At 39.8% G+C, this 144,179-nt stretch overlaps 1 protein-coding gene across 1 annotated transcript; it reads right to left on the bottom strand.

Annotated features, from left to right (window-relative positions):
* Positions 1-28,484: 28,484 nt before the first annotated feature.
* LOC149146604 (putative carbohydrate esterase At4g34215) lies at positions 28,485-113,246 on the bottom strand. Its single transcript, XM_089449429.1, has 3 exons — positions 112,882-113,246; positions 112,449-112,783; positions 28,485-28,972 (listed from the first exon to the last, which is right to left on the bottom strand). The coding sequence occupies exons 1-3, from the start codon at positions 113,057-113,059 to the stop codon at positions 28,757-28,759; spliced, it is 729 nt and encodes a 242-aa protein (XP_089305555.1). The 5' UTR covers positions 113,060-113,246; the 3' UTR covers positions 28,485-28,756.
* Positions 113,247-144,179: the final 30,933 nt, after the last annotated feature.

Raw genomic sequence — 144,179 nt, forward strand, 5'->3', positions numbered from 1 at the left:
TTTAGGATTCAGGTGAAATTATTCAGGATCTGAACCAAAATTGGTTAACAGAATCCTTTTGTGTATAATTTGTAAGTCTCGAAGGCTTAAAGGGAGAGTTAGTGAGAGAGTTAGTAGACAGGAGGGTTGGATTGTGAGCCTACAGGCATTGAAATGAGAAAGGGCCACTGATACAGACCATGTAAAGGTAGATCAGGCCAAAGCTAGATTGTAAACAGGTTTTTATTTGTATCTGTACATTTGTTAATGAATGAGGAAATTGAATTCATTGTGACTGTGTGTGTCATTCCTTTTATGTGTTGAGTGATCTGTAATTGGGAATTTATGGTTTCTGTGTGATAAACCATGATGAATGAATTCAAGTTGAATTTCTGAAAGTCTTTCCGAGTGACAAAAGACTTACCGTCTAGGTAGAATCCGTGTAATTCTAGTCGGATTCAATAGATGTATGTACATCTCAAGTAAAGAATGAATTATGAAATCTGGAAGAAGGAAAATAATACAGAAAGTATTATGTATTCCAGTTCGAAGTGGTGTTAAAGAAACAGAGGTATAGTTGTAAGGCAGAGTAAAGAAATCAGAGAAGTCTCGGCACACTATTTCTAAGCGGAGAAAGGAGTTGGCAGAGTTGAACTTGGTATCAAGTCGATCTGGAGGTGAGAAGGAAATTTAGTGGAAGCGCCAAGTTTGGTGGAAAAGTGAAACAAGCCAAAGTGAAATGCGTAACTGCGGAGGTTAGGAGTCTACGGGTGTCTTGATCGGGATTGAAGCACCGTACTAAATCCTAGTCGTCGATCGCATTTTCAACAACTTACGTCATAGTCAACTACAGGGGGTTGAGCTGTTTGGTATCCCACGTGTTAGTTGAAGGGCCGCAGACCGTTGGATCACTATTGATGCCGATCGTTGGATTAATATCACATCGCATCATTCATGAGTGAATGAACCTTGGCCGGGAGAAGTTGCGATATGTGATGTGCGATGATCGGGTGGATCAATGACCGTCGAATTAATGGTAAGATCTACGGCGTAGAGTGAAGTGCTTGGGCAAAAAGGGAAAGTCAACATGGGAGGATCGTTGTTCAATTGATGTTCAATTGCTGAGCAGACACGAGAAGTATATGGACGCGAATTTATTTTATTTGAGGTCCGGTCTTATGCATTCAGGTGGGACCAGCATTCGTTGGCGGATTATATGTTAAAGCATTGTTTGGTGATTGGTTGGGTTTGTGTTAAATCCCACAAATGTAAACGCTTTCGATATTGTATAGGTGGGCCATAACCCACAGGCTTACGGTAAGGTGATTATGAAAACCAAGGAAATTGCCTTTAGGCAATTTTTCCTGCGTCAACTTTCCACTAAATTTATTTGGTTAATACCCTAGTTGGTGCTTTTATTCATTAGATGTAAATCTACTCTAAACTAATTGTCTATTTTCTAGGGTGAGAAAAACAAACATGGTATGAGAATGTAAACTCTGAGATACCAATCTCTTAATCACAGGTGTCGAGTTCGTACTAGATTTGTCAAGGCCAAGTTCAGCCGCAATTGTACAAGACATAAATTTATTTTTAAGAGGGGTGAAGTAAATCAGTTGTATTGCCGAAAAAAAATTTAAAAAGAAAAGAAAAGACAATGTTGATTTAAAGGTTAAGAAAAAATTGGTGGTCGACAAGGTTGTCGGGCCACCAGATCAGCCACAGAGGTTGCCAGCCAAAGACAAAAAAAAAGGAGACCTACGGCTGGTGGTCGATAGCCATACAGCCACCATCTAGTTGCATCGCTGCTGATAGGACTGGCCACAAAGCAATCAATGGAAAAAAAGGGGAGCCACGAGCTATGCACAAAGGGCACACGAGCTTGCAGCTATTGATTTTTGGTAGCATCGGATGTGCTCTAAGCCTCAAAATTTGCAGGGAAGCTATGACACATGTATTCCAGAATACCCAGAAATCGTTTTGGGAAATTCCACCTGGAGAAGGTTTTATTAAAATAATTAATTATTTTTAATGGATGCCTAAGTCTAAACTTAGGAAATCAAAATAATTAAAGGGTGTTAATTAAACTGAGGATAAAACTTCTGGAAAAAGACGAGGATCAAGCCAAAATGATCTGAGCCATTGATTAGAATCTAATTTGGGTCGTTGGTTACTCAACGAGAAGATTATAAGAAGAGGCTTGATGGGCATTTGGAAGACACATCGAGTTAGAGATCAGAGATCGATTTTCTCAAGAGAGCAGCACAACAGTTGCCGATAAAGTGATCTAGGTGATTTCTTGCAGTGAGGGACAAAGATAGTTTTCCAGTTGGAAGTTTTCCTGATCTGGGGATACATTGCAGAGGAGGCAGAGAGAGATCCAGAAGAGGCAGTGCAGAGCCACACTGGGCAGCGTAGAGCCACACTGAGGCAGCGCAGAGCTTGAGAGGAGATTCAAAATTTGTTGGAGAGTCGAGTTCTAGAGCCAGAAGTCGGGGTGTGAGACCGGAAGGGCAGAAAGTCGAAGTTCCAGAGGCAAATCAATCAGCCAAAGGAGTGACGCAATCCCCAAAAGTTGTGATGCAGAGCAACGCAGTGATTGCACAGAAACTGCGCAGAGGCAGCTAGGGGCTAGCCATTCAATGGCTGGATCAGTATTGGATCGCTAGTGATAGTGTGAGGTATATCTCACTCATCTCTCTGTCAGTCAGATTCTTTGTATTGGATAGCCAGTAAGGCATCCAAAGATTGTATTTAGAAATTACTGCTTAATAATACAAACCCTCAGCTGTTGCACCAGTTTTCCCACATTGGGTTTTTCCGGGGACAATGGTCCAAAACAACGATGTCACTTGTGTGTGTTATTTCTTTCTTGCTCAGATTCGTATTTAAAGTTGTGAAGGTTGCAGTTGTATTTACTTCGATATTTACAGTAGAACACAGTAAATAATTTGCATTGATTAACAAGTAGGAGAAGTAATATCAGTTTGCTGCAGTAGTGATTCGGGTGGATTCTCGAATTTTCACATGGTATCAGAGCACAAGTGAAGCAAGAAGAGTAGACCAAAGGAGCCCAATGCTGAAGAGGAGGTAGATCGAAGTGTTGTGTATGCAGCAAATCAAATCCCCAGAGGGATTGCGCAATCCAAGCCAGGAGGGAAAGATTCTCAAGGAAAAATCTCTCTCTGAGTGAGTTGACAGAGAGGTAAGATTTCCAGATCGAGATTTGTCAGCGGCAAAGGGAGCAGCGTAGCAGCAGATTCAGTGCAGAGCAGTTTTCTAGTGAGACGCATTTTTCTGCAACAATTGTTGGGGCAGAAAAACGTCAAAAGAGGGAAGGAAACACTACTTGAGGGAATTTTCTCCTCAAAGAATTCCTAGCCAAGGAATTCGATTTCTCATTTGCTGAGCAGTAGTAGAGAGGAGCATATCTACTAACTCCAGCAGGGAGTGCGTAGGCCAGCCCAGCAGCAGCGCAGAGGAGAGAGGAGGCAGTTCGACATTTTGTTGGCAGCTAACGGGCTAAGAGATCAAGATCGGTTGGATGGAGCATCCAACTATGTGATCTAGAAGGCTAGGATTTCATGCCTTCTGGATGAGCATGATCTCAAGATGTATGTCGACGGTGTGATAGTTATACCCGTTGATGCAGGTCCACTCAAGAAGTACAAGGCCAAGATGGCGAAGGCCAAGCAATTGATCATCAATGGAGTGAGGGATCACATTGTATGTCACATTGTTGGCAAAGGGACGACCAAAGAGGTGTGGGATGCCTTGGCCACGCTATATCAAGGATCTTTCGAGCAGCGGAAGATGTACTTGAAGGAGAAGCTGAGATCAGCAAGGATGGAGAAAGGGGAACGCATTGATTTGTTCCTATCAAAGCTTCAGGAAGTCCGAGATCAGTTGGCAGCTGTAGGATCAACACCTCAAGCTATAGAGATGGTGAGGTTGGCCCTAAATTCAGTTTCAGAAGAAAGGTAAGTGTTTGTCCAGAGTATCCTGGGAAGAGAGGGATTGCCAGATTGGGAGGGAATGTGGGCCGCTCTTCAGCAGGAAGAGATGAGGCGAGACTTAGTCAAGTGCAAACTTGATGGCAACAGCAACAATGGGATAAAGCCCAAGTAGGAGGAAGAGAATGCAACCCTTGCATCAAAGGGGCAGCAGGAGCAGTGAAAGAAGAAGAAAGACGTTTTTAAGATTAAATGTTTCTGGTGTGGTGAATTTGGTCACTACCCTACGTAGTGTCCTCTCAAGAAGAACAAGGGCGAGAAACATGATCTGCATGCTACAACTGCAAAGATCAAGGAAGAGGAGTTCGCCATGATTGCCTAGATACCTCCAGGGGAGAGGTGGGGTGATCTAGTATTGTAGTTTGAAAGAACTGCAGATGGGTAGGATCCTTGAGGAGTCCACCTCTTGGATCAATACCTTGCTACGGGAGCCCATATCAGAAGTAGCAGGATGGACCAGGGTCAGTTGGTGTAGAGGAGTGTCGGAGTGACAATTGCAGTGGCTAGGAGTGCCAAAGTCTGAGCAACACAGAGCTAGTGTTGGCAGCAGTGCAGTTGGCACAGAGCAGAGTTAGCAACAATGTAGTTGCTTCAGTGACAGCGTAGAGACTAGCAGCAGATAGAACTCCGGCAATAGATGCATCACGTTGAACACCTTTGGTTCAGTATTTTGGATGCTTTTTTGTTGTTGTTGCAACAACAGCAACAGTAGGAAAGAGTTATAGTGCAAATGCAGGGTTGGCAGTGGTAGGGCCAGCAGCAGCACAGAGGCAACATTTGTGCAGTAGTTGGTGGGCAGTGATGTCAGATATCAGCAACACAGAGGGAGATGTTACAGAGAAGGGTGATGCTTCAGCAGGCTTCATTACTAGAGCAAATTCCTCGCTAAGAGGGAGTGTTGATTTCTAGTAGCATCAGATGTGCTTTAAGCCTCAAAATTTGCAGGGAGGCTAGCACACATGCATTCCAAAATAACCAGAAATCATTGTGGGAAATTCCACCCAGAGAAGGCTTTATTAAAATAATTAATTATTTTAAATGGATGCCTAAGTCTAAACTTAGGAAATTAAAATAATTAAAGGGTATTAATTAAACTGAGAGTGAAACTTCTAGAAAACGATGAGGATCAAGCCAAAATTATCTGAGCCATTGATTAGAATCTAATCTGGGTTGTTGGTTACTCAACGAGAAGATTATAAGAAGAGGCTTGATGGGCATTTGGAAGACACATCGAGTTAGAGATCAGAGATTGATTTTCTCAAGAGAGCAGCACAGCAGTTGTCGGAGAAGTGATCGAGGTCATCTCTTGCAGTGAGGGGCAAAGACAGTTTTCTAGTTGGAAAGTTTTCCTGATCGGGGGATACATTGTAGAGGAGGCAGAGAGAGATCCAGAAGAGGCAGCGCAGAGCCACGCTGGGTAGCGTAGAGCCATGTTGAGGCAGTGCAGAGCCTGCAAGGAGATACGAAATTTGCTAGAGAGTCGAGTTCTAGAGCCAGAAGTCGGGGTGTGAAACTGAAAGGGCAGAAACTCGAAGTTCCAGAGGCAAATCAATCAGCCAAAGGAGTGACGCAGTCCCTAGAAGCTATGATGCAAAGCAGCGCAGTGATTGCGCAGAGGTAGCTAGGGGCTAGCCATTCAGTGATTGGATCAATATTGGATCGCCAATGATAATGTGAGGTATATCCCACTCATCTCTCTATCAATCAGATTCTCTGTATTGGATAGCCAATAAGGTATCCAAAGATTGTATTCAGAAATCACTGCTTAATAATACAAACTCTCAGTTGCTACACCGATTTTCCCACACTGGGTTTTTCCAGGGACATTGGTCCAAAAACAATGGTGTCACTTGTGTCTCTTATTTCTTTCTTGCTCAGATTCTTGTTTCTGCATATTATTTAAAGTTTTGAAGGTTGCATTGTATTTACTTCGATATTTACAGTAGAACACAGTAAATAACTTGCATCGATTAATAAATAGGAGAAGTAATATCAGTTTGTTGCAGTAGTGATTCGGGTGGATTCTCGAATTTTCACACCAGAAGGCCACACAAAACAATGAGCAATAGGGGTTCACAGCAGGAGCGTTGTGTTAATTGGAGTTAGAGATGGAAGGGTTCTACTAACTTTAAAAAGTGCACTAAATTTGGCATAGGGACCCACAAGTGAAGCTAAGGCACAGTTTTATTTTCTCTTAATTTTGACATAAGAAAATTCTAATTTTCCTATAGTCAAAAATAGAATTGACCTCAGCGATCTATTGAGTTTTTAATCTCATCCGTTTATGAAAGTTGGAAGGCCAATTCAACCTTATAAAGAGAGGAAGGGCATAGACTTAGAATATTATTATGCACTACAGACTTGTGTGTTTTGGCTTAGCGCGAAGAAGAGATTCCAGTTCAACGCATTAGGGCAAAGACAGAGGCTGAATAGCCTTAGCGATTTCTTTAGCCAGTGTGCATTATTTCCAGGGCCAAGTCAGCCTTGCGTGAGAGGGCCAAATAGCCTCTATGAGTTCATACAGCTACATATGCAGAGGCCAAGTTGGTTAGAAAGAAGCAACACAGTGTGTAGAGGGTCAATGAATTGAAGGGTAATTTTTCCCAGGATTTGTAATCAGCTTTTGAGATTTTTTGTTGAGTAGATTAATATAAAAACATACAAGTTGGTAGGTTTTCCCCAGTTGGGGTTTCCTGGGTAATTTTTGGTGTACTATTTATTTCATTGATGATAATATTGGCGAGATATCGCCGATAATCGAAAATATCGCGATATTTTCGGTATTTTCGGCGAGCCGAAATATCGCCGAGAAAATATCACGATATTTTGGCTCCCGAAAATATCGCGATATTTCCGAGATATTGCTGATATCTCGGCAAAATATCGCACGACGATAGAAAATATCGTCGGGCACGCTAGGTTGAGGCCAAAAAAAGGGAAATTTGTCTTTTTTTTTCTTCATTTCTATTTCCGAGTGTTGGAGAAGGAAGGGGAAGAGTTTTGTGGTGGTTGTCAAGGAGGGATTGAGGATCAAACAACGATTATCACCACCAACTAAGATTTTTTTGTGGATCAAAGATTGAAGAACAGTGAGACAAACTTCATTTCTTCCATTAACAAGTATGTTCTTAAAAACCCCTATGTTAATGATTTTTTCATAGATTTAGGATTATGCTTGCTTGCCTCTTTGCCTACCAACATTTTGTTTCTTTGTTTTTTTTCCATTTGCTATGATTTCCATGTCCATGAGCCAATGCAAGGGTTTTCTCCATATTTGGACATCAAGCTTCATTTTTTTTTCAACTTCCTTATGCACCCGCTTATTGCCATTTTTCATTCACATCGCAAAGTGCAAATAATGTAGTAATTTTTTTTAAATGCGGTGGTTATTACTTATTTTTTGTGTCGGGGGGTTTAATGCCAATTTTTTGCTTTTTTTTGTGCCCTAGGTTTGAATTAATTCACTACAAATGTCAAATATGCCAAAAGCCTTGGACCCATTTTGGGAGTATGGGGAGCCTGTTCGTGGAGCAAATCGAGCATATATATCATGCAAATTGTGTGGGACCAAGATGTCAGGAGGGTGTTGAAAAATGTGCAACAAGAAATATTAAATTTAGAATGTGCTCAAAATAGGACTCCTAAAAATAGCATGTCTAAAAATAGCAGTTTGGCCAGTGAGGTCATTGGCCACCTTGGGTGAGAGGTGAAACTACTAAAAATAGAAAGTTCTAAAAATAGCATTTCTAGGTCCCTTCCTATTTATAGCAGTCCCTGGTCTATCTATAGGAAGTAAAAACGAATTTGGTCTTAACAACAGTTTAAAATATTAATTAATTAATATCCATGAGTTAATACTTTAAAGAAAAACAAACTTGAAGTCTATGTGAGGACATGCAACAATTTATCTATTAATTGGTGAATTTATCCATCAGTTAAATAGATAAGGATGAGTTGTAATTAGTTGGCTCAGTTAATTGAGTCAAGTCTAGTTAGATTAATTTAACAAGTTAAATTAATGAGATTCAGTTTGTTAATGCTTACATGCATGTAATAACTGGTATTTTCAGATAATGAATATTATAGCTTAAATAACTGATGCATGTCAATTCCGTCAGAGACCCAATTGAGATCAAAGAAGGGACAGTGTATTATCAGTTGGATGAATATTTTTCCTATAAAGGAAGCTCATCCATGATGAGGATTTATCTCCTTCACGTTTGTGCAATTATTTCAGAGGTCAGTGTTGTGTGTGAGGTGAGAATCACACAGGTTGCAGTTGGAGGACCCAGGAAACACTGTGCATAGAAATAGGAGGCTTGGAGGGCAGAGAAGAAGGTTTGTGAGAAGCCTTTGACTATCTATGAGCAGCAGAGGGATTGTACTAAGAGCTGGATAGCTTCTGAGCTAAGACTTTGTGTAATCCGGACTATATTTCCACTTGTATGATAATACAGAGATGGGGTTTTAGGCAGGTGTTTTCCCTGGGTAAATTCTTTTGTGTTATGTGTGATTGATTCCTTCTTATCGGTTATATGTGTTCTTATTGATGTTGCCCATGGTTGATTAAGCTTCTGCTAAATCGTTTGTAGAAGTATATCAAGTGTTTTGCTTTAGTACATTGCATTATCAGGTTGATCTATAGGTGGGAAATTTCTACATGGTATCAGAGCTAGCTGATTTGTAGAAAAAGTTCTACATGATATCAAAGCTAACTGATTTGTAGGAAAAATTCTACATGGTATCAGAGCACAGGTGATCAAGGAGAGAACAGTATACTGAGAGGAGATTTCAAAGTTTTGAGTTTTGGGCCGAGAGTTTGCAGAGCAGATCTGAAAATTTCTATACAAAATTGTCAGCAATAAATAGCAGATTTGGATTCCTTGTGGAAAAATACCCAAAAATCAAAACAAAAAAAATCGGCTGAATCGAAGTTCGGATGAGGGAGATATCACTGATTTAAAATCATCTCTTTTTCTAGAAAATTTTGTGATGGCGAGAAAGTGGAAATAGATTGGTGTGCTAGCCAAGAACCTGTATGCACTTGAGGTACAAGATGCATGCAAAGCCTTGAGGAGCAAGGCAAAGGTTAGATACTTGGTGGTTGAGAGGAAGAGTAAATTACCTCTCAACATGCAGTGCCAGAAAAAGTCTTAGACAATTGTGGAGGAGCCACAATTGGTGAAGCAGCGTCGGGAGGTTGTGGAGCGGCCACAACTAGAGAAGCTGAGAGGAGATCAAATAGAGGCATCTACTCATGCAGAGACCTCTAGTAGGGGGAAACTTCGAGCCAGGTGGGTAGAGGAATCAAAAGCAGCCATACCTCCAGTTAGGAGGTGGGGCGATATAGAGTGATCGTCCCAAGGAGGAGGGGCAGGATCCTTGAGGTACCCAACCTCTTGGATGAGACCTTGCTACAGGAGCCCCAATGTGGAGTAGCAGGAACTGACTGATTGGGTAGAGACAGATGCGGATGGAGCGGCAAAGAGAGCAACAGTGTATGGAATCCCAGGACAGCGCATAGCTAGCAGGCTGCAACAATGCGAGGCAATGCGAGAGGCACAAGTGTTTTGCATAGTGCTAGGTGGCACAAAGAGGTGTGCAATGGTGCGAGATGCATGGAGATGTTGCAGTAGCGCAGATGTCAGAGAGGGAGCACTTGTCAACAGCAGGTAGAGCTTCAGCATCAGAGTATGTTCCTAGCCCAACAGAGTGGTCAATTGGGAGTGTTTTTGTTCCAAGTGTTGTTGGAGCAAGTAGACCAAGTAGATGTGTTGCATGCAGAACATTCCAGAGTTACAGGATCAGGTTCGAGAGAAAGTCTTTCTTGTTGAGAGGGAGTGTTGAAAAATGTGGAACAAGAAATGTTAAATTTAGAATGTGCTAAAAATAGGACTCCTAAAAATAGCAGTTTGGCCAGTGAGGTCATTGGCCACCTTGGGTGAGAGGTGAAACTGCTAGAAATAGAAAGTTCTAAAAATAGCATTTCTGGGTCCCTTCCTATTTATAGCAGTCGCTGGTCTATCTATAGGAAGTAAAAATGAATTTGGTCTTAACAACAATTTAAAATATTAATTAATTAATCTCCATGAGTTAATTAGTTAAGGAAAAACAAACTTGAAGTCTATGTGAGGACATGCAACAGTTTATCTATTAATTGGTGAATTTATCCATCAGTTAAAGAGATAAGGATGAGTTGTAATTAGTTGGCTCAGTTAACTGAGTCAAGTCCAATTAGATTAAATTAACAAATTAAATTAATGAGATTTAGTTTGTTAATGCTTGCATGCATATACTAACTGGTATTTTCAAATAACTGAATATTATAGCTTAAATAACTGATGCATGTCAGTTCTGTTAGAGACCAAGTTGAGATCAGAGAAGGGATAGTGTAGTATCAGTTGGATGAATATTTTTCCTATAAAGGAAGCTCATCATGATGAGGATTTATCTCCTTCAAGTTTGTACAGTTATTTCAGAGGTCAATGTTGTGTGTGAGGTGAGAATCACACAGGTTGCTGCTGGAGGACCCAGGAAAAACTGTGCGTAGAAATAGGAAGCTTGGAGGGCAGAGAAGAAGGTTTGTGAGAAGCCTTTGACTGTCTATGAGCAACAGAGGGATTGTACTGAGAGCTGGATAGCTTTCGAGCTAAGGCTTTGTGTAATCCAGACTATATTTCCACTTGTATGATAATATAGAGATGGGGTTTTAGGCAGGTGTTTTCCCCGGGTAAATTCTTCTGTGTTATGTGTGATTGATTCCTTCTTATCGGTTATATGTGTTCTTATTGATGTTGCTCATGGTTGATTAAGCTTCTGCTAAATTGTTTGTAGAAGTAGATCAAGTGTTTTGCTTTAGTAGATTGCATTACCAGGTTGATCTACAAGTGGGAGATTTCTACATGGTATCAGAGCTAGCTGATTTGTAGAAAAAGTTGTACATGATATCAAAGCTAGCTGATTTGTAGGAAAAATTCTACAAAATTCTATAGAGGGGTTTATGCGATTGAAATACCATCTGGCTAGACTCCCTACACATGATGCAGATGTAATGCCTTGTATGGTTTCTAGTGCGGAGGTTATACAAATAGCTCTTAAAGAAATTGTTGAACAAGACAAAAAGATAGCTGCTAGGGAGAGGACACTGGTCTTAGATAGAGAGTTGCTAGTTTTATTTGTTTTGCTACATATAAGTTTATAACTCATGATGATAAGATACTTTTATATATGTGATGTTATTTTGTTTGAGTCCTTGATTGGACAATTATCAAGGATCAGCAGGATTTGGTATCGCCTTTAAAGTTTGATGTATCATTTCTATTTGACATCATATATATCAGTGTTTTTTTCATATTTATGTGCCAATTTGTTTAGTTCAAGTTGTTATTGCTTTATATGTTTAAAAATCTGAAAAAATGAATATATTATGCATTTTTTATGCTTGCCGATATTTGCTGATGTTTTCGCCAATATTGCCAATAAGATGTTTTCTGGACCCTCACCAATATTTTGACGATACAAATATTATCAACACTGACTGACTTGGTCCAGCTATCAAACTGACTTGGAACACCTATCAAACTGGCTTTTGAATTGGAACTAGAAAAACAGACTGGTCAAATCTCAATGAGCCGATCTTTAAAAAAATACCTAAAATAATTTTTTTTAATGAAAAAAAAAATTAAAGCCATGATTCCAAACTAATAGAGACAAAATATGCAAAGTTTTCTCATCTATATACCATGTAAAGGTGAATTTGTGGATCCTTCTGCGCCCACTCCTGCATTGCAGCTCGGCTATGGTGGCTGGGGGGTATCGAATCGGGGATTAATCAAGGATGGCACAGCGCCCATGCCCACCGCAGAAGGGGAAAGGGTAAACCATCTCCAGTTTTGCGCAGAAATGCTGGCCGACCTGAGCAAGAATAGATGGGCGACAAGGAATGGAGCTTTACATGCTGTCAGTTTCGGATCTGCAAGCCTATACACTGGATCTGCTGCTATAGGCCAAAGAAGGATGCTGCATGTAGCTAGATCGTTCCCCTTCATCATGGAGCGACACAAATCTCTCAGGTCAGGCTTTGATATCGCCAATCCAGCTCAAGTTCGATAGATGAGACAAGACCAAGCCGCTCAGAAACTTGGGACAGAGGTATGCTGCCGGAACAGGAATACGCGAGGGTATAGCCGTCAAAACAAGCATGAGGACAGCCTGCAACTGGAGAGCACAGTTCCCACTGCCTCGGCGGCGATCGCAGAACCTGATGCAGAAGAAGTCCCTCTAGAAATGGGAAACCCTTGGATGTATTCCTGGCCCCCGAACGCCAATTCGGATGCCGAAGGGCCAAACCCTAACTGCTTCCAAATCTTTATAAAGCCCCCTTCTGGGAAATCAACCCTGATCTGGGTTCATCCTTCAGACAGTGTGACATATCTGAAGATTAACATTGCCAACCATATTGGCTACCCGGATAATCAACAACATTTGCTTTATGAGGGAAGATCGCTACAGGATCACAGAGCTATCAAGGATTACAACATCAAGTCAGGATCTACCATAATTTTCAACATGAGGCTACGAGGAGGTGCAGCAACCAGTAGCCCACCTAAACAATCAGAAGGAGGCAGTGGTTCCCAAACAAAACACAACCTTGATTCACAGCAGCAGCACAAAGGCCAAGGAATATCTTACAAGAATGTTTTACAAGGGGGAAAATCTTCTACAACAGCTCCAAAGCAGGCTGGAACAGAACCCAACCCATATATAGTGGAGCAGCTGCACTATACACCAGAACTAACAATAGAAACAACAGAGACAGAGGAGGTACGTAGCAGTTATGAAAAGCAAGCCATCATCTGTCGTTTCAATGGTTTCTGGCCAAAACCCATGGACCTATTCCATTGGATTCTTACAAGATGGTCCCTAAACAGTGAGATTTTCCTCTGCTCCAAAGGGTTTTTTATAGTCAAATTACCATCAGTTGAGGTCAGGGACCTAGTGATTCAGGAGGGACCGTGGTTCTGGGGATCTTCAGGTCTCTTCATCACTCCTTGGTTCCCGGAGTTTGATGCCAACTCCTTCATTGTTTCCAGGATGCCAGTATGGGTGCGTCTACATAACCTCCCTATCCATTTTTGGGACCAAAAGATTCTTGCATGCATAGGCAATACCATTGGTAGATATATTAAAATGGACACACAACGTGTGGAGGAAAGAATTTTTACTTTCGCACGCATCTATGTGGAAGTGGATCTTAGTAAAGGATTACCGGACTGCATATAGCTAAAGCATAAAGATCGCAGCTGGATGCAAACATTAGATTATGAAAATACAGCATTTAGGTGCAGAATATGTCGGCAAACTGGGCACTTACAAAATGCCTGCCCTGAATACAAAAAACACAGTCAAAGAAGGAAGAAACCCGGTAAACAACAAAAGGGCTAGACATTCCCCCCACCAGATCCTGAGGAGGAGGAAGAGGCTGAGGAGGAAATGCCCACACCGAATGAGAACAGCCAAGCAAAAACTCAGAAGCAATCCTCGCACGTGTCTATGGAACCGCATTCGGAAAAGGCTTCAAATATAATGGAAATCAGTGGAACCAAAAGGCAGCATACATCAAACACCTCTGACTCTGACAAGGAAAACCCTCGACCCGGCGAAGAAAACCCACTTCAACTTGTTCCCATGGTTCCTACCCAAGGAGAGTGGCGCAAGGTAGAGAAGAAAAAGGGGAGGAAAACTTGATCCCCCCCATAGTGCCTTCACTACGCTTCTGGCGTGGACCATTTTTACTCAGTTCCTTCTGTTTATTTTTCTATTTTTTTGTTTTGACTGTTTCAGAGCTCTCTGCGTAGAGCAGTACTTATATTTTTTAGATCCTCTATGCTATCTTCTCCAAAAGCCAAAACTGGCAAACACAGTTTTGACTGGACAAGAAAGACAGGCTATGCCTGAATATTGTATATACTATGCATCTGCAAAATGCAGTTTCTTTATTAATAAAGAAAGTGCGACTTTTTCTACGGGAAAAAAAAATATACCATGTAAAGGTGAATATATCAAAATGGCACCGAGTGCATGTAATGTCCCAAGGGACGAAGTAGCCTATCAAACTCGTAGGCTATAGTCATTAATAAAGGGGAAACCCCAAAATACCCAAGTTTTAGGGCAGCTAGGGTGAAAAAGCCGAAAGATGGGGTTTGTTGTGAATCTCACTCAATTGATTAAGGAGAAAAACCCCCTCAAGGAAATCTATAAATACAAGAGGGTTAGATTCAATTGAGGCATCATTGGATTGGATTATTTGTCTTTGTTTTAAACCCATTTTCTCTTTGGACTAGTTTCAGTGGAGGTGATCCCACCCTACCTAGTCATTTTCTTTTGTTTTGGCATAGGGATTTAACTATCTAATGGAGCAATGAAGTATTTTGAGAAGTATATGAGAAGGAAAGACCCTATGAGGCAGGCCGAGACTCTTGTGGAGTTGAAGATCATCTCTCTAAGGCTGGAATTGAAGAACAGATTCAAAAGAAATGTTCTATCTGGAAATTCTAAGGCAAGTTGTCCAAGGTTTGGAGGGTTTCCGAGTTTGTTTGAGATAAACAAAAACAAACCTCTTAATCTTCTGAGGCAGGTCGACACCTCTCTAAGACTTGGACGAGGGTGTTTTTTTGTTCTTTTCGCAATTCAAGGTTGGGGCATGCAAGTCTGTTATGAGGTATAGAAAAAGCGAACCATTTGAACAAGTCAAAGTTTTGAAGTTGAAGGTTTCCAACGAATTGATCTAAGATAGGTCGAAGTACTCCTTGAAGTTGGACATTCACACTTGGAGCAAAATCCATTATGTTCTGAGGGCATGTGGAAGACTGGCCTAGCCTAAAGCGTATCCGAGTCACTTGGAATCACTTTATTCCGAGACAAATGCAAAGGGTTTTTGGGGTAACATTATGCAGGAGAAATCATGTATCCTGTACAAAACTTTGTTTGTCATCTGAGGCAATGTGAGAGTTTGTCCAAGGACTATAATAGACCGAAATTCCCTAAAGAAGTTGCAGAGGCATTAAAGTTGGACTGGATGAATTCTTCAAGGGTGTTGAAGTCAAGAACAAGTACGATTATTAGCCCAAGTGAGTTGGTATCCTCTCTGAACAATATTCACAGAGGGATTTCTAGGACTGCGGAGTAGATTAGGTGAACTCAAGTCTTTATTCTAAATATAAAAGTAGTTTAAGTCTTGGTGAACTTGGGTTTCACTGGATTATTGAATCTGGATCATATTGCATTGTGGAATTTGTTATAGTATTTTGAATGTTTATTGTGTTGTGGAGAAACAATATTGCTTTCCTGAAGATGACATTATTTGAATTTCTTGGTCATTATTTGAAATAAAAAGAAGAATTTGTTGGAAACCCTCATAAACCCTAGGGAAAAATCTCCTTAGGTTATTATAGTGGTATTAGAGCTAGAATCCTGCTAGCTTAGGAGGGTGTCAACCTTGTATACTTCCAGGGGATACTAGTAACATTACAGATAGAAAGAATAAGGTTAACCGAAAATCAGCCATGGGGTATAGGGACATCTATAGATATTATATTCTCGTTTTAATAGTGGTACAACATAACTTTCTCAACATTGTACATTAGAATGTCATTCTAAGTGCAACGTTTGATGGGATGAATTCCTCAAATAATAAAAGGAAGAAATTGTACTAGAACTTCCCTTTTCTTGGAAGTGGAGTATATGATGGGATGATTAACTTTCCAAATTATTGTCTTATCTCCCATGTAGCTTAATTTGTGATTGTTAACCAATCCAAAAAAATTGGGACCAGTGTTACTTGGGAGCGGGAGCGAAAGCGGGGAGTGGGAGCGAAAACGGGAGCGGGAGCGACATTTTCAAAAGCTCCCGGTTTGGGAGCGAATCCCGGAGTGTTTTTAATATATATATATATATATATATATATATATATATTTCTTATATTTTTTTATATTTTGATACATATATGTCAACAAAAACATGTAGAATAATGAATTAGATATAAAAAAACATAGATTGAACCATACAACAACAATCATCTAGAAGTTATAATCTTCATCAACCACGTCCACAAGTTAGTAACATAGTAACATACAACATATTGAGTCTCATGATTCATCAATCTTAAAGTTTCAAGCTTTCAAAATTCAATATATAACATTTATCATCATTGATCACCAAAGTTGTACTTGTAAGCTATGTGTAACCATTACAACAAATAATATCTAACATGAAATGAAATGTTATAAAATGAAATGAAATGAAACAAATTTCAACTTTCATGAAGCATCATATTCATAATTCATTACTAATGAGTTATAATTGCCAACTTCAAACTTAAATTGTCATATATTGTTTAAAAAATATCATAATAAATATGAAAGAGTCAATAGTTATAAAAGTTACTAGAAACTAAAAAAGAGAAGTAAATCTATTATCTATTTCTTATGCTTGGGCCTCTTACCACCACGAGAAATGTCTAATTTTTTAGTCTTGTTGGAAAATCAGGATCTTTGTCATTAATATCACCCTCTAAGCATTAATATCCAAAGGTATATTTGTCATTACCTCTGTATCTATATAGGGATCTTTGTCATTAATATCACCCTCTAAGCATTAACATAAGATAGAACAAGCATAGCGTGTCAAGTCAAGATTTTGTTTGAGTGATGCGTACATTTTTAGGAGGGTCATGATAGAGGAGTTCGACAACCAATGTCACTAACATCAAGGTACATAGAGGGATTGGCGCTCTTGATTAAACACGAGTTCCATACCCTAATACATGACAAAATTCAATGGAAACAATGCAATCCCCCAATCTTGAAATCCTAAAAAACTGATAAGTCTGCTGGATTTTGAATGAAATCTAAAATTCTACTTTCTCCATATGAAATCCAATGAGGCCGGAACCACTATCAAACATCTTGAGTCATTCATGGTAATGTTAAAAATTTAAGGATGAAAATGAATATTAAGGAGAATGTCACTTTTACTTTAAGAATTTAACATTACCATGAATAGCATATCAATACTAGGGCCTAGACTTGATCATTAAGCTGCCCCACTAAAAAATTATTTGTTTCTTTCAAAAAAAAATTGCATTTCAAACATTACTACAAAAAAAAAATGCAAAAAAGGCAAAATGCTCCCGAAATCGCTCCCGAGTCGCTCCCGCCCAGAGCGCGGTTTGGGAGTGGGATCGGGGGGGGCGCTCCCCCGCAACTATGATTGGGACACTTAATACAAGAAAGCTAAACAACACATGAAATAGATTAGGATTTGGAAGTTGATCACTAAGGTCCTCTTGAAATCTCCTTTTTTTTCCAAAATATCACCACCATTCATACGTGGAATTTCTTTGTTTGTTGAGTTTGTTCCCTCATCTAGCTTTCTATTAATGAAATGCATTTGTATTCGTGAATCACATTCCTAGCTATGAAAAAAATTTCTTTTCTTAATTAGGCGGTTTTAGTATATAGACCATTAAGGAAGCATGTTATAAGGTCCATAAAATCACATATTTTAAATCCACATTTCAGATGTTTCATGATACCTAAGGTAGTTATGTTTTTCTTTGTTGTAGTTATTTTTACTAGAGCCTACCCACGAAGATTTGAGCCTAGCTCATCGCCATGACAAACAATCTAACTTGGAACTAGACCACAAAATTATGTGTGTTGGTACCAAGTTGTAATAAACACACAATAATTATAATATAACAATTGAAACAATAAAAATGAATGACACATCCTAAGTAAAGTACATGACTCACCTCTCAACCATTGTGACTAGTCAATGTTAAGTACACCGTCACATGGCTTTGTAATTATATCATTCATTTCATATCCTCCTTTTTTTAATACACAAGGAATATATTTATATTCCATATGTGGAATATACATATTTCAGTCCTCGAGGGATTGCTTAGACAACAAGGCTCATAGCCATTACAAGAAATACTCATTATGAGTTCAACACATTCTCACATGTAGGATTTCTCCCTACCACTTGCGCTAAACCTAACTGACTTTCCATGAGAATTATCTTTATATTCCATATAAGCAATATACGTGTTTGGTTCTTGATGCACTGCTTAATAAGGCTTGAAGCCATTACAAGAAATACTCATTATGAATTTTGTTAGCCCTTTACAAAGTCTTTATTATTCAGTGAAATAATCGCCAAGATTTTACAAGATTTTATAATTCAGTGAAAGATTCACCATGATTTTACAAGATAATATAATATGTGTTATGCAACCAGCTCACAAAAAGAAGAAAATATAGATCAACGCCTTCAAAATCAGCCTCTTCGAGGGGGAAACCTCTTTTGCATTACACAAATGAACAATTCTTGGATGATACAAATGACAAAACCTCTTTTCTATATATAGAACTCTAAGGGGTCACAATATAATCAAAACCGACATAACAATAATAATATAAGGGCACAACAATAACAATAAGGGCTACAATGACAGTAGTAATGAGGGAATCACTAGTATTATAGGGGCCTAACATGCCCCTCTCCTTCAAAAAAGTGTTGTCTTCAACGCTTGAGTAGTTCTGGATGCTTCTGTATAAAATTATCATCCTCCCATGTGGAATCTTCAACGGGTAAGTTCTTCCACTTGATGAGATACTCCAAAATTGATCGATTCCGTAGCTGTCGAATTCTTGTTTTTGTGACTGCTTCAGGTTCCAATATGATTATTCCTTCCTCGTCAAGTTCTGGAAATATAGTTTGAACTGGGAGTTTGTCACCTATAACCTTCTTTAAGCATGAAACATGGAAAATTGGGTGCACTCGGGAAGCTGAAGGAAGCTCCAATTTGTATGCCATAGTACCAATCTTTTGCAACACCTTGTACGGACCATAATACTTTGGTGATAGTTTATTATCCTTCTTAGCTTGCTTGAGGGACATTTGTTTATATGGTTGTAGCTGTAGGAATACCCAGTCACCTACATCAAAGCTTCTTTCGTTGCGATGTTGATCTGCCTATTGTTTCATTCTATTCTGCGCCAAAGTGAGGTTATCCTTTAAGAGTTGGAGAACTTGTTGCTGATGCTCGATGTGATCTTCCACTGCTTACACCTTAGAATTTTCTCTTAAATATGATGTGATGGACGGTGGATGATATCCATAAAGTGCCATAAATGGGGTCATTTTTGTTGCAGTATAGAAGGAAGTGTTATACCACCATTCAGCCAGAGGCAATCATTTGACTCATTGTGTTTGTTTATCAGATACGAAGCAACGAATATCCTTCCAAACATTTGTTTACTATCTCAGTTTGCCCATCAAATTAAGAATGATAAGATGAGTTATGAGCTAACTGAGTACCAAGACAAGAAAATAATTTTGTCCAAAAATTTCCAGTGAAAATGGGATCTCTGTCGCTTACCATAATCTTTTGGTTTCCATGTAGCTTTTGAATTGTTTCCATAAATGCAGTAGAAACTGTATTGGCTTTAAATGGATGTGATAATGCACAAAAGTGTGCATACTTGGTAAGTTTGTCAACTACCACCATGATGACACTCTTTCCTTTGGACTTCGGTAAGCCTGTGATAAAATCCATTAAAACCTCTTCCCAACGTTGGTTTGGAATGGATAAAGGTTGTAATAGACCTGGGGTCTTAATTGTTTCAACTTTAGTTTGTTGGCAAACCAAACATTCCACCACAAACTTTTGAATATCCAATTTAAGGCCATCCCAAAAAATTCCTTCTTAACCCTGTGGTAAGTTTTTAAAAATCCTGAGTGCCCTCCTAAAGGAGAGGTGTGCAATTCTATAAGAATCTTTTGTTTGAGTTGGGAATTCTTACATAGGTATAAGCGATCTTTGTACCATAACAAACCATTTTTCCAGCTAAATGTATCAGATGTACTGGGATCTTGTTGTAACTTTTGAATGAGTGCCCACACTTCTACGTCATTCTTCCATTCATCCCTTGCTTCGTTTATCCAATACGGTGGATAATAGAAATGGCGCAAAACAATGCTTCCACATCATCATCCTTTCTTGAGAGTGCATCTGCCGCAACATTTTGCTTCCCTTTTTTGTAGATGATTTCAAAGTCATAACCTAACATCTTTGTGACGCATTTTTGCTGCTTTTCTGAGGATAATCTTTGTTCTAAAAAGTATTTAAAACTATCATGATTCGTTTTTACCTTGAAGTGTCTTCCCATTAGGTAGGGTCGTCATTTCTTAAGTGCGTGTAGTATTGCCAACATTTCCTTCTCATAAATAGCTTTGTGTAAATACTTTCTTTTGATTGGATGACTTTCGAAAACAATGGGTCTTTCTTCTTGCATTAAAACAACACCAATTCTATTTCCTGAGGCATCACATTCCACAATAAAGGTTTTTGTGAAGTTCGGCGTAGCTAAGACCAGTGCTTGGCACTTTTCCTCTTTAAGATGTTCAAAGGCCTTCGTTGCTTATGGAGTCCCTGAAAATGCATCTTTCTTCAATAATGTTGTTAGGGGTGCTGCTATTGGCCCATAATTCTTAACAAACTTGCGATAATACCTTGTCAACCCGAGAAATACTTGCAGATGCTTTATGGATGTGGGAATTTTCCATTCCTTAATGGCTTTAATTTTGCTAGGGTCTACCTTCACACCTTCATGAAATACAATACGACCCAGATATTCTACCTCTTGTACTCCAAAGATACATTTGGAGCTTTTTGCATATAATTGTTTCTCCTCCAATAGTTTGAGCACCTTGTCAACATGTTGAACATGATCCTTCCAAGACTTGTTGTAGATTAGTATATCATCAAAAAATACTAACACAAATTTTCTGAGGAAGGGTTTGAAAATGGAATTCATCAAACCTTGAAATGTAGAAGGTGCATTGGTAAGGCCAAAAGGCATGACCAAAAATTCATAATGACCCTCATGAGTTCTAAATGTTGTTTTTGGAATGTCTTCAATCTTCATTCTGATTTGATGATATCTTGAACGAAGATCCAACTTGGTGAAGTAAATTGATCCATGCAATTCATCCAATAATTCATTAATGACAAGAATGGGAAATTTATCTTTAATAGTGAGCTTGTTGAGCTCCCTATAATCCAAACACATGCGCCATGACCCATCCTTCTTGTGCACCAATACTACTGGAGCAGAGAAATAACTTTGACTAGGTTGAATTATACCAGCCTCTAACATTTTTGCAACCATATGTTCAATTTCACTCTTTTGGGCATAGGGATATCTATAAGGCTTGATGTTTGGAGGAACACTTCCTGGAATCAAATGAATAGCATGATCATGATCACGAATAGGTGAGAGGCCTTTGGGAGTCTCAAATACCTTGGAATGATTGTCCAAGCCTTTTTGGAGATCTGGAGAAATAGATGATTTCGATGTGGGAACCTCTAGCGAACATAGTTGTGCAATTACGCCTCGTTGTTCTTTCTTTAGAAGCTTTGTCATTCCATTAGAGCTTTCCTGATTTCCCTGTGATACCCCTCAATTCAACTTCATTTCCTTCTGAAGAAAATTTCATGAAAAGTTCTTGAAAATTAAAAGCTATTGTACCCGAGGATTGTTGCCAGTGGACTCTTAGTACAACATCAACACCACCCATTGGAATGGAAAGCATTAGGATATTTAATACATATTCTCCCATGGATAGCTTGATATTATGGCACTTTCCAGAGCAATTTATGGTTCCTCCACTTGCAACCATCACTTGACATTCTGGTGCTGGATATAGGAAGCAATTCAATTCCTTGGCTATCTTACAATGAATAAAATTATGGGAACTTCCCGAATCAATCAACATTATTACCTTTTTCTTCTTGATATGTCCTTCTATCTTGATAGTTTGAGGAGTGGTAATTCCAGCCAATACATTACAACATATGGTCGGATTTATTTCTTCTTTCTCTAGGGTTTGTTCCTAGTGTATATCCTCTTCTTTTGATGTTTCTTATTCCTTTCTCTTCTTCACAATCTATGTAAAATAATTTCTTCTCAGCACACTTATGATCTTTAGTGTATTTGCTATTACAACTATAACAAAGGTCTTTTGCTCTTTTTTCTTCCAATTGTTGTGGTGTCAACCTTGTAGGTTGTGGAAGGCTAGAAGCAACAACACTTCCATCTTTATAGTTGTGAGTAGTAGCTTTCTTGTGGCCATAATTTTGTTTTCCATTTTCTTGCCAACCTGAATGCTTTCTCCAATGAATCAGGTTCTCAAAGGCGAACCTCATGTTGAATGTTATCCTTTAAAGTCCCTATGAACACATCAATCCTATGCTCCTCTTGGATATCTTTTACCCTTATATTCAATTTTTGGGAGTCCTCAATGTGCTCCATCATTGAACCCTTTTGTTTGAGATTTATCAATTGGCCAAAAAAAGTGTTGTTTTTTGTATTCTCATAATGTGTTATCATTTCTTCTGTAAAAATTGTCCAAGTGACAATTTGTTTACGAGAGCAAAGTCATCGATACCATACAAACTGATTTGGTTCCAAATCTAAAGTTGCAATGCGTACCTTTTCTGTGTTTTGCACATTATGGAGATCGAAATATTACTCCATTTGTAGCATCATGAGCCAAAATGTCAAAAAAATTGTCTAGCTGGTAAAAAGAAATCCAAATTCCAACCCTAACTGCACCTAAACCTAACCTACCTTCTTGCTCCATAAGGCTTCTTCCCATGGTCATGCTTTACATGTTGTCACAACTCCATCGCTTGGTGGTAAAATCTCTACAGTGTTTTGCTCATGCAACCATTTTGGAGGTTACCTATGGCAAACCTTTTTCTCCTTCATGCACCTTTTGGGTTAAGTTGCTTGGTTAAGGAAATGATTATCTTGCAACATTTTAATCTTTTTCATAGAAAAAATGTACATTCACCTTGCATTGGAATCATACATAAAATGAACCCATGAACCAGAATTCATGATTACCTACAGTCTGAATTCATGGCCTATCCATTTCATAATTCTGGTTCATGGGTTTCGTTCCTAGCCTAAAACACCGGTAGGAACATAAGCCTTAGACAGATTGCCTTCGGAATCCACAGGGAACATCTAGACTTGTGCTTGAACACCTTATTTGGTGCAAATGTATTCATAAATATTCATCAATTGATTTTTCATCATCATATAGATCAATTTATATGTCATTTTATATACATGCACATAATCAATCTTCCTAAAACATGGTTGATCTTTGTGTGCTTTAGACCATTAAATGCCATAAATCATAGTGAGATGTGCTTGAGTGTGGGTTGAGTAATTTTGCATTGTGGGAGAACTAATATGCATCTACAATGTATATCAAAAGAAGAAAGGTGCATTGTAGAATGCATGTGGGGTCATAAGAGAGACATCATGTTACTATACTAGGGATATAAATATAAAGGGGTATAAAAAATATTAATGAAAAAATGGATACCTACAATATCTAGTGAACGCGGGGAGTTTTTAAATTGGGAAGGTGTATTGGGTTCGTATTAGTAGGGGGTTAAATAAAGTGATTTTTGGAGATATTTTCCAATATGTAGTCAAATTAGAGTTATTGTTTAGTATGCCACGAACGCACGTGCTATGTCAGAGATTCATTAAGTGAAGCCCCCATGTCATTAGTGTTGATTTGGGGTAGCATCGGATGTGCTCTAGCCACGAAAATTGGTGGAGAGGCTAAGGCACATGAGATCTCCAATACCCAGAAAGGGTTTGGACATATTCTAAATAGTTTGGGAGATATTAAAATAATTAATATTTTTAATGGAGTTCCTAAGTCTAAACTTAGGGAAAATAAAATATTAATGTGAATTAATATAAAACTGTGTTAGAATGGTCCAAAAGTCATGGATCAAGCCAGATCTAATCTTAGCCATTGATTAGGGACTTAATCTCAACCGTTGATTTGTCAACGAGAAAAGTATAAGAGGAGGCTTGAGGGTCACTTGGAGAACACACCAAGAGATCAAGATTTCGACTTTCTGACGTTGGGTTTGCTGAAAAAGTTGAGAGAGTGATCAAAGTTGCAGCTGAGGGGCAGTGAATACAGAAGTAGAGAGGCAGAGATAGCACCGGGAGGATCAGCGCAGTAGCCGAAGAGAGGGACGCAGAAGCAGCCAAGGCTCACACAGAGCTAGCCAAGGCTCACGCAGAGCCAGCCAGGAGCTGCGCAGTGCCTGAGAGGGCCAGTGTGGGTGACGCAGAGGGCCAAAGGGCTGACGTAGTGCCTCCAAAGGCTAACGCAAGCCAAGCCGGAGAGACGCTGGGCTAGAGAGAGGCTGACGCAATCCCTAGAGGCTTACGTTGGGTTTTCGTGGGGCAGATTGGAGCTATGGAGCTGCCGGAGTGTTTATCCGAGGTTTCAGCCGAAATATCTGCTTCCAAGTAGAGAGGTACTACTGCTGAGATTTTTCTCTATTGGGTGAGCCGGATTTGGCACCTAGATTGTATTCTAAAACTGCTTAATAAATCAAACCCTCAGATAGTTGCACCGGTTTTCCCGCATTGGGTTTTCTCGAGGACATTAGTCCAAAAACAACAGTGTCACTTGTGTGCTTGTTTCTATTTCCTTCAATTGATGATCTATAATGTGTTGAGCATGCATTTGTATTTATTTCCAGTATTTACATGGTAAATAACTTGTTAATTAACAGAACAAGTAGGTAGGAATAAATCAGTAAAGTGCATGAAGGGTTTCTAACGTGTCAAACTTAGAAATTCCAACATGGTATCAGAGGGTGGTTACAGATCACAAGAGAACTAAGGACATCAGCTGAGCAGAGCAACAACAGTAGAAAACAGTTGTCCCGAGTGACAGAAGTTGTTCCTAGCAGAGTAGCAGCAAGGAAGGGGTGACACAGTGCCTGCATCATCAAGATTGAGCTAGGAAGAGGCAGCGCAGAGGTTGAGGGAGGCAAAGGCAAGCTCACGCAGAGCCACGCAAAGGCTAGGAGGGCTGACGCAGTTGGTTGAGGAGGCTGATTTGCTGGTACCGGGATTGCGTAGAGCCTAGGAGCTCTAACCTTCAGTTTGTTGGGGTTTAGGAAGTTGTGGGTAAGTTGCAGAGTGGAGCTAGTGGGGTACTGTAGTCAGAACAATACCTAACAGGGCAAGGCCAAGGTAGAGGGAGTTGCTGCCGAGGTGGATTTCTAGCCAAGGAATCTAGATCAGTGTTGCAGTTGCACAGACGATTGGAGAGGGGCATCTCGACATTGGCAGAAGGGTTTCCAAGAGGGAAATTGAGGCTCAGAGGAGTCATATCAAGAAATTCCAGGAGGGAAGTAGAGGAGCAACGAAATGGCACTACACGGAGTAAGAGACCAGGACAGACTGGACGGAGCCTCAAACTTCGTAGTCTGGAAGGCCAAAATCTTATCTGTACTAGACAGGAATCATGTCAAGCACTTCGCCTTGAGGACGATAGCTATCCTAGTTGATCCGGCTGATAATGACAGGTACGAGGATGCAATGGCGAGGGCTAAGAGTATCATCCTTGACGAGGTCAAGGATCATATAGTACCACATATTGCCGAGAAGAACACGGCACAGGAGATGTGGGAGGCCCTAACCAAGTTGTATTAGCATACTTCTGTGCAAAGGAAGATGCTACTAGAAAATTAGCTGCAATCATACTAGATGAAGAAGGGAGAACAAATCGACCCATTCCTCAGTCGATTGAAGGAGATCCAGGATCAGCTGACTTCCATAGGGGCAACGCCGGATCCAGAATTGATGGTGAGAACAGCCCTAAATGCAATCTCAGAAGACTGGGAGGTGTTTGTCCAGAGCATATTGGGCAGGGCGACCCTTCCAGATTGGGAGGAAATGTGGGTTGCTCTTCGCCAAGAAGAGATCAGAAGGCTGAGCAAGGCGGGAAGCAGCGGCAAGGGGATCAGAATCAAGGAGGAGGAAGAGGAGGAGGAAGATGTCGCCCTAGAATCTGAAGGAAAGTAGGAGAAACGGAAGAAAAAGGACCTCTCCAAGGTCAAATGCTTCCACTGTGGGGAGCTGCGTCATTATGCGACCCAGTGTCCAAGGAAGAAGAGCAAGGGAGAGGCCTCCGAGACTAAGGTCGCACCAGCAAGGGCAGAGAAGGAAGTGGAGACAGACGATGACTATGCCATGAGTGCACACACACCACTTGAGCGAAAGTGGGGAGACATCGAGCTATAGTCAGACGAACTACAGGCGATGAGGGGCAGGATCCTTGAGGTACCCAGCCTCTTGGATTAGACCTTGCTACAGAAGCCCCGAAGAGGTGTAGCAGTACTGGCGGGATGTCAGTAGAGATAGATGTGGATGGAGCGAGAGAGGGAGCTACAGTGTAGGATTCCCAAGACAGTGCGAGGCTAGCAGGCTGCAACAGTGCGAGAGGCACGGGAGTGTTGCACCAGTGGAGGATGGCACAGAGAGGTGTGCAATGGTGCGAGATGCATAGAGTTGTTGCAGCAGTGCAGAGGTCGGAAAGGGAGCACTTTTCAGTGACAGAGGGAGCTTCAGCATCAGGGGTGTTTCTAGCCCGACAGAGATGTCAGAGTTGGGAGATCAGTTACTTCTCAGTAACTGAGTTGTAGTGCAGCAGTTAGAACTTAGTAGTGGTAGTGCTATGGGCAGCATGATGAGAGGGGTTGCAGTGCAGATGCAGCAGTCGCAGTGGCAGGGCCATGCGCAGCAGCACAGATGCAGAGGGAGTTGCAGTACGGATGCAGCAGTGGCAGTGGCAGGGCCATGGGTAGCAGTATAGGATGCAGTAGGCCTCGCATCAGCACAGGGACCGATATCGGATGATCAGAGTGATGCTCAATGAGGAGTACTACTAGAGCACAGTCCTCGCTAAGAGGGAGTGTTGATTTGGGGTAGCATCGGATGTGCTCTAGCCACAAAAATTAGTGGAAAGGCTAAGGCACATGAGATCTCCAATACCCAGAAAGGGTTTGGGCATATTCTAAACAATTTGAGAGACATTAAAATAATTAATATTTTTTAATGGAGTCCCTAAGTCTAAACTTAGGGAAAATAAAATATTAATGTGAATTAATATAAAACTGTGTTAGAATGGTCCAAAAGTCATGGATCAAGCCAAATCTAATCTTAGTCGTTGATTAGAGACTTAATCTCGGCCGTTGATTTGCCAACGAGAAAAGTATAAGAGGAGGCTTGAGGGTCACTAAGAGAACACACCAAGAGATCAAGATTTTGACTTTCTGGGGCTGGGTTTGCTGAGAAAGTTGACAGAGTGATCAGAGTTGCAGCTAAGGGGTAGTGAATACAGAAGTAGAGAGGCAGAGATAGCACCAGGAGGATCAGCGCAGTAGCTGGTGAGAGGGATGCAGAAGCAGCCAAAGGTTCACGCAGAGCCATCCAGGGCTCACGTAGAGGCAGCCAAGAGTTGTGTAGTGCCTCAGAGGGCCAGCGTGGGTGACGTAGAGGGCCAGAGGGCTGACGTAGGCCAAGTCGGAGTGACGTTGAGCTAACGCTGGGCCAGAGAGAGGCTGACGCGGTCCCTAGAGGCTTACACTGGTTTTTCGTGGGGCAGATTGGAGCTGTGGAACTGCCGTAGTGTTTATCCAGGGTTTCAGCCGGAATATCTGCTTCCGAGTAGAGAGGTACTACTACCAAAAATTTTCTCTGTTGGGTGAGTCGGATTTGGCACCCAGATTGTATTATGACACTGCTTAATAAATCAAACCCTCAGATAGCTACACCAGTTTTCCTGCATTGGGTTTTCCTGGGGACATTAGTCCAAAAACAACGGTGTCAATTGTGTGCTTGTTTCTATTTCCTTCAATTGATGATTTGTAATGTGTTGAGCATGCATTTGTATTTATTTCCAGTGTTTACATGGTAAATAATTTGTTAATTAACAGAACAAGTAGGTAGGAATAAATCAATAAAGTGCAGGAAGGGTTTCTAATGTGTCAGACTTAGAAATTCCAACAGTTAGTGAACCAGAGTACATAGACTCAAACTTTTTGGGTTTCCCAAGACATTTAGAAGTGGGATCATTTTTGGCATAGTTTTTGAAGAAATTTTCCCGAAGTTTAAGTCCAAATTATATTTGGGATATTACAAACGACCAGTTGATGCACTTAAAAGAATCTTTGGCCTGTGTTTTAATTAGGTGTGCCAAAGGAAATCATTTTTCGAGTAGGGTAAATGCCTCCAGGTAAATTAATTTCTCATAAAATAATTGTTTAAAAAAGAGATTGCGAGGAACCACTTTGCCTGCCTTGATGTAAGGTCAGTTATGATAATGAAGTTGCAGCTTCACACTGGACACTTTAACATGAGACGATATATAGTTACCTTAAATCGGCTGCTTTCCCTTAATACATTAAACAAGTCTCAGATACTTAACAAAGTTCACTCCATTATATTAGTCGATGCCAAGCTGCTTTGTCTCAGGTTGCTTCACAAGCTTCTTCAAACATAGATAACAAAGAACACAAAAGTATTAGATGAAGTTTTAATCGAATTAATATGTAGTATGCACAACAAATCATTGAACAATTTTTTATATTCCTCATAGTAGGAAGTGGCCCTAACATTAAATAATGATCCAAACAGGAATTCTATTCAGATCACAGCAGTGGCAGAAAATCTTATGCTTTAATTCATATTCAGCAGAAATCTCTAAACCTCAAGAACATTCAGTACAATCAATAGGGCCATCCTGAGCAAAACAGACTTCTCTTTTTCATCCCAAACAGTATGAACTGCCACCAGCTAACTTTTGTTGGAAATCCCATGGCTTTCATAGACATCTGCCAGCATTTTGCCCAGCTGCACCTGTGCCTCTGTTGTCAAGTGAAGTTTGTCCTCCTTGAGGAGAAGTCCTTTGGCATCAACACAGTAAACATTTGGAATGTTAACACCCAACTGTGCTTCCCTCACCTTCTGCACGAGTTCACTGTAGGGAGGATCCCCCACAGTTATAGCAACCTGCAACAGACCGCATTCAGAACTACCCATGAAACAAATGAGAAACAAATATATATCCAAGCCATTCATGCTCTAGGTTCAACTCAGCTAGGAAAGTAAAACAGAGAATCTTCATAACAAATAATACAAGAATGATTAAATTTTATAAGAAAAAGATAGAATCTAAGACAAGTGGCAGGGTAGCGTAACTTAACCAATGATTAGCTACCAATTAGTGCAAGATTGACTAACCTTTGTACATTCCATCATATTCCAAGTCCTACCAGGCTTTCTTGCCATAATGTCTAATGATGACGAAGATGATATTCACCATCCCTTGGGACTATTAAGGTCTATTGGGTAAAAAAAGGAATCACAATAAACATTCTTTATTATTATATTTGAAGATTATGGAAATTAAAGTATCAAGATCAGTATGGTTATCAAGTACCAAGATCATCAAGGTTTCCTTAAATGAGGAGGACTTCAAGAGTAATTAGGTTGTGAGACTTAGTGAAGTTATGTCTTATATTATTAAAGGTAGGGCAAGTTAAAAGAAAATGGTGTTCATGCACAACCTCCTTTGCATCACAAATTTTACAAAGTTGTTCATCTCAATATGCTTTTGGGTAATCTAATGACCAGTTTCAATATGGAGGTCATGAACATTGATCCTAATTTTGGCAATATCATTTTGTTCTTTAAGCTAATAATGTTGGGAAAATAGTTTTGATCAGTGAATTAGGAATTATAAAAGCTTTGTAGTATTACAACTTCCTCTCCTTAATGATTTTATTGTTGTTTAAGGCTTATCTTTAAACTTCAGAGGGATGTAAGATGTAAGATTGTGGATATTATTGATTTAATTATCTTCTTTTATGTTCCAATAGTTAAACCAAGCCTCAGAACTACTAGCCCAATCTCTTTCAAATATTAAATCTCCATCCCCTCACCTGTGCTTCTCTGTTAACTAGCATTCCCCCACCTTGCTAAAATCAGATCTTCCCATTGGAGGCCTTCTCAATAAGCGTTATGTTCCTCCTCTACATTTTTACTAATGATTCTCAAAGACGTAGACTAGCAGCATTGCAGTTGGGCATATCCAATATTTTATTAGGGAGTTTTTATGGCAGAAAGGGCACATTTCCTGTGGTTGCAGAAGGAATTAGAAGCAGTGGTGGTTGATTCCATGGAAACAAGATTAGAAGATCACTTAAGAGTCATTTTGGCTCCCAAAGAACATCTGCAAGTTTGCGAACAAGTGCATGGAGGCCAGCTGTTTCCTTCATCACACTCACACATAATTTAGAGAACTGTATCAGCTTCTCAAGAATTGGTGTGAATTAGAATGGATCATAGACCTTTAGCAAGATCTTCAGAGCTATCCATAGTTTTTTTGGATTTGAGATGTGTTATAGTTTAGTACAAGTTATTCAGAACTTCCATGAAGCACTGTCTAACTTGTTTGATCTATATGCATCTAACATCCCCATCCAGTAACCCCAACCACAAGATGAGTAGCTATGACCACAAGATTCCAAATTCCAACCCACAAAGGCCAAATATTCATAATAACAACTAGTTAAGCCTCCTAGGAAAGACCAAAATTTGATATAATGCATGTCTAGGTGTGAAGGAAATAACAAACATAATCACCAACAGCATGCATAATACAATGATTTTCATATTAGCAAATAAACTGTGTTACCGGATCCACGGGGCCTTGATGCTGGATCCATGGATCCTCGTCTCAGATACAAATACGGATACAAATCCACCTAGATCCACATAGTATCCACTACGTAAACGGATCCTTCAAACCCGGAAACGTATCCCATGCTACCTGTTGTCACACGGAATGTCTAGGCACCACGACAACGGCTCAGATCGGGGGTTGTCACCCTGATCCCCAATCTCTCCATTTAAGATATCTCCCAATAGAAAGCTAAGGGGGGTAGACCCTACGAAAATGGAATGGAGAAGAACTAGTTGGAAACCAACCAATTCAAGAGACACAGTGAAGCGACCAAGTACTTGTTTTAGATTTAGCAAGACCTGTAGGATTTGATTAGATTTAAATGATTGATACCAGTGCCTTACGGAGTCAACTATCTTACTATGAAATTTAGGACCAAGTAATTGATTAGAAACTATTGCTTGGATGAATAACTATCTTATATGAAGTGCAAATCGTAAAACTAATGTGAGATGCAGGAATCTTGATTAATTTTAGTTAAATTCCTATCTAAGTTTTAACCCTTCAATCCTTTCTATATTGAGCTTTATTCCATAGTACGTGGCAGAGAGAAGATAAGGTGAAGCACAATAAGGTGTGATTTGAAAATCTAACATACCCGGTGCCTCCGGCACTACAGAGAACTGTGGCACTAACGACTGCAAGGTCACCGTTTTAAGTATTATTAAAAGTAGGCTTCTCAAGCAAAGATGGATGGGTGCCTATCGTTTTATCGACCAAGCTTATGCTTGGAAGTAAATTTTGATTATGCAGTACTAACTTAATATGCATATGCATGAGATGATTAGAAGATGAGATGAAGTTAGATTCAAGGATTGAAAGTGCTTATGCCACAATCTGCTTCAAAGTTATAAGCCAAAAACCTTTAATCGCCCAAAATGAATATTCACTTTACTAGACTAAAAGATAAACTTCTCAACAATATGCTTAAAATATTACAATGTAATGCCCAATTAAATCACAAGCCTATCACTTCAATTCTTTTTAATGTGATTATAGCTCAAAGAGAACAAAAGATTCTTCACAATTTAATATCAATGCTAATTATATAGATGCTCAAAAAATAATACTCAGCTTAGGAAACAACAGATATGCAATTTATCACAATTCCATGAAAGAGTACATAGCAATTACTTGAAAAAATTCTCAAAGAAATATGCAATAAATATCCAATAATTCAAGCAATTAAAACCACGCTTAGAGTTAATTAGACTACAAGCAATCTCAATAGATGTGAAGCATAAAATGTTCAAAACCCTTAGCATGCAAAAACTTAAAAAAGTAAATTTCAAAAATTAATTACCATGTAGAACCATGAAATTCAAATGCTAGACACTTCAAGTGACCCCAATTTAGAAAATTTTCTTGCTTTCCTATGGTCAAACTTTAGAGATGATTTAAAAAATAATTATATGTGTTTTGACTATAGAGATTTAAGAAAAAAAAGAAACAAAAGAAAAATTACCCCTCAAAAGATTTCGCTTTTAAGATTTAAAAAATCCCAAAAGCTTAACACAAAAACCCCAAAAATGAACTTTGGATTAAAAATTTAATTATTTCTTCAGCAAATTTAATGTGCTAAGTTTTATGAATGATGATTAAAATTTTAATGTGGCCAATATAAAAAATCAAAAAATACTTAATTAAATTTTTCATGGGCCAAAAGCTACATAAGAATTTAATTCAAAATTTTGAAACATTGAAAAATTCCGAAGCCACAATTAAAATCGAAATTCTAAAACAAAATCAAAAATCAAAAAATGAAAGCAAGCTCATAAAAATGAAATTCAATTTTTAAAAAATATTTGTTAAAATTGGCAACTAGGGCCAAACTCCATGTGGGACATCTTATTTATGGCAACTGATATTTTTCTTGGACTCCTCTCATCGAGAGGTGTAGGATTGATCTAAAAATTATCAGATTCCAATAAGTATTCATGGAGTTATGAATTTATTTGTGTTATAAGACAATTCGTCAAGGTCGGCCAGCAACCAAATAACCCACACATGTGCTCAACGTTTTAGTATAAAAAGAGGTGACTTGATAGTCATTTCTACACACACTTCACTCTTGATTTCTCTCCACTTGTTTTGGGTTCTAGTGGAAGAGATATCTAAGAGAGGAATACCCTAAACGCGGTTATTTACAGCCATACACCATTCTAGATGAGGTTTGTTCACACTTGCAAGGAGGCCGAGTTTGGAAAGGAGAATTACAGAATGTTTGAGGGAAGCAAGAGGTAAGGTAACACTGTTTCGAAAGGCTGTTAGTGTGCAGCAGAGGTCTGTGGTAGGCCGCAGGCCTAGCCACTCCAAAACAGGCCAGTGTGGAAGTGTTAGGGGCTGCCATATGCCCAGAACAGCAGCATGAGGAGGCAACAATCTACCTTGACTAGGATGCAGTTCATTAAGGTTGTTCAAGGTATGTGTTGGGCATGATTGTTGGGTTGTTGTAGGTTATAATGGGACAGCAACAACAACATGGCAAGCATTGCACAATGGGACAGCATGGGACAACATAGCAAGCAAGGTGCAGCAAGCACATGGGGGCAAGCATGGTGTTGCAAGCACATGGGATAGCAGTACGGCAACATGGTTCAGCATGCCACATGGGACAGCAATGTGGCAACATGGTGCGGCAATGGCACATAGGAAAGCAATGGTACATGATGCATTACAATGATGGGTACAGTCATGATTAGTGAAGCATGATGAGATGCAGCATAGTGATGATGGGTGCAGCATGGTGATGGAGTCACTTGGGAGAATCAGTTGAAGCAGCATGTCTTCAATTGAGTTCAACTACCTCATGTATCATCTACTTAAAGATGATCTATGCTCTTATTTAGATAAGTCAAAGTGTTGACTTCGGTTGCATATGTACTATCTCTCTCTCTCTCTGCTGAACTATTGAAGAACATATAGAAGAATTGATTAAGGGTTTCCCCACATTGGGGTTTGTCCCTGGATAGCGCCACATCTTGTGTCCTCTTGTCTTGGCTTGTCTTCTGCGATTTATGTTTATGTTCTATCTACAATTTACTATAATGCCAATGTGATTGCTAATCTGGAAAAGATATTGAGCTAACTGTGAAAATTGAAATAAATTGCTCTAAACATAGAACATACTTAAACTTAGCATGGTATCAGAGCTAAGGTGAAGACAAAGTCCAAGCAAGAGTGAAAGAGCAATCATCGAAGATAGTTGGGAAAGGACAAAAGGATCAAGGATTCCTCATCCCTCTTCAAATTTACCAAGGGTGAAGTCGAAGCAGAGAATATTATCAAAATGGCGCAGCGGAAGCTTTTAATGGCCTACCGAAAGATCACTTCAATGGGAAGTCTGGATCTAAGGGTAGAAGGAAAGGCAGATGCCTTGTCTGTAATAAGTTCGGCCATTATGTGAAGGAGTGTACGATTGGTAGGGACACATCACTTGATGATGATAACAATCATTCTAGGGACATCTTCAATGATTGGAGGAATGACAGGTAATGCAAGTCATCAAGGAAACGGTCAACTCTTCAAAGAAAGCAAGGAACTCCAGGTATGAAGAATCAAATGTTGTTTCTGATAAGATAAAGAAGCATTATCTTGTATTGGCCCTCTCCTTCAGACTCTTTGGGAATTTGGCTTATTGATTGTAGTGCTTCAAGGCACTTCATCGGATAGAAGGGTGCTCTCTCTAATTTGGTAGAGATGGAAATAATCATGGGATTATACCCACCTATCACGGAAAGGGTGTAGGGAATGTTACCCCTCAATTGAATGAGGGTAACTCGATTCATTTACAGAATCTCTTTTATGTACCTGATCGCAAGAAGAACCTGGTGTCCATTTCGGCAATGGAAGTCAAAGGTTACAGCGTGGCATTCATCGATGGAAAGGTACGTGTTTGAAAATAGAATTTTCAAAGATGCTTTTATCCTTGAGTTCAAGGTTGGTAGTCTATATCAAGTTGCAGGATCATCCATTGGGGACCATGTCCGTTGTCACATCTCATCTATAGCACCTGAGGTCTACTTATTATGGGGCCCTACTCGATGTGAGTCAGATGGTGATAAGGATGCCTGAATTCAAGAAGAGCATGAAGGTACATGTCTGAGGTGTACCGAAGAAAAATCTTACAAGGGGACCATTCCCCTCATGTAGCAGGTCCACAGGTTTAGAACAACCCAAGGGGTTTGAGACTCATGATCGGGAATCTCATGTATGCAGATGGAAGAAAGCCCTCTATGGCTTGAAGCAAACACCCCAGGCTTAATATGAGCGGATTGATCGCTGTCTGATGAAGTTGAGATTCACTAGTAGTGAAGCCGATCCAAACCATTGCTTGAAGGTTGTGGATGATAGACCTCTCATATTGGCACCTTTTGAGGACGACCTCTTTCTGACAGGTGCAGACCCTCTCATTTGCAGAAGTAAGAGGGTGTTGGATTCCAGATTTGGAATGGTGAACTGCAAACCTGCGACTACCTCAATGGAGCTTAACTTTCAGAATTTATGTGGTAGTTATGTCGGACCAGATTTGGGAAATGCCTCTGAGTTTCATAAACTCATTCGCACTGATGTTCTTGGTGAACTTCCGTCCAGATATATGTTTTTCAGTTAGCATGTTGGGCCCATATTTGGTTGAGCCTCACTGGGTTAGTGCCAAGAATCTTTTGAGATATCTTTGGGGCACAATCTCTCATGCATTGAGATACATTGTCGGAAATGTGAAGTTGCATGATTATTCGAATGCTGACTGGACAGGCAGTGTGGAGGATCACAAGAAGCACTTCTGAGTGTTGGTTCTCTTTGGGTTCTGCTTCGATATCCTGGATGAGCAGGAAGCAGAAGTCGGTTGTTATAAGCACCGCTGAGACTGAATACATAGCTACGAGTATGACCTCGTGTGAAGCTGCCTGGTTGTGGAAGCTCTTCAGCGAGTTGTTTGTACACATAATGGATACCACCATGATCTTCTGTGTCAACCAGAAGGGGATTCGATTATTGAGGAATCTCATATTCTATGATTGCTCCAGCATATAGACATCAAATACTACCTTATTTGGGATATGGTACATTGATGAGCAAGAAGGCTCCATCACATTGGGACTGAAGTGCAATTCACAGACATTCTGTCGAAGCCCCGAGGAAAGGTCAAATTTGTGACTTTCCAAATCGAATTGGAGTCATTGAGAGACCCTCTAATGAGGGTCCTGCATGATGCATTTATTGAGCTCTGGGAACTCCAGGGGGCTTGGGGCACTTCTTGGAGCAACAAGTGACCATAGGGCGACTCACCCTCCCCTAATGGTGCGTTGTGTATAGGGTGAATGGTTCAGCCTTCCCCTGTGATACCCCGTGGCGACTTATGAACAGGATGAGTAATTCTCCTGTTGAGGCATCCTACCCATGCAATTTGGGACTCATGGGAAGTACCTCTCATCTGGCGAATGAGTAGGGAAAGGGGGTTAGGGACCATAGTAGTACTATCGATGGACGCATCGTTGTATCTACCGTACTCCCTATGCTAGGATGACCTCCATTGATCTAGGATCAATGAAATTGATCTGGGATCAGTATGAGTGGTTTGAGACACTCTCTTTTGACACTGATCTGGGATCGATTGGAACTAACTTCGGGTCAGTAAGAGTGATATGACTCACTCTCTTGGAACTAATTTGGGATTAGTAAGAGTGGTATGACACGTTCTCTTCATATGAAACTGAATTCAGGTCAGTAGAGAATGGTATGAGACATTCTCGATCAATTCTTCTTCTTCATGGTTGAGCAGAGTAGAGCAAAGCAGAACTGAGCAGTGCAGGGCACTATTGGCAGAGATAGTACAGTCTGGCTGATGGATCAGCAGATGGAGTTCTCCCTAGTTGAGAGGGAGTGTTAAAATTAGCAACTAGGGCCAAACTCCATGTGGGTCATCTTATTTATGGCAACTGATATTTTTCTTGGACTCCTCTCATCGAGAGGTGTAGGATTGGTCTAAAGATCAGCGGATTCCGATAAGTATTCGTGGAGTTATGAATTTACTTGTGTTATAAGACAATTCGTCAAGGTCGGCCAGCAACCAAGTAACCCACACATGTGCTCAACGTTTTAGTATAAAAAGAGGTGACTTGATAGTCATTTCTACACACACTTCACTCTTGATTTCTCTCCACTTGTTCTGGGTTTTAGTGGAAGAGAAATCTAAGAGAGGAATACCCTAAACGCAGTCATTTACAGCGATACGCTATTCTAAATGAGGTTTGTTCACACTTGCAAGGAGGCTGAGTTTGGAAAGGAGAATTACGGATTGTTTGAGGGCAGCAAGAGGTAAGGTAAGACTGTTTCGGAAGGCTGTTAGTGTGCAGCAGAGGTCTGTGGTAGGCCGCAGGCCTAACCACTCCAAAATAGGCCAGCGTGGAAGTGTTAGGGGCTACCATATGCCCAGAACAGTAGCATGAGGAGGCAACAATCTACCTTGACTAGGCCGCAGTTCATTAAGGTTGTTCAAGGTATGTGTTAGGCATGATTGTTGGGTTGTTGTAGGTTATAATGGGACAACATTGTAGAGCAATGCTACAATGGGACAGCAGCAACAGCATGGCAAGCATGGCACAATGGGACAACATGGCAAGCAAGGTGCAACAAGCACATGGGGGCAAGCATGGTGCTGCAAGCACATGGGACAGCAGTATGGCAACATGGTTCAGCATGCCACATGGGACAGCAATGTGGCAACATGGTGCAACAATGGCACATAGGACAGCAATGGTAGATGATGCAGTACAGTGATGGGTACAGTCATGATTAGTGAAGCATGATGAGATGCAACATAGTGATGATGGGTGCAGCATGGTGATGGAGTCACCAGGGAGAATCAGTTGAAACAGCATGTCTTCAACTGAGTTCAGTTACCTCATGTATAATCTATTTAAAGATGATCTATGCTCTTATTTAGATAAGTCAAAGTGTTGACTTCTGTTGTATATGTACTATCTCTCTCTCTTTGTTGAACTATTGAAGAACATATAAGAAGAATTGATCAAGGGTTTCCCCACATTGGGGTTTGTCCCTGTCTAGCGCCACATCTTGTGTCCTCTTGTCTTGGCTTGTCTTCTACAATTTATGTTTATGTTCTATCTGCAATTTACTATAATGCTGATGTGATTGCTAATCTGGAAAATATATTGAGCTAACTATGAAAATTGAAATAAATTGCTCTAAGCATAGAACATACCTAAACTTAACAATATGAAAGTCACACTCATAAATTTAACCAAAGTCAAAAGAATGAAAACAAAAGGAGAGAAAGGTTGTTAGGGTTTTCGAAGGAGATGGACGATGGAAAAGAGAAGGTAATGCGATGAAGAGGAGGGGCGAGCTTGGGCAGCTGACAGGGAGGAGAGGAACGAAATTTGAGGATGAGGGAGTGTTTTGTGTGTAGGTCGGAGAGCGGCAAAAAGGAAGCAAGATCCTCACGACAGGGAGAATGCAGCAAAGGAGGAACGCACAAGAAAGAAGAATGCGACAAGGTAAGGAGGAGAAAGAATGCGGGAGGGAGAGGAAAGATAACGCGAAAAAGGAGAGAGGACGAAGGAAAGGAAAAGGCAGTAGGTTTGCAGAGGAAAGGGAAAACAAAAATCGTGACGAAGGAGAACGAAAACGCAGAGGACACGAGGGATAGCATGGGCGGCGTATCAAGATTAGGATTGCGAATCCACAGGGAATGAGGGTTGAGTAAGGAATGGAGAGCAAAGAAATGAGGAAATGCGTAGGAGCTGAGGGCAGAGGGAAAAAAAGGTCGAAATTTGAGAGGAGTAAAAAAACGCAGCAAAGAGAAGTGAGGTTGCAAGAGGAAATGAGGGCTATCTCTGGCCCGAAAAGCAAAAAAAATTAACCTTAAAAACCTCCACCTGATGTATTTTTTTTTAATTTATCTCAGAGATTTTGTGAGAACCCTGAATCTGAAGTTCTTTGCTGAATGATTTGAAATGAATAATCCCTGCAAACAAATACTTTCTGAGACAAGATCTTTCCCTCCAGGGCCTAGATCTATCTCAGATCTTAAAAAATTTCTTTGAAAAACCTTCAAATCCACACCTACAAGAATGGAAAACAAAAAATAATACTCAGATCCCGATATATACAAAAAAAGTAAATAAAAACCCCAGAAACCCAAGTTATAAAATTTTCAGATCTATACAAAATATTTATAGATCTATGCACAAAAGTTGCGGATCTGTAAGATCTAAGGAGTATGAGTCCAACTCCACTCCCAGATCTTAAGATCTAAGGCTCTTACTAGCCAGATCTATCAATTTTTCCACAAAATATTTTGATTTTTTAGAGAGGTACTAGCCCAAAAACACCTTGCAGAAAAGGAGGCTTAGATAAATCCTAAGGTTGATATGAGGTAGGCTTTTCAAAAAATGTGTTGAGAGTTGGCTGGTCCAACCGAGGACTATCCCCAAACACTCAATGAAAACCTGACAGATCTTCTGCAAACACTAGATCTTCCATCAAATCAAGTAGAGAAATAAGATAACAATAAAATTCTGAAGAAATAGAAATACCTGCTAATTCAATGACAATCAAAATTAAAAATGTTACCCTAGATCCAACAAACTAAATAAGATACATGCATTCAGATTATTCTAGGAGAGCTTGTGATTGATAGTTTTCACATAATATTAAGCAGAAATTAAAACAATGTTACCATAGATTCATGAAGAGGAACACCACAGCCAATTGAAACCCCATTAGTACAAGAGAGCTTCAAAGCTTAGTACACGATTCAAAGATCGGATGAAAAAAAACTGACACCAACCTCTAATTTATAGGTAAAATTTCCAACAACTAGTTGGCTTAATCCCTGTCAAATTAATCTCGACCGTTCATAAAAATTTAATTAATCTTTAATCATCACTGTCGAAATTATTTAATTTTTGAGGAAAAATCGAATTTTTCATTTAATTGATTTTTAATTAACTCAAAATTAATTATTTTGAGTTAATTTTCTCAAAAAATTAACTTTGACTTAACCACCAAGGCCCAAGGGTCCAAAATTTCTTGGTTTCCTCAATATTCCCTTGGCAGGGGACCTTCAAAAATTAACTTCTTTGAAACCCACGAATCACCTTCGGAGAATTTAATTTTACCTAAGACACAAAATTAATTAAATTTCTGGCTTCGGATTTTTAATATAATTTGCCCAGAAAATTTAATTAATTGACTGATGAGGGGATTAATTATTTTTCCAACCCTCTAATACTTATTCATGGTGTCCAATTATGAGGGACCATGCACTAAATATTTTTTACATCAAGATTTTACATTTAAATACATGAAGAAGAAAACCCATTCGTCATAGACTCTCAAATATCTACCCAATTTTGCGACTCAAAATATGATCTAGTAGACCAAGTAATTTGTAATAAAATAATCTAGCCAATTACTAAGATTATTCCAAAATTACTTTTACAAAGACTCCATAAAAGACACTAGGACTCACTTAATTTCTTGACCACAAAATCCACCCTAACTTTGAGGTGAGGTTGGAGGGAAAAACTTTGACGATCATTTGTGTCTAAAGATGCAAATGAATCAATGAGACAAAAAACCTCCTAGGATAGAAATCGTCACCAAAATACTATGCTTACCTAGGTTGTTACATACATGATGGTCTTACTAAGATAATTTACATTATAACCATGCAGAATGGGTTTACATCTTTAACAAAACTGTCAGTTGATGATAGAGTCTGAATGGCACAGACATTTGGACATGATAGATCCCTTTTGCAAAAGAATGGGGTGTACTGCTATGGGGTTGTTGACACAGAGTGGTCAACATCTGGCTCTACTTGGGGACACGTTGCTTCATCAGAGGAATGTGAGAATCCAAAATCTACATCCAAGCGACACACAAGATTATATAAGTAGCATCCAACCAAAATTCATCATATAAATAGAAGTTCTTCATTTATTAACTATTCTACTAACATGAAAACATAAATTTAATCTAACTACAAAGTGAAAATGCTGAAATAACAGGGTATAAGGTTAGAGATACAATACAAAGGATGCCTTGTAGCATCAGATGTGTTCAATATGGTGCATGTTGAGCATTTGCCTGCTTTCGGGCAAATTTGTGAGTATTTCCTCTTAATACTGATGATTATACTCAAATTCGAAGTTTTTCTATGATAGGCATGGTGAACACAACATAAACAACATGGAGAGTGAATGTGATTTATGGAATGAATGCTACAATAATGAAACGAAAAGATTGGAGAAATGATGGTTGACATACTTCGGAGTCCTGACCATTGAGTGTAGAACTCTTACAATTTCGATAATAATTGTATTTACCCCATGCTTCCTATCACCACCCAAATTATCACCTTTATGAAAGTCCCAACCATGGTGCCTGTTACCCACCAAAAAGTGGGTAACCCATAAGGAGAAAAAAAAAATCACCTCTTTGGATAGCCAACCACCCAATAGCCCTATTACCCACCATTTTGTGGGTGATATCCCTAGGATAAAAAAATTTCTCCAAGATGGTCCTCAATCAGCAACCAACATCCCCTTGCAACCACCAGCTAGCTCATTGTGCCATTTCTCTGCTACCTGAGCCAACCATGTGATCCCTCGCCCATCTGCCATGATCGTATGTTTGAAGGTGGGCCTCTCGAACCTAAAGGTATGCCTTGTCATTTGGTAATTGAGCATTGTAATTTGCTTATGATGGACACTTCTGGGCATGGATTAATGGGGGGATTTGGCGAAAAGAATGGGTTAGGTCTGTGCCCTTCTCCCCTAGACCTCTTTTGGATATTAAGTTTTAACCTTGCATTCTAGTCCCGTGGGATCTCTTTTACTAACCATTTGGCTCTAGGGATGGTATTTCATGGAAAACCTCAGTTTTGGTTGCGTGGTCCTGCTCCCTTATCCACTTATATTACCCTCTTTCCACTCATTATTACCCCATTCATCATTTCTCCCACCTAGGTTCACATTCCTCCACTAGGTCCACATAGGGTTAGCTTGGCCCTTCCCCTTGCGCACACTTTGGATCATGACCTGGAATGAAGTCTGGAGGTTGATGCAGCTAGAAAAAAAAAGATAAAAGCATATTTGGCCACATTCAACATGAAAATGTACCACAAAATGCAAAAGATGGTCGGGACAAACACCTTTAGCACGTGAGCAAAAGCCAATACATGAGCTCTATCCCATCATCATGGCCATCACTCAGTTCCTCCAGGTTCTACGAACCTCCTTGATCACATAGGAACCCATGATTGTCCCAAGCCCTAGTGGGCAATGAGATGCCCTACCTTTAAAGGGGTATTCACTGCTATATCTTATACATCATGCTCTTACCCTTTGAGCATCGAGCAGTTAATCAAAGAAAATCATAAAAAAGGAAAAAGGCATATAAAGAAAGGTGGAAAAATCATAGTCAGGGCACCTCATGTATCACGATTTCTCCCTCCTATACATTATAAACCCAAGTGTGGGCTTCCCTTTTATTAGCTACCCTTGTACCCCAGCATGTGACCCATGGCTGCCCCTTCTCATCCCCTAATTCATTCACCTATCTGTCACATGCCACCATTTTTTGAAGGATGTACCTTGAATATATTATCCCTTTAGAAGTAGAAACCATCTAATAGGGTTCTTGGTTAACCCCATTTGGAGTTTAGGAGACATTGGCACATCCCGAAGCTCATTATGGAAGGGCAAGCCATTATGAAGTCCCCACCTATGGTCCATGATTGGTAAGCACATTTATTCGATTTCTCTAATAAAGGCTAGTGGACACATTGGATCTTATGCAGGATTGCAGATGGTCTCCATCTTGGGTATGGTCTCCCTATACAAGGTCCTAATCCTCCAGATAGTTGCATTGGCACATGTAGGGTGTGCGTTGAGAGCCATGGGCCTCCACAACAGCAAACAACACTCCATGGATCCCCACAACAGTTCAGAGATTGATCATGGTTGACTTATCGAACGAGGAAGATGCACTTGATCCATCATGCCCAGCTAACCCCAGATCTGCACTATACACTTGGCAGATGATCCAGGATTTGCACGATATTGTGGCACCACCTACACCATCATCCTAGCCCTTGCAGGCGATCTACAGGCATCTTTGATTTGTTTGGAGACACATGATGACACTTGTGTGCCCCCACATGTCATTTCGAGCACCATAGGTTATTACAAGGGGCCAACCTCTTGTCCACTACTTTTGAGGGTCCTACTCTTCATTGTGGAACCCATGAACCTCATTAGGCCTCTTAAAGGGCCCTACGACATGCATAGATTATTATTTGACCTCTTAAGAGGCTTATTCTTTCATTTATGAGCTAGTTTGGTGGGCTTGTCACCAAAAGTTGAATTATTAGAACATTATTTTATTTTTGGGGCTCATGTAGGCCAAGGAGGCTAATTGGAACTCCTAATTAGTGTATAAATACAAGTGAGATGAGTTCATTTGCTCGTCATCACTTTGATTAGATCTTTTCTCTCTTGAGAATTTCGCACTTTTCTAGAGGATGAATTGGAGCTTTATGGATGAATTTTGATGTGTGGATATTGGTCTATCTTATCTTGGAGCTTCTCTTTTGTCAATTGTGGATGGTTGGATATATTTTGTTACATGTAAGTACATGTTTTTAATGTTATTCTTGTTTTACTTTGTCATATACATTGGATTGGGATTTTCGCTATTTTTAGGGCTAATTGTTGCATGCATTTATTGCTTTAAATTGTGGAATTTTGTCTCTATTATAGCATCTCTCAATGTATGGGTCATGTAATGTGAACGAAATCTCCTAGGGGTAATTCTGACAGCGAGTTGACCTTGATAAGCCACCTCCTTTGTACATCAAAGTATAAAAGTTGCAAGATTGCTTCTCTTTGACCTAGAAGGCTAACAAAGTAGTCTTGAGGCCTCCTTGACCAAGAACCAAAGGTCCTCACTCATATTCATCATAGACTCCATTCTCCCAAGACTAAGGCACTGATCTACCAAGAGGTGGTCACCTAAAATCATATATTTTCACCTTTTTCCAGGTGTAGCCAAGTTGGGTCACCTAGGGCATCATTTTCCTGGCAAACTATCCATCCAAAAAGTTTGATCTCTAAGGGTCTCCTGCGTTGGTGTTTCCTCAAGACCTCCAAATTTGAGGCCATTCCAACAGTGGAGTTGTGAGAAAAGCGAAGCCCTAGCTTCAGGATTAAACTTTGCCCTTGCATCCCCAAAGGCTAGTACCTTATTGGATCAACTCAAACCTTTAATTGGATATTCCTTCTTTGATCCATTTCCATACCTTGTCCAGGTTAGGGATAATCATTGGTTGCCATACTCTTCTCCCCTACCCTAGATTGGGTCCACTTGGTCCCGTGTGGTCCCATTTCTTTGAAAAGACAATTCTTCAAGAACCATTCGAAATACCAATTTCAATAAAGATTTTAGAGATTGGGAAATTCCTTCATAAGTCATATCCCATAAACCTAACCCTCAAATCCTCCCTTCCTTTCCCTAGAAGACATTGTACCTTGCTTAGAAAGCAAGCAAGCTCTATCTTTCTAACTCTTCCGGGAAAGGGATTATTTGGGTCACTCCACATCCTTTCATTGACTTATCTTTCATCGGTGACTCCATAATATACCAAGTCTCCTACCATCGGTGAAAGTCCGTAAATAGAAGGGAGCCTTAGCTGAAGTGACAGTGGGCTAAGTCTCCATTTGTTTCCCTTGGCCTAACATTTGCCCTTTAGGGATCCCCCCAAGGTCCCCTGCTAGTTTGAGAGGTAACAAGCCCTATATGACCAGCACATTATATGGTGCCACGATCCTCCACCTATTACGCCAGTCCGATCTCTCTCCCTTTCAGCATTTCTTCTTGAAGGAAGGTGGGTCATCTATCAATAGGTACTTTAATGATTTTGCAATCATGTACTTTTATTTAATGTTATGGGAATTACTAATATGGATCACGGAGCAAACTAGATGATTGATCAATCTCGATAGTATTCTCGTTCCCACACTTCACCTAGGAGATTAATCTTTGACACTAGTCTAGTGGGACCTCCTTTGAGGCCTAAGGGTTTAGGAGGGGCACTACTGGGGAAGCACTAATTGCAGTGGTGTGTCCAAGATAATCCATACTTACCACTTTCTGTCCCTCCCTATTATCCATCTCCATTCTTTAGGTTGGTACTCATTGGTCATGGGGATTGGCACCCTTCATCCGCATCCTTGAATCAGGGCCTAGAAATTTGGCCTTGGAGGTTGATGTAGGTAAATGAAAATAAAAACATATAAAGCCACAATGAAAGAAAATGAAAAATAAAAACGATGGTTGGGACTATATTTAGGGCGTAGGAAAAAGCCTAGCATGAGCTCTACTCCCCCATTAGCCATCACCTAGTTCCTCAAGCATTCAACGCTTCATCTAAAGAAACAAACTCTTGAAAGTCCCAACCATGATGTGTGATAAACTGCTTCATCCTAAAGGGGTATTGGAAAACACAAAGCAAGCTTGGGCTTCTAAGCTATGCACCCAAATAAAAAATCATAAAATTAAAAGGAAAACCAAGGAGGTCGAAAAAACAAGCCTAAGAAAGGGGTAACTTATGCCACCATGATTGCTCCCTCCTACATCTATATAACTCGGGATGTTGGACCCCCATTAGCTGGTCACATGGCTATGGCACCTACCCTGAAGTTTTTACCACTTTGTAATCATCATTATCACACACATCTATAGATTGATGGGATAACATGGGACATGTCACTCCCCTTGGAGGCTAGAAACACCTAATAGGGTTGTTGACCTAATCATCCCTAATATAAGTGAGATAACTTATTTACATCTCCTAATATATTTAAATATTTGTAGGTAAGCTTTGTGTGAATTATTCTTACACCCCTAGCATTACGTATGGTCTACTATGATGCATTGATGGTTATTGACCTTGATGATTGTTGATTTCACTTGATATTGAGAGACGTTTGTCAAGTGGTGTTATCACAGTAGCAGAGACACCTTGAGAGTTGGTCTTGATCTCCTTCAGCAACACTCCAGAGGTCATTGTGCCCCATCTAGAGAGCAATTTTGACCTTAATGATGTAGTGTTGCCCCTCCAGAGATCAACATTGGGATATGAGATGATTCCACATGGTGCTTGACTCTCATGAGTAACCCCAGATGTTGAAACTCTGAGCCACTGAGGTTGAGTGTTGCACTTACTGTTGATGGACCTAGGATGCCCCCAGGATGGCCTTGACATGGTTTGATGGGAGTTACTTGTTCCAAACCCCAGATGATGGTTGGTTATCCTTGAGATGACATGGGAGGGCTTGCGCATCACTTTTAGACCTGAACACTTGAGCATGATGGTGCCACATCATTCCTCTTGCCCCTAGAAGGGTGACGTAGGGCACAATTGTGATAACATCATCGTTTTACGCACGTACTTTGAATTTTCCTTGGGTAAGGAGCACTCGTTATCCATTTGTAACTTGCTTGTGTCATATTGAGCATTTATGGAGGACGATGTCATAGTGGAGGACATTATTTCCCACATGTGTGGGATATTTTGGCATATATTGTTATGTTTTTGAGTTATATTGAGGTTGGCTTGTGACCTCACACTTGTTGAACACTTAAGCAGTCATTTTTTAGGGCTTTGCTTGTAAAATTATGAAAATAAGGCTTTTTAGACCTCATATAAATAGAGGAGGCCTTATTTCATTTCCATCATCACTCTTCTCTTTCTAAAGAGTGCGAATTAGTCCTCTTGTTTTCTATTTGGGCCAAAATGTGATCTTTTTATGGTCTGAGTTTCTCTTGGAGATGGATTTTGCTTAGAGATGATTTCCTGGGATTGATTAAAGTGTTTCTCTTGGAAAATTGTGTATGTTTACCGCGCATCTTTTATATTTTGCATATTGTACTTGTGTAGTAGGGTTTCTACTTGTGCCATCATATAATTGCTAAATTTATCTTGAAATCTTGCTCTTGTATGATACATAAAATTGTTTTCTTGGAAGCCTTTAAGGGAACTCTGAGTTGTTGATTTGGGGTAGCATCGGATGTGCTCGAGGCCTCAAAATTTGTAGAAAGGGTTAGACACATGCATTCTCCAATACCCATAAATCGTTTTGGGAAATTCCACCCGAAGACAGTTTTATTAAAATAATTAATTATTTTTAATGGGACCCTAAGTCTAAACTTACGAAATTAAAATAATTAATGGGTATTAATCTAAACTATGGGTGAAACTTCTAGAAAATGGTGGAGATCAAGTCAAATGATCCTGGCCATTGGTTAGAACCTAATCTGGGCCGTTGATTGATCAATGAGAGGATTATAAGAGAAGGCTTGATGGGCACTTGGAGAACACACCAGAGGCAGATACTCAGTTACCTGAGTAAGATCGATTTTCTCACTGGTCGAAGTTCGGCAAGAGAAAATCGAATCAGAGGGAGAGTTGCAGGTGAGAAAGGAAGAGAGGGCATCAACATCTTCAGAGAGTGCAAGGCAACAAGACACAGAGCAAGAACAGGGTGACGCAGAAAGAGGTAGTGCAGAGGCAGATTGACGCAGAGCCTGCGTGGGCAGCTTGACGCTAGGCCAGTGTGAGAAGTTTGACGCAGAGGGACGCAAAAGGATTCCGGGGAAGAGGAAGTACTTCACCTGGGTCAGAAATTTGTCAGGAAGCGTCTGTAAAATTTCTCATTCCTGTTTTGCTAGTTGTAATTTGTACATGAGAATTTGCTAAAGAATAATAAAACCCTCATTTGCTGCACCGGTTTTCCCACATTGGGTTTTTCCAGGGACGATTGTCCAAAAATAACTATGTCATTTTAATTGTATTTGTGCCAGTATTTTTCCTTACATTTACTTTCTACAATGTTTTAATTGTGAAGCCTACAATATGTTGAAGATAATGGAGAATATCCTAGAATAAGTAGAGTTGGTTCACATAGCGTCAAGATAGGAATTAGTTTCTATTTCTTAGGATGTTGTTCTAACTTCCCTAAAACCATGTATTCTATTTAATGTGTAATGTTGATGAACAAGGTAGAGCGTTGCAGAGCCAAACTCTCCTGGTTCAGACTCTCTTTCGTAGAGCTGACCAGTGGGTTTTATTTTAATACAAACATTTCCATTTTTATCATGGTATCAAAGCGTCAAGGCTAAGGAACTTGTACGCTGGCTGGTGGGTGATTCGCTGAACCGAGATCATCGCAATTGTAAGGCAAATCACTGTGACAATTCCGAAATCATCGCTGGAAAGGCGTGTACCTCTGCGACGAGGGCACTATAGCACTTCGCACAAATTTTTTGTCGTAGTTCGTCACAGTAAAGACGTGTACCTCTGCGACGACGTCGCAGAACAGACATGGACTTCTGCGACGATTGAGGAAAGCCAATAACAAGGTTGTGGTTGTGTGAAAAAGCCAAGAACAAGGTTGTAGCTGTCAGAGAAGCTGCGTGGAGAAACCAATAACAAGGTTGTAGCTGATAACAGGAGGTTGTCTGGAGGTTGAGAAGAAAGCCACAGTGATCTGCGCGTGTGCTACAAGATCAAACAACAGTGATCTGTCTCTGTCACAGATCTGGGGTAAATTTAACATCTTTTACCTGTCGGAATTTTTTTTCCTAATCGCCAAGATGAATAACAACATATTTGAAGCATGCATGAACGAGCATAACAAGCTCGATGGTTCCAATTATGCAAATTGGAAGTTTAAGATGCAGACTCTGCTAGAAGCGCAAAGTGCTTGGACGATTGTGAATGGGGATGAGCCAAGGCCCGCGACTGGATCAGCATCGATCCCAGATTGGGAGAAACGAGAAAGCAAAGCAAGGACAATGTTAAAGATGTCAGTGAAAGACTGTATTATACCGCACATCAGAGAAGGTAAGTCAACTAACGAGATCTGGGGAATTTTGAAGGAATTGTACGAGATCAGAAATTCAAATCGTCTTCTGTTCCTCAAGAGTAAGATCCTATCCATGAAGATGGAGGAGAATGAAACAATTGCTTCATTTGTAGCAAGGATCAAGGATCTGAAAACCAAATTATCAGATATTGGTCATACAATGGACGATACAGATCTTGTAACCATTACAATGAATGGTGTCACTGATGATTATCAAATGTTCATCACTGGGATTAATGCCAGAGAGAAGATCCTGCATTTTGAAGAGCTGACAGGTATATTGATGCAGGAAGAAGAGAGGAGATCGACTCTGAAGCCCCAGAGTGTCGATCTTGCATTGATGGCGAGGAAAAACTTCTACAAAGGGAAAGGAGGTCCACAACAGCAAAACGGAGCAAGTTCACAGAAACGGCCAAATCTGACCCAAGGTATGCATCCGAATAAAAACTACTCTGAAACTAAATGTTTTTATTGCGGAAAATTGGGTCATATTGCCAGGGAATGTAGGAAAAAGAAATATCATGAAGAATAGCAGAAGCCAAAGAGACATGCAGGTCATCTTGCGAATGGTGATCAGGTGCAGAATTTAAGATTGTTCATGGCAGATCGTGATGAAAATGTTGATGCAGACATCTGGTATGTAGATTCAGGAGCGTCAACACACATGACAGGGAACAAGCACTAGCTGGAGGATTTTAAAGAGATCAACGAAGGCACACATATTTACCTAGGTGATGACAGAAGCCATCAAATCAAAGGATGTGGGAAAGTTTCTGTTATTCTACCTGATGGTAATATCAAACAAATTTATAATGTAATGTATGTGCCTGGCATAACAAAGAACTTGATTTTTGTGTCAATGGGTATAGATCAAGATTTGAAAGTTGAATTTTTAAAATCTAATTGTTACATTAAAGATCTGCTAGATAGCATGAAGACAATTGCTACAGGAATCCGAACAGGAGGTCTGTACAAGTTGGATGTGAGACCTGCACCGGTTCGAGCATTGACAGCAGTGAGCCTGACTACAGAAGAGCTTTGGCATCAGAGATTCGGCCACATCAACTACAATGATTTGTTGTTACTACAGAGGAAAGAAATGGTAAGAGATCTTCCTATGCTAAAGCAAGTACATAATGATTGTGATGCTTGTACTTTAGGAAAAATGCATAGAGAAGAATTCCCTGTTAGAATAGAAAAGAAACAGAGGAGATCTTCCTATGCTAAAGCAAGTACATAATGATTGTGATGCTTGTACTTTAGGAAAAATGCATAGAGAAGAATTCCTTGTTAGAATAGAAAAGAAACAGAGGGATATATTGGAGTTAGTGCACACAGACCTTTGTGGTCCCATGCAGACAAAATCAGTAGGAGGTGCACTGTATTCCCTACTAGTTATTGGTGACTGTACGAAGTTTTCTTGGGTGTATTTCTTAAGTAAGAAAAGTCATACATTCGAATACTTTAAGAAATTTAAAAATATGATTGAAAGACAAACAGGGAAACAGATAAAAATTCTCCGTTCTGATCAAGGGGGAGAATACAGGAAAGATGAGCTTATCAGATATTGTAAAGATCATGGAATTTTGCAACAGTTCACAGTACCCCATACTCCACAGCAGAATGGAGTAATAGAAAGAAAGAACAGAACACTAGTGGAATGTGCTAGAAGTATGTTGAAAGGTAAGAATCTTTCGAATGGTTTTTGGGCTGAAGCAGTGAATACTGCGATTTATTTGAAAAATAGGAGTCCTACAAGAAGTCTTGAGTCTAAAACTCCTTTTGAAGCATTATATGGATATAAGCCTACAGTAAAACACTTAAGAATATTTGGATGTAAAGCATTTGCCAACATACCAAAGGAAAATAGAAAGAAATTAGACTCAAAAGCCATCATATGCACTTTTATAGGGTATTGTTCGTCATATAAAGCATACAGATTATTTAATACCTCTACTCACAAGATCTTTGTTAGTAGAGATGTTAAATTCCATGAGTACGATAATGAAGAACCTAATGAGCACTATGACGGATGGGACATTCCGTACTTTGAAGAAGAAGAAGCAGAGAACAATCAGGGTCAGCAGCAAACAAAGGCAGAGGATGAATAGCAACAACAATAGCAGCAACAGCAGTAGGAAGAAAAAGTAAATGATGATCAAATAAGGTTTGAAACCACCACCCCACCACTCAGGAGATCAAGTAGGAAAGCTCAAATGCCTGCAAGATATAGGGAAAATGCTTTTATAACTAGTATGATGAATGTTGTTGAACCATCTAGTTATAAAGAAGCAAATGAAAGTAATGAATGGAAAATAGCCATGGAATAGGAATATGATTCAATAATCAGAAATAACACTTGGGAATTGGTAGAACTTCCTAGAGGAAAACAGGTCATAGGTTGCAAATGGTTATATAAACAGAAAATTAATGCAGATGGAACTATAGAAAAACTGAAAGCTAGGTTGGCTGCAAAGGGTACACACAAAAAGAAGGGATAGATTACGAAGAAACCTTCGCCCCTATGGCTAAATTGAACATTATCAGAATGTTAATTGCTTTAACTACTAAGAAACATTGGATGATGCACCAACTAGATGTAAAGTCTGCATTTTTGAATGGAGAACTGAAAGAAGAGGTTTATTTAGAGCAACCGGAAGGGTTTGTCCAAGAAGGAAAAGAACATTTAGTTTATAGGTTGAAGAAAGCACTTTATGGACTAAAACAAGCTCCCAGGTCATGGTATGAGAAAATTGATTCATTTTTTCTACAAGCTGGCTATAATAGAAGTAAGAATGACCCTAATCTTTACACCATGAAAGATGAACAAGGGTGCGTAGTGCTGATTTCATTATATGTAGATGATTTGATAATTACAGGTGATGTTATATATCTAATTGATGAAATCAAGCAGCAGATGTCACAGATGTTTGAGATGAAGCATCTTGGTGAACTCAGATACTGTTTAGGTCTCGAGATCTGGAGAGATTCAAGTCAAACATTTCTGTCTCAAGCAAAGTATGTCAAAGGCCTGTTAGAAAAGTTTAGAATGGATCAGTGTAAGTCTACACCAGTACCATTGCAGCAAAACATCAAATTGCAGTGTGAGGATGGCTCAAAAGCGGCGGATGCAACACTTTACAGACAGCTGGTTGGGAGTCTGATCTACCTAACCACCACTAGACCTGATTTGGCTTATGCAGTCAGCATGTTAAGCCAATTCATGTCTAAGCCACTTGAAAACCATTGGAATGCAGCGAAGAGTGTTTTGAGGTATCTACAAGGTAATGTAGATTATGGAATTATTTATACTGACTCTTCTGATGTTAGATTGGCAAGATTTGCAGATTCAGATTGGGCAGGAAATGTAGATGATCACAGATCTATAACAGGTTATGCATTCAGTCTTGGATCCGGGGTGATCACTTGGAGCAGCAAGAAGCAGAACATAGTCTCCTTGTCCTCAGCAGAAGCAGAGTATCAAGCCATGTGTGCAGCAACGTGTGAGGCGGTTTGGTTGCGGAGACTTCTCCAGGATGTTGGGGAAGAACAGACAGTCGCAACAACAATCAGATGCGACAATCAAAGTTCAATCAAGCTGGCCAACAATCTGGTGTTTCACAAAAACACTAAACATATTGATACTCAATTTCATTTTGTTAGGGAGAAAGTGCAATCTAAAGAAATTCATCTAGAATATTGTAATACATGTGATAATGTTGTGGACATTTTCACTAAGCCTCTTGGAAAAGTTAAGTTTCAAATGTTTAGGGAGATGTTAGGCATATATGTGAACCCATTCTCCATTAAGGGGGAGTGTTGAAGATAATGGAGAATATCCTAGAATAAGTAGAGTTGGTTCACGTAGCCTCAGGATAGGAATTAGTTTTTATTTCTTAGGATGTTGTTCTAACTTCCCTAAAACCATGTATTCTATTTAATGTGTAATGTTGATGAACAATGTAGAGCGTTCTGCAGAGCCAAACTCTCCTGGTTCAGACTCTCTTTCGTAGAGCTGACCAGTGGGTTTTATTTTAATACAAACATTGTCATTTTTATCACAGTAGAATATATTTCGATAGTTGTTGTAAGAACACTGTAAATAACTTATTTTTGTGATAAGTAGAAGAAATAATATTAATCACTACAGGAGGATTTCTATTTTAGAAATTTTCACACGAGTGTGAATCGCTTAAATTTAAAATCTCCCCTCACAAGGAAATTGTTGGGGTTTAAAGTGGATGCCCTAGTCATCCCCACTTACTTCAACAAGTCCATTCTCATTGATCTAGCCATTGAAGACCCCATTTTCTCCTTTAGGACAAGGCACTAGTTTTAGTAGTGTTGATCAAACTCTCTTCTTTAATAAATTTATCCTCCTTTTATCTAATTCCTATATATTTAGGGTAGGGCTAGGGTTTTATATGAAAAATTACTAAAAAGTAATTTATGTTTGATGTATTGTTGTCTTAAAAGTAGGAACTGCATTTAATAATTATATGAAATTAAAATCTAGCATTATATGCATGTTAAAACCTGCTTTTAAGGCTCACGTTGTCATTCTTTTTCTTTTCAGCTATAAAACTCCACTATAAACCCTAGATCCTAAGTATCTATTTGAATGTCATGCCCCTTTTGTTAATTAATCATTGAGAGACCTTTTCCTTTGTCTGCTATATGACATTGTATGCCTTACTAGTGAAAATATGCAAAACCCTAACTTATAGCAGCCATATAATTGGTCTGCGAATAGAGTACTTGAACTTTGGTAGATATTACCTAAGCCCTCTAGGCTCTACCAGTACTATATCCCACTTTTAGACAATATTCTATCACCTTAAGCCATTCTCATTGAATATCCCTTAAGTGATCATTTAGGGAAGCTTCCCTTGTGGTTGAATACCACTAAATAGTAGGAATAGGTTGTGTTGTCGCCCGGATTGGCACGACAACGCTCAGACCGGGGGCTGTCACTCTGATCCCCGATCCCTCCGTTTAAGCCTGTCTCCCGCGGCTAAGGGGGGTAGACCCTGTGAGGTGATGGAGGCCAACTGCCAAACAGTTGGGCTGGGAGACGAGATGCACGATTGAGATAAGCACTAAAATGATTTGATGAATTGAGCAGACCAGTGCCTTGAAAGATCTAAATGATTACTAGCTAGATGATATAAGAACATGAACCACGGACAGCAATCATTTATTATCAGATAAAGAGAGCAATGTTTTAAATATCTAGTAAAACCACAAAGCTCTTCAAATAACGATATCCAGCAAACTAAGAGAAATAAATTGCTTTAAACAACAGTGAAACCAGATATCTATTTTGTGCTCAGATCTCAGCGTGAAAGATATGCAGTGATAAGCAACTGAAGGTGGTAAAAGTAATTCTCCACAAAAAAAAAGGAAATTTTTTATGCTTTTCAAAATTTTTTAAATTTTTTTTTTTGTTTTTTAAAAAAAAAAAAAAAAAATTAAAAAATCTATCTAAAACTAAACTATAAAACTAAATCTAAAATCCTCTTCTTCTTTTTTTTTTATATAAATTTAAATGCAACTATATAAAAAAAAAGGAATTAAAATCTAAATATTAAATCCTGAAAGAACTAAAATCTATGTAACAAAAACTATTTAAAATCTAACAAGTAAATAAGTTAATAACCTAAATCTAACGAATTTAAATCAAACTAAATCCTAAAAAAAAAAAAAAAAAGAAACTTTAATAATTAAAATCTAAACCAAATGATATACATTACGTTTAAAATTAAAATCTAAAAGAAACAAACAAACCTATGCTAAACTAACCCTACGACTACGCTATCACCTACGCATAACCAAAGCAGAGAAAAACAAATATGAAAACGACCCAAAGCGATACCACTGTATTGCGATTTTCAGTCTTTCGACGGCGGTGGTGAGAGGGTTTCGACGGCGACTGAGTAACGCGCAGGAGATGGCGACAACAGTTAAGACTGCGGCTGAAGAATAAAATCAAACCGAAATTTTTTTTTTGACAGACCCCAACCACGACTGCGGATTACAGCGCTGAGAACGACGATTCGAATGAGACACGGCCGCAGATCAAACCCCAACGAAAAGACGCAGTCACGCAAACGGCTGAGCGTAAAAACGATGAGTAACGCACTGGCAAATGAAGGGCGTTGTAATGGTGTAAATCGAGACTGTAAATTTCGTCAAGCTGCCTGCGGAGCGGACTGTAGAGACGCTGATTGAACTTAAAACAAGACTGCAGACACACGGCTTCAGGCACCAAATGTCGACGATTGAAAGCACAACGCTGTCATTCACACTGAGACTCCCCTTTTTCTTTTTGATTCTCGCAGGCAGAGAAATAGCTTCCAAACGCCCTTATGCCAATTTCCCAGAAACGCTTTTTATTCTCAGGACAGCAGTACGATAACCCTGAAAGACAGACAACAAAATCTCGGCAGATATATGCAGAATTTCAGAGTAAAGCCCTTCAAAATTTACCAAAAAAAATTACAAAAGTTTCTAGCTCTAGGACAGCCAGATTTGACAATAATTGCAGTAATGTTTTCAATATATCAGAAATTTTGAACTTTACTGTGAACAGAAAGAAAGTCTCTCATGTAAAACAGGAAATAAACTTTGAATGATTAACCCAGGGAACAATCAGCTGGGCTCTGCACAGAAAAGCCTGTGGGAGTCGGCTGGTTCAGCCCAGAACTTCCCCAAACGCCCACAAATATCCTTCACTTAAAGATTTCCTGCACACCTCAAGCAAACATCAGTAAAGAGGGCAAGAAATGCTGCTAGATTTCAAAAAATAATGGAGATACCTGCCATTATTCCAGAAACCCTACAACATTCAAACCCTAGCACGTGAGCAAGATACCTGTACTCACAATACTCTGAAAACAAGCTATTATTAACTGCTGAAAACTGAAATATGCAGAAAAATAAACATCTCACAGCAATTCCAGAGAGTAACACCAGCCAGATTTGAACCCCAAAGTCTTTTTATTAACCAGAAAATCAGATTACAAGAGAGCTTTTTCAGTACAGACTCACAGATCAGATAAAACTGTAAAATGACCCCCTAAGACCCTATATAAAGGAAATGATCCCAACGGCTAGTTTTGAGTGATCCATGTTGAAGTGATCTCAACCGTCGATGAGGATTAAGACATCTCTTAATCTCATCCGTTGATTTTATTAAAAGAGATATTTTGAATGCATTCACCAAAAATAGTATTATTTTATTTTTTAGGGTTTTTTGCTTTATTTCATGAATTTTTTATTATTTTTTATTTATTTGATTTTTTTTTTTTTTAATTTTTTTTAATTTATTTTTTATTTTTATTTTTTATTTTTTATTTTTTTTTATTATTTTAGTATTTCATTTATTTTCTTAAATGGATCATTCGACTAAGCTGTTGGAAACATTACCTAGGACCTAGGACTTAGGACTCATGAGGGGATTTACAACACTTTTCAACCCTCAAGACACATTTCATCACGATTTTTACAATTTACATCTTAAAGGGATGAACCCACTTAATACAGACCCTCATAGAACACCCAGTTCTGCGACACAACTATAATCTAGCAGATTAACACACTAAGATTCTCCTAAAGTTCTAATGACAAAATCCATCCCGGCTTTGGGGTCAGGTTTGAAGGAAAACTCTGCCGATCGTAGATCGGTGAGACGAAAAACCTCCCGGGACGTAGATCATCATTAGAAAGTTAGGTCCACCTAGGCGACTTTACATACATGACTCTGATCTGCTTAGATTATTTACAATTCATACATGCAGACTGGGTTTACAACAAAAATGATCAAGCTGTTGATGACTGTAGGCTGGCACGGACACGTCGCTCAGGAGCTACCCCTCTCTGCCAACAGAAAGGAGGTGTACTGCATGGGTAGTTGACCAGTAGTGGTCAACATCTGGCTCTACTTGGGGACACGTTGCTGCACTGGTAGGAATGTGAGAATCCAGAATCTACATCCATACAACACACAAATAAAAATAAGTAGCGTCCATTCCAAAATCATCATATATATTAAGTACATGAAAGATAAAAGCTCTTCATTTATTGACTAACTAATAACATGAAAAGTAAATCTAATCCTAAAAACAGAAATGAAATGCTGAAAAGACAAGGAGTAGGGATAGAAATACAATACAAAAGATGCCCCATGGCATCAGATATCATCTCTGAAGAACAGCTTGAGCATTTGGCCGTTCACTGGTAGATCAAGTGGTCCGCCATCCAATCTGCTCAAGTAGAATGAGTTTGGCCCAGCTATATCTCTAATGATGTATGGTCCCAGCCACAAGCTGTCAAACTTTTTATGCTTTCCTGGTTTTTCATTTTTGCGATCCCAAAGTAAAACCATATCTCCAACCTGCAAAGATCTAGATCTAGAGCATTTATCAAAGCTTTTCTTAATATTAGATTGATTTTTACATATAGTTTCGAAAGCTGTCCGACGAGTCTCATCTAATTCCACAATCTGATCTATCCTATTCTGAACAACATCTTTATCAGTGGAAAAATTTTGGAGAAGCTGATAGGCTGGCAATTTTAGGTGCACAGGTAAGGTAACATCCAAGCCACAAACCAATTCAAAGGGAGATTTACCAGTAGATTTCTTCTTAGTAATTCTGTCTGCCCACAAAGCATACTTGATTTTGCTGTCCCAAGACTTCTTGTTATCTCCTACTATTTTCTTGATAATGGTTATGAGATTTTTATTACTTGATTCAGCCAAACCATTACCCTGAGGATAGTAATTCGACGAATGAGATAAGACAATGCCATATTTGAAACAAAAAGATGTAAACTCTGAAGAACTAAAAGCCTTGGCATTGTCCGTAGTGATCTTAGCGGGGACACCAAATCTAGTAATGATATTATTCTCAATGAAATCCATAATCACCTTTTCAGTGGCATTCTTAGCAGGAATGGCTTCGACCCATTTAGTGAAATAATCAGTAGCAGTCAAAATCCAAGAGTAGCCATTGCTAGAATTTTCATGGAACTTCCCTATGAAGTCCAGACCCCAATGCTGAAAAGGTGCCTCTACAATAACAGGTTGTAGGGGAAGGGCAGCAAGCTTCTGCTTCCCAGTGAACAGTTGACAGGCTTGACACGTTCTAACAAACTTGTGCACATCAGAAAAAATCGAAGGCCAATAATAGCCAGCTCTCAGGATTTTGTGGGCGGTAGTTCTAGCGGCATAATGACCACCACAAAATCCTGAATGAAATTCGGAGATTAATCTTTTGGACTCAACATCGTCAACACACCTAAGCACTATGCCCTCAGGATTTCTCCACCCAAGGCCATCCTTCATAAGGCAGTACTTAGTGGCTTTTAGTCTAAGAGCCCTTCTCTTATGAGCGACTAAGTGGTTAGGACATGCAAGATTTGTTAAGTAGTAAACTATGTCCTTATACCATTCATGCTCAGCTAACCTTCTTAATTCTGGTGAAGAAAGATCGTCAAGGCAGAACAAACCAAGAGTCTTTTCATTACTTTCAGTTAACATTTGAGCTAAACCTTGGCCTTTGATCAGCTTGGTGGGTCTAATTTCTAAATCATACTCCTGTATCTTAGTAACCCACCTAGCACGAGTCCCTAAGCAGTCAGTTTGAGTTAATATGTCCCTAACAGCAGAATGTGGGACGAAAGCAATGATCTTAGAATAACCCACATAAGTTTTAAAATGCTTGAGAGACTTGACCAGGGCATAAGCCTGCTTTTCCATGGTATTGTACTTCAATTCGGAGTTTTGAAGTGCTCTACTCATGAAAGCGATAGGCTGCTCATGACCATCTTTATTCTTTTGAAGCAAGACACCGGCAATGGTATCTTCAGAAGCGAAAGAAAAAATCATGAAATCCCTGGAGTAATCAGGACTAACAAGGACAGGAGCCTTCGCGATAGCAGACTTGATTTCTTGGAAAGCCTTTTTGCCCTCTTCTTGCCAGACAAATTTCGCATCTTTCTTCAGAAGGCTTTGAATGGGCTTAGCTATTTCCGCATAATTTGGGATGAATCTTCTAATAAAATTTATCTTTCCAAGGAAAGACTGAAGGGACTTGAGGTTATGCGGGAGAGGAATCTTTTGAATTGCTTCGACTCTTTCGGGATCGACCTTGACTCCTTCCTTAGAAATGATATGACCCAGTAACTTCCCTTCTGTTACCCCAAAAACAGATTTAGCCGGATTCAAAGAAATTCCATATTCTCTGCATCTATCGAAAACTTTCCTAAGATGATCTATATGACTGATACCATCTTTAGAGAAAACAGTAAGATCGTTTTGGTAAATTTCGATAATTTTCCTGATTAACCCCTTGAAGGCATAATCCATGGCCCTCTGGAAAGTAGCTCCAGCATTTGTTAACCCAAATGGCATTCTGATGTATTCAAAAGTGCCCCATGGTGTTGTGAATGTGGTCTTGTGTCGATCTTCCCTTTTAACCCAAACTTGATTATACCCAGAAAAACCGTCTAGCAATGACATCATTCCAGACCCAGTTACTCTTTGCAACAAAGTTTCCATTTTTGGCAAAGGGTAATTATCCTTCTTGCACGCTAGATTAAGGTTTCTAAAGTCGACACAAAGTCTTATTGTACCATTCTTTTTCCTGACAATCACCAAATTCGAACACCATGTTGAATGCCTAGTTTGAGCGATGATCCCTGCTGCAAGCATTTTCGCAAGCTCTTTCTGGACCAAGGGGGCTAACTTAGGATTAATCTGCCTAAGTTTCTGCCGGAAGGGTCTAGCATTTTCGTCCTTTAATGGAATGGTATGCTCCATAATATCCTCCCTATAGCCCTTCAATTCGTCATAGGAAAAAGCTAAGACATCTCGATATTCGCGAAGTAAATCGGTTAGCCTTTTCCTTTCTCCCAAACTAGTACCTTTACCGATTTTAACTATTTTCGGATTTTCAGAAGTACCAATATTAACTTCAAGGTACTCTCCTGGGTCCAACTTGTTTTCTTCTCTCAGCTTCGTGGCATCATGCCGATCAAAATGTTGCTCTAAGGCAACCACATTTCTGGGAGTGGGATTTATGATATGTCCTTGATCTAAAGACCCATCCTCGCCGGAAACTAACCGGAAATCCTCAAACTCGTCTAAACTATTGAGAAAACGAATGAATTGCTTGTCATCATTAAAAACTTGCCAATGCTCTGAGTTGTTTGGAACAGATGGTCTGAATATTACTTCCATTTTAATTTTATCGTTAATTAACTCATCAGACAACTGGAAAGTGGTAGCAGCTACGGCAAGTTCATCTGCCGAACTATTTAGCTCTCTAGGAATTGCTTCAAGGTTAAGGGCATCGAAGTGCTCCATAGTATCCCACACAGCATTTCGATAGTTTCTTAATCTCTGATTTCTACATGTGAATTTGTTCTTAAGCTGCATGATAACCAGATCGGAATCCCCCTTTATGCTAAGCAACTTAATCTTCAAGGCTTTGGCCAATTCAAGGCCCAACAATATGGCTTCATACTCAGCGACATTGTTGGTTGCTTCAAATTCTAGACGATAGGCAAACTTGAACACGTGACCAAGGGGAGACTTAAGCACAATTCCAGCACCCTTACCATGACTAGAGAAAGCACCATCGAAATACATATACCAGACTTCATCTTTAAGACTTTTGACCTTTTCGTCGGGAGGAGTTATGAAGTTAGACAGGATAGCATAGTTCCCGATGTCAGATTGCTCTCTAATTATTTCATTATGAGGCTTTTTAGGATTTTCAACATGAAATTTCCTCTCAGGCTCTCTATTTAGTCTAACGAAACCGTCACCGCTAGGAGAAGGAATCATAGCATACGACCAATTCATCTGAATGCTTCCCCCTAGATCAGAGGCCCACTTTCTAGATAACAGCATACCCCAAGCATCAGGGACATCAACGACAACAATATCCATAACAACCATGATGTCTGGGTAAACCGAAAGATGAACTTTCAAATCCTTGATTAAACCATGTACTTCGATTTTCTTAGAATCCATGGCACATATATTATAGTAGGGTCTGGAAACTCTTAAGTTAAGTTGTTCCATAACCCTTTTAGTCATAACACAAGCAGATGCACCTGAATCCAACATGCAGTTATTCAATTTATACCCATTGACTAATAAGGTGATAAAGAAGGGTTGATGATCCTTGTTATCAGCATCTACGCTTTGCAGATAAATAGGAGCATCCTGATAGTCAACCTCACGAATCTTCTGTTGAGAAGCATTGACTTGAGGACCCTGAATTGCTTTTAGTAACTTGTCTCTTTGGGAAGGGATCTTAGCAATCTCAGATACGGGAACCCAGATTTTAGCATTATTAAACCAACTTCCCAAATCGACATCTATTCCAGAGTTTATACCAGGGTTTAAAGTTCGAGGAGGAATTTGATTCCCGCTCTGATCTTTATCCCTTCTCTGGTATGTTAAACCCTTATCTCTAGCAATTTCCAGAATTTTCTCAGGAGAGGGTTTCTCACCATATAACCTAGCCAAAATGTCATCTTCGTCTTCAAGGTTATTTATACTAAAAGCAGATTGAGGATTCACAACATCATAGCTCCTTTCCTTAACATCTATCCAATCATTCATAGGCAAAGGAAACTTGCTCCCTACTACGTTTATTTGCTCACCTGTCCCAAACATTCCATTATCTAGGAGTCTTCTGATGATGGGACAAGAGGACTCTTCGTGAAAAGCATCGCAAGCACGACAGTAAGGAGGAGCATTATCAACCAGATTAGTAAGCGGATTAGGAGGCCTCTGCTCACTGGATTGACCCTTTCTTTGCCAGTTACTATTTCTGTTATTATTATTTCGAGGTTGAAAATTTTGCGATTGCGCTCTTTCCATTTGAATCAACCTATTCTGCAAAGTGTTTATCTCCTTGTTATGATTAATTTCCATGGTTTCAATTTTTTGAAGTAACTTGAGAACAAGTTCATTTTCAGGCTCTTGGGCTGCTTTTCCCTTAGGTTCCTTTAGTTTTGTAGCAGCCCTGTCATAACCTGGGATTTCAGACTTCCCAGAAGCTGCCTTGTCCTTTTCAAGTTCTATAGCTAAGGCTTGGCAATCTCGATAATCACCAAGTTTAGCACGCCTTAACTCATAAGAAGGTTCAGGACCAAAAGCATCAATATAAAAATCTTGGAGAGTTTTATCTGTAGGTTTATAGTCTTGAGGTAATTCTCTAATAATACCATTAAACCTTCTATTAAATTCTTCAACAGTTTCGTCCTCTCTCTTTTTCATTAGAGTAAGAGCTCTTACAAGATGTCTTCCCTCTCTCTTATCTCCATATTTCTCTTTAAATGAATTAATGATTGATTGTAAAGAGTCAAATGAATTTGGAGGTTTTTCTGTAAACCAGTCATAAGCATCACCTCCTAGAGTCAGGATAAAAAGAGTCATCCTGACATCTTCATGATCAAAATCAGGGGATCTAGCATACTTAGCCAACCATATGTTGAAATCTCGCAAATGGGAGTTAGCAGTAATAGCATTGTCTCCTTGAAAGTTAGGTAATTTGTCTATCCCAACAGATGGAATATCATTGGGGTACCCTGGGATGTTAGAAAAATCACAAGGGGCATACATACCCATGGTGCTACGCCTAACTCGACCCCTAAAGAGCAGATGAATGTCAGAAAGGGCTTCTTGTCCAAGATTTGTAAGGAGTGCACGAGAAGCAAGTTTGTGTGATCGCACCCTGTAAACCTTTTCAGGATCAGGAGTGGGGTTGCACAGACTGCCTGGATGTCTTCTAGTGTACACTCTTGCAGATAATATGGGAAGTGGAGTCGCCACTTGAACAAGAAGTTAAGCACAGCCAAGCTTGAAATGAAAGAACCAAGGACAGAAAAACTCTATCCCCGGCAACGGCGCCAAAAAATGTTGTCGCGCGGATTGGCACGACAACGCTCAGACCGGGGGCTGTCACTCTGATCCCCGATCCCTCCGTTTAAGCCTGTCTCCCGCGGCTAAGGGGGGTAGACCCTGTGAGGTGATGGAGGCCAACTGCCAAACAGTTGGGCTGGGAGACGAGATGCACGATTGAGATAAGCACTAAAATGATTTGATGAATTGAGCAGACCAGTGCCTTGAAAGATCTAAATGACTACTAGCTAAATGATATAAGAACATGAACCACGGACAGCAATCATTTATTATCAGATAAAGAGAGCAACGTTTTAAATATCTAGTAAAACCACAAAGCTCCTCAAATAACGATATCCAGCAAAGGTCAACAACTTACTGTAGTAGCGAAACGGTGAAAGAATCACTCTCGGGTCGGATGGCGAGGCCAGGTTTCGACCCTGGTCCCCTAGGGCCAGGGCCTAGGTAGCATAGGGTTTTCCTGCAAGCTGACACACAGGTACGGTAGATGCGGTGCTGGCATCCACAGAGGGAGACGGGTGCATCAGCGGTCAAGCGGTTTGGGTCGCGCGGGTCAAAGGAGTTTTTCACACAGTCGGGCGGGTTATTGTTACCGAAGGCAGATTGAATGAGCGGTTTATCGAAAACCCGTGAACTTTACCTTGAAGCTGTTCCGGCTTTAGCATTGTATGCGTTTTTTTGGTTGTGCAGGCGGTTTTTCAGCTGGCTTTTTCGGGCGTCGGTTGGAAGGTTTTTACCATTTTACGGACTTCTAGGTTTTTACAATGGTTATTGCTAGCGAGTCGGTGGAGCTTGACCCTTCGCCGGAGGATGTGCTCACAGTGTGGGGGAAGGATTTAAGCGAGCAGAACATTGGAGAACTGATCGAAAAGCTCGAAAGGAATGGAGCTGGAGCGGTTTTGACGGCTGGTTCTAGGGCAGCAAGTTTCGCTAAGGGACTGTTGGAGGAAAGCTGGGATCTATCGGGCATTTTGGGCACCGATGGCAGGAGAAATGAGAAGGAACCCTCACTGTCAGGGTTGAGAGACAAAGGTTCCGCAGTGCCGTCTGGTAAGTTAACCTCTCCAGCCAAGATCTTTTGTCCATCAGGGGGATTAGAAGACATTATTAACTCAGTCCAGAACAGAGGGGTGTGGAGATCGGTTGAAGGCTTAAACGTTTCAGGGAAGGAGATCGGGAAGGGCTCCTATTCATCTGCAGTAAGCAAGGGGCTTTTTACAGAGAACCCTCCTTTGGGAATCGGTGGGTCGGTAGGATTGCTCTCCGGAGCAGGCGGACAAGTTTCACAGGGAACGGTTTCGACTTCACCGGCAGCCGGGACGGTTCAAGGAAAGGTCACCTCGGAGTTTGAAGGGGTAGGCAGTCCAGTTGAGGGTTTGGTCGAAGCCCCTCCATCGGATGGGGACGTGCAGGTTATTAGGCCGGAATTTGGGACCCAAAGGGATGAGGGTTTACATGACCCAGAGCTCGGGGACCAGAATGCACACCCGGAGGTGACAAGGGTTGGGGAGAAGAGAAAGAAAGCAAAACCCTTAAAGACTAAGACCCTCTCAGAACTCGTTCTTGGTATGGATTTGCATGTGGATGGCGTCCTAGAGTTCGCAGAAGTTACTCTGGTGGGCAGAATCAGGGGGCGGCCCGTTTCCGGTAAAGATCTTAGACAGTGGGCATCGTGTCAGTGGGCAAACACCCCAGCGGCTTCATGCAAGATCAACTCTCTGGTCAAAGGCTGGTTCATGGCCCGTTTCAGCAGTAAAGAAGCCATGGAATGGGTTGAAGGAAAAATTTGGGAATTTGGGAACAGACCGGTTTTCTTTAAGAGATGGACGCCGCTTTTTGATGCCGCAAAAGAAAAGGTTGATGAGTTTCCCGTCTGGGTAAGGGCTCCGAGTCTCCCTCCTTATCTCTGGGCGGACTCTGTTTTCAAGTCTATTGGGAACCACTTGGGAACATACCTGGACGCAGACAGATCGTATCTTGACACTTTCGAAATGGGGGTGGCAAGGATACTGGTGAGGTTAAATCCAAAGGAGGGACTGGCAAAAACCATCCCTCTGAGATATGGGGAGTACGTGGTTGAGCAGCCGTTGGACTATGAATTACTCCCTTTCCGCTGTCATCGCTGCCATGAATATGGGCACCTGGCACGAGATTGCCCGTTGGGTAGGAGGAAGAGGAGGACCTATAGAGATGAAAAGGAGTGGGAAAGGAGTAGCAGGCGGGTCGGGAGCGAGCAGGAGGAGGTCATTCCAGATGGAAAGCCTGTGGAGGAGCAACCGCAGCAGACAATGGAAGGAAAGCTCAAGGACGTCGGAGATGCGAGGACTTTGCCTGTGGACCAACCAACTCTGGACCCCTCTCCTTCTGTTCCGGCTGCGGTCTCACCGGAAGATCAATCGGGTATGCTTTTTCCTCATCATACCTCTGTCTCTTGTTCTGAATCTGTTGAAGGGGGGGTTTCAAAGTTAGAAAATGCTAAGTCTGTTATGCAAAATATTGAAACTATTACGTCTGTTCTTCCCTCCTTAAATCTGAACTGTGAGGATTTCCCCCCTTTGGTTTCCGGTGTTGGAGCCTCCTCTGGTGGATGTCAATATAATCTTAGATCTCATAGCAAAAAACCGGGGTGCTCAAAGGAGCTTCTGGACCCTGTTGGAGGTTTGGGCACTGAAACCCCAAAATCCTGCCCAAAGAAGGGCAGAGGAAGAAAATCCATGTTTTCAAAAACTCAAGCAAAAGCCGTTTTTGATGTAGCAGATGGAAAACAAATGACAATTCCCGGGGCGCTTAGAGCAGCAAAACCCCCAGAGACGGTTATAAAATGATTTGCCTTTCATGGAACTGCAGGGGTTTAGCTAGTAAACCCAAAAAACTAGCTTTAAAAGACCTTATTGCTCGAAACAACCCGGACATAGTTTTCCTTCAAGAAACTCTGGGGAAAGGTCTGGATGTTGAATCCTCTTTGGGCTCTCTTTTTCCAGGATGGGTATTCATAGCTGCAGATGCTAGTGGGCATTCAGGAGGACTAGCTTTGGGTTTTAAAAAGGGAAGACTGAAGGTTTTAAGTTCCTGGGGCTTACCAAATGTGTTGGGAGTGGAGGTGGTATCCCCTGAATTCGACATCCCTCTGCTGTTTGTAAATGTCTACGGCCCTTGTCAAGGTCGGGTCTCTTACTGGAACGACCTTCTCTCAAAAGACTTGTTAAAAGACAGAAATCTTATCATCGGGGGAGACCTAAATTTCTCGATGGGAATTGCTGAAGCCTGGGGGCCTCTTGCGAGGGAGGATCCATTGACTGATTTCTTCTCAAATATTCTTCTCTCGCATCATCTGATTGATGTCAATATCATAAAAGCAAAACCTACTTGGAGAAATAGAAGAACGGGGGAAGACAGAATTGCGAAAAGACTAGATCGTTTCCTTATAAATGAAAGATTGGCCTCTGGTATTCCTCTGTTCCGTCAATGGGTGGGTGATGGGGGAAACTCAGACCATTTTCCTATCTTTCTGGAGTTCTCTAAACCACCCACAAAACCTGCGGCGCCTTTCAAATTCAATGCTTCCTGGCTTCAGGAGGAATCATACATCAAGCTTTTTAATGAGACTTGGAGACATGCAAGTCAGGAGCCTTCGGTGAATAAAGCTGGCCGGTTCTTGGAGAACCTTAAAAGACTAAAAAAAGCTACAATTGAATGGGCAGCAGCGAGGAGGAAAAAGCAAGTGGAAGATTTAGTGAGTATTGATGAGGCACTGGGGACTCTCGAAGATCCAGCAAACGATTCTTACTCATCTCAGGAGTCGAAAGAAAGAATTCTGGCTCTGGAAAAGAGAAGGGCAAAGATTCTATTGGATAGAGAAGAGGAGTGGAGATTAAAAAGCAGGGCTATTTGGTTGAAAGCAGGGGATGAAAATACTAAATTCTTCCATAACTTTGCAAAAGGGAGGAGGAATGCAAACACGATATGGAAGCTAAGGGATGCTGAAGGCAGGGAGGCTTCCTCTTTTGAGGAACTGTCCTCTATGGGGAAATCTCACTTTCACTCTCTCTTCTCGGACCCGGGGGACATTACTTTGCCCGAAATCATTAGAACTGCCCAGGCTTTCCCTAGGTTTGTGGAGGAGGAAGATGCGGATGACCTTTTCAGAGAAGTGACAAAGGAAGAAGTAGAAAATGTAATAAAGTCTATGCCAAAAGACAAAAGCCCAGGACCCGATGGATGGACCATAGAACTTTTTACACATTTCTTTGAATCTATTGGGGCTGAGCTTACTGAAGTAGTTGAAGAATCTAGAGTTAAAGGGGAAATCTATGGTCCTTTCAATGCAACTTTCATTGCACTTATCCCTAAAAAAGAAGATCCTGGCTCTTTTGAAGATTTTAGGCCTATCTCTCTGTGCAACACCATTTATAAGATTATTGCAAAGATCATTGCCGTTCGCTTGAAACCCTTTTTATCTGGCTGCATTTCAAAGGAACAATTTGGTTTCTTGGATGGGAGGCAAATTCATGAAGCAATAGGGGTAGCTCAAGAAACTATTCACAGTTTAAGACAAGCAAACAAGAAGGGGGCAGTGCTTAAAATAGATCTATCAAAAGCTTATGACAGAGTCAGTTGGATGTATTTAAAGCTTCTGCTGACACATTTGGGGTTCCAGGTGGGTTTCATAAACTGGATCATGGGATGTGTCACCAATGTAAACTTTGCTGTCCTGATTAATGGAGCTGCTTCTCAATTCTTTAGAAGCCAAAGAGGTCTGCGCCAAGGATGTCCACTTTCTCCTTTGCTCTTTCTACTTGCAGCGGAAGGCTTGAGCAGGCTTATGGCAAAGGCAAAACAATCAGGTTTGGTAAAAGGTTTGGAAGTTGCTGTCAACCTGTTTATTACTCACCTGCTCTTTGTTGATGATATCCTTCTTTTTACTAATGGGAGCTTAAATGAAATTTTAGAGATTAAGCGCATTCTTGATCTGTTCCTAAAGGCTACAGGGCTTCAAATAAACGAGAGGAAGTCACAACTTATTTTTGAAGGGTTCAATAGACAAGAGGAGAATATGATCGCAGGCCAGCTGCCTTTTGGCACATGTAATATGGAGCAGCCCTTCAAATATCTGGGTTTTTGGCTAAAACCATCTTCTTATAGAAAGCAAGACTGGAATTGGCTTATTGCGAAGATTGAACAAAAAATTACTCATTGGAGCTTTAAGTGGCTTTCAAGGGCGGGAAGGCTTACTTTGGTAAAGGCTGTTCTCCAGGCTATTCCGGTGTTCTGGGCTGCTTTGACTTGGATTCCAAAAGGAACACTTCACAAAATCAAGCAGATTTGCAGTAGATTCTTATGGTCTGGATCAAAGGAAGATTCCGTGCTCCCATGGGTGGCATGGGACAAGATAGCAAGACCAAAGGACTGGGGTGGTTGGGGATTGAAAAGCCCCACAGATTTCAGTCTGGCACTAGCTGCAAAATCGGGTTGGAGGGTTATCACTATGGAAAATCTCTGGACAAAGGTGGTAAGGCGAAAGTACATTGATCCCACACCACTGGAAGATTGGATCAGAATGCCAAATAAAAAAGGAAGAAGCTGCTCTGTGATTTGGAAAGCCACTACGGAGGCTTTCAAGATTATTGAACAAGGGCTAGCCTGGAGAGTGGGAAATGGAGAAAATGTTAGGATTGGAAGGGATCCTTGGGTTGGGTGTAACGAGGGTTTCGCTCTTTCCCCTGGTATGCTTAATCACCTGGATGAGATAGGTATCAGGAACCTAAGGCAGATTGCAAACTTGGATCAGTACTCCATTTGGGGACAGGTTTGGAGGTCTGAGGTCGAGATAGGAATCGATCCTGTTTGGAGAGTGGAATGGCAGGCCTTCATCCAAGAACTTAGAAGATCAAATGTAAGAATTTCGGACAGACCAGATGCTCTGGTCTGGGCTCATGCAGAGACAGGCTCATATTCGCCAAAGGCTGGCTACAGTTTTCTGATGAAGAATAAAGGATGGAACCCGCCAGTCTGGTGGTCAAAACCTTTATTTAAGCTAAAGTGTCCCAAAAAAGCAAGAATTTTCTTCTGGTGTGCCTTAAATCATAAGATCCCTACATGGGAAGTCTTGCAAGCACGCTTCAAACAAGGACCGGGTAGATGCCCTCTGTGTTTCGCTGAGTCTGAATCCATCTCGCATCTGTTCATCCTTTGCCCCTTTACAAAACAGGTGTGGGCTGAAGTGGAAAGACTGATAAATGTAAAAATCAGATGGGAAGGTGACTGTTTGCCCACAGCTTGGGAAAACTGGTGGAACCACTTTCAAGAGAGGAATTTAAGGAATTTACCACCCATTATCTGCTGGGGTATCTGGATTGCTAGGAACCGAAGCATTTTCCGTGAGCAGCTGACTCCGGGGACAGCTATTGCCATCCAAAGCAGTGCCATCCTTGAAAGCATTCCTATCAAGGAGGCTTCCACAAACGCTACCCCGCGGAAGGAACCAAGCATCAGAGAAGGGATCCCGTGGGCTTTCTTTGATGGGGCCGCTCAAAACGACTACACGGGGGCCGGATTGTGCATTCACCTCAGTGGCTCACATTCTCTCAAAGCTTCGGTGGGAATTGGAAGGGGGACAAATAATTTCGCTGAACTCACTGCCCTTAAACTGCTCCTATGTTGGCTTGTTCAAAAACATATCCTCACAGTTCAGATTTTCGGTGATTCGTTGAATGTTATAAATTGGGTATTGGGGAAGCATAGATGCCAGAACTATTTGTTGTTGCCTTTACTTGAAGAGATCCAAACTATAAAACAGCAGTTTAATGTTTTCTCAATTGCTCACATATACAGGGAATTCAATGAGGAAGCGGATAGATTTTCTAAAGAAGGCTTGCGACAGTCTGTGGGTGTTTGGAGAATAACTGAACAAGAAAATGATCAGATCCGTGTGTCGGATCAAGCTCCAAACATATAAATTTTTCTCAAAAGATGTTTTTTTTTTGCGCTGTTTTTTCCTGTTAGCGGTTAGAACAAGTTGACATCGTCCCAACTGATATTACTCTTATGTTTTTTGTTTAAAAAGCTCTGGTTTAAAGAGCGAACTATATGCTGGTCATACTTTTATGTTTTTGGATCCTGGGTTGTTTTCCATATGTATGGAGGCCCAGGAAGCTCTGCGGGTTTTTATACTTGAGAGGACAAGCACTTTAGAAATGGCTGTAAAAGCCGGGTTCAGTAGTTCTTAGAGCCCTGAAGGGGCGCTAATGATTCTAACAGAGGAGTCTCGGCTCCTAAACAGGCAGTCTATGCAGAATGTTAACTCAAAAGCATTGTAACTTTTTTATATCTTATAAGAAAGTTCGTTTTTTTCCTTGGAAAAAAAACGATATCCAGCAAACTAAGAGAAATAAATTGCTTTAAACAACAGTGAAACCAGATATCTATTTTGTGCTCAGATCTCAGCGTGAAAGATATGCAGTGATAAGCAACTGAAGGTGGTAAAAGTAATTCTCCACAAAAAAAAGGAAATTTTTTATGCTTTTCAATTTTTTTTATTTTTATTTTTTTTAAATTTAAAAAATCTATCTAAAACTAAACTATAAAACTAAATCTAAAATCCTCTTCTTTTTTTTTTATATATAAATTTAAATGCAACTATATAAAAAAAAGGAATTAAAATCTAAATATTAAATCCTGAAAGAACTAAAATCTATGTAACAAAAACTATTTAAAATCTAACAAGTAAATAAGTTAATAACCTAAATCTAACGAATTTAAATCAAACTAAATCCTAAAAAAAAAAAAAAAAAACTTTAATAATTAAAATCTAAACCAAATGATATACATTACGTTTAAAATTAAAATCTAAAAGAAACAAACAAACCTATGCTAAACTAACCCTACGACTACGCTATCACCTACGCATAACCAAAGCAGAGAAAAACAAATACGAAAACGACCCAAAGCGATACCACTGTATTGCGATTTTCAGTCTTTCGACGGCGGGGGTGAGAGGGTTTCGACGGCGACTAAGTAACGCGCAGGAGATGGCGACAACGGTTAAGACTGCGGCTGAAGAATAAAATCAAACCGAAATTTTATTTTTTTTGACAGACCCCAACCACGACTGCGGATTACAGCGCTGAGAACGACGATTCGAATGAGACACGGCCGCAGATCAAACCCCAACGAAAAGACGCAGTCACGCAAACGGCTGAGCGTAAAAACGATGAGTAACGCACTGGCAAATAAAGGGCGTTGTAATGGTGTAAATCGAGACTGTAAATTTCGTCAAGCTGCCTGCGGAGCGGACTGTAGAGACGCTGATTGAACTTAAAACAAGACTGCAGACACACGGCTTTAGGCACCAAATGTCGACGATTGAAAGCACAACGCTGTCACTCACACTGAGATTCCCCTTTTTCTTTTTGATTCTCGCAGGCAGAGAAATAGCTTCCAAACGCCCTTATGCCAATTTCCTAGAAACTCTTTTTATTCTCAGGACAGCAGTACGATAACCCTGAAAAACAGACAACAAAATCTCGGCAGATATATGCAGAATTTCAGAATAAAGCCCTTCAAAATTTACCAAAAAAAATTACAAAAGTTTCTAGCTCTAGGACAGCCAGATTTGACAATAATTGCAGTAATGTTTTCAATATATCAGAAATTTTGAACTTTACTGTGAACAGAAAGAAAGTCTCTCATGTAAAACAGGAAATAAACTTTGAATGATTAACCCAGGGAACAATCAGCTGGGCTCTGCACAGAAAAGTCTGTGGGAGTCGGCTGGTTCAGCCCAGAACTTCCCCAAACGCCCACAAATATCCTTCACTTAAAGATTTCCTGCACACCTCAAGCAAACATCAATAAAGGGGGCAAGAAATGCTGCTAGATTTCAAAAAATAATGGAGATACCTGCCATTATTCCAGAAAACCCTACAACATTCAAACCCTAGCACGTGAGCAAGATACCTGTACTCACAATACTCTGAAAACAAGCTATTATTAACTGCTGAAAACTGAAATATGCAGAAAAATAAACATCTCACAGCAATTCCAGAGAGTAACACCAGCCAGATTTGAACCCCAAAGTCTTTTTACTAACCAGAAAATCAGATTACAAGAGAGCTTTTTCAATACAGACTCACAGATCAGATAAAACTGTAAAATGACCCCCTAAGACCCTATATAAAGGAAATGATCCCAACGGCTAGTTTTGAGTGATCCATGTTGAAGTGATCTCAACCGTCGATGAGGATTAAGACATCTCTTAATCTCACCCGTTGATTTTATTAAAAGAGATAGTTTGAATGCATTCACCAAAAATAGTATTATTTTATTTTTTAGGGTTTTTTGCTTTATTTCATGAATTTTTTATTATTTTTTATTTATTTGATTTTTTTTATTTTTTATTTATTTATTTATTTTTATTTATTTATTTATTTTTATTTTTTATTTTTTTTTATTATTTTAGTATTTCATTTATTTTCTTAAATGGATCATTCGAACTAAGCCGTTGGAAACATTACCTAGGACCTAGGACTTAGGACTCATGAGGGGATTTACAACATTTTTCAACCCTCAAGACACATTTCATCACGATTTTTACAATTTACATCTCAAAGGTATGAACCCACTTAATACAGACCCTCATAGAACACCCAGTTCTGCGACACAACTATAATCTAGCAGATTAACACACTAAGATTCTCCTAAAGTTCTAATGACAAAATCCATCCCGGCTTTGGGGTCAGGTTTGAAGGAAAACTCTGCCGATCGTAGATCGGTGAGACGAAAAACCTCCCGGGACGTAGATCATCATTAGAAAGTTAGGTCCACCTAGGCAACTTTACATACATGACTCTGATCTGCTTAGATTATTTACAATTCATACATGCAGACTGGGTTTACAACAAAAATGATCAAGCTGTTGATGACTGTAGGCTGGCACGGACACGTCGCTCAGGAGCTACCCCTCTCTGCCAACAGAAAGGAGGTGTACTGCATGGGTAGTTGACCGGTAGTGGTCAACAGGTTGTTGAGGTGACAGTGGCAACCCATCTCTTGTTGCCCTAAGGTTTGGTTTCGGCCTAGTGGAGCTTTGCATTAGGCCTGCCAGATTTTGCAGCAATAGTGGCACAAGGGTCGGCACACTTGGGAAATGCACCACTATCGCCTTATAGCACAATTTCCCCTTCACTTGAGGCCAACGCCTTGAAGCCACAGTGGGTATCTCAATCTATGGAAATGAACTTGTAAAGTATATTGTTGTAATGTACAATACAATTCACTTCAACAAACGCACACCTCAATATATGATTAGATAAACCAGTGCCAAATGATGAGATGTCTAAAGAATATTCAACAAAAAACTAGGGCTTAAAACACCATAATATAATGAGGGTTCAGAGCTAATTAACAAGTGTTAGATCCAAAATAATGATATGCTACAGAAAAATACAAATCAGCATTTAGATTCCACATCATAATCACGAGAATGAGTACCTTTTAGTCCATAAAGAGTGAAATATGATTGTAAATGCCAAGAGAGCTATGATTGAGTTAGCACGTGATTGAGTACCTTTTAGTCCATAAAGAGTGAAATATGATTGTAAATGCCAAGAGAGCTATGATTGAGTTAGCACATGATTGTATTCTGAAATACGACAACCTTGCTGCTATTCACAAAGTCCAGAATCTGATTTATGATTAAAAAATGTTGAAAGTGCAGATTTGGAGTGAAGAAAAGCCACTCGAGATGTCCAAAAGCACTTCGGACAATAAACCTTGGGTGGTTTTGCTAGGGAAATGAATATAATATGTAAAAACAGCCCAGTAATGAAAATTTTATAAGATCAATGAAAAATAGCCATGAAATTAGTTCAACTTGTAAATAAGTGGTGGTGAATTTCCTTAGGGTTTCACCAAAATAATTCCAAATGAAACATAAACATAATGAAGCACTTAGGAGATGACTTTCATTGATAGAATGTATTAGATAAGCCTTGTAAACAATATAGGAATGAAATATAAGCTAGAGTAGGGTTAGAACACACCTTTTAGGGATAAACCCTAGCTTTTAGGGTTTCACCTAATCTGCTGTTGCAAATTAGTTTCCAGAATTGTAAGCACTTTAAATTAGCCCACAAAACGTTAGATAACAGCTTTAAGAATAAATGTGTGGTGTTGTTTTTCCATATTAGTGTTAAATATCAACAAGTTAGCATAAATTCCTAGACAAACAAAAACAAAATTAATCATTCAATTTCCACTAGAGAGTGAGTAAACATTTTTTTTGGGATTTTCCCTTTTTTTCTGTATGTTTATCTTTTATCAGACAAGAAAGAAAATAATTTGGTGTTTTCGGGTTTTTTGGTTGGTTGTTAGAAGTTTAGTGCCTTGTCTCCACTTAGGGCATATGTGGTCAAATAGAATCCCCCTTTAAGATTTGGTTATTCAATGCTTATGGATTAGAATAAATGGCTAGGGTTTAAAGACCAAATAATCCCTTGTCTAATCAAAACAAGTCATCAAAACCAAGGCCCCTACAAGAAGGGTTCCCCTGAAAGGAATAGCCTTTACCAATAACATCAACAATGGATGAATACTTAAAAACCATATCAAGGAGCATAAAACAAAACAAGACAAGGGATTAACCACTTACCAAGCCAATTGACAAAGGTGTAAACAAAAGTCTATCTCAATTTGCCGTTAGTCCTAGCTTGAAGGATATATGAGGTAGAGAGTATCTGACTTCACAATTGTTTAGCGGTGTAGCTATCAACCGGATCCCGGATCACTTTGACAATCCGACCTGGACCCCGCTAAAAGTTTTGTAAGTAGAATCGAATTTTGCATCGAATTTCATATCCAAACCATAAGTCATCTGAAGTGGACCCCATTATAATTTACAATAAGAATCAAATTTTGGAGCTCGCGCCCAAAAGGTTATTCAGGGCTTGCCGAAGTGAGAAATATAATAGCTAGTCGAGTCACCAAACATCCATATTTCTCATTCAAGGAAAAGATATATAGATTGCTTGTTAGATAGGGAAAACATCAGGATTAGTGAGGAGCATCGGGATCTTCAGATAGTGCTACATTTAAAGGAGGTTTCAAGCTTGGATGAAGTGTGGTTAGTGTTTGAACTCCATATTGAAGTTGATCACCACCACACCCTAAAGTAGAATTCTAACTACAAGAGAGAGAGATAGCAGATCTCTCAAAAGGTTTGGAAGAGCATGATCCATGAATTAAGGATAAAGATACTAGTAAAGTGAGACCTTGGCATCACTCTAGGGCTAACATCTAGGGTTGCATATTTGTTTTGTGTATTTTCATCCATTCAAAAGTTTCTTTGACCTATTCCCTTATTTTCCCTTTTAATAACCTTTGATAGTTTATTGTTTTTCATTATTTGTGGGTTATTTTATTATTATTGTCATAAATTTTGCATGTTGTAAATTGCTTTTATTTCAAACCTAACTTATAATAGCAATCAATTTAATTAAAGTAACACGTGGTCGGAATCTATTTGAGCATATATAGGACTTATCCTAGCCCTTTAGACTTAGCCACAGGTTCTTGGAACTTGCTACCTCATTTCTCTCAAAGCACCACCTTATTGAACATACTTTTGAGGTGTCTAATTAACAAGATTCTCAGAGGGTATTTAGCCTAGGAGTCCTTGGGTCACTTAATTTCTGAGACCTATTGTGTAAGCCTCCCTTGTGGGGATCATATCCATCCACAAAATAGCAGGGGAATAGACACTAAGGTGACAGTGGTGGTTGATCTCATTGTTTCCCCCAACCTAAATTGCCTACTGAGGCTTTACACTAGGTTGCTAGAGTTTGTTATGACAGGCTATGTCACAGGGTTCGCTGAATTTGAACCTTGAGGTTCGAAATTCGGCGAACTCAAAAGAAAATTTCAAATTTGTTCAAGTTTGACGAACCTGATAGTCGAACCTCAAATTTGGACCTCAACAAATTCGAACCTCAACGAATTCGAACCTGATAGTCAAACCTCAAATTCGAACCTCAACGAATTCGAACCCGATAGTCGAACCTCAAATTCGAACATGAAGGCGAACCTAAAGACAAACCTGAAGCCCAATTTTATAATTTTTAAATTTTTTTGGGGTTCGAGGTTAGATTTCGAGTGGTTTTTGTCAAATGTTTTAAGGTTTATGAGAAAAACCATCAGCAACACAGGGTTTTCTCTTGTTCCGCTTCCCACCAATTAGTTTCCAGCAGTGGATACTCGTTTGGCTTTATTTACCATGGTTGTCGATAGATTTTCACAAGCCAACTTTAGTCTGAGCGTACTCGCTCTATTGTGCTCAGTGTTGCCATTGCGTGTTGTATTCTTTGCAATTTCCTGAATCTGCTTGTCCCCGCCGCCTAGAGCGTGAAGTTAATAGTGGTCGTGATTTGTGGCTCGTGGGTGCTCACTACTACTCATATAGTTTTATTGATTGATTTTGATTTTTTATTATTTTATGATATATATAGATAGTCGAACTTAATGTCGAAACTCATATGAAACTCATCGAAAAATTCGAATTCAAATCGAACTTAATTGTTTCCGAACTCAAATTCGAACCCGAACCATGTGACATAGGTGCCAGGTTCAATCCAAAGAAAAAGGGGAGAAGTCAAGATGTACATCAAGATCTAAGTCAAAAGTAAAGAAGGGTAAACTAAAATGTTGGTACTATAATAAATCAATACATCTCAAGAAAGATTGTTGTAAGAGATAGGAATCCAAGGAAGACTTCAAATAGAAAGAAAATTTGATTGAATCAAGTCCATGTATGGTTGATGAAGTTTGATCTAATTGTGATGTCCCACAATATTATGAAGATTAGTTATTAGATTCTATTGTTTCACATCACATGTGTTCACAGAGGTTGGTTTTCTTTTTATCAAGTTGTTGATGATGGTATTATCCAGATGGGAAATAATGCTTCTTGAAAGACTACTGGGGTTGAAAGAATTGAGATTAAAATGTTTGATGGTATAGTAAGAACATTGATAGAGGTAAGACATGTACTTGAACTCAAAAAAAATTTAATTTCTTTAGGAGTTTTGGATTCTAGAAGTAATAAATTTAAAGGTCAAGGTGGAGCATTGAAGGTGTCCAAAGGTGATTTGGTGGTTATTGTTAAACACACATGGGAGCAAGAATAATCTGAATGATAAATCATGAGAGTACGATTTTTATTAACAAATGATTTACATTTATAGTACATGTTGTGACCGTTGGGTTTCACATCCCAAGGTCTCTTGGACTGCTTTTGTCCATTCGGCTTCCACACTAACCCATTGAGGATTAGGTGTCCAACATTTCCCCCTTAATCCGAAGGGTTATGTATGAGTCTAAGAAGAGAGCTGTAATACAAAATGTGCAAAAATGCATGGCAGCACTAGGCTGAATGTGCTCTCTGAAATGTTGGTATAAAGGGCGGTGGTTTAAGGATGACCACCAACACTGGAACGCTTAGTGCAGTTCCCGGAACTCTTCCAAAATTGGCAAGAAGCTGAAGTCTTATGCTAGAGGAAGTGCTCCTATTGTTTTGAAGAGGGAAACCTTCAACCAATAAAGGGAGGTCTCACCCCGCATAAAAGGGAGAACTTCAACCTGAAAAGGGAAGTCTCAACCTGTGATGGTTTAAGGATGACCAACAACTCTGGAATGCTTAATGCAATTCCTGGAACTCTTCCAAAACTGGCAAGAAGTTGGAGTCTTCTGCTAGAGGAAGTGTTCTCAATTTTGTTCCTGGAATTCTTCCGAAACTGGCAAGAAGCTGAAGTCTTCTGCTAGAGGAAGTGTCCCAGATTACCAACTGAAGGCATGCTCAGGGGCATCTTTGTTTCTGGCTACAACTCTGAATCTGGTATGGCAGGTTGTGGCTCAGGCTCGCTTGATGTGACTTTGAAGCTTGTAGATGACCATCATTTCCCCCCCTGTCAGATACAAGGTGAGATGATGGAGAAAACTCAACTGCAAGATTGTTCAATACTCTGGAACAAGTTCTGACATGTGATTGGAATATCTTCTTGGCTGTTGATGCCCATTGCCAAGAAGCGATCCATCCAAGATGAATCTTTGTTCTTGCAGGACGTTTGTTTCTTAAGCATCTGTTTGAAGAATGGATGATTTTATGACAGTGCTTACATGGATGAAGATCAAAACAGTGATTTTTCAAATGGCCAACTCGTTCACAGTGTTGGCATTTCACAATTTGTTGTTGTTGTTGTTGCTGTGGAAGAGGGGCAGAGTCTGGAATAGCTGAAGCTGAACTGTCATGATGAGCAGGTGAACTGTCATGAATGAATCCAACACTCTGAAACCGAATGGGCTTTGAGTAGTCTGGAATATGAAAGGACAAGTCCTTGTCATATCCAAGACCAGTCCTGTGCTTGTAGTGGACACATTGTTCCCAAGGTCTGATGATGGGCTTGGGAAGTGCAGACTGAGTTTCTGCATCTGCATGTACAACTGCTGCTTTATTGGGCACTAGATCTGAATGAACTTCAACAATATTGACTTGCTGTTTATGGGAGTCTGTTTCATTGTTCTGAACAGAAACAGGTTCAGAATGATGATTCCTCTGTTTTAATTCTTCTTGTTGTAGCTGAGTTTCAAGCTGCAAAAAATCAATTTTCTCTTGTGCATTTTGTAGACAGACTTGAATGTCTGTGAGAGAAACTTTGTTGACTTTTAATGTATCATGATTAGAGGAATGTATCAGAGTTTTTAAGAACTCTAATATTTCAGTAATTCGAGCCATATTCTCCATTGTCAAAATTACACCTTTTTTAAAAAACTGATCACAACTATGACCCAAAGAGTAAAAGTAACACCCACTCACAGTACAAAGACACAGAAAAATCCTTTGTAAATGTGCAGCAAATGAATCAAGGAATCAATGCATATATATGTAGACAGAGACTATAATGAGTTTTAATACCACAGCTGGGGTAGCAGCAACTGCAAACTTGCTTGGATCCTTCAAATACTCCTTCACTTTCAAATAAAAAATGATGGCTATCAAAACTTCAACAATTATAACACAATTCTCTGATCTTGCCACTTTCTGGCAATGAAGATGAGCAAAGAGAGTAAATTCCAGCAAGGACTGCTCCAACACTTGCTCAGGTCATAGGCATTGGAATGAGTCTCTAGCACGCTGAAACAACAGTGATAGACCTCCTTACATGTCCAAATACTTAGCAAACTGTACAGTGTTGGTCCTCTGGCTTATATTAGTCAACAGTACAGTGTTTCGTGGCCCCCACAATGTCAGAATAAACTCCACGCAGAAGGGTATCACAGCTACATCCAGCAGAGGTGGTGCATTCCTTGTTGTTGGCTCATGTAAATATATAATATGCTGGACAAATACTTGTGGAAGAACTTCAAAATTTTAATTTGATATCAACTTTAAACCCAGCGAGCATAAATCATATTAATAATACCAGTCATCCTTTCCTCCATGCACATCATAAGGAGAACTCCACACTTCATAAGAAGAAGTCAACGTAGAAATTATGAATCCAATATTAAAAAAGGCACCAAGCACAGTCATCGAGTTAATGCACCAGAACAGCAGTGTTCTTGGACAGTAGTATTCTTGGACAGTAGATGGTAGGGGTATTCCAACAGGCAGTAAGGTCTAGCCAACAGAGAGCAGCGTGGAGGGTTAATGGTGAATGGAACACACTCCGGTATTGACGCGTTTCAGCATTCAATGGATGGGGCAGCGATCAATACATGTTGCGTTCAATGTAATACACAAGACATCGTAAATATAAGAACTGCGTTAACAATTTTTTTTTTTTGAAAAGTTCCATCCTTCAATTCTATTATAAAAGTCAAGTTTACAACAAATGGGTAGCCCCAACTCTCCAGCTTGGCTGTCTTCTCAAAGCATGTAAATATCACCAAATTACAATACCATGGAGTGTCACAAAAATTCGGTTTGCTTGGACAATTCACCAAATTCCAACCCGCAGCTCCAGTTCACAAAATTTCGTACATACCTTTCCCTTTGGTTTGTGCATATGGTTGCAGAACGAAGTCGCAAGGAAGACAAAGGAGTTCGGTTGAAGAATTCAAGCGAACTGATGAGCCCCAAATTTGGTAACATTTTGGGCTCATTTGGCCTAACTACCCTTGCTCAACCCTTCATTTTTCATGACTTATGCATCATTTTTTTAGTATATTTATGTCATTTGTACGAATGAGGGCAGTCACTATTCCTAGGTGGCTAACACGTGCTTATTTCAGGTTTTTTGACATTTAATGGAGCAAAACCACGCAGATGAGGGATAGGAGACGGCCAAGATGGGATTGAGATTTTGTAGGAAGGTTGTCCACAGCATTGAATGGCCTTCCTCGTGATCTTCACCCCCAACTTCGAGCTCCAACAGCCACCACCACCGAGTTAGAAGGCAGCCAAACGGATCTTGAGGAAGCAGCAGTTCACTCCTAGTTTGGTCAGCCAAATCCCACTGATTTAGGAGGCCAGCTTGGGACCTCGTAATGTATAAATGACGAGGCTGTAGCCTTCGAAGAGGAGTTTTGAAACCTTGTTGCACATTCTGGACTACGAGCTGTTAGCTCTGTTTTGCTCTTTTGTAGTCATTATTGGCATGTTATTTGACTTATGATTATTCTCTTTTAATGGGAAGCAGGCAGATTTGAGTTCAGTTTTGAGTTCTTAAAGGAGCCATAGCTCTCGGGGTTGGGCCCAACCTGAGAGCCTAAGGCCTCCTTCCTTTGTATTGTTATCTTTCTTTCAGCATTATGATTTTTATCTACATGCATTTGAAACACAGTTGTTGAATCAGATTTCTTGGTAGGGTTAAGTAGGTCATTGGTAGAAGATAGAGTTGCTTTAGCTGTTTAGAATAAATTGAAGAGATTAGAGTTGATAAAGGTTCCAGAAAAGGGTTGCTTGCACACTCATTTTCACCTCTTTCTAGGGGCTGGAATTGCAGACAGTGCCACCCACCAAAAACATCGTTTTACATGTTCATGCAATCTTTGATGCAATATGTTCGTTTGTAGAAATGTCCATGTGTTCAGATCTTGTGGAATGATTCTTTGCTTCAGTACCATGCATGATTTTCCTTAGAAATAACGTTGTTGTTCTTTGGTTTTATTAAACAGTTAGAATAGGTTAATGAAATTTCGGTTATGTGCAGGGCGTGGATGATTTGTTTCGTTTACACTGTGCAGTACTACTCCCTCACTCCCTTACCCTTCTAAGCCGTGCCTAGGCCAACTACTCATCTCCCAATAAGACCCCTTGTCTCCCAACTCTTCTATTACCCACGTTATTCTACCTTTTCGGCCTTCCATTCCCTCTACCCTCTTCAAGACAACCTAGCTTTGCACACCCCCTCTTCATCTCATCTCTCTGTCGCTGAGTCATTACCAACTCCCCTCCTACCTCCCTATCCATCCATGCAGTCTCTTCCACTCACCCATCACCCAAAAATCCGATTGTAGAACATCCTGTAGGAATTACTGAACTTCCTGTAGAAATTCTGAACATCCTGTAGAACCCCTGTAGAATCTCATAAACACGGTTGCTTCGCATCCAAACTTTGTGAAACTCTCTGAAAGGATGTTAGGGACTCCTTAGCCCCTCTCTGAGCCTTCCTGACCTCTTCCAAGCATCTCCCCCCTGATTTACCCCTGCACAGCAAAGATCCAGTTAGAAGCACATGCATAATAATTCCAACAACTTGAACAAAAATACAAAAATATGTTCTCTTCAGATCAAAGTAGTGTAGACACATGTATTTTACCTTCATAGAAGTAATGGCATCTCTTTCAGTAGTTTGCATGCTCTCCTTTGCGTCAGTAGGACTAGCTGGTAGAATTAGGGTTTGCTAGGGTTTGCGTTTCCTTTTTGGCTTTCAGTTTCTTTTTGCAATTAGATTAGCTTCCTTCGAGTTAGCTTTCATCCATCAATTAAAAAGCTTCTTCTAAGAGCTCATAGAAGTTGGCTTAAGCTCCTAGTGGACTTGTGCCAGCTGACCAAGTGACAGCTGCGGCAAGAGCTAGTACTTATGCATACAGCACCGTCGCTTCCAAGTTTGTTACGAACTACCGGGTTGATAAAATTAAAGAAGGGAGTTCCAGGAGTTGTAGCATTATTGCTACAATACTGGAGCCCACCATCTTTTTGGCGCTGTTGCCGGGGAAGCGTCAGAGTATTGGTGATTGCTGCTATTCTTCTATTTTCTACTACAACCTTCTGCTAAGTAGTTTATTTCATTTCCATTATGCAATTTCGTTTCTGCAAAAGTAGATTAGCATTTCTCGCTTTCATAGATTAGCATTTCAATTCCGCAATTTCATTTCTGCAAGCGTAGATTAGCATTTCAATTCTGCAAGCGTAGACTAGCATTTCAATTCCTGCAATTTCATTTGAGCAAAATAGATTAGTTCTTTCATGCTTTCATTTCAATTCCGCATTTCCACTTCAGCAAGATAGTTAGTTGCAGTCAATCTATTTTAGTTTTGCAGGTACCAGAAAAAACAAAAGCAATCAGAAGTCTTTTCATTTCATGCCTCGTAGAAATCGGGATAAAACAGGCAAATTCTTACCCAACACCCCCACCACATCACTAAGTCACCCTTCTCTCTTCTTTGGTGACAGTGATCCAGAAGAACCTATAGGTGAACCTCCTGAGATATACGAAGATCCTATAGCAAAAGAAGAGTTAGAGACCACTCCATCTGAAGCTATGGCTGACAATAGGGGAGAAGATGAGAGAATTGAGGGTGCCTTCCCCATCCGAGAGACCAATGGAGACATGAAAATGAAGAACATTAGCCCCTCCGCTTTACCTCACTTCCATGGACTGACTACTGAAGACCCTGATACCTTCCTGTTTGAGTTTGTTGTCCTTTGTCGAACCTATGACTATATTGAAGATGAGCAGAAGCTGAAACTCTTCCCCTCAACCCTTAAGGATGCAGCATTACGCTGGTTCATGGGCTTACCTGGGAACAGTATCACCACTTGGGCTCAGATGCAGCAAGCTTTCAATACCAAGTACAGGGACTACTGTAGGTCTAAGGAAACCAAGGGAGAAATCTTTCGGATGACCATGGGGAATGATGAGTCTTTAGAAGATTACGAGGAAAGGTTCCAACTCAGCTATAAACGGGCCAGGTGCACACTTGACCCTGAATCCCTCAAGTTGGTCCTGCTCCGAGGAGTCCCTGAAGACCTCTTAGATACCCTTCACATGCTAGCTGGAGGAGATATTTACCAACTGCCTTATGAGGACATAAAGACTGTGTTTAGAAACCACTCTAGGGCAGCCCGAAAAAGAGGTAGAGGAAACCTCCTCTCAGCTGGTATTCCTTTCTCCAAACATGAGTTTGCAAATCAATTAGAAGATCTCAAGAGTGAGGTGAGACAGACCATCGCCATGCAACTTGATACATTCCGAATCCAGCAGAAGAAAGAGGAAGCTGAGAGGGCTTTGGCTATTTTCTGCCCTAGGTGTACAAGGAAACACCCTAAGAATGAGTGCCCATTACATTCGGTTGAGGTATGTTTTGTCTGTGAGGAGGACCACCCCACAAACCAATGTCCAACCTTACCTGGGCTTAAAGCCATGTATCAAGGGACAGAAGCACCCACTGAACCTCTCTATTTCCTCAACCAAAGGAGGCCACAAGGACCTAGACCTTACCAGCAAGGGATGCAAGGGACACCCCAAGCTTATTACAGCCCCAACCAATCCGCTCCTATGCCTTCCTGGGGACCCCCTGTTCATTCTTCCTGGTCTATACCTCCTCCATGGTCTTACCCACCTCAGTACCATACTCAGCCCACTACTCATTCGTTTCACTCACATGCCCAGCCACAGCCTCAGTGGAATGCACCTCAATCGGGGTGGAGGCCCCAGTACAATACTCCTCCCGCCATTTTGCCTCCACCACCAGCTCAACCACAACCATTACCTCCTGCTCCTCCAAGGCAACCTCAAATGCCTGCTCAACCGAACCCGAACCCCAACAACAGACAGGCCCAGCAGGTATATACTGGGGAAACATCATGCCCTACCTATGCTGTGGAGATCCAGGAGATCAATCTGCGATCTGGAAAGACTCTTCCGGATCGCCAACCTCCTCCCCCAGAGGACGAGGAAGATAAACAGGAAAGTGAACCAAAGGCCATTCCACCCTTTCCTGAGAGACTAACAGCCACCACACAACCCAACCCAGAGGAGGATGAGCTTCTGGGAGAGCTCAAACAGTTGTGTGTGAAAATACCACTTCTCCAAGCCATCAAAGATGTACCGATATACAACAAATTGGTTAAGGAAAAGTGTTTCAGACACCCAGGCAGGCGAAAAAGAGATGCTTCAACCATCAATGTCATGGGACAACTGTCTGATCTTATGTTGGGGCAGGCCATCTGCCCAAAGTATCTAAATCCTGGGAGTCCTGTAGTGGATGTCCACATCAATGGCACCATCATACCTCACACATTGATTGATCTGGGCGCTGCCATTAACGTGATGACCAGGGACACCATGCTCAAACTCAACCTTCAGGGTTCCCTGAGAAAGACCTCGACAGTCCTGCAACTAGCTGATCGCTCCACTGTGACTCCCGAAGGGATCGTAGAGGATGTCTTGGTCTCGGTTGACTCTTGGGAGTACCCTGCAGACTTCTTGGTTCTGCAACCAAAGACAAAGCTTACTGGATACCCTCTCATTTTGGGAAGGCCTTGGTTAGCCACTGCAGATGCTTACATAAGCTGCCGTGCAGGGAACATGACCATCAAAAATGGTCCTATGTCCAAGCAGCTAGTCCTATACCCTCCTGCCCAACCCTCATTAGAGCATGACTTACCACTTTGGTTGGAGGAAGGAGAAGAGGATGAGGTGTACTCAGCACCTTTGTGCACCCTAGACACCACTAAGGGAGACCCCCCGACAGAGGATGATTTGATTGAAACCTTGATCCAGACTCCACCTCCCAGTGCATTGTCCTTAGAGGAATTGGTGGAGGATGCCCAAGCCAGCACCTTAGTGGACCTTTATGTGACCAACCCTGTCACTCCCAGAGTCAAAAATGTGGAGTTCGGCCCTGAGAGAACGTTAAAGATCAGCTCCTCCCTATCTCCTTCCCAGGAAAAGGAGTTGTGTAGTCTGTTGGCCAGTCATCTAGATGCTTTTGCTTGGAGCTATAAGGAGATGAAAGGAGTCCATCCTGCGGTCTGTACCCATCACATCTACATCAAAGAGGATTGCAAGCCGGTTAGGCAACCCCAGAGGAGAATGAATCCAGCCCTTAAGGACATCGTCAAGGAAGAATTGCAAAAACTGTTGGATGCCGGATTCATTTACCCCATCTCGGATAGCGAGTGGGTGTCCCCTCTGGTGTTGGTTCCCAAGAAAAATGGGAAGTGGAGAATCTGTGTGGACTACCGAGAACTGAACAAAGCTACCAAGAAAGACCATTTTCCTCTCCCCTTCATAGATCAAGTGTTGGATGGACTGGCAGGAAAGAAGTTTTTCTCTTTCCTGGATGGGTTTAGCGGGTATAACCAGATCCAAATCAGCCCGGAAGACCAAGATAAGGCCACCTTCACTTGTCCTTGGGGTACCTTTGCTTACCGAGTTCTTCCCTTTGGACTATGCAATGCTCCTGCCACCTTCCAGAGGGCCGTCCTGAGCATCTTTTCTGAGCTGGTCCATGATTCGGTGAAAATCTATATGGATGACTTCACCCCTTATGGGTCCAACTTCCAAGAAGCATTGTCCAATCTGGGAAAAGTCCTAACCAAATGCATTGAGACGAACCTGTCCCTTAGTCCTGAAAAGTGTGAACTCTTGATGACTGAAGGGACCGTGCTAGGCCATACCATTTCTTGTCAAGGATTACAGGTGGATCCCAACAAAATTGCTCTCATCAAGAAGGTTCCACCTCTTCAGAAGGTGAGAGATGTCCGAAGTTTCTTAGGATTAGCAGGGTATTATAGGAGATTCATTAAAGACTTCAGCAAGCTAGCCTCGCCATTGTTTGGCCTCTTGGCAAAAGATGTTGAGTTTAAATGGACTGACGACTGTCAGAGGGCTCTGAATGAATTAAAGGACAAGTTGGTGTCTGCCCCAATCTTGAGAGGTCCAAACTGGGCCCTACCTTTCCACATCCACACTGATGCCTCGAACAAAGCCATAGGGGCAGCCTTAGGACAAGTTGAACAAAAACTTCCATATGCCATCTACTTTGTCAGCAAAAACTTATCCAAGGCAGAACTGAACTACACTGTAACTGAGAAAGAATTCTTGGCCGTGGTCCATGCACTGAACAAGTTCCGACATTATATCACTGGCTATCAAACATTTGTACATACTGATCATGCTGCAATTAGATATTTAATGAATAAACTAGATGTGAATGCTCGTATTATTAGATGGTTACTTTTGTTGCAGCAGTTTGATTTGACTATCGTTGACAAACCAGGTAAAGAAAATGTTGTTGCTGCTTTTTGTCTAGATTGGATTTATCTGCAGATGAGGATGGAACAATGGATGAACAGATGCCCGATGAACATCTGTTTGCTATTTCAGTACTCTCTCCATGGTTTGCTGATATAGCAAACTACCTTGTTTCAGGACAGTTCCCTCCGCACCTATCCTCAAGAGAGAAGAGCAGAATCGTCAGAAAAAGTGCCTCATTCACTTGGATCGGGGACAACCTGTTCAAGCTTGGCCCTGATCAGATCTTAAGGCGTTGTGTAAGGGAGGAGGAAGTCTTTGATATCCTCCTCACCTGTCATGATGGGCCTTGTGGAGGACATTTTGCAGCAAAGAGGACTGCCTTCAAAATCCTGCAGGCAGGCTACTATTGGCCCACGCTTCATCAAGATGTCAGAAGGTATATCAGCCAATGTGACCGATGCCAAAGGATGGGGAAACCGACTCAAAGGGATGAAATGCCTCTCCAACCTCAAGTGACTCTTGAGCCATTTGAGAAGTGGGGTATGGATTTTGTGGGTCCAATCAACCCTCCTTCGAGGCAAAGGTCTTACATCATTGTGTGCACAGACTACCTGACAAAGTGGGCAGAAACCAAGGCAATCAAAGCAGCGACAAAAGAAAAGGTGGCTGAGTTCTTAAGAGAAAACATTTTCTACAAATTTGGCTACCCAAGAGAGCTAGTCACTGATCAAGGAAGCCAGTTCACCTCTAACTTAATTGAAGACCTACTAGCTCATCACAAAATCAAGCATAGGACTTCCACCCCCTATCATCCTCAAGCAAATGGGCAGGTGGAAGTCACCAATAGAGCATTGGAAGGGATCTTGACTAAGGTGGTGAGCAGCAGCAGGAAAGATTGGGCAGATCGCCTGGTTGAGGCCACATAGGCTTACAACACCACTTGGAAGACCACAACCGGCTTCACACCTTATGAGCTGGTCTATGGGAAGAAAGCTTCGCTGTCAATTGAGTTTGAATACAACACTTTGAGGATGGCAGCTCAGCTGGACCTAGATCTCAGCCATGCTCAACAAGAAAGATTATTGCAGCTGAATGGATTGGACGAGCACCGAATGCAGGCCCTTCTTCACTCAGAAGTGGTTCAACTTCAGAGGAAGGTGTGGCATGACCAACACCTCAATGACAAGCAATTTCAGCCGGGAGATTGGGCACTGTTGTATGATTCCAGGCATAAAGATTTCAAGGGGAAGCTGGGAACCAGATGACTGGGACCATATGCAGTGGAAAAATATCATGACAATGGATCTGTTCTTATTCGGACCATTGATGAGGAGGCCATCCCTATGCTTGTCAATGGGCATCGACTGAAGATCTACAGGAAACCTCTCTCAAGACAAAAATTCATCAAAACTGTGGAAAAATCAGTGCTGGTCATAGAGAAGGGTTCTGCCTCTGTTTTGGGCACACCCTGAAGATCTTAAAAAAAAAAAAAAATATATATATATATATATATATATATATATATATAAATAAATAAAGATCCTTGGGTGAAAACCTTTCTGAGGCTCCCAAGGCAGATGGTAGGGGTGAAAACCTCATTGAGGCGCCCCTGCTGTCTTTCAAAAAAAAAAAAAAAGAGGTTTGAAAAAGACCCTTGAGTGAAAACCTCTCTGAGGCGCTTAAGGCAGATGGCAAGGGTGAAAACCTCATTGAGGCGCCCCTGCTGTCTTTCAAAAAAAAACAATAAACAAAAAACAGGTAAAGCAAGTTCACAATGTGGCAATGCATGCAGGTTGCAGGTATTCCATGCAGAAGAAAGGGCCCTCAATTCAAAGACAAGGGTCCCTACGATGTTACCAGGTGACCTCACCAGCACTCCCTCCAGAAACACTCATCTCTCCCAAGGTCTGGGCACGATTTGATCACAGTTTAGCCTCCTACAGGAAGCTACAGGACTTTCTACAGGAAGTCCTGTATTTCTACAAGAAACTTCCTGTAGAAGCTTGGGACGGCCAAGAACTGACTGTGTGAGGAGATCTAACGCCCGAGGTCAGGCATGGAGGCATGCAAGCTACTATTTTTCTATCACGCACTGCTGTCACCTCCTTCTACCACCCCAGTTGCCATGCAATGAAAATACCTGCAAATCAAAACAGCACATTGAATTATCAGAGGAAGCGCTTCTCAAATGGAAAAAAGATGCAGAGATACCATGCAATACTTATCAAAGCCGTCCGAGGGCCCCGCGTTCATGGCTGAGATGCCACCGTCTCCACTGTTCAGCATGCACCCGAGGAGGAAAAACTGCTACAAGACATCCTACAGGAATCCCGTAGCAGTTCAGCCAGCTAGAGTGTACACCATTAAATCGCCTGCAACATGCAATAATAGAGCGGGCACATGCACCACCCGCAGCCAGGTAATAAGCATCGTAACTATCAGCAGCCTGCGAAAAGGAAGGACCTCCGGGCCTGTGTAAATAGCAGCAGCGAGCAAATCTAATCACCATCGTCCTGAAACCTGGAAAATCATGTCGCGGCCGCACAGGTAAGTGCCTCACCCTTCTTTCGTCAAATTACATGAATCATACTATGAAATGTTTGCAAGTGTGGGAATGAATGGGTTGAGCAGTCGAATGGCCATTCAACTGGCCACGACGACCAGTCAGCTGGTCTAGTCGGATTTGGAAAGTGGCGGTCGTGGCAAGCAAACCGGGTAATAGACACGTGAGAAGTGTCCAGTCGGGGGGAAGCGGCGTTTTAACAGAAATGACGGCGGCGGATCTGCGGAGAATGATGCAACAGTCAGGGAAACTTGCAGTGGAATGAGTAGGTGACGTCGTCCAACGGTCCGGCAGGGACAGCTCACCCCCGCGCCACGAGTTTGGCCGGGATTCAAATCTACCGGCTGGATCGCCACCCCACGCATTTATCATCAGCCGTTTAGAAGTCGAGTGAGCGTCCGAATTTCCCTGAAGCTCGTTACTCCAAGTCTTCGGCTTGTTCAAACGTCTGGTAGCGGCACAGAAGGCGCAGAACCACTGCAGTGCTCTCCAGAACCCGTGCGCTGCTTCTACAGGAAAGCTACGCTACAGGAAGCTCACTGCCACGAGGAAAATTGGTCTCTTCACGTCAAAGGTGGCGAATTGAAAAAGGTAAGCCTGAACATGTTCCTCCCATGCAATTGGTTTCGAGGGTGGCGAAGTCGACGTTCTCAAAAACATAAAACTACAGTCTGATCATAAAAATTGCAAGCATTGTCTTCCTTTTGCATGAGTTGTCGTCGAAGTATATGTGGGGTTTTCTACAAGAGGTGATTTTTAAGGCTCATCTGTAGATAGTCTTCGCGAATTGTGTGCGTGGCAGAGGCGTAGTTCTACGCTCTGTCCCAAAAGGCTAGTTTTTGATACGCACCTGCCACCTCCAGCTAACATAGCAGGTTTTCACCATGCCGGGTGGATTCATCAGAAAGGAACCAGCCGACTCAAAGAAACTAAGGGAGAACCCTGAGGTGGTAGAGTTGTTCACTCGTGCACAATGGATGTCGTTCTGCGACAAACTTCAAGGATATGATGATGAGGTGGCAGATGAGTTCTTGCGAGCTCTGAAGCCAAAATCAAAAACGCTGGCCACCGTCAATTTCAGGGGTTTGAGTCTCAGACTCACCCCACAGTTTATCAGCCGAGTCACTGAGCTCCCAATGGGGGTACCGTGGGACAAGGAGGAGAGGAAATTAGGCCAGAAGACTAAAAAGGAGTTCTTCCCACCAGAGGAGCAATTCTCAGAGGATAAGAACGGGGTCCGCAGAGCTAGCTTACTGCCACTTTGGAGCGAGGTCAGCCTCCAAATTATGAAATACATCACATGCGAAGGACGGTTTAGCATTGTGTATGGGTACCATTTCCGACTACTCACAGAATTAAGGCATCAGATGGACCTACCTGCAGAAAGCAAACTAAGTATCCCCTACTTCCTCCTGCAGTCTATGACTGAATGTGCCACCAAATTACGAGAGGGCACACCAGACCAGGTAGCTCATCATGGGCTCATTAAGCTCCTCGTGGAGGATGCACTCCACACATACAAAGTCCCTCTCTCGTGGGAAGCCTTCTGAAATCTGACTAAGGATGGCGATATAAAAATGTTGACCGAAGAGCTTGGTTCCTCCAGCAGCGAGGAGGAGTCAGTGCCCACAGAGAAGAAAGGAAAAGGCCAAGTACCCACAGCCAAAGCACCAGAGAAAGAGCAAAAGGAGAAACAAGAGAAAAAGGTTGCCAAAGAGAAGGATGACACACCCATATTGACGCCCAGAGAGAAAAGGTTACAAAGTAGGGTGGACAGGACTGAGCAAGTCCACGTCAGTAAAGGCACCTCGACAGCAGTCTCGACCAAGTCAAAAAGCAAAACACACTCAGCAAAGCAGGCTAAAACGGTGCCACCTGTTTCTACAGGAAAACCAAAAACGGCTTCTACAGGAAGCCAGAAATCAGCTAATAAAGGGCCTTCTACAGGAAGCCCTGAGAAGGGAAAACCAAAGGAAAAGAGAGTCGACATTCTTGCAAGGGAGGCAGCCGCCGTGCTGGCCGCCCTTAGTACACTTCCTAAGCCGAAAGAAAAGAGAAAGAGGGAGATCCCTCTATATTTCAAAGCTAGGAGAAGTGTGAGAATCAAAACGGGCAAGCCCCAACCTCCATCCAGCAGCCCAATTACTATAGAAGATACTCCTACCTCGCCAAGGGAGAGGTCCCCCTCAAAGATATCAGTCACTTATGAGAGGGGGAGCCCGAAGACGACTACTTGGAAGGAGAGGATGGACCGGTTGGCTTCAAAAGCCCGGCTACAGGATGCTGAGGCCGCTCTACAGGAAACCTTGGCCCGGCTTAAGGAGACAGAGAGGATGGAAGGAGAGGCACCCTCATCACCACCGAGGGAAGACGAAGTAGAGCCACCAAGGGAAGAGAAAGAGCATATTCCGGAGCCTAGTCCCCAGCCAAGTTTAAGCTCATATTATAACTTCTTAGAAGCTGGAAAAATTATACCACAGAAATTCATTGTGCCACTTTTCTTTGCGTTGGAGGAAGAAAGGGTACGAACCCACACGTGGATGAAAATAGCTAAATCAAAAGGTGTGGCAGACATAGGCCCCTTGGAGGAACAACTCAAGGAGGCAAGAAAGGAATTAGCTATGGCTAAACACGTGGCAAACTGCCAGCGGGTGTTCCTACAGGAAGAGAACGAGAAGCTTAAACTGCAGCTACAGGAGCTGAGGAGAGGAACGGGCACATCCTCAGGGGACATCACAGCAGAACAGCAAGGCAGAGAAGGACTGCAAGTCGGTCTTGGGGAGCCAACCTCGCATCTACAGGAAAAAGAACTGCAAGCACAAATTGAGATACAAGCTCTCAAACAGCAGTTGCAGCAAAAAGAGGCACAACTGGCTTGCATGGCCAGTTGGGCCATGGATGCTCTACGATGCAGACAGCCGGCCAAATCCTATGGCCTGTACCTACAAGACCAGTGGTTGCAATTTCAGATAAATGCATTGGCACAGAGGGGTATCTCCCAGCTCCAAGACCCCCAGCAGTTCACAGCATTATGTACTAGCAGTTCATCATAGGATAAGGCCAAACTATCGGAGTTTTATCTCCATAATTTGGCCCTTCCTAATGTGACTTCATGGGATCCAAACACAGTCTTAGGGGATATGCAGTTGATGGCATTTGCCTCATGGTTGAACCATGAAGACAAGAGAGCAGCAGAAGTCAAAGAGGTCATGAACCGAGAGCTGAATGAGCCATTACTAATTAGAGCAGAGCCAGGGGATCCAACTGCATTAATATCGGCACACCAACACTTATCCACCGACCCTCCAGCTTTATTGAAATATATGGATCAGCAGGCCCAGGCCATAGCACATTTCGAGGATATGGAGAGACTGTTAAGGGACAACTGTGCTCAAGCTTGCACCCGTCGATGGAACACCTTGGCCCACAGTCTAAAAATCAGGGAATATCACACTCCAACTCGAATGAGGGAAGCTCTAGTACGGGTGCCCCTCTATAAGAAATCCATGCAGAACCTCCAGGCCAGCTGGATTGGCCTCAAGCTAAGCCCACCTCTGCTGTTAGGATTGATGGAAGGCAGCACAGAGAAAGATGAGCATGAACAGTGGGAAGAGGTGGAAAGAAAGGCTGGGTTCCATGTCAGTGAGGAGGACACTACTGCAGAAGCCTGGGATGTGAGGGTGGCAGTGAAGGCAATGAAGGACGAGGAGCTGGATTAGTTGCTCAAGGATGAGCAATCATTTTAGCTGGGGGGTGATGATGAGCCCCAAATTTGGTAACATTTTGGGCTCATTTGGCCTAACTACCCTTGCTCAACCCTTCATTTTTCATGACTTATGCATCATTTTTTTAGTATATTTATGTCATTTGTACGAATGAGGGCAGTCACTATTCCTAGGTGGCTAACACGTGCTTATTTCAGGTTTTTTGACATTTAATGGAGCAAAACCACGCAGATGAGGGCTAGGAGACAGCCAAGATGGGATTGAGATTTTGTAGGAAGGTTGTCCACAGCATTGAATGGCCTTCCTCGTGATCTTCACCCCCAACTCCGAGCTCCAACAGCCACCACCACTGAGTTAGAAGGCAGCCAAACGGATCTTGAGGAAGCAGCAGTTCACTCCTAGTTTGGTCAGCCAAATCCCACTGATTTAGGAGGCCAGCTTGGGACCTCGTAATGTATAAATGACGAGGCTGTAGCCTTCGAAGAGGACTTTTGAAACCTTGTTGCACATTCTGGACTACGAGCTGTTAGCTCTGTTTTGCTCTTTTGTAGCCATTATTGGCATGTTATTTGACTTATGATTATTCTCTTTTAATGGGAAGCAGGCAAATTTGAGTTCAGTTCTGAGTTCTTAAAGGAGCCATAGCTCTCGGGGTTGGGCCCAACCTAAGAGCCTAAGGCCTCCTTCCTTTGTATTGTTATCTTTCTTTCAGCATTATGGTTTTTATCTACATGCATTTGAAACACAGTTGTTGAATCAGATTTCTTGGTAGGGTTAAGTAGGTCATTGGTAGAAGATAGAGTTGCTTTAGCTGTTTAGAATAAATTGAAGAGATTAGAGTTGATAAAGGTTCCAGAAAAGGGTTGCTTGCACACTCATTTTCACTTCTTTCTAGGGGCTGGAATTGCAGACAGTGCCACCTGCAAAAAACATTGTTTTACATGTTCATGCAATCTTTGATGCAATATGTTCGTTTGTAGAAGTGTCCATGCGTTCAGATCTTGTGGAATGATTCTTTGCTTCAGTACCATGCATGATTTTCCTTAGAAATAACGTTGTTGTTCTTTGGTTTTATTAAACAGTTAGAATAGGTTAATGAAATTTCGGTTATGTGCAGGACGTGGATGATTTGTTTCGTTTACACTGTGCAGTACTACTCTCTCACTCCCTTACCCTTCTAAGCCATGCCTAGGCCAACTACTCATCTCCCAATTAGACCCCTTGTCTCCCAACTCTTCTATTACCCACGTTATTCTACCTTTTCGGCCTTCCATTCCCTCTACCCTCTTCAAGACAACCTAGCTTTGCACACCCCCTCTTCATCTCATCTCTCTGTCGCTGAGTCATTACCAACTCCCCTCCTACCTCCCTATCCATCCATGCAGCCTCTTCCACTCACCCATCACCCAAAAATCCGATTGTAGAACATCCTGTAGGAATTACTGAACTTCCTATAGAAATTCTGAACATCCTGTAAAATCCCTGTAGAAGCTCATAAACATGGTTGCTTGGCATCCAAACTTTGTGAAACTCTCTGAAAGGATGTTAGGGACTCCTTAGACCCTCTCTGAGCCTTCCTGACCTCTTCCAAGCATCTCCCCCCTGATCTACCCCTGCACAGCAAAGATCCAGTTAGAAGCACATGCATAATAATTCCAACAACTTGAACAAAAATACAAAAATATGTTCTCTTCAGATCAAAGTAGTCTAGACACATGTATTTTACCTTCATAGAAGTAATGGCATCTCTTTCAGTAGTTTTCATGCTCTCCTTTGCGTCAGTAGGACTAGCTGGTAGAATTAGGGTTTGCGTTTCCTTTTTGGCTTTCAGTTTCTTTTTGCAAAAAATTAGCTTCCTTCGAGTTAGCTTTCATCCATCAATTAAAAAGCTTCTTCTAAGAGCTCATAGAAGTTGGCTTAAGCTCCTAGTGGACTTGTGCCAGCTGACCAAGTGACAGCTGCGGCAAGAGCTAGTACTTGTGCATACAGCACCGTCGCTTCCAAGTTTGTTACGAACTACCGGGTTGATAAAATTAAAGAAGGGAGTTCCAGGAGTTGTAGCATTATTGCTACAATACTGGAGCCCACCACGAACTCCAAAGAGATTCGACCTTCAATGTGGGAAAATTCAACCTACGTCAAGGATCAATGCGATCTCCCGAAATATGCATAAACTTGGCCTCCATAGTAGGTTGGTTTAATTGCCAAGGAAATTATGAATTCAGCCTACCTCAAAGAATTCAACCTTCAATAAAATAATTTCATCCTTAATGAATAGACAAACTTGATCCCTAATCAAACACGCTTGATTACCAAAGGAAATGAATTCTCATCCCTGAGGAAATATAACGCTTCGATCTTCTGTCAATTTGTTCTCAATCTTGATTCAAAACTCACCAACATATATGTTAGTCCAGCAGCACGATACCACCATCTCGATTACTCACTTCCCATGATGCGAATGGTCTGTACATTTCAATCGCCTTATCAGCTCTTTTCTTTTGCTTCCAAGCATAAAAAACCTATTCCTACAATCCCAAGAGTCAATACAGCTATTGTGATTGCTATGCCGGCGATGGTAACCCTGCTCAGACCCGATTTTGGATTCTGTGGAGTGTATATATCTCCCATAAAAGCATAGGGCCTGAATACGTGAGGAGCCTGATAGACAAGATTACTGAGGTTGGAAATCGTATTCACAATCTGTGAGTATTCAGAGCCTGTCGTATTGTCTTTGGGGAAAAATCGAACCGAACAATGGAGTTCATAGTTGCTCGCAAAATGGAGGGAGAACAGATATACGTCCACAGAGAGACTCGACCGAAGAGTTCGCACCAGGCCGTCAAATCTTGTCTTATTGTTTAACAATGCTTTAATTATGATTTCACAGACTCCTTCAATGCAGTAACGCACTTCAACAATGAATGAGAGATTTCGCAGGGAGTTGACAGAGACAGTGATCAGACTATGATTGAATGTAACGCCAAAAGTCTGCAGCAATAAGCGAGAGGACAGTAGACATCAAAAGAAGTAACGTTCAATGCAGAATACAGTAGCGCCCTCAGACAGGTTAATGATAAAAATGAACGTTGTCTTCTACAAGCGTTTCACTGTGGACTGTCAAGTGCATTTGGTAGCCAACAAGAGTGGGCAGAGACATCATTTAGAGGCCTGACACACAGTAGGAAAAAATGCAGAGAACGAATAATGCAAAGAACGAATAACGCTTTGTCTAAATGTAGAGAGAAAATAACGCAGAGATTTCAAAGATAGTGCTGCATCGACAAACTTGTAAGGCAGGTGCAGACTAACCATCAACGTATCAATAGAACCTCCGGATTTCAATAGAGCATAGGACAAACCCAGGTAATGCAAGCTGACAGAAAACGTTTGGATTTGCAGGCTGACAATTTTTTTTTGTTGTTTCTATTTTCAAAGTGTAGATAGCACAGACAAAGGGACAGTTCTGCACAAAGTAGAGAAACGCCCATAATCACTGCATCTCAAAACTAGTGATTTAAATTTCAAGAGGGCAGGAAGGAACCCGCTCTGATACCATGTTAAACACACATGGGAGCAAGAATAATCTGAATGATAAATCATGAGAGTACGATTTTTATTAACAAGAGATATACATTTATAGTACATGTTGTGACCGTTGGGTTTCACATCCCAAGGTCTCTTGGACTCCTTTTGTCCATTCGGCTTCCACACTAACCCATTGAGGATTAGGTGTCCAACAATTATGAAGGCTACAAAGATTGAAAACCTTTACAACCTCAAAGGGAATACTCAAATAAATGAAGCAATGGAAATATATGAGGATGAAAATGAATCCACTCATTTATGGCATCAACAACTTGATCATATGAGTGATAAAGGGTTATAGCTACTATTAAATCTCAAATTACTTCCAAATTTAAAATCTTTGACTTTGAATTTCAACAAAGATTGTACTTTTGGGAAGTGGTGTAAATAGAAGTTTAAAGTAGTTAGTCATACAAGTAAAGTATTCTAAGATTATATGCATTCAAATGTTTGGGGGCCATACTGTTAATTTTAGATAACAATGGTATGTTCTATGCTTAAGAGCAATTTTACTTCAATTTTTTTATCAGCCCAATATCAATTTCCAGATTAGAAATCACATTAGCATGATAGTAAAACGCAGATAGAACATAAACAATAACCAGAAGACAAGCCAAGACAAGAGGACACAATATTTGGTGGATGCCAAGGAAAACCCCAATGTGGAGAAAACCCTTTGATCAAATCTTCTTATTATTCTTCAAAGGTTCAACAGAGAGAGAGAGATGTGTGTGAAGATGAGTGAGCAAATGAGGATGAGGCTCCTTTTATTTATATGCAACGTTAAGGATGAATAGACGTGTCTTTTGGGGAGGGGAGCAACGGCAAGAGAAACGCAGCGGCTAGGGTTTCCACAGCGAGCAGAGTTCGATCCTAATGGAGAGTGGCAGGGGAGGGAGCTCGGCTCCCTCCTACAAAGATGTAGTGTCCAGCAGAAGTAAATCACCAACTGGAAATAGTAAAGACGGTATGAACTACAGAAACAGGGACAATGAAAAGGAAACAGATGGGACCAGAACAAAAGAAAACAGTAGCACAAAGGACAAAGAGGAAGAAGACAAAAGTCTGGGGTCAAGAGACAAAAAACAAAAAGGACCTTGCAAACCAAAAGCAGAAATCACTCCTCGAGTAATATTAAATGATCCTGCTCTGCAGGAGCACAGGGAACATATGGGAACCTACGCCATTATCTATAAATTCATGGGGCTATGGCCCACTGAAAAGGCTTTACAGACGTGGATCAAGTATCATTGGAAGCCCAAAGGAAGCATTGACCTACATCTTGGGTCAAAAGGATTCTTCACAGTAGTGTTCTCTAACATCGAAGATAAAGACAGAATATTCGAAGGAGGACCCTATTTTTTTGTTGTTGCTGGTCTCTATATGAGACCTTGGAGAATGAACTTTGTCCCCGAGAGGGAGACTTTCTCTTCGGTTCCTGTGTGGGTAAGGCTCTACTCTCTACCCCTTGATTATTGGCAAACTGAATCATTGGCCGCCATTGGCAATAAACCGAGACGCTATGTCAAAGCTTTTGAAGCCACAAGAAGGGGAAAATATACCTCCTTTGCTAGGATCTGTGTGGAAATGGATCTTTCAGGAGCACTTCCGAATGAAGTCATCCTGGAAGTTTTTGATGAGGAGTGGGTGCAGATGGTAGACTACGAACATATCCCCTTCAGATGCCGAAGGTGCCACGAACATGGGCATCTGTTAAGAGACTGCCCTCTCAGCAAAGAAAATAACAAAGAAAAACTTAATACAACGAAGGACACTGAAAGCTTTCAGAAAGTGGCTAGTAGAGGAAGGGGAGGAAAAAAGGGATCAAAGCAACAACATACTGAGGGGCAAAAGGGTAGTCAGAATAAGTTTCAAGTGCTAGAAGAGCCTGAAGAAATCACAAGAGAGAGTCAAGATCAGGAGGAAGATGCTAGAGAAAAAGAAAAAAAAGAGGACACAAATCATTCTCCGAACATTGACTCCCAAAAAGAAACCATGAGAAGTGAAACAGAAATGGAAATGGACCAGGAAATGACCCAAAGTGAAACGGATCTGGAAGACCACGAACTACAAGAAATACTCGACAAGGAAAACTTGGATCTGGAAGGATTCCTGATGCAAGGAACCAAAGGAGGAATAGATTCTCTACCTCAAGAAGATTGCAACAGAATACAGCAGTTGTTTTTATGGAAAACACAGGAACGAGGACTGGAGAAAGGTAAAAACATCCACAAACAGGAGCACAGAGGAGTGAAAACAATGAAACTAACTCCAGGATTAGCCACCAGAAATCCAGGAAAGAAGAGAGGCAGAAAAAAGCAAAATGAGCTCCTGATGGAGTGTGGAAAGCTAATGATAGATTCGGGTAAGATGAAAGATCTAGCCAGTTACTCATTTACAAATCTTTAATTATGAAGTTTATATCCTGGAATATCAGAGGTCTAGGTAGTAAAAGAAAACAAAGATTGCTAAGTAACAGAATGAAACTAGCAATGTCGGACATAATCTTCATTCAAGAAACAAAATGCTCCATTCAGAAAATAAAACAAATCCATAACAAATGGCTCAGTAAATTTGAGTTTCTAGAAGTCAAAGCAGAGAACACAGCAGGAGGCATTCTCACTCTTTGGAACCCCCAAAAAGTCAGCATTGTAGATGCGGAGGCAACGAGAAATTACTTATCAGCTATCATTCAACCAATGGGGATGTCTGAGTCCTTCCTGGTTACGAATGTCTATGGTCCTCAGAGAATAGATGAGAAGCTTAGATTTCTGAACTCTCTGGTAGATCTCAGAAGCAGACACAAAGAAATCCCTTGGGTCATTGGAGGAGACTTTAACATGATTAAAGCTCTTTCGAAAAAAAAAGGAGGCACCAGAATCCTCAGTAGAGATTCAGTAGGATTCCATTCTTTCACTGAAGACATGAAAATGGTGGACTCTGAAATGCATAACGGTCTTTTTACTTGGAACAACAAAAGAGGAGGTAATGCTCAGGTTGCCTCCAAGTTAGACCGATTTTTAATCTCTGAGAAGTTGATGCTCACCAATACAGAAATATCTGCTAGTGTTCTCCCTTTTGGAGGCTCTGACCACTAGCCGATTCAATTAGAAATCAAAGGAATTGATGCTCCCAGAAACAGACCCTTCAGATTTGAGAATATCTGGCTCTCCCACCCAGATTTCATCAGCAACATTGAAAAATGGTGGTCCAAAGATCTACAGGTTCAGGGCTCCAAAATGTTCCTCCTCCACAAAAGACTAAAGTACATAAAAATCAAGCTCAAAGAATGGAACAAGAAAGATTTTGGTAACATTTTTGCAAACAAAAAATCAGTTGGAATCAAAATGCAAGCACTAAATCAAGCAATGATCACAGATGGTTTTGATAAAACAAAAAGTGAGCAAGCAGAAAAATACAACCTTGATTGGGAGAATTTATGCAAACAGGAGGAAATCTTTTGGAGACAAAAGTCTAGAGTTCAATGGCTCAAAGAAGGTGAATGAAACACTCGTTTTTTCCACCGTTCCACCATAGCCAATAGAATGCATAATAGAATCTCCTCAATATTGAATGAAGATGGGGAGCTTCAGACCTCTCACAAGAATATTGAAGCTGTGATGGTTCAACATTTCAAAGGCATCACAAATGAAAATAATCCAGATAGAGACCAACACATCAAGGAAATTATAAAGAATATTCCCAGGATGGTGTCTAGAGAAGATAACTTTAACCTGAACAAACCAATAACTGAAGCAGAGGTCAGTACGGTGATCAAAGACATGCAGAATGGCAAAGCTCCTGGTCCAGATGGTTTTAATGTAGACTTTTTCAAGGCCTGCTGGAATGTTGTCAAACAGGATATTTTGGAGGTGGTAGAGGACTCCAGAAGAAGCAGATCCATTCTGAAAGCCCTCAACACCTCCTTCATCTCCCTGATCCCCAAACAGGACTCAGCCCTGACTCCTGATAAGTTCAGACCTATTGCTTTATGCAATGTTGTTTACAAAATTATTTCCAAGATCTTGGCCAACAGACTCAAACCTCTTCTTCCTTCTCTGATTTCTGGGGAACAGTCTGGTTATGTGGAAGGGAGGCAAATCCTAGATAATATTATTTAGGCCCACGAGGTTGTTCACTCTCTCACTAGCAAAAAGCAAGCCGGTATGATTATGCAATTAGACATTGCAAAAGCGTATGACAAGGTGAACTGGATTTATATCAAAAAGGTCCTTTCCGCTTTTGGGTTTGACCATGACTGGATCAAATGGGTTATGGCTTTGGTTACTTCAACCAACTTTTCAATTCTGGTGAATGGCTCGCCCTCAGAGATCTTCACTCCTTCCAGAGGCCTCAGACAGGGAGACCCACTCTCTCCCTTTCTTTTTATTCTCATGATGGAAGGATTGGGCCGAACCATTAAAAATGCTAAAGTCTCAGGAAAGATCAAGGGCCTACAATTATCGGAGAACGGCCAAACCTTGACTCATCAACAATTTGTGGATGACACCATGCTGCAGGGTATCCCCATAGTCAAGGAAGCTACAACATACAAAAAAATCTTAAATGACTTTGCCTCGGCTTCAGGTATGGAAGTCAATCTCTCCAAATCAAAAAAAAAATTCTTTAACACTAACATTGCTATTCAAAGGAACATCTCCAGAATTCTGGGCTTCCAAAGGGAGGTCCTCCCTTCAAAGTATTTGGGAATCCCCCTTACGGATAAACCAATGCACAAAAGTATCTGGGAACCGGTGCTCAACAAGATGCAAGACAAGATCAAAAGATGGACCTTTAGAGCGTTGAACCTTGCTGGCAGATTGATTTTGACGAAGGCAGTTCTTCAATCTATCCCCATTTTCTTTTTATCAGCCCTGCCAGCTCCCAAAGGGGTCTTACAGCAATTCAGGAACATTTAGAGAGACTTTCTCTGGGGCAAGGAGGAAACCAGAAAGAAATGGGCCCTGGTTTCTTGGGATAAAATTTGTAAACCCAAAAGTCATGGAGGCCTAGGCTTAGACGATCAAGAGATTCTAAGTAATGTTTTAGGAGCCAAACTCTGGTGGAGATGGGTTAAAGAACCAGGGGCGCATTGGGCTAAAACCTAGAAAGAAAAATATGCAAGCTCCTGGCAAACGAGTGATCTTATCAGAATGTCAAGAAACATAAAAGGCTCTCACATCTAGAATAAAGCCTAGGATAACAGGAGCCTAGTACAAAACAACAGCTTCTGGGAAATCAGAGCAGGAGAACAAGCTCTCTTCTGGGAAGATAAATGGCAACAAGAACCAATGTTGTTAAGGGAGGACTTTATGAGCATCAAGCAGGAAACTGATTTCCATGGACTAATAAAAGTTAGGGATTTCTGGAATCTTCCTCATGACACTGAGAAATGGAGAAGCTGGAGGAAAATAGAATGCAGAGAGGACGGCCCCATAAAAGCAAAAACAAAAGAACTCATGAAAATATTAGAACAGAGGAAGATCTTGGTTACAGAGGGGCAGGATCAGTTAAGATGGGGCCAAAACAACGAAGGCATCTTTAACATCAAAGAAGCAAAAAGAATTACCCTTAACCTAGAACCCTGCGTTTTGGCTAAGTCCTGGCAAAAACTTTGGAGCCACCAAGGATGGATGAAGATCAAACTATTTATGTGGTTAGTTCATCACAAGAAAATATTAACTTGGGAGAACATTCAGAAGAGGGGGGTTATGGGGCCTTCTAGATGCCAATTATGTGAGGCTCAAGAGGAGACTATGGAGCATATTCTCAACAACTGCACCTATACCACCTGGTTATGGGATTCTTTCAACATCATTTTTCAACAGACAGACAGAGACAAAGGAAGCATCATTAACACCCTGAACAAGTGGAGAAAAAACTTTTCAGAGCATGAGATCCTTAATTTAGCCTGGACCTTGACACCAAGCTTCATTATCTGGAATGTTTGGAAGGAAAGGAATAAGAGAATTTTCAAGGATGGAAAAACTACTCCTCTTTGCCTGATGGAATTGATCTTAAAGCAGATTAAGGAGACCGTTTCCACCACTGTGCACAGTTATCCCTCGAATCCTCCCACTGCGCTTGAATTGAGAACTCTCAAGCAGCTGGGAATGCAGGAGATCATCCTCAAGGGTCTTAGAAAAAAATAAAGAGTGTTGGAAAGGGAAAAGGAGTACTGGCATCCTCCACCAAAAGGTTATCTGAAATGCAACATTGATGGGGCTTCAAAAAGCAACCCAGGGACTGCAGGTTATGGAGGTGTGTTAAGAGATGAAGAAGGAAAAATAATTTTCATTTTCCACTGTCATTTAGGCAAAGCCACCAACAACATGGCTGAATTAATGGCTTTGGAACAATGTCTAGAGCTTCTTAAACTCAATCACAGCTCAAATGTTCTCATCAAAGCAGACTCCGAGATTTCGATAAATGCAGTTAAGAAAATCAGCTTTGGAACAGCGCCTGAAAGGGTCTCAAAACAATGGAGACTTATACAGGTGTACCAGAGAATCCAAAAACATCTCCAGAGTCTACGAACGGTTAGCTTCAATCATGTTCGGAGGAAGGCCAATAAACTTGCAGATCTACTGGCCAACCTAGGAGTGATTAATCCAGACTGCAGGATCGAAATGAATTGGCAGGAGTTGCCTCCAAGCAGGCTAAAAGCTCTCTGTGATGCTCAAGCTGCAGAGGACAAGGAAATTTTCGATTTTTGGGCACGAGAGGCAGGCTATGATTAAAGCTCTCTTATGCCTGTTCTTACTCTTTTCGGTGGTCGGCTCTTTGAAACAGGGCTTACTCTGCTTGGTGATAACTTCCTTGGGGGAAAGGGAACTTATCTCCTTCGTGTCTGGAATGGCGACACAAGGTTTCATTTACAGTTTCAGAATGTCTCGGCGGCGAGCTCCATTTTCAGTTGCAGCAGTTTGATAGGCTAGAGTGATCCCTCAAAGGAAATTCCACGGCACTTTTCTTTCGGTTCGGAAAACCAGGCATTAAGCGGTTTTCTTTTGATCGCTAGGCTCACAAACGGTAAGTGGTTTTGGTTCGTTGAGAGCGATTCCACTCGGCTCTCAACACGTGGCAGGGGTGGGGGTCGCCTTACCACCCTTCATCGTGCCTTAAAAACCTCGCATCTTGGCTCTCCGATATCTCTCCGCGCCATCCTTTTTTGCGGGGGCAATCGACGGTTAGATCTGGTCGGGCTAGTTTGTGGGGATGCGAGTTTGTTCAATCTTTGAGAGTTAATGATGGGAGGTTTGGCGGACTTTGACTTTGGGTCAACTTGTAATCGCGGGGACAATTTGATCGGTTAGTTTGTCCCTTAGTTTGTTTAGTGGGTCACATCCTTGATAGTACGATCTCATTGGTTTCGTAGGCCTTGAGATTTTCAGGCCTTTTGTACTTATTGTAACTTTACTTTTGGGTTTTTGAAATAGAAGGAAAGTCTCTTGCTTCAGCAAAAAAAAGAATAGACGTGTCTTTTGTGCCTCTAAGCCTACATTAGTTTGCTGGCCGACCTTGACAATTTGTCCATAATAGAAATAAATTCATAATTCCATTTGTACATGTTAGAATAAGATGATCTTTAGATCAATCCTACACCTTTCAGAAAGAGGAATCCAATAAAAATATCCGCTGCCTCATATAAGTTGTCCAAGGTGGAGTTTGGCCCTAGTTGCCAAATTTAACAACCTTATAGGCTTACACTTTATTTTAGAGGATCATCATATTTTGTAAGATTTATAGATGATTACTCTAGAAAATTGTGGGTCTATATCCTAAAAGGCAAAGCCGATGTGTTTAATTTATTTAAACAATTCAGAGTTTTTGTTAAAAAGAGAGTTGGTAGGACAATCAAATGTTTAAGAACAAATAATGGAGGCAAGATTACACCTTTGGAATTTGAGAAATATTGCCAAGAAGTTGGGATCGAAAGACATAAAACCACAGTTTACATCCCAACAAAATGGTGTTGTGCAATGTATGAATGGGACTCTTGTAGAGAGAACAAGAAGCATGCTTAGCAATGCCAATGGATAAAGGCGGTCACTACTTCTTGTTATCTTGTACATCGATAGCCATCATTGCAAAAACTCTAAAGAGGTATGGATAGGTCATCCTTGTGATTACTCAAATTTAAAAAGTTTTGGTCATGAAGCTAATGCTCTTACTCTTATAAACTAGCATTCTAAGTTAGACCCAAAATGAAAAAAATGCCTTGGTTGGTTACGATGATGTAGTTAAGGCATATTTATTGTGGGATCCTACTACCCACAAAATCATCATTAGCAGGGATGTAGTATTTAATGAATCCCTCCTCATTAAATTGGACATTGTAGATGTTGATACGAAACAAGAACAAGCACCACTAAATCAGCAAATTCAATTGAGATTCAACCATCTGCGGAATCTAGGAAGCATGAAGAAGAATCTGATGATAGATAAAGAAGTTGCGGATGTTGAAAAGATTTAGGAAAATGTGGAAATGCCACAACCAACACTAAGGAGATCTACACAGGGCAGAAATCCTCCTAAGAGTTATAATGATTATGTTTCATTTATTGTTTTGATTACTAAAGATGGGGAACCTTCTTGTTATCAGGAAGCAATAGATGGTATTGAAAATGCTAAATGGAAAATAGCAATGAAAGAATAGATGGATGCCTTGGAGAACTTCCAAAAGATAGAAAAGTTGCTGGGTGTAAGTGGGCCTGCAAATTTAAGAAGAGCATCAATGGTAAAGTTGAAAGATATAAAGCTAGACCGATAGCAAAGGGGTAATCTCATATGGAAGGCATTGATTTCTATGAAAAAATTTCACCAGTTGTTAAACTTGTTTATCTTTGCATTGTATTAGCACTAGTTGCTTTACTTGATTTTGACTTAGAACAGTTTGTTAAAACAATGTTTTCACATGGAGATTTGGATGAGGAAATATACATGGAACAACTAGAAGGATTTGTTTAACATCACAAAACAAGGTTTGTTTGCAAGCTCAAGAAGTCATTGTATGGCCTGAAGCAATCTCCCAGGTAATGGTACAAGAAATTTGATTCCTTCATGGTGAGAGAAAATTATACTAGAAGTGAGTATGACCAATGTGCTTAATTCAAAATTTTGAACGATATATTCATTATCCTAGTGTTATATGTTGATGATATGCTTGTTGCAAGCAAAAGCATGGATGGGATCAACAGGTTAAAGGCTCAATTAGAAGGATCTAGAAGTAGCAAAACAAATTGTGGGCATAGAAATATACAAAGACAGGAAAAATGTAAGCTCAAGTTATCACAACATAAATATGTGGAGAAAATACTCCTGAAATTCAATATAAATAATGTGAAACCTATGAATATCCCAATAGCTTCACATTTTAAGTTTTCTTCAAGTTTTTGTCCTAGTAGTGAAAAAGAGAAGGATTTTATGTCTCATGTACCATATCCTAGTGCAGTAGGATGTTTAATGTATTCAATGGTATATACTAAACCAGATATTTCACATGTAATTAGTGTTGACAGTAGTGTGGAAAAAGTCCCGATAAAATCGTCAAAGTCCGATTTTTTGAGCTAGTCGATTTTTTGGCGAATTTTTGGAAAACGAAAAAATCGGGATTTTATCGAAAAAGTCAAGATAAAATCAGGGGTTTTTCCAAAAAATCATGAGCGAGGTAGTTTTTTTAATGACTTTTTAATTATTATTTTTTTTAATTGAGATTTTATCAAAAAAGTCAAGATAAAATCAGGAGTTTTTCTAAAAAATTGTGAGTGAGGTAGTTTCTTTAATGACTTTAAAAAAAAAAGTGAATATTTTTGTATTTTTTAAATTTTGTTGACTTTTTCAAAAACCTCCCAATTTTAACGACTTTTTCAATTTCTAGATCCTAGCCGATTTAATCCCGACTTCGACTTTTTCCACGTGGGTTGACAGTGGATATATGGCAAATTCAGAAAGAGAGAATTGTAAAGTAGTTAAATGGGTGCTTCGGTATTTTAAAGGCACAAGTGATTATTGTGTCACATTTACCGTTGTGGTGATTCTGTCTAGGGCTATGTTGATTTAGATTTTGTAGGCGAATTGGGCAAGAGAAGGTCTACTTCAGATTACGTCTTCACTCTTGCGGGAGGATTTATTAGTTGGATGTCAAAGCTTCCAAAAATAGTTGTTTTTGTTGAGAAATCTAGGGCATAGAGATTAAGTGATTTCTCTTTGATTAGTAATTGTTTGTGAATGCTTTTTACTTTCTTAGATTAGGATCTTCCTTTACTTAGATTATTAGTGTTCTTTTTCATCAAACAACTACCAATGCATAAACCATAAAGAGACAAGAGACACAAAATATAGGCTATCAGTCAGGGCCAAAGCCTCTCACTCTTGAGAGGAAAACTCAAACAAATTCTTCTTCTTATAGAGATTCCAATTGACGAATACCAAGACCAAGACCCTTGACCTATTTGCCACTCCAAGACCAAGACACAAGTTCCCTTGATGATAGTCAACCTGTGAAAATTTGGAAGACCCAAATTTCTACTGCAACAATTGATTAAGCATCTTCTATTTGTTAAATTATTGAACAAATTATTTACTGCATCCTACAGCAAATACCGAAACTAATACACTGCAGCCTTCACCAATTAAATTAAATGTGGAAACAAGAAACTGAGCAAGAAAGAAATACACAACACATGACACTGTTATTTTTGAACAAACGTCCCCGGAAAAACCCAATGCGAGAAAATCAGTGTAGTAGCTGAGGGTTTGTATTATTAAGTCGTAGTATTCTAAATACAATTCGTTGTATGCCCAACTGGCTATCCGATATAGAGAGAAATTGGCAAAAAGGTTTGTGAGAGAAATTTCACATTGTTTTGGGAGATTCAATTCTGATCAAGGGCTTGTTGACTGGCCCCACGTTGCCTCTATGCAGCTTCTGCGTCAACCCTACGCAAAATTGTGTCACTCTGGCTAGGCTCTGCGTCAATCCCTCTTCTGACCTCCTGTTGATTGGAAACTCGATCTCCAGGCCTTACGGTCTCACACCCTGGCTTCTTGCACTGAATCTCGTCTCTCCTAGTTGGAATTCGAACTCCCTCTGAAGCTCAATGTTGCCTCTGCGTGGCACTACGTTGCCTCACTGAACTACTCTCTGCCTTCTCTGCCTTGCACTCCCCAGATCTAGAAATCTTCCTCCAGTCTACTATCACTGCCCATCACTGCAAGAAATCACCTTGATCGATTCTCTAGCAACTGTTGTGCTACCCTTTCTGAGAAATTCGATCTCTTGATCTCTCTCCGATGTATTTTCCAAATGCCCATCGAATTCCTTCTTATAATCCTCCAGTTGAGTAATCAATAGCCCAAATTAGATTCTAATCAATGGCTCAGATCAATTGGATTCGATCTCCGTCTTCTTTTAGAAGTTTCACCTTCAGTTTGATTAATACCCTTTAATTATTTTAATTTCCTAAGTTTAGACTAAGGCATCCATTAAAATAACTAATTATTTTAATAAAACTGTCTCTGGGTGGAATTTCCCAAAACGATTTATGGGTATTGTGGAATACATGTGTCCAAGCCTCCCTGCAAATTTGGAGGCTTAGAGCACATTCGATGCTACCAGAAATCAACACTCCCTCTTATCGAGGATTGTGCTCTAGTAATGCAACCTGCTAAAGCATCACTCAGACTTTGTAACATCTACCTCTACGCTGCTGATGTCTGACATCACTGCCCATCAACTACCACAAATGTTGCATCTGTATTGTTCTGACCCTGCCACTGCCAACACTACATCTATACTGCAACCCTCATAAGTTCTGCATTTGTGCTATTACTGGCACTTCTACTGCCAGCACTGCATCTGCACTGCACCTTCTCCAACTATTGTTGCTACTGCATTAGCAATGGAAAAGCATCCAAAATTACTGAATAGGTGTTCAGCATGATGCATCTGTTGTCTGAGTTCTAACTATTGCTAGTCTATGCATTGATCCTCTGAAGCCTCTGCGTTGTTATTGACTCTGCACTGTGCCAAGTGCACTGCTGCCAACTCTACTCTGCGCTGCTCAGTTTCTGGCGCTCCTAGCCATTACAACTGTCACTCTGGCACTCCTCTACACCAACTGACACTAGTCCATCCTGCTACTTCTGATCTAGGCTCTCGTAACAAGGTATTCATCCGAGAGGTGGACTCCTCAAGGATCCTACCCATCTGCAGTTCTTTTGAAATACAATACTAGATCACCCCACCTCTCCCCTAGAGGTATCTGGGCAATCATGGCAACTCCTCCTCCTCGATCTTTGCGGATGCAGCCTTCGAATCATGCTTCTCATCCTTGTCCTTCTTCTTGAGAGGACACTGTGTAGTGTAGTGACCAAATTCACCACACCGGAAGCACTTGATCTTCGAGACGTCCTTCTTCTACCTCTGTTGCTCCTACTGCCCCTTGGATGCAAGGGTTGCATTCTCTTCCTCCTCCTTGGGCTTCGTCCCACTGTTGCTATTGCTATCAAGTTTGCACTTGACTAAGTCTCTCCTCATCTCTTCCTGCTGAAGAGCAGCCCACATTCCTTCCCAATCTAACAATCTCTCTTTGCCCAAGATACTCTAGACAAACACTTGCCATTCTTCTGAGACTGAATTCAGGGTCAGCCTAACCATCTCGGTAGCCTGAGGTGTTGACCCCACAGTGACCAACGAATCTTGGATTTCCTAAAGCTTCATTAGGAATGGATCAATGGGTTCCCCCTTCTGCATCTACATGGATCTCATCTTCTACTCCAAGTACATCTTCCGCTGCTCGGAAGATCCTTCGTATAGCGTAGCCAATGCTTCCCACATCTGCCAGGCAGTATCCTTGTCGACAATGTGACACATTACGTGATCTCTCACTCCGTCGAGGATCAATCGCTTGGCCTTTTCCATCTCACCCTTGTACTTCTTAAGTAGATCTGGATCCACGGGTACAACTACCACACTGTCGACATAGGTTTTGAGATTGTGCTCATCTAGAATACATGAGATCCTTGCCTTCCAAATCACATAGTCGGATGTACCATCCAATCGATCCTGATCTCGCAACCCATTAGCTGCCATCTCTACCAACGAAATGTCGAATTGCCTCCTCTCTCCTTTGCGTAGCACTAGGCTAGCCTACGCACTCCCTGCTGGAGATAGTAGATCTGCTCTTCTCTGTTGTTGCTCAACAATAGAGAAATTAAATTCCCTGGCTAGGAATTCTCTGAGGAAGAAATTCCCTCAACAGTGTATCCTTCTTCCTTCTGACGCTTTTCTGCCCCAGCAACTGCTACAAAAAACTGCGTCTCACTAGAAAATTGCTCTGCGCTAGTGCTTCTATGTTGCTCCCTCTGACACTAGCAAAATCGATTTAGAAATCTTTCTCTCTATCAACTCACTCAAAGAAAGATTTTCTCACGAAAATTTTGCCCTCCTAGCCTGGACTGCGCAATTTCTCTCGGGATTCGATTTGTTGCCTACGCAGCACTTCGACTTCTCTCCTTCTCTTTAGCGTTGGGCTCTTCCGGCTCTTCTCTCTTGCTTCACCTACGCTCTGATACCATGTGAAAATTTGGAAGACCCAAATTTCTACTGCAGCAACTGATTAAGTATCTTCTATTTGTTAAATTACTAAACAAATTATTTACTGCATCCTACAACAAATACCGAAACTAATACACTGCAGCCTTCACCAATTAAATTAAATGCAAAAACAAGAAACTGAGCAAGAAAGAAATACACAACACATGACACCGTTATTTTTGGACAAATGTCCCCGAAAAAACCCAATGCGGGAAAACCGGTGCAGCAGCTGAGGGTTTGTATTATTAAGCAGTAGTTTTCTTAATACAATTTGTTGGATGCCCAACTAGCTATCCGATATAGAGAGAAATTGGCTGAAAGGTTAGTGAGAGAAATCTTACATTGTTCTGGGAGATTCGATTATGATCAAGAGCTTGCTAACTGGCCCCATGCTGCCTCTACATAGCTTCTGCGTCAACCCTACACAAAACTGCATCACTTTGATGGGGCTTTGCGTCAATCCCTTTGCTGACCTCCTGCTGACTGGAAATTTGATCTCCAAGCCTTCCAATCTCACACCCCGGCTTCCTGCATTGAATCTCATCTCTCCTAGATGGAATTCGAACTCCCTCTGAAGCTTTGCGTTGCCTCACTGAATTTCTCTCTGCCTTCTCTGCCTTGTACTCCCCAGATTTGGAAAGCTTCCTCTAGTCTACTATCCCTACCCCTCACTGCAAGAAATCACCTTGATTGATTCTCTAGCAACTGTTGCGCTGCCCTCTCTGAGAAATTTGATCTCTCTCCGATGTATTTTCCAAATGTCCATTGAAGTCCTTCTTATAATCCTCCAGTTGAGTAATCAACGGCCCATATTAGATTCTAATCAATGGCTCAGATCATTTGGACTCGATGTCTGTCTTCTTCTAGAAGTTTCACCCTCAGTTTGATTAATACCCTTTATTTATTTTAATTTCTTAAGTTTAGACTTAAGCATCCATTAAAAATAATTAATTATTGTAATAAAACTATCTCCGGGTGGAATTTCCCAAAACGATTTCTGGGTATTGTGGAATACATGTGCCCTAGCCTCCTTCAAATTTTGAGACTCAGAGCACATCTGATGCTACCAGAAATCAACACAGCCTTGTACTCCTTCCTTTGTCTCGGCTCTTCTTCCACTTCGACCTTCTTTTGCTTCAAACCTTCGGCCTCCTAGAATTAGGTCTGCAATCCTAATTCAAAAATCTTAAATTGCACATAAGACCTTTTCTTATGCCTTGATTTACTTCGCTTGTGATGGAGCTTGACTCGGCCTTCCTTAAAACTTTAATCTGGTTACCTTGGAACTCAACCTTACTGCAGCAGATGGTCTCCTCTTTCTTCGCACATGTGACAGCAAGACCACCCTAAAACAGACCCAAAACCTGAAGCTTAGAACTTCGCTGAACTTCCTTCTCCTTTCGCTGATCTTTAGGCTTCCTCATTGTACTTCGCACTTCAAACTATATGATAACCAAAAAATTTATCTCAGAAATGATGCCGAGCAGCCCTATTTATAGTTGTTTCCCTGTCAAAATAAGCCGACTTGTTGGAGGGTGAGTCGACGTGTCATTTGGAGGAGATCTTTATTCTATTTTGTAGCCGACATGAAGGAGAGGTCTTGTGCTTGTCTTGGAGGGCTTTTCATACCTATTAAATGACTCATATAAAATGTAACATGCCCAATAAGGGTCCTTCTTACATGACATAGACTCAAATTGACTTTTATGACTAGATGACAAATCCTAAAGGCTCACAAAGGGAACAATCACTAAAATAAAATTCCTTGCTCACAAAACCCATGAGACAAGCATTACAATAATAATTTATTTTTCTTCTTTTCATCAATTTCTTAAAATCACAATTATACATGTCATTATGAAGACCCAGCCTAGTGAATTTTTTCAACAGTTTTATCCACAAATAAGGCAGTATATATCGTTGTCTCACATGCATGCAAGGAGGCACTTTGGTTAAAGGGTATTTGGGTGAATTTGGACAAATGCAAGACAATGCAAATGTATTCTATGATAGTCAAAGTGCTATTCATTTGGCTACAAATCCAACTTATCATAGTAAGACTAAGCATATTGATATTAAATACCATTTTGTAAGATAAGTTATTGATGGAGGTGGAGTAGCTCTTAAGAAAGTCCATACTCAAAAAAACTGTGCAGACATGTTTACAAAACCAGTACTGTTAGAGAAGCTAGAGTGGTGTTTGGCTTCTCTTGGCTCATATAAAAGGTGATGAATGGGTTTGGACAAGGTATCAGGTAAATTGTTGTCAAAATGGAGATTGTTGGAATTGTGAAAACAATTAGAAAGAAAACTTTTGTTCTAAAAACCAAAATTTACTTCAAATAATTAATTTTCATAATTTGCGTAACAATGGTTGTTCATGTAACGAATGTAATGGTGCCAAGTTTGATATAGATCTATGGACCTAAGAGGATGCAATGTTGTTACTGTAAGCCTGACCTGAGAACATTGTAATTTTGTTCCTTGAGCAATAGAATACTGATACCTTACCCTATGGATGTTTGCTTGACACACTATCAGGATTTCACCATGTAAATAAATAGTTGTCTTGGCTGAGTGCTTCTGTATTGTCTTCTCTGTAATGTACTTTTAATTCAAACTCTTAAATACCAGCATTCAGATAAAGGTGCAATCTTGTTTCTAATCATGTTTTCTATTCACAGAAAACAAATAAATACTAGAAAATAAAAGTATCTTCCTCAAACACGAAGTATACAGAGCACATAATTCCCGTAGCATGTCAGCCCCCAAATATTCCCTGAGATCGGGAAATAAATACTCTACGCGTAGGCACCCTTCAGAGAATACTCAATACAAATATAGCAACAATTCAATCGAATAATCAGAATTAGAAAAACACATTACCTGGATGAAAAGGAGATCAGGATGTTGCAGATCCGAGCGGATATCGTGGATAAGTCTCTCGAGGTTCTGTTTATAACTATTAGCATCCTGATCAGATCCTGCATCACTTTCGCCTTGATACCACAGAATTGCTCTCAAAATGCCTCCGTGATTGAGAGCTGCCTTAGTTCTAGTTATCATGTTCTCATAGAGTGAGCTGCCCTTTTCCCATTCTTTGATCGCAGTACCTCCAATGGCACAAGGAACCAAACCAATACGTGTCTTTTCGGGATCTTTACTGTGCTTCAATATAGTGTTTGCAAAAATCATTCCGGGGCCTGTGCCGCACATTTTTCCTGCATTGAACATTAATAAGAAGCAGAAATACCAAATGGTTAGGCTTAACTTGAATCCTAGTTCATATATATATACACAGAGTGCCACACATACTTACGTTCATCTATATCCGCATGCAGAGGTTCACGGGCTTGCTCCCACTGAAGATGTGAATTGAGCCTAAAAATTGAAGGGTCTGGTTGGCATTCATCAGTAATGAAATGGTCCCAATGAGAATTATAGACTCCTCCCCTGCCCGCCATGTTGCTTTGTCCTGAGAGAACGAAGATATCCATTCTCTGCTTTAACAGGTTTAGCCGTTAATTATGCCGGCGTTAATTATTAGACCGAATGTGTCTGCAGAGGTGCTTTATCCCCCTCAAACGGCGGTTCTCACAATGTTTTTCATATCTGCAGAATTTGTTTTATGCTGTTGCTTTTTTTCAAATGCTCGTGAGCACCACATATTTTTCCTCTCACACTTCGGCAATTTTATAACTTTAACAATGTTCACTTTATGCCCGTTGTTGTACACATTTTATAAATTTATATCAAATAAAACTATGAAGGTTCTCCCTTAATCTACTTTGCTTTGGAATTATTTTTAACATATTTAATTTAAATTTTTTATTTACCAGCCTAGATCTATCTAATTTCAGATCTATTATGTTCGAGAGAGATTTTGGGTATGGAATTTGAGGAAAGGTTTGCACCTAGAAGGATTTTATCCCTCTCTGGGCATGATAGATTCGAAGTTAGATGAATCTAGGTTGGTTCCAGTTGAGGGCAACAATGACACATTTTTAGATTATTATTATTATGTAAATGTTTGAGATAAACTTCATACTTGAAATTTACATCATGTTTTCTTTGTTTGACATGACAATATCATTCTCTTCTTTAATTTTGTTTTTGTTGCTTGTCTTGAATGGTTTGTACGCGCTTGGATGCTTTGAGTGTTTTGTGTGTTTATATGTTTAGATTTTAATGGTAATGTTTGTGAATGTTATAATTGTTGTGTTATATTTCTATATGTATATGTAATTGTTTGTTACTAATTAGTTGGTGATGAAGAAGGGAGACAATCTTGTTAATAGTTTGCAAGAGAGCACATATAGTTCATTTAATTTTAGGCATCACAACTTTTGACAATTAGGTATCACAAGATTAGTGACAATACCTTTGGTAAAGAAGAGAATTTCAAATTAAAATTGTTGATTATGAATACTAGGCTCATACCTAGTGTTTTGCAAATCGATCTCTTGTTGACCAGGCCAAGACATAGTAGGGCCGAGATCAATGAAGAGAAACTAATTGTTGTTAAAGGGTCAATATTCTTGAAACTCATCTCAGTATGGACTCGAGATTTATGAAGTATCTTCTCTGTGAGAGTATTTGAGATTTCATTATGTAGCAACTGGTGCAAAATTGTAGACTTCATATGATGCGACAAAGTCATATATATGAAGGATATACAGGAAGTTAAACTAGGTAAAAGAACATTGATACACCAGAAGGCAATCCAGGTAAAATAACATTGCTAGCAGCCTGAAGGAATTTCTATGGTTTATTGGTCATCTCTAGTGGAAGAAAGTGACATACATCTGCTGAAGTGAAGGAATGTAAGTATGGACTATAGTTGATAAGAAATTGAAATTGTGATAGATTGATAAGTTCTAGGGATATGGATGTTGACCCTTGCAAAGTATGATTAAGGAAACCCTCATTGTTGTTGAAAGAAGTCCTAAATATTGGGAATGACAGATGGGAAAAATGATCTTGTAGCTTAATTTTAAGAGGGAGCTGACTTTTCTTGAAAGATGAAGCTGACAAAGTGGATGGATGAAGCCTATGGATTAAGAAGGGGTTGATCATTTTCAAAGATACGTATTTTGTGTCTTTCCTTGATTGATGGTTTTGGTTAGTTTCTTGTCTATATGCTCTATGTCTCTTTCATATTAGTGGGATTGCAAGGCATACCTAGGGTTTGGAAGCAAAATGATGACATGGAATATTTTTGCATGTCCAGGAGGATTTTCTAGGCTTATGGAAGACCTGGCCATTGAAGGAATTGGAAATTTCATTTACTATGCCCTAAGGACTATCAATTTGTAGTCTCAAAGGGACAATCAGTGGGCTACTTATATAAGCCTTAAGGACTATGATTTGATGTGTTGTGAGGGCTATCTTATGTGTGACCTGAAGTACAACACTTGACATTACGAGTTCAATGGGTTGGTCATTAAGCCATAGATCAATGGGTTGTGTAAGGGATAGTTTGATGCCCTAGCTCAATGAAGTCTGTAATAGATGGGCTTTGTGAAATACCTTTTGAATTGACTTTTGGAGCAACGAAGTGTAGATTAGTGGGTTGTTGATGTGCCCTAGGAACAACATTATGGAACAACCATATTATTGAAAAGATGGGAAAACATGAAAACCTTAAGTAGAGTGACAATAACATTTGATTTTCCATAGAATTAGGGTAGTTTTGGTAGCCCTATGAACAATCTTATGAAGAAAGACAAGTGGGCAGACATGGAGGATGGGAATAAGTGCATGATGCAGTGTTGGATGCAGTAAGTGAAGACCTCAAGTGCAAGATCATGAAAGAAGGAATCATGGTTTATTAGGAGGCAGATTTGAAGCCCTAGTATAGAAGTTGCAGACGAGAAAACTCAGTGATAAGAGGGCTAGTTGAGGTAAATACAACAAATATCCATGAAATAATAGGTATGCTTTGGGAATATTCCTAAAATATTCTTAATATTTGTGCCTACATTAGCTTTTGTGCACCCTCCTCTCTTATGCATTCTCCATGGTTCCCCTTTGAACCATTCGAATGACATTTTATAACAAAGTGTGAGGGTGAATAAGACAAAGTATGTGGTTGACGCAATCGTTGGCATAGTCATATTAAGTTGCTTGTTGTTGGGGAGGTTTTGGGTTCAAAACCCATGGACTCCAATTTTCCTTTAACATAGTTTTAGAGCCCAATTTTGGTTTTAATATAGTTTTCCAACCATATAATATATGGTAAACATATGTCCACATTATAACGATTCTCCAAACCATGCGAAATAAGACAAAAATGAAGGTTGCACCACCCCAAGGCCACTTGAGCCTAATTTAAGGTGCCATGCGGCACCATGTGATTGTGCCATGTGGCAGGCTCTCATTAGTCCACATTATATGCCACTTCTGCCACCTACTTGCCATCTGTCAACTTGTGGTGCTACCACATCACCTAATTGTGGGTGCACCTGGTTTGCTAATTAGGATGCCACATCAACTCAATGGGTCCTACCAGGCCTACTGACTTCACTACCACGTGGAAGCCGATGGAAGTTCCATGTAGCACCCTACGTTGACATTGAATTTTGCCTAGTTTGACCAAAACTTTAATTGGCCATAACTTTTGCATACGAACTCAGATTGAGGTGTCGTTTGCATTGTTGGATAGCTTGAAATGAGTTATTTGATATGGTCCTAGTTTTGCAACAATATGAGTACTTTTATTTTTGAGCCAATAGGGATCCACTTGGATCATTCCTCGCCACTAAAGGACTTTTGGTCCTCCAAAAGTATAAATAATACTACAATCTCTATCTACATAACAAATGTCTCTTAAAGGCCACACTTTCTTCTCCTTCCTGAAGTGATGAAATCAACACTTCTATCCATATGCAAATCTATAGCTGCCAATACATGTACAACTTGCAAGATCCCAAGCAAGACCATACTTTCCACGTGTTTATAGAACACGCATGGTCAAGTTTTACAACAGAAACTATACCCCATTCTATCTAACTGAAAGAAAAAATATCACTATGTTGCATATAAAAGTGATGTTATACATTTAATCACTTTTACAAACATTTTCACAACATGTGATTTACAATGGTGGCCATGCTTAACTACTTAAAAAGTCTTCCCATCACTTACCTAACCAAGATAATGGGATTTATTTTTGTACCTAGCTTCCTTGTTGAACTATTTTATCGGTTGGTTCCTTCAGCGTTTAAATCCCCATTGTACATAGGCAATTCAAACTTGATATCAAGCTTAAGAAAAGGAGATTTAGCATGTCATTTTGGAGATCTAGGAAGAGTATGTCTAGGTATTGAAGGAGGTGAAGAAGGAGATGAGAATGAAAGTGAAGATGGAGGTGAAGGAGGAGGTGGTGGAGGGAATAGAGGCTTTCTTCCATCACCACCATTACCTTTTGGATGGTTTGAACTCTCTCCTTGCAACCTTGTTTTCCTTTCATTGTACAACAATTTCACCATCTATAACATATCATAGAAAGCCTTTCTGAAAGCTCTCTCATCCTCAAACATCAACTCTTGTCCTTCTTCATGTGCCATGACTGGTGGAGTTTTTGGAGTTTGTGACCTCCTTGAACCAATTTGAGGATTCGGTTCTTCAATCCTTCTTCTCATGTTTCCAATTTAGACCTTGTTGACATTCAAAAACACTTTAAAAAATAATCAAACCTTCAAAATAACCATGCTCTGATCCCAAACTGATATGAAATTAAAAACTTGAAGGTTTCTTGAAAAAGTTTGCAAGTTAGTTTATGTCTTGTGGACAATGGAATAATTTGCAAAATCACATAAACTTATTGATTTTAGTTAAATTTTGCAGATATAACCAGAGAAAAATACACCATATGCAACATCACAAAACAACAATTTGATGGTGGAGTTCACCCCTCCTGGGCTACGTCTCTGGGTCCAGCTTCCAATGTTGGCCCTTTATATTATATGCTCAAAATGTAAATTACATAAACATGAAATGCTAAAATTACAAAAATAATGTTGTCATTGTGTCCAGAACACCCAAAAACCCCTGTGTAGTCTCTTCTTGGGCTCAAAAAGGCTGAAAATGACTAAGTTAGGCCTCTTTCTCCATTTCCCTACTATCTTTCCTACAAAATGAAAAAAATGGCTAACCAGGCAATGAAACTCACCTTTGGCAAAATCACCGAGTGATAATTTTGTGTGTTTTCGATGCAAATTCTACTGCAACTGGTGCAATCTATCAAAAGATTAATTGGGAGCCACGGGCCCAACTGTCGCCCCTTTTCACGACCACATGGAAAGAAATATGTCTAGGGGCATGGACTAGAGGCCACAAGCCCACCAGCACTCCGCCCTTGATCGCGTGAAAATCCATGTGGTTGTGGGTTGGGTCACGTGCCAACCCCTCTGGTCTGAGGCCTTCGCCAATGGCTCTAGGATGTTAAATCTGATTGGGGCTAGGGCTTACCACCTGGCCCCCTCTGCTTCTATCTTTTTTTTTTGTTATGTGGTAATAAAGATGACCCGGGGCAAGCTCTAAGTGGCTGACCCTTTCGCTTTCCGCTATGGGCATGTGATATGTGATATGACCGGGGCTGGGGCCATCTGTCCTACCCCTCCAGCCAACACTAGAACCACTCCAATTTAAATATAAATACGCCATGTATATATAACAAGAAACATAGTTGGAAAAATGGTAAGGTGTCTGGTTTGTTGCAGTTAGGTCGTGGGGTTGAACCTCGCTGAGGCCAGTCGGACCATAACAAATTTTGGCACGAGTCCCGAGGGCCAAGTAACACCCTCCCATTGGGCCACATGGCACCTCCCGATTGGTCCACCTAAAACCAAACAAACAATAAAATTATACCACCCAAGTTTGTATGACATACCACTTGATAGCATGGGATTAGACCGTTTTACCACTGTACCTACCTAGTCAACAACCCAATCAACCCTGCAAGTTGACTTTTAACTGTTTGCCAAAAAATTCATAACGCGATAACTTTCACACACGGTGTCAGATTGAGGTGATTCAAGCGTTGTTGGAATCATAACGACAAGATATTCGATTTGGCACCAGTTCTGAGCGATTTTGAGCATTTTTTTTTTAAACATATTTTTGATCCCCTAGATAAGCAAGAGAGATTTAACGTTGGACACTCTAAGTGGAAATTCAACCAAAAATTTTATTATTAAAATCCCACCCAAAACACAGTGAACTTAAAGAGAGGTTAGAGCGCACATATCCATATATAGCTAAATTGAACATACATAATATCACAAATATGACTAAATTTTAACATGTATAATTGCTTCACTTAAAGCAACAAATTCGTACCGATACTTGAACCTATTGTTATAATCATGTTTTTTTGTTTTTTTGTTTTTTTTTTGTTTTTTTTTTTGTTTTTTTTTTGTTTTTTTTTGTTTTTTTTGTTTTGTTTTTATTTTTGTTTTGTTTTTTTTTTTTTTTTTTTTTAATGTAGTGGGACAATTGTAAATAAATGAATAACATGGTTTATGGTATTAATAAAAATATATTATGATAAAGGTGGAAAATATAAGATCATCATATTCAAACCCCTCAGCAAAGGGATACTTCTTCTCATACTGAATAGCGAGTTCCTTGTAAACATTTTAGAACCTTAGAAAATCGGAACCATCTTTCCATTTCACTATCGGTGTCGAGCTTCTAAGAAAAGTCAGTTTCTAAATTGCATAGAAATATTTGGGATTGAATTCACCAAGGATCAAGTTTAGTGAACCCCAAGGGAATTTCACCTTGCTCACATTCATCGAGCATATTGACTTGCATGAACTTGGACGACAACTTCGATACTAGTGCAATTTTCTTCTCAAAGGTGTTACTCAATTGATAATTTATAGAGGGATCAACCTATTTCATGAAGTAGAACATACAAAAATTCACCGGTGTTAATCGAGAAATGCAATTCTTATGATTTTAATAGAAAATGAAACGTGCTTGTTGTTAGGCGTTGTTGCAGAGGAAAACTAAGAAGATAGTGACGCCTACAAATCATACGAGGTTATTTCCTCTGCATCTGCATTGCCAATTTAGAGGAAGTTCATTATGCAGAGTGTGGAGGACAAGTTCATTACGCAAAGTTCAGAGGTCCTCTGCATATTGAACTTCCTCCAAAATTTTGAGCAATGCAAAGGATAGCTTTACATGGGTGGTGAGAAAATCTACTAGGCCCTCAAATAAACCATAGTCCAAAAATGAGTCCCAATTGTCAATATCCATGAATGAGAAACCTAGATTGCTTAGTGGATATATAACGTTGATACATCTTGCAGAGTGTTGAGGTGGGAAGGAGCCCCCATGCTTGGAGCTCCTCCTCCTTACCTCTTCAATCCACACAATGTATTAATGTTTCATTTTATAATGCTCATATTCATTCGTATAATTTCATCACAATTTTAAGTATGTTGATTTTCTACGAACAATGAAAGATTTATTCTAAATGATGTAAGAATCTAAAAAATATTATTTTAACTATCAAGGGTAATTTAATTTTTCATAAACATGGTAAGGGTGGAATTATGAGGATAACTTTCCTTTGCAAGCTCTCCTCCATGTTGCTCAAACTAGTGAAGTATGGATTTGTACTTCTTCTCAAACAGCCCAAATAAACTAAGCTAACCGAAATTGCACTATTCATACCACAATACTCTCCAGTAATTTATCGGCTGCTGACTTTGTGAAATATCTCGAATAATTTATCATCTGTTGAATTTGTGAAATTATATTTAATTCAATCATCACATAAACCAAATGGTAAAAATAAATGTCTTTGCATAGAAACAAAATGGCAAAAAATGTTCACTAATGTTAGGAACTTTTGAATAATCTCTCATTAATGTTCATGGTCATTTTTGTTAATTCAATTTGGCAGTATTTTATAATTTGCCAATCAACATTCTATTGCATTTCTACAATCCCAAGCACCTTCATAATTTCATTAATTCTCTTGTTTCTTACACCACAAAGCTGGGTTCAAGTCCCGACAATGCAATTAATGTGTTTTTCATATTAAAATATATCAAAAATTCATTAGTATGTTCATAATTTAATTAATTCTCTCAGTTCTTACATGACATATATGGGTTCAATTCCGAACAACAACAATCAATGCATTTTGTGTATTGAAATATATCAAAATTTAATTAGTATATTCTTTTCTCCTACCGACAGACGCGACTGTAAGTCCCAACAACAATCAATCAATGTGTTTTTCCTACTGAAATCTATCATAATTAGATTGGGATGTTGTTTAGGACGCTACAATGTTTCTATGGCCCACAAATACTTTAACACTGACATTCCTTCATCTTGCAACCTTGAAAATATGAGATAATCTCTCCCAACAATTATAATCTTCCCCACCACTCCCATTCTAATGACGATGGGTACTCTTGAAAGCCAATCCACTTACAATTCGATATTGACATATAAATATTTTGGGCCCACTATCTCAGTAATTGCATCGATGCCATCTTCCATGTCCACAACTTGAGACAAACTTTTAGTAGGTAGAGCATTAGAAGTGGATATTTTCTCAATTGTATTATGAAATTCATCGTGCATTGAATTAAATACATCAACATAAACAATCACACGTCGAGATAATTGAGAACTTCTATGTCTCTTATTACTTCTTGTCCTTGAATGCATGGGTCCTCCAATTATCAACTAGTGAACATGGAATTCAGTTTGTGTAGTAACAAAGGCTTCTCACATGGCATCTTGCAAGTCTCCATCCCAAATTCAGTCGCACGAACTTCCTCCTCACACATTGGTGGAAATCAAAACTGGGCCTGATATCATCACCATTGTTCAAGAATGTAACTAGGTTGGTTCTTCATAATTGTACTTGAGCCATAATGAAATGTATTTATCAAAAGAAAGAAAAAGAAATTTTATTATTATATAAATTGACTTATTAAAGCATGGGTTTCATGCTTGGGTCAATTGTTTTTAGGTCAAGGTCTCCATTGCAGACCTCTAGGGTTTATGTCAAGTATCCTTTTTCGTGTCGTATTGTAAAGAACCCTTCTTGGGAATTATTTGTCAATAAATAAAATTATTTAATGTAAATTAGGTCAGCCTCAAACAGGGTAATTCAACCTCACTAGGAGCCTATATATTGGACCAACTCGACCTCATTTGTCACACAATCTCAAGCAAGTTCGATTTGCAGTAAAATTGCAGTAAACTAGTTGTAGAAAATAGTGAGAAGTTGCAGAAGAAAAAGAAGAGAAAATGGAAGAATAAAATTGATATTTTGGGTTGCCTTTCTCTCACATGTGCGAAGATATTTAGTTGAAGCTCGGGTCGAAATGCTGTCTCTATTGCTGGATCGAAGTTCAGAAGTTGGGGGTCGAAATTTCTGTAGTAGTTGTAATAACTGGGATCAAAATTTTCTGAGTTATTGCTAGGCTAAAGTTGTTGAACAAGAAGAGAATATTGAAGATTGTTACATCACAAAAGGCTGATTTGGTGGAGGAGGAAGGTCTGTTAGTCTAGGTTCTTGGTTGTTTCACTATCATATAAACCTATTGAAGGAAGATTTCTTAACTGGGTTTTCCCCTATATAGGGTTTTCCCCTGGTTGTCCGCCTACATCTGGTGTCCATGGTCTTCATATTTTGTTTTGATAATTTCTTGATGAAACAAAGATAAAAGAAGCATAATAAAGTTTATAAGAACATAAGAAAGTTTATAAGAACATAAGAAAAACACAAGTAAATATCAATAAGAGAAAATCTTTTTGCCTTTATGATTTTCCAACATGGTATCGGAGCTAAGGTAAAGAAGGAGGAAAAAGGCAACTGCAAGATCTACTGAAAGGAGAATAAGGAGAGTAAGGAAGTCTTAATAAGTTGAATAAGGGTCATCAAGAAAAGGGATCATATAAAGGGATAAACCTACTATCTTCAAGAACCATGTCTAACTCATTGAAGGGAGAAAACAAACTAGAAGGAGCCTCCAACTACAGGGCATGGAAAAAGAGGATAAATCTCATCCTTAAGAAGAATAAAGTTTTGGATCTAGTCAAAGGAAAAGTAAAGAAGCCTACAAATGAATCAAGTGAAGCAGAGAAAGCAAAGTTTAGAGAAACACATATATTGGCCATGAGCCTAATAGTGGATGGAATAAAGGACAACCTCATTCCATATATATCCAACATAGATTCCGCTCAAGAAATGTATGAGGCCCTATCCAAATTATTCACAATCAAGAAAATTGATCAAATCGCAAGCCTCAAGAGTGAACTAAGAACTATGAAGATGAAAAAGATGATACTTTGGAATCCTTCTTTGTAAAGATAGCTAGAATCAGAGATGAACTCCAGGAAATAGATGAAATAGTACTTGAAAAGGAGCTTGTGATTACTACCCTTCTAGGATTACCAACATACTATAGTGCCTTTGCATCAGGGATCAATATTTGGAAAGATATTCCAACATTCGAACAATTATGGAATGCATGTAGTCAAGAAGAAGTCAGAATATCATTAGTAAGAAACAAGGAGAATGAAGAAGAGAACATCTCAAATGCCTATTCCACTCATCACAAGAATAAGGGAAGCTTCAAGAAATTCAAAGCACCAAGGAATCAAATACACCTATCCAAGATTGAATGTTACAATTGTCACAAAATAGGTCATTATAGAAACAATTGTCCTGAGAATCCAAGGAATAAAAGGATAGATATGGATCAAGCAAATAATTTTGATGAATGTTCACCAAAGAAGAACAAGTATGAAGAATCAGAAATCGGGGACTTATACTAAGTCCTCTCTCTCTCTCTTATCTCTCTTAGTCCTCTATTCAAAATTTTGAATTGTTTTCCTTTGTTTCTAGTACTTGTAGGTTTGACATGCTTTGGTAGAAAAATTTTGAATTTATTAAATAATGAATCCATACAGGTGAGGACAATTTTTATGATAGAGGAGGAATGACCTGTTATAGAGTTTTGAGAACCCAACGTTTTGGACTACTAAGTGAGTCCATCATCAGGGGATGCGTCAATAGATTTTAAGATATTAGTGATGTATCCAGGAGCTGTCTATTTTAAGATATTAGTGATGTATCCAGGCGCTGTCTTTTAGTATGTGTGTATATATATATATATATATATATATATATATATATATATATATATATGGGTTATAAAAAGAATACTATCAGAACTTTTAGTCGGCCCATATCTAATTAGTTTGATAATATATATTTTTATTTTATTTATTTATTTATTTATTTTATTTTATTTTTATTTTTGTTTTTATTTATTTATTTGTTATTTATTTAATTATTTACTAATTAATTAATTAATTAATTAATTAATCAATTTATTTTTATTATTATTATTTTAAAGGGATTCTTAATTTCAAATTAATAAGTGAATTATCCTATGTTGAATTTAAATCATTAAGGATTTAGTTAATTTTAATTATGAATGAGAGGAGGGAATAAATTGTTGTAAGGGATATGCATTAATCATTGATGCTTTATGATTTCAAATAAAGGTTTCCAAGTGTTACTCAACTTTAATCCGTCATCCCGGTTCAAATTGTTCTTCCGTTTTTCTATTTCAATGGCTTCTTTAATTTTCCTTTTAAGATAGTGGTCCTCTTTCCTAATTAGTTTGGCTTCTTCCATGCAGATATAATGAGAGGAAGAGTGAACATGTTCTGCTAAGGCAGATTTTGAGGTCCTTTCTCTTCTTAAGTCAGCCGTGTGTTCTTTAATTCTGATGTTAAAAGACCTTCCAGTTTCACCTATGTATTCCTTTCCACATGAGCAAGGAATCACATAAACACCTTTTTGTAGGTTAGGGTTTATGGGATCTTTTATTGAGTTGAGTAATTGTTTGATGGTGTTAGTGGGGGTGAAGGCTACATTAATGTTGTGTTTATTAATAATTTTAGTAATTTTATCTGTGGTACCTTTTATGTACGGAAGGGAGACCTTAGGTGTTGTCAAATTTTGACCTTTGATATCTTTGTTATCCTTACTTAAGGATTGGCGCATAGCTTTCTTAATGGTATTCCTATTATAACCATTTAATTCAAAGACTTTGTGAAGATGGTTGAGTTCATCCTCTAAATGGTCAAGATCAGATATTCTGGCTGCCCTAGTGGTTAAGGTCCTTATGATGCCAATTTTTTGTTTAGGGTGGTGATGAGAGTTTGCATGCAGATATCGTTTTGTATGGGTTTTCTTCCTGTAGACTTGGAACCCAAGTGACCCTTCTTTTTTAGTTAGAAGGATATCTAGAAAGGGTAGTTGGTTGTTATTTTCAATTTCTATAGTGAATTTTATGTGGTTAGAGAGGTTGTTTAAGTGATTGAGGAATAGGTCAAGTTTTTCCTTGCCATGACACCATTTGGCAAATATGTCATCAACATATCTTTTCCATTCTTTAGGGGTGTATGGAAATGACTTAAGCGCCTTTTGTTCAAAGTTATCCATAAAGATGTTAGCAACTATGGGGGATTAAGTTATATGTATCCCTCAATATTTGATTGAGAGGGAGCCCTCACCATTTTACAAAAGATAAGTATCTTACTCATATTTTCTTTTATGTTTGGCATCCTCTCTTATCAAAATATGTTTGTATTATATGCTAATAAATTTTATTTTTATATTTTCCTTGTTTAGAAAAGCTTGTTGAATTCTCAAGGGTTATGGAGGAGACCTCACAAGACAAAGCATGATAGAAGTTTTGTTGCAAAGGAAGCTCTTCAAGAATTGATGTCCTACAAGGTTTGTTAAGAAACAACTCAAAGGTATGTATTAAACCATAATCTTTGTTCTCTTCACAATAAAGGTATATTCATTTCTTTTAATAATTTGCTTTACATTACTAACATTGTGATGTCTAGAATTTTGAATCTCAAAGATTCTTGTTATGGTAATTAATATAATTAGATTAAATCTACCCTCTTTAAATCATCATTGTGGAACCCTAAAAAATTCACTATAAAACCATAACCTAAGGGTATGTCGATGCTAATATGGAAACCCTAGTCCTTTAGGGTTTGTTGTTAATATCTAAGTTGTGTATTGAAACCCTAGATATTTAGGGTTTGGAAAATTAGGGTTTATGAGCTAAACCCTTATAATATCTATAGTAAGCTCCTAGGAATGAGACCCTAGGTGTATATTTGTCTTTCTGATCGAAACACTAGCGTGATCAAAAATATTATATGTCTAAATTTAATGTAATGATATTGGTGTCTTGAGTTTATCTAATAGATATGATATACTTGTGCATGATTATAAAATCCTAGATATATATGGTAGCCAAATTGTTGATGCTCATAGTTTGTAAATTCTATGGTTTGTAACAAAGTCCTAGTAGAAATTTGATATTCTAGGATATGGTGATATTGTTTCCAATGTAATGATAAAATCTAGGGTTTACAACAAACCCTAGTAGAAGTAGGTCATATTATTGAAACCTTAGATTGTGCTATAATTGGTTTTAAATATTAATATCTAAGGCTTAATGTCTTAAAGATTGATTCTAGGGTTTTCAATACATCATAGTAGTGTCTGTCATATCTCTGAAAGTAATATTGATGCCCTACATATAATGAGACTAATATCCTAATTGAGTTAATTTAAGTTTTAATGATGTGATCTAGAGTTTATAACAAAACCCTAGCAAGAAGTTGAAGTATAAAAGTATGTGTCTCTTGCTATGAACCTAACTAATTTCAGGTATCTAAAAGTCTAATGCTTCCATTATTGTATGATATGATATAGTTAACTTCATAAGTATTTGGTTGTACTTGCTATTAAAGTGCTGCAGGTACACAATCTTCAAGATAAAGAAGATGTCCGTATAAGCACGATGAAGAAAAGCTATAAGATCAAGATGACTTTGATGAGAAGGAATGAAGCCATGAAAGAATCTACGATGTCATAGAAAGTAGTTGATCTCCCTAAGTCTAGAGGAAGCTTCGATAAAAGAAAGGATATATCTTCCCATTTGAGAGGGAGGGCATGTTATGATAGTCATGGTAGATACTTTGAAGAAGAAATTGGAGAATGTATATTGAGGATGTCTTAGTGTTGCTGAAGAAATGAAGGAAGAAAAAATTCCAACTAGTAGCATATGAATAACTTGATATAAGTGGCATTAAGATGATTGAATACCTCGAAGGTTTGTGTTTACTTATATGTATTTGAAAGTTTATTACTAATTGGGGTAGTGTTTGTACATGTAATCTCTCCTCAAAAGGTCAAAGTTTTGGAAGCATGTTTAAACTTATAATTTAGTCTATAAGGATGCTTGATTTATTTGATGTTATCGATCTAATTGATTAGGAGAGATTTGATGTTACCGATTTAAATAATCGGGAGCGTTGAAGCATCTACATGTGTATGATGCTTGGGAGGACATCTACATGTGTCTGATGTCTATATTCTGAAGAGGGAGGGTGGCGTTGGTCATAGAGATCTGACCTTGAATTACACACCTAGATTCTTGGGTTGATGGTTAGTAAGTAAGCCTGATGGTACCTATAATGGCTAAAAGCTTTAGTCCATGTTAGTCCCACCTAGATAGATTTCCCTCGTCAGGGATCTAGTCTGTGGCACTGAGTGTTCCTAAACTTTTTCGTAGTTCATGTGTTTTGAGATCTTTCATGTACCTCTATAGATATATGTAATTATGATTACCTCCCAAGTTATGAGGGGGTGTTGAAGAATGTAAGTAGGTTCGGTCTTCATAATTGTACATGAGTCATAATGAAATGTATTTATCAAAAGAAAGACAAAAAATTTGTTATTATATAAATTAACTTATTAAAGCATGGTTTTCATGCTTGTGTCAATTGTTTTTAGGTCAAGGGTTTATGATCCTTGTCCATGTAATATTGTAAAAAACCCTTCTCGGGAATTATTGTCTCGTTATCATATGAATATACTGAAGGAAAAGTTATTGACTGGTTTTTCTCTTCGCCTACATCTGGTGTCCCTGATCTTCATGTTTTGTTTTGATAATTGCTTAATGAAACAAAGATAAAAGAAGAACATAAGAAAAACACAAATAATTATCAATAAGAGAAAATATTTTTGCATTTGATTTTCCAATAGCCATAGCTACCACTCAATTATCCACAACTGTAATTAGTAAAAGGTAGAGCCACCCCGATTCAATTGCATGTCGAGTCAGGAAATGGGCAAGGTGGGATTTCCCCTCCTCTGCGGATCCCAACATTGCTTCTGCCTATGATGATGAGTCCTCTAGTGAGGATCGCTTGTTAGTTTCTTTGCCAACTTTGGTTGTCAGAGATTTTCTGTCAACATAAATACCCAAATCACAAACACCTGTAAACACAAATGGCATGGAAGATGTGGTCATAATGCATTTGAGAGACATCCTCCTCTCAAACATACTGTGGCCACATATTCCATACCCTTTGCGTTTCTAGGTGTCTACGATTTGGGTATTTCCAATGACGAGCAATATTTAAGAACCAAAGTTGGCAAAGGAAACTAAGAAGCCATCCTCACCAGAGTACTCGTTGTCATAGACAGCAGCAATGCTGGGCTCCATAGAGGAGAGGAAATCTCGTATGGCCGATTTCTTGACTTGACATGCAGCTGAATCGGGGTTTTTTCCCTTTACTAACTGCAGCTAGATAATTTTGTGGTAGTTATGGCAGTGTTATTAGACCCGATTTTGATTTATGTCGATGTGCAAGGAGGAAGTTCATGCAAGTAAATCTCGGATGGAGACTTGCAAGATGCCAAGTGAGAATCTTTTGTTACTACATGAACCAAATTCCATGTTCACTCACTTATAATTGGAGGGCTCATACATTAAGGACAAGAAGCAGTAAGAGACATGGGATTTACTGTGGATTCTCCGATAACTATGTCTAAAGACATGGGATTTCTCAATTATTTCAGCAATGTGAGTATTTGTGTTGATGTATTCAACTCAATGCACGATGAATTTTAGAATACAACTGAGAAAATATCCACCTCTAATGCTTTGCGTGCTTAAAGTCCGTGAATGCCAGTGTTAAAGTATTTGTGGACCATAGAAACTGTTGAGATTTTTCGGTTTTATTAAATTGGGAAAATCTCATGTATGTGACAACAATAGGATTAGTTGCTATATTAGCTCCAGTATTTTTTGAGGAGGAGTTAATGCATCCTATATTTGTTGTGAGGGAATTTATGATTCAGTTTTATACTCCAGCTATAAAATCCGTTGAGGATATGTGTGTGTAGAGAAAATAGGGTGAGCTGAGAGTATGTGTGAGGAATTAGAATTGTTGTAATCTCCTTTGAATAATAAGATTGTCGATGCCTCTGTTCTGGTGGACGTAGCCCAGATTGGTTGGGTGAACCACGTTAAATCTGTGTTATGGTTTTGTGTGTGGTTTTTTAATGTGCTGTCTATGCTTATTTTTATTTCCGCTGCGCTTTGTTAGTCTAACAATTGGTATCAGAGCGGCGCAGCGGAGGCGTGGCGGGCTCATAATCTACAGGTGGTTGTGGAACTGGATACTCCTGTGATGGTGGTGCTGGCCGAGCGGTGGTGCAGTTGTGGCGGTAGAGTGGCTCTTCGTGGTTCCAGCGAAAGAGCCCGTGGTCAAAGAGCCCATCGTGGCAATTAATCTCTCGGCAGCGTTAGAATGAATGCAGCGCTGGAATGATCCTCGAACCACGAGCTCTGAAGGTTGTCGAATCGGTAAAAAACTGAAGGTTGTCGAAGACGTTGAGGAGCTGGTGCGTGTTTTTTCCAGAAATCTCAGAAAATTGCTGCGGAAGGTGGAGCGTGGCTGTTGGCGCGTTCTCTTCAGGAACATACACGCCAATTTTAACAGTCACGTTTTATGTTGAAACAGGCGTGCCAATTGGCGCGGTCCCGAGGATAATACTCGTGCCAGTACGCCAGGATCCTAATTGGCGCGGAAACTATGGGTATACTCGCGCCAATTTTGGCCACTTACACCGTTTTTCAATTGGCGCAGATCTTCTGCTGTTAAGGTAGCGCCAAGTCCCTTTTCGGCGCGCCAATCCATTTTCGTTTTGGTAAAACGCAATTTTTTAATTGTAATCTGAAATTTGAACAACAGAGGGATTTTATGATAAGGTAAAGGCAGTGTAGTATAAGGCAAAGGCATTTTTTATATATTAACTTTATTTATTAAAAAGTTGGAATTGGAGATTGTTTGTTTGTTACAACATGGCAAAAACTCAAAGTGCTCGTTTTGAGATCGAGAAGTTCAATGGCAAAAATAACTTCGAAATCTGGAAAGTGAAGATGCATGATCTGCTTGTGCAACAAGGCATGGCGAAGGCGCTGTTGGGAAAATCCAAACAGCCTTACACCATGACAGATGATGAGTGGAATGAATTGGATGGAAGAGCTCTGAGCGGTATTCGACTGTGTTTGGCGGATGATGTTTTATTTAACATCGTGTCAGAGAAAACTGCTGCTGGTTTGTGGACGAAGCTTGAGAAGCTGTACATGACAAAATCCTTGACCAATAGGATTCTTCTGAAGCGACAATTGTACAGTTTACGCATGAAGGAAGGTACATCTATTACCGATCATTTGAATGTCTTTAATACTCTCCTGGTGCAATTAGAAAGTATAGAAGTAAAATTTGAATCAGAAGATAAAGCTATAACTTTATTGTGCTCATTGCCCAAGTCATGGGATCATTTTGTTACTTCTATAAGTCTTAGTTCATCAGAAACCATTGAATTTGATGATGTCATTGGAGCTTTGTTGTCTGAAGAGACAAGGAAGAGGTCAAATTCAGAAACCTCTACATCAGAAGCAATGATGGCTAGAGGTCGTTCTAGAGAAAGACACTCTGGTAAGCACAACGACTCGCGTTCAAAATCGAAAGGGAAGAAGAGTAAAGTAAAGTGTTGGTTTTGTGGAAAATTAGGACATTTGAAGGACTGTTGGAAGAGACAGCAGGTATCCAAAGAAGACTCTTCAAAAGAGAAGAAAGAAGCAAACACGACAGATACAGGGTCTGCATCCAAGACAGGTATGAGTGATGAAGTGTTATCAGTTGATTTGTCTAGTCATGATCAACATTGGCTGTTAGATTCCGGTGCATCAAATCACATGTGTATTCATAGGGAATGGTTTAAAACTTATAAGCCAATCAATGATGGAGTAGTTTACATGGGAAATGATGTCACATGTAGCATTGTGGGAATTGGAACCGTTCAACTTAAAATGTTTGATGGGACAAATAAAATTTTAACTGATGTAAGACATGTACCTGAACTAAGGAAAAACCTCATTTCATTAAGAATATTGGACACAAATGGATATAAAACCTTTGTTCAAGGTGGAGTAATGAAAATTTATAAAGGAATGTTACTAGTAATGAAAGCAAAGAAGGTTGGAAATCTTTATCAATTAGAAGGAAGAACAGAGTCAGATCATGTTTCTATAGTGTCTGAAAATGACAGTAATTCTATTCGTTTATGGCATCAAAGGTTGGGCCATATGAGCGAAAGAGGTTTAAAGATTTTATCTGATCGTAAGTTACTTCCTAGTCTAAACTCTGTTAAGTTAGATTTCTGCAAACATTGTCTGTTTGGGAAACAAAGCAAGCAGAAGTTTAAAACTGGAAAATATACTAGTAAGGGAATCCTTGATTATATCCATTCTGATGTTTGGGGTCCATCTCCTACAACCTCATATGGAGGTTCGTCATATTTTGTATCTTTTATTGATTATTTCTCTAGAAAAGTGTGGGTCTACATGTTAAAGAAGAAGTCTGATGTGTTTACAGTTTTCAAACAGTTTAGAGCATTAGTTGAAAACATCACTAGTAGAACCATTAAATGTTTAAGAACTGACAATGGTGGTGAGTTTACTTCAAAGGAATTTGATAATTATTGCAAGGAAGCTGGGATCGAAAGACACAAAACCACTGTGTATACTCCTCAGCAAAATGGAGTTGCTAAATGCATGAACATGACTCTTTTAGAGAGAGCAAGAAGTATGCTGAGTAACGCCAATTTGCAGAAGGAATTGTGGACAGAAGCAGTTGTGGACAGAAGCAGTTGCTACAGCTTGCTATCTGGTAAATCGATCACCATCAACTGCAATAGGATGCAAAATTCCTCAAGAGGTATGGAAAGGTCATCCTTGTGATTATTCTAAACTGAAAGTTTTTGGTTGTGATGCATATGCTCTAGTTCCAAAACATCAGCGTTCTAAATTAGATCCTAAATCAAAAAGGTATATCTTTGTTGGATATGGTGATGGGACTAAGGGATATAGATTGTGGGATCCTACTACTCACAAGATCATCATTAACATAGATGTTAAATTTAATGAATCCTCACCTGAAAATTCAGATGTAGATGATAAAGGGAAACAGGATAATGTATCTAAGCTTCAACACATTCAATTTGAAACCAGTCCAAATATTGATGATGAGCAAGATGAACATGGTTCAGATGTAAGTCATGAACAAGTTTCAGATGCAGGTCATGAACAAGTTTCAGATGTAGATCATGAACATGATTCAGATGCTGATCATGAAGAAGTTCCTACAGATACTAATCAGCGAATTGTGGAAGTACCAGAAACATCTTTAAGGAGGTCCACGAGAATTAAACGTCCTCCTAGAAGGTATGATGATTATGTTACTTCAGTTGCTTTAACCGCTAACGATGATGAACCTTTGTGTTATCAGGAAGCTGTAGAAGGTTCTAAAAGTGAAAAGTGGAAAGAAGCTATGAAGGACGAGATGATGGCATTAGACAAGAATGACACATGGGATCTGGTAGAACTTCCTAAAGACAGAAAAAATGTGGGATGTAAATGGGTGTACAAATTGAAAAGGGGTGTTGATGGATCAAAGGACAGGTACAAAGCAAGGCTGGTCGCGAAAGGTTTTTCTCAGAAAGCGGGCATTGATTTTCATGAGATATTTTCACCAGTTGTAAAAATTGTTTCAATTCGAATGTTATTAGCATTAGTTGCTTTACTTGATTTAGAATTACAACAACTAGATGTTAAAACTGCATTTTTACATGGAGATTTAGATGAAGAAATTTACATGGAACAACCGGAAGGGTTTGTTCAAGATCGCAACAAGAAATTTGTCTGCAAGCTTAAGAAATCATTCTATGGTCTGAAGCAGTCGCCTCGACAATGGTACAAGAAATTTGATTCTTTCATGTTGAGTCAAAATTATATAAGAAGTGAATATGATCATTGTGTTTACTCTAAGAAATTAAGTAATGGCATGTTCATTATCTTAGTGTTGTATGTTGACGATATGCTTTTAGCAAGCAAAAGCATAACATAGATCAACAGGTTAAAGGCTCAGATGGCTAGGACATTTGATATGAAAGATCTAGGAGCAGCAAGACAAATTTTGGGCATGAAGATTTTCAGAGACAGGAGCAATGGTAAGATGTGGCTATCACAACAGAAGATATTGAGAAGATACTCTTAAGGTTTGGTATGAACAATGTGAAGCCTGTTTCAGTCCCTTTAGCTTCCCATTTTAAGCTTTCTTCAAGTTTATGTCCTAATACAAATGAAGAAAATGAATATATGTCTCGAATTCCATATGCCAATATAGTAGGTTGTTTGATGTATGTGATGGTTTGTACTCGACCAAATATTTCACACGCAATTGGGGTTGTCAGTATGTATATGGCAAATCCAGGAAAAGAACACTGGTCATCAGTGAAATGGGTGCTTCGATATTTGAGAGGCACAAGTGATTATTGTATCACTTATAACAGAAGTAGTGAATTTGTTTGCGGATATGTTGATTCTGATTTTGCAGGTGATTTGGATAAGAGAATGTCAACTTCAGGGTATGTCTTTACTCTTGCAGGTGGAGCTATTAGCTGGATGTCAAAGTTACAGAATATTGTTGCTTTATCCACTACTGAAGCAGAATACATAGCTGCTTCGCATGCTTGCAAAGAAGCGGTTTGGTTGAAAGGTTTGGTTGGTGAGTTTGGTAGGTTGCAGGACAACATCAAGTTATTTTGTGATAGTCAAAGTGCAATTCATTTGGCTAAGAATCCGACCTATCATAGTAAATCAAAGCATATACCTATTAAGTACCATTTTGTAAGACAGGTTATCACTGAAAGGGGCGTTTCTCTTGAAAATGTGCATACAAAGGAAAACTATGCAGACATGTTCACGAAACTAGTTTTGTTAGAGAAGCTACGTTGGTGTCTGGCTTCTCTTGGATTGCAGAAAAGATAAAATAATAAATGAACAGGGTATCAGGCTAATTGTTGTCAAGGTGGAGATTGTTGAGATTTTCGGTTTTATTAAATTGGGCAAAAATCTCATGTATGTGACAACAATAGGATTAGTTGCTATATTAGCTCCAATATTTTTTGAGGAGTTAATGCATCCTATATTTGTTGTGAGGGAATTTATGATTCAGTTTTATACTCCAGCTATAAAGGAAATGTAAAATTTGTTGAGGATATGTGTGTGTAGAGAAAATGGGGTGAGCTGAGAGTATGTGTGAGGAATTAGAATTGTTGTAATCTCCTTTGAATAATAAGATTGCCGATGCCTCTGTTCTGGTGGACATAGCCCAGATTGGTTAGGTGAACCATGTTAAATCTGTGTTATGGTTTGGTGTGTGGTTTTTTAATGTGCTGTCTATGCTTATTTTTATTTCCGCTGTGCTTTGTTAGTCTAACAGAAACACTACAACATCCTAAACAATATCCCAATCTAATTTTGATAAATTTCAATAGGCAAAATACATTGATTCTAATTCTGAACAATATCCCAATCTAATTCTGATAGATTTCAATAGGCAAAATACTGATTCTAATTCTGATAGATTTGAATAGGCAAAATACATTGATTGTTGTTGCAGGGACATGCAGTCGGGTTTGTTGTGTAGGAGTGAAGAACATACTAATGAAATTATGATATATTTCAATACACAAAACACATTGATTGTTGTTGTCGGGACTTGAACCTGAGTTTGTCGTGTAAGGACCGAGGGCATTAATGAAATTGTAAACATACTAATGAAATTATGATATATTTCAATATGCAAAATGCATTGATTGTTGCTGGGACTTAAGAACTGAGAGCATTAATAAAATTCTAAAGGTATTTGGGATTGCAAAAATGTAGTAGAACGTTGTTTGGTGAATTCTGAAACACTGCCAAATCAAATTAACAACAATTACCATGAGGATAACTTTCTTCCTCAAACTCACAGAGTGCGGATTTGTACTTTTGATCAAACAACCCAAATAAATTGAGTTAACCAAAATTGCACTATTCATACCAGAATACTCTCTAATAATTTATCATTTGCTGACTTTGTAAAATATCTGAAATAATTTATCATTAGCTGAATTTGTGAAATGATATTTAATTCAATGATAATGTAAACCAAAAAATAACAGTAAACAAAATGGAAAATAATGTTAATCTTTTTGTACATCATCCTAGTCCCTATTTAAAAAAGCCATCAAACCATCACTCAATAATGTCCATTTTTTTTAATTTACAAGAAAATAAAAGAATAAAAATATTCCAACATTTTTTTGAAATTTTAGTTTAAATTGCTAAAACCACTAAAATAGTATAGAAACCGGAAACTGCAAAAACCACTAAAATACTATAGAAACCAGAAACCGGACTAATAAAACCTATCCATTATATAATACGGCTATATAGTCCGTAGTATTAATAATATTAAAGAAAACTTTAAAAAGTAGTATTGGACACTACACGAAGATTCATTTTTCAACAACTTCACTTGCTATCGATTTTTATCAGATTCTCCTTACACGGAGGTGACGATATACGAAAAGAGAGCGGACCTTTTGAGCAGCATGGATGAGAGTAGGGGGAAGCTGCGCTGCCGCCATACAACATCCACACCAGCCGTTAAAACTTTCATTACGTCTTTTTCGTTCGCTAGGTTGGGTTCAATCGCAGTTCCCCAAAACTGGGAAAAACGATCCCATTCTTCCCCTTCCAACACCTTCCTGTCTTTATCATTTAACCTGAACTTGCATAACTGGACATGACTGTCGGTAACCGCGATGCGATAGAAATTATAAGCAGAATCCGTGGAACTGGGCCTTTCACGACTACAACAATAATCCCCATTCAGAAATATGAATAAATAGGGTCCAGAATCTAATGACCCAATGGCATCTGCAGCATAATGGCGCCACTCACATCTCCAGTAAAGGTATTTCACACCCAGAGAACCGCCTGCCAGTGGTATGTGCATCTCCATCTCGAGATATAATGGTGGCCTCTTCTCAGCACCAAAGATTTGTAAGTCTCTTTCGATTAGAGACGGTGTAACACGTTGGCATTGCCGTTCAGAATCGCTTCTTCCATTGAAAGTCCACAGAGAAATCCCGTCAGGTTCGATTGAGGAACCGAAGTGGCTACGCATCCAAACGGTGAAAGTCCCAGAGGAAGAGGAAGAGCAGGTCCACACAAATTTCTCCTCAATGTCTGGCAAGGGCGGCAGTGCCTTCCACCGGGTGTTTCCTTCTCTAATATCAAAAGCGTGCACATTGTACAGCCCATTTTCAGTATCACGAGTGAAAGAAGAAATAACGTCCTCATTGTCGTCACATATAATCTTTACAAACCTTTGCAAAGATCGAGAGATCGAAGGAACCGGAAGGCTCCGCACAAAACCGTCATTGACGTTGTAAATCCAAAGGGCAAGGTTTTCATATGGATTAAATAATGGAACGCGGTATAATACGAGAGAGTTGGACATGAAGCGAGAGTGGCGCAGACGGGCATAGGATGGGAAAGAGTGCGTGAGGGCATGAGCCCATGATCTGTTCAACTCTTTCAAGAGGGACCGTTCATACCATGGCACTCTAGGGATTACTTCACCCAAAATGACATCTTTGTAAAGTCCAGGCAGCAAAGTGGTATCTGCAAAAGAAAAATGTGAAAATATGATTCATTCAATCAACTAAAACAAACTATTATTTAGAATCAAATCTTACAGGATGGTGGTATGGAAGATCACAGATAATTTGACAAACAAAAAGAAATCAATTAAAACAATAAGTTGGCATTTTTCTTTTTCTTTTTTGAACTTGGAATGAAAGTATGAAAAATTAGTAGTATTTTCTCATATTTCATGGATGGTAAATTGGGTAAAGCCTTGGCCTAATCACAATGCCTCATCCCAAGGGAATCTGAGAGAGTCCAACTCTTGATCAACAACTAATAGCAACAATATCAAAAAAATGTTAATCTCTAAATCACTTAAACTAACCCTTGAATCTAATTTGCAGCTTAACATAAATGAGGTAAGTATTTACCTGTGATGCAGTGTCCATGGTAGTGAGCCGATGATTTCTCATTCTCTTCCTCCGCATACATAATCTCTGTCTTCTCCTTTCCAACTGATCAAATTTCTTCTTAGACAAGCTGCCTCCAATGACAAGCATATATAGTCTCACAACACATTGCAAACCCAAGGAGGTTTTTTAACTATTATACATTTTGGAGTTTATGGCTAGAATTCAAATCTAACTGAGTTGTTTAACTATTATATGTTTTGGAGTTTTAACCATGTTTTTTTTTTTGTCAAATCTTTTTCTTTATTGTTTAAAATGATTTTTTGACTAAGTATATGAATTCAACGCCTCGTAAACCTCTTAGATAACCCTCCAACTGCGGAGACACTCAAATTATGGAGAGTTAACTATTCAAACTTATAATTATAGCAAACCTCTATCCTATTTTTAGCAAATTAAACCAAAAATATAGAGCCAAACCTTGAGATAGTCAACTTTAAAAAATTCACAATTCAAATTTATAGTTGGAACAAATCCCTATACTAAAAAGTTAAAACCTTCCACAACCTTAAGTGGATAAACTATGCAAACTGGAAAAACCTTCATCCTCAAACATAAATTTTTATAAGTTTTGGAGTTTTAGCCATAATTTTTTTTTGTCAAATCTTTATCTTTATTGTTTAAAATGAGTTTTTGACTACGTATATGAATTCAACACCACGATAACTTCTAATTCTAGCAAATCTCTATCTTATTTTTAGCAAATTAAACCAAAAATATAGAGCCAAACCAAAAATATAGAGCCAAACCTTGAGATATTCAACTTTGAAAATTTCACCATTCAAATTTATAATTGGAACAAATCCCCATACTAAAAAGTTAAAACCTTCCACAACCTTAAGTGGATAAACTATGCAAACTGGAAAAACCTTCATGTTCAAACATAAACTTTTATGAGTTTTGGAGTTTTAGCCATAATTTTTTTTTTTGTCAAATCTTTATCTTTATTGTTTAAAATGAGTTTTTGACTACGTATATGAATTCAACACCCCGGTAACCTTCATGTTCAAACATAAACTTTTATGAGTTTTGGAGTTTTAGCCATAATTTTTTTTTGTCAAATCTTTATCTTTATTGTTTAAAATGAGTTTTTGACTACGTATATGAATTCAACACCCCGGTAAACCTCCTAGATAACCCTCCAACTCCTGAGACACTCAGATTATGGAGAGTTAACAATTCAAACTTCTAATTCTAGCAAATCTCTATCTTATTTTTAGCAAATTAAACCAAAAATATAGAGCCAAACCTTGAGATATTCAACTTTGAAAAATTCACAATTCAAATTTATAATTGGAACAAATCCCTATACTAAAAAGTTAGAACCTTCCACAACCTTAACTAGATAAATTATGCAAACTGGAAAAACCTTCATGTTCAAACATAAACTTTGACTTCATTTTAGGTTTTGCCAATAACAACTTGAAAAACCCCTAAGGCACTTAGATTGTGTAGGGGTTACTTATCACCACTGGAAAAGCTTCCAAAAAGTCTCACTAAAGATAACTCATTATTCATTGCATCTAGAGGCGATGGGTGAGTTCTAGATGTGTGAGCGTTAGATGTGGAAGTGTTAGATGGGTGAGTGTTAGATATGAGATGTTTTTTAAATTCATTTTTTTATATTGTAATTTTTTTTTATTAATAAAATTACGAACAATTTTTTATGTAACAATATTTAAATTTAATTAGTAAGCCCATAAAAAATTATATTTACAATATAACAAGATTTTTAATCATGAATATTTACCATGGATATTATTAATTTCTAAATAGACATTTTTAAAATACCATGGGCCAATACCCAGAAGAGAAAGATAGAGAGAGGGAGGGAGAGAGGGAGAGGTGAGAAGAAAAGCAGAATACCATGGACTAATACCATGGTTTATCAATACCATGGGCCATCTATGTTTTTGATTATTATGTTATGGATCTAGGCTTTTAATTATTCTATTACAATACCATGGGCCAATACCATGGCTTATCAATACCACATGCCCAAAAACCATAACTTATTTCAAAATTAAAATATTTTACAAATACTTTATTTTAATTTAATTTTATAACATTTTTTAATTAAATCTAAAAGAAAAAAGGTTATAATTACTTTTGAGGCATATCTAAAGCAACCTTCATCCTCACAAGTACAAAAAACATTCGCGTAGTGATTAAATCAAGGATAGATGCATTTTAACCAAGGATCCAAGACAAGAGAGAAAACAAAGTGATTAACAATGATAGAGGAAAGATAGTGCATGATTCTTTTAAGTTTTTATTATTTTATTTTCTTTGACATGACTGATTCAAAATATAGGTTTAATATTTTACAACCAATTATATATATTTTTAATTTAGATACTTTCTTAAATACAATACAAAGGGATCATATTTAAGAGAGAGAGTGAAATGGAGGGGAAATAGAGTGGGGGAGAGACAATGGAGAGAGAGGAAGGAAGAGAGAGAGGAGGAGGGAGAGAGATGGATTTGGAGCGGGAAAGAGAGGGAGGGAAGAAGAAATACATTGAGATATAGAGGTGGAGAGAGAGAGGGAATGAGAAGGGAGAGATGAAAATGGAATGAAGCAGAGAGGAGATGAGGGAAGGGAGAGAAAATGATATAATAGAGATAGGGAAATAAGGGGAAGAGAGAGATAGGGAGACATATATATGGAGGGGGAGAGAGGGCGAGAGCGAGAAGGGGAGAGAGAGGGAGACAATGACAGAGTTGGAGGGTGGAGAGAGATAGTGTGTGTGATGGGGGGGAGAGATAAAGGGAGGCAGGACAAAAAGGGGGAGAGATGAAGAAAGAGAGAGGGGACTTGAGAGAGAGGAGAGAGGGAAGGGGAGAGATAGATGGATTTGGAAGGGGGAAAGAGAGGAAGGGAAGAACAAAGACATTAAGAGATAGAGGTGGAGAGAGAGAGGGAGTGATAAGGGAGGCATGAAGATGGAATGAGGGAGAGAGGAGATGAATGAAGGGAGAGAAAAGGAGAGGATATAGATGGGGAAAGAAGGGGAAGAGAGAGATAGGGAGACATATATATGGAGGGGGGGAGAGATGGGGAGAGCGAGAAGGGGAGAGAGAGGGAGATAATGATAGAGTTGGAGGGTGGAGAGAGAGAGTGTGTGATGGTGGTGAGAGACAAAGGGAGGTGGGAGAGAAAGTGAGAGAGAGGAAGAAAGAGAGAGAGGAGAGAAAGAGGGGGAGAGAGAGATGGAGTTGGAAGGGGAAGAAATAAATAGAGAGAGAAAGGTGGAGAGGGAGACAGAGTGACAACGGAGAGATGGCGATATGATGAGAGAGAGAGAGGGAGAGAGGGAGGAAAAGGAAGCGAGAGAGAGAGAGAGGGAGAGAGGGAGGAAAAGGAAGCGAGAGAGAGAGAGAGAGAGAGAGATGGAATGATAAGGGAGAGATGAAGATGGAATGAAGGAGAGAGGATACAAGGGAAGGGAGAGAATATGATATGATAAAAGATAGGTAAATAAGGGGAAGAGAGAGATAGGGAGACATAGATATGGAGGGGGAGAGAGGGCGAGAGCGAGAAGAGGAGAGAGAGGGAGACAATGACAGAGTTGGAGGGTAGAGAGAGAGTGTGTGTGTGATGGGGGGGAGAGATAGAGGGAGGTGGGAGAGAAATATGGATAGATGGATTTGGAAGGGGGAAAGGGAGAGGGAGGGAATGGGGAGAGATAGATGGATTTGGAAGGGGGAAGAGAGGGAGGGAAGAAAAAAGACATTAAGATATATAGGTGGAGAGAGAGAGAGGGAGTGATAAGGGAGGCATGAAGATGGAATGAGGGAGAGAGGAGACGAGGGAAGGGAGAGAAAAGGAGAGGATAGAGATTGGGAAAGGAGGGGAAGAGAGAGATAGGGAAACATAGATATGGAGGGGGGAGAGATGGGGAGAGAGAGAAGGGGAGAGAGGGAGATAATGATAGAGTTGGAGGGTGGAGAGAGAGAGTGTATGTGATGGGGGGGAGAGACAGAGGGAGGTGGGAGAGAAAGGGAGAGAGAGGAAGGAAGAGAGAGAGAGGAACTGAGAAAGAGGAGAGAAATAGGGGAGAGATAGATGGAGTTGGAAGGGGAAGAAATAAATAGAGAGAGAAAGGTGGAGAGGGAGATAGAGTGACAAGGAAGAGATGGCGATATGATGAGAGAGAGAGAGAGAGAGAAGGGAAGAGAGAGAGAGAGGGAGGAGAGAGAGGCAAAGGGAAGAGAGAGAGAGAGAGAGGAGGGGAAGAGAGAGAGGGAGAGGAAGAGGAAGATGGAGGGAGAGATAGATATATACATATGGAGAGAGAGTGTATGTTTTGGGGGGTGAGAAGGAGAGACAAGGGGAGATAGACATATAGATGGAGGGGGGAGAGAGGGAAGAAGAGAAAGGAAAAGAGAGGGAGGGAGGAATAGTGATAGATATGGAGAGAGAGAGAGAGAGAGAGAGAAGGGGAAGAGATAGTGAGGGAGAGGAAGAGGGAGAGATAGATAGATAGATATATATGGAGAGAGAGAGTGTATGCAGGTTGATATAGAGAGATAAAGGAGAGATAGAGGGAGATATAGATATAGATGGAGGGGAGGGAGAAGAGAGAGACAAATAAAGAGAGGGAGGAAGATATATATATATATATATATATATATATATATAGAGAGAGAGAGAGAGAGAGAGAGAGAGATGTGTTTAGGGGGCTGAGATATAGAGACAAATAAAGAGAGATGGAGAGAGGTATAGATATAGATGGCATGGGGGGAGAGGGAAGAAGAGAAAGACGGGGTAGAGAGGGAGGGAGGAGAGAGAAGGAGAGAGAGAAGGAAATAAACACATAATGGAAGGTGGAGAGAGAGGGAAGAAGAAAGATAGACATAGATACAAATACAGACATAGAAGTTAGATCTAGAAAGTCATGAATATTTTGTTTTTTCACTAAAATAGTTGTATTGATTTTAGTGTAGTTTTTTATTTTTAATCCTATTTGATTGCTTGCACTAGATACATTGATTTCAATGTAGATGTTAATTTCTAATCCTATTTAATACCTTACACTACATGCATTGATTTCAGTGTAGATGTTGATTTCTACTCCTATTTGATTGTTTGCACTAGATGCATTGATTTTAGTGTAGATGTCGATTTCTAATCCTATTTAATACCTTATATTAGATTCATTGATTTCAGTGTAGATGTCGATTTCTACTCCTATTTGATTGCTTGCACTGGATACATTGGTTTTAGTGTAGATATTGATTTATAATCCTATATAATCAATTGCACTAGATGCATTGGTTTCAGTGTAGATGTCGATTTCTAATCCTATTTAATATCTTACACTAGATGCATTGATTTCAGTGTAGATGTTGATTTCTACTCCTGTTTGATTTCTTGCACTAGATGCATTGGTTTCAGTGTAGATAGTAATTTATAATCCTATTCGATTACTTGAAATAGATGCATTGATTTTAGTGTAGATGTTGATTTCTAATCCTATTTGATTGCTTGTACTAGATGCATTGGTTTTAGTGTAGATGTTGATTTCTAATCCTATTTAATTGTTTGCACTAGATGCATTGATTTCAGTGTAGATGTTGATTTCTGATTTGATGCAACTAGATGTATGATGTACATTAATTTCAAAGTAATTAGATTAATAGTGTGCATTGATTTAGTGTAAGCACATCTCTGCCTCCTCCATCTATATCTATATCTCCCAGTGTCTCTTCTTTTTTATCTCTCTATCTCACCCCCAAAACATACACACTCTCTCCCCATATCTATCTATCTCTCTCCCTCTCCCTTCCTTTTCCACTCCCTCTCTCTCTCTTCCGCTTCTCTCTCTCTAACACTTCTCTCTCCATATATGTATCTTTTCCTCCCTCCATGTCTTTTCCTCTCTCTTCTTCCCTCTCTTCCCCCCTCCATCTATATCTCTATCTCACCCCCAAACATGCAAACTCTGTCTCAGTGTGCACACATAAACATTATTCATGATGTGAATTGACTTCTTTGTTATATTAATTCAACCATAAATACAATACTTGAATTTTTCATCCTAAATAAAATGATCAAAATAATTATATGTTGAACAAATTTTGTATGACTGTGCAAGACTGAAACCAACCTAGATCCATCTTAACCCTAGATCTATTAAGTGCCAAGAGGGATCAAATATATTGAGATGCAAATCTTAAGCTTTTCACTCAAAAAAGAGGTTTGCACCTCAAGAGATTTGATCCCTCTTTGTGCTTGATAGATTCGGGGTTAAGATGCATCTAAGCTGGTTTTAATTTGGTCAATTAATTTTAGGGCGTGGAGGGAGAACAATGTCACATCCGCATAATCTCCATCCCGATGCATACAAGGTTGTGTTTCCAACGATGTAATTCATTTTGAATTGGAACCATTAAAACTTGATTATGGTGAATAATGTTTTGGCTTTTGTTTGGCCCTAGTTTTAACTTTCGATGCTTGAACTAGAACCATAAAAAAATGTTTATGGTAGATAATGTTTTGGTTTTATTTTGGTAGATATTGTTTTGGCTTTGTTTGGCCCTGGTTTTAACTTTCCATGTTTGAGCTAGGATTAATAAAAATGGGCCATTTTGGATTAGTGGATTAGTGAGTTTATGGTGCGCATGCTTGAATTGAGATGAACCATAATTATTTAGAATGGATAACGTTTTGATTTTATTTTTTTAATGGTAATATGCATGTTGGGAGTGGGATCCCCCGAGGGCAGTTTTGGGGCTAAAAGGCCAGGTTTAAGTCAATTTTTGTAATATTATTGTAAATACTCCGCAATTTGTGGTCGCGGAGCGCAAAGGTGCTATGTGTCATAAAGGGTAGTTTGCCCTTAGTTTTGTAAAAGTAAAGTCGACTGTAAGAGAACTCCCGGGTCCACGGACCATGGGATTGTATAAAACGAGCTAAGCTCTAAGTAATTTGAAGAGGAAAGACAATGATGGATGATGTAATAGAATCATAGCTTTAGAGCAATAAGTCTAAGTCTTGGGTTGTAGCATAGGTAAAGGCTCTGCAGCTGAGTGTGCAGAGGCCTAGGGTAGAAGTCCGCAGCTGAGTGCGCAAACCCCTGTAGCTGTGTGCGTAGGGCAGACAGAGGTTGTAACCACTTGGAAGATATTAATAAAGAGAGATATTCTGCAATTTCTGTGTCTTTGTTCTGTTGATGCATCTTGATATGTTATGTATGAATTTTCTTTATTATGCT

This window comes from Pinus tabuliformis, chromosome X, assembly GCF_031772625.1.
Source record: "Pinus tabuliformis cultivar Carrire ecotype Pingquan chromosome X, CPIR1, whole genome shotgun sequence".
Lineage (NCBI taxonomy): Eukaryota > Viridiplantae > Streptophyta > Pinopsida > Pinales > Pinaceae > Pinus > Pinus tabuliformis.

Bases quoted from the DNA above. Each gene is read 5' to 3' on its own strand.
- LOC149146604 (XM_089449429.1), bottom strand. From the start codon at position 113,059: ATGGATATCTTCGTTCTCTCAGGACAAAGCAACATGGCGGGCAGGGGA. The intron at 112,784-112,881 runs GTAAGTATGTGT...TGTTCAATGCAG, and splicing joins GCATGCGGATATAGATGAAC to GAAAAATGTGCGGCACAGGC. The intron at 28,973-112,448 runs GTAATGTGTTTT...GGTCTGTTGCAG, and splicing joins CTGATCTCCTTTTCATCCAG to GTTGCTATAACTGTGGGGGA.